A 110,991-nucleotide genomic window follows, 5' to 3' on the forward strand; every position below is an offset into this window, starting at 1 on the left:
GACGGCAACGAGCTGAAGGGGGAACTGGAGGCGCAAGGAAATTAATACCGAGTGCGCTGCTATTTACCAAAAAGAAGATGGACATCGATCATCACAGCATGCAGCTGTTAACCGGGCATGGGAGTGTGGCGGCACTCGACACTAACTAGTGTCGGACGACGGCAGCGACATCTACAGCCCCCAGTGACAATTACAGCGGACCAGGCCCAACTACCACAGCTATCACGCACGTCCAATAAATATATAACGCACACACGGCCACCTCTACAGGAGTTTCGGTGTCTATAGAAAGAGGATTGGCAAGAGCAGCGACAGCAACTGTCTCGACTGTGGAGACCCTAACGACGATGCAGAGCACGCCCTCTTCACGTGCCCGAGGTGAACGGACAGAAGGATTGAGCTGGAGAACGCTCTTGGCGAGAAGATAGACGTGGACAATCTGATCGCCACGGTGACCGCCAAGAACGAGAGCTGGGATAAATTCAGGCAATTTCGCAAGACCGTCATGTCTCACAGGAGGGTGACAGCGAAGGCCTTGAAGGAGGCAAGGAGGAGAACGAGAGCAACAACAACTACGCGGAGCAGTGAAGGCAGAGATACAAGACAACAAAGAACCACAGAAGGAGATCAGCCCAGTATTCTGAACTAGCTGAGAAGATGACGAGAGCAATACTGAATATACAGAATAGCTGCCCGACGAAGAAGATACAACGGGGCATGAAAGGACAACCCTGATGACTGCCGACAGGTTTTACCGGGTTGTCTGTCCTCAAAGCAAAGGAAAAAGGAGGAGGGGTTTTTAGTGGGTATGGCAACAACATCCGCCCGAGTCCCACATAACCCAGTGATGCGGATCACTGGGTATGCGTAACAGCATTTTCCCCTCCTCACGCAAAAAAAAAAAAAAGAAAAAAAAACTATACACTCTATCAATTTTAAGTTGATAATTTCGTTATTATATAATTTTTCTTAGTCTAAACTGAATCCAGGAAGAAGAACTTTCATCCAATTACATACTTCATTAATTCATGAATTGTATTCGTTACCGTACGTACAAAAAGAAAGTTGACTGATATAAAAATTCAAAGGATAGAACTTCTAAGCTCGCGATTGGAAACAGATTCAGTTCAATGGTTTAATTTGCCATTTAATTGAATTCTCTGGCAATTTCAGCGAACTGTGGGCTTTAAAAGTGTCCCGCATTCAAACGCAAGACTTCTCCTCCACCTTTCTCTTTCTTTCAATTCCAACCTCAAGTAATTGACCTATTAATTCGACGATATATTTACATGCTCGCAAGGATTCAAACAACTTCGTTGCGTTAAATTCGCAATTATAACCAACAGGAATGTCTCAATCAATGTGCAGCTCGAAACAAATAATAGATAATTAACTTTTCAATATAACGATTGATATGTTTGATGAAGAAAAATGTATGAATTTTTAAAAACGTCTCCTAGTACATTTAGCATTTTTATAGTAAAAACTTAGAACACACACGCACACATATACTATTCCATGAAATGATTTACACAGCTATGAGTCTAATCCTATCATATTATAAAGGGATGAACGAACTTTTCCTAATAAATATAACTTTATACAAAATCTTGTTTAAAAAAATTAGTTTTTTATTCTCACTAAATTAATTTAATATCAGAATATATAATTTTAGTCGTTATCAAAATTTTATGTCAAATGCGTTCATAGATATATATATAAATAAATGTCTAATCCTATGTATTTATTTCAACTGAAATCTTAACTTAAATATTTATTAACAATATTCTGACGAATATGCAATGAAAGATAAAAACAAGTTTATTTTTCCTATAGAATGTCTCATGCTTCTTACTCATTTTATGTTTCTCGTTGTCAGTGCGTAACTACTTATCAGCCGCATGAATGCTAAGTTTTACTACTGAGAAACGAAGAGACATATAGATGCAAATATACGCTATCTCGCGTGAAAAAACATCAGATACATTAACCAGAAGGAATATCCGATACATATAAATTCATAGCGTAGTTATTTATACATACGGAATATTTCTTTCTGTATGAAATATTCTTTCTTCTGAATTCTTATTATAAATGTATGTCCATTTCCTACCTTAAAATGTCTCTCCTTTGAAAAACTCCATTTAAATATAACGATCAACAAAATATTACCAATAAAAATATTGAAACGAGATGCTGAAAGAACCTTTTAATGAAGTACAAATGATTATTTCAACTTTAATTCTGTTAAATTTGAATTGAATCATTTATAAACCGAACAGGTGTATAAAATTTTATTGCGTAAAAATCGTGAAGCTGAAAATTAGGAACGAATAACGAATGAGTAACCTAGTTTCATTAAAAGGTACGTGTACGCCGATCCGTGTAACAACTTCGACACTCCAATTATTATAAAGCATGTATCCTTCAGAGATTTTTTTGCGCGAACGCAAGATACCTTTTACACGTGCAACTGAATAAGTGGAACGTGATTTTCGATATTTCTTCTTGTAGAACTTGTAACAACGTAACTGTTTCACGAATATTTTCCCTGACACTTTTACAACGATGCGTAGAAATCTCCTTTTATAATTAATAATTTCAGCATTTCTCTGAACAGTTTCGTTGCGATTAAAAAATATACAAAGCTTACGACGTGCTTGTTTAAAAATATTTATATGGAACAAGATTTCGAATTTGTCGCATCAATCGCGATCTCAGCAGGTGTAAATTAATTCGTTCTAATGAACGAATAAATTAAACGACTCGTGACAAAAATTATCCCTGTCCATGTTTGTCTTTCTAAAACTAATTCAAGGCGAGTTAAATGAATCGCTGTGTACCCTATTCGCGCAGCATGTGTTTTAACGACCAGCATGCAAGCGTTAACGGTGTACTTTAGTTTCTCATGGTTGTGTTAAGCTGGTTGCTCTTAGAATGAGCATATACTTACCGCAGGAATTGAACAGCGGAGACGCCCGCAAGATGTTGACTTCGAATTGTAACATATGCAGTGTATGCAAATCCAAGGTCCCGGCACATACATCTGTCCATGTAAGACAGATCGTCCTTCGAAATCAGTACAGTTTCCTCCTAAATGCACTGAAAACGATTACCAGCGTCAATATCTTTGTCACTCGACAATCGTACGCGCAGTTACGCTAACCGTTTAACGCCACGCAGCGTGATCACTCTATTCGCGTACCGTGGTAAATTGTGCCACGATGTATGGTCACGATCATTAATTCGCAACGCGCTCAAGCGTGCTCGTCGCGAGTCATATCAGAGTTTCCTCTCGTAATTACTCGTTTTTCAAATAATCATAAACCAAATAAAAAAAAAAACCAATATAAAAAATTACCTCTTGAATCGGAAAACCAAATCCTGCATTATAGAATGTTATCACACAAACGAAACGCAGAGCATAAATATTTCGCAAACTTTTGAGTGTTTGTTGTAACGCTTCCAGTATAACCGATGAAATGAAGCGCGAGCACGTCGAACGGTATATTTCGATGAAAAAAACAGGATGAAAAAGGGCAGCGCGATCGCGTCGATCGGTACTACTCGCAAATAAATAAACGAAGCGCTATCGCGCTGCACAGCACAAACCGATACGGAGTCTTGAAACATCCGACACTAAAACGTTAATAACATTACGAAAACGACCGTACCAGGAAATTTTTGTTCAACGGATCCGCATTGCGGCTATCACGATGCTCCTTCGTTGCATCGATGCTTCATCGATGAGATTAAAGCACCGTTGAAATAGGTTATTCGATTTCTTACATGGGCAAAAAGTTTTTATATCGTGTTTGCTGTTTTACTTCGCAAGTGTGCTTTACAGTATACGTTAGAACTCCAAGTCGAGCTATCCGAGTTAAAGTCTCTTGAAACTTAAAACGGCACTTAAAGGATATAGGTATAATAGAAGGTTCGTTTAAAATTCAAAAGTGTATATACGTACATATACATTTGAATAAAAATAGCGGATAATCTCAAGTAAAAAAGTAGGTTCGTGTTAGTAAAATGGTTTCAAAATACTTGTCAAAAGTCAAACGACTTGACTAATTAAGAATGGATGTAAGAGATTGAAAGCAAAGGGCATCTAAGAGTATCAATTAAGTAACAAACTCACGGTGACAAAGAGGTTTTCACTCGCTCGAATTCAAATAAATCGGTTAATTTGAGCGAAACTTTAGGTGCACGAGAAGCGACACGCGTCCTCAAGGACTACGAAGGTTCTACTCGAACGAATGAAAACTTTTCTCTGGCCGGTGTGTATACACAAGACGTGCGAATTTAAAGTGCAGATTGTATTAATTGAAATAATTGGTTGGTTTGATCAAATTAATCGTTTTAAGCTGAAATGACGAAGGTCATCCAAGTAATTGATGTCCACTGTAATTATTTGTTAATCGCGCGTGGAATCGGAACGATTCGACCTCGTTCCAACGCGAATCGTTACTAAGGCAGAGACGGCAATTAATAATTGTCGCGTCATTTGTTCGATCGTGTTCACAAATTCAAATACGGCTGAGTGGCGAAAACCATTTATAACACGTCCCGTACCGCGTAGGTCGTATACATATCTCAGGATGAATTTTCGTACTTCGCCGCATATATTCTCCATGTCAGACATACCATAAAATATTTCGTGCAATCGCGTATTCCTGTCTAATGTCAGGAATTCTCTTTCCATAGGTCTGCGTTTTCCATATTATCTATTTTGCTTATCAGTAAACATTCTTACAATTTGTGATTAATACTGTACGTACAAGAACGTTAAGTTTTTGACGTTGTAATATTTCACATGAAATAATAATGGCTGTATATCGACTAACTTATTAATTAATTAAATTCGTGTATATCAAGTTTCCTATCATTTAATACTTTCGTGTAACTACAGAGATTTGATACTATGAAATGAAATATAAAACTTGGTAAAAAAACGCGCTTCGTTAGGAAATGAGGGTAATGATGCAAATATTTTTTGTAGCCATTATATAGAATTTCGATGGTATAATTAATCAGTATCAACTTACCAGCCCCTGACGGGAAGAAAGTGACGAAAATAACCTGCAAGCAGATGAGAATTGCAAGTATTTTCGAGTACAGGTCCTTCATGGTTGTAAAAGATCAGGGGATGTTGTCGCTCTAGAATAGGCGAAAATCAGCTGTTTCAATAACTGCTTTGTGGGCACTGGAGTGCGTAGACCAGAAATATCTGCGACAAAAATCAGAATACATTTGTTTTCACATGATTCGATCAATTTTGTGTAGGACTAAGCTGATTGAACCTAACACGGGATAATTGTCCAACTTACGACCTTAACAAGCCCGCTTGATTCTCTATAAGTGCTTGAAATTGATGCTTGTATTCTTTCCAGATTAACAAGCTTTGCCCCCCCCCCCCAACCCCCTCCCTCTCTATTTCCTTAGATCGAGTTAGACTGCCACAACATATTATCTTTCTTCTTTTCTTTTCTTTTTTTTCGATCTTTTAAAGCCTTAAATCGCTGGTTATTATAGTGTATACATTCAATTACTCTGTAAGTCGTAAGTACATGTTTTACGTTATTTTTTATTTTCCAGCTAAATTCCACAAAAACAAGAAATATACTTCCAACGTGTTTTCACGTGTCTCTAGCAAAGATCTGAAAAACAAGTTGCGGCGCAATTTAAAACGACAAATAGCACCGTGTGTCTCGTTGTGGCAACGCACGCTTCGTCAGCTTTTTAAAAGCGCTCTCTGTCTGCTTTTTTCTCTCTTCACCGCCTATTCGTTTTTTCTTAACGAGTGAAACCGTTTTTACGAGGACGGGAGCACAGAAATGACGTACTGGCAATTCTGTTTCGTGATGACACAAGCAGCCCGGTTTCAGTGAATTAAACCTGGCCCCAAGCTTCCAATTATCTCTCCCTTCCTTTCCTTTATTTTTCCCTTCTATATCGAGTTTCAGGTTTTCTAAATTTCCATTACAATCAACTATGGCTTTTCTCTATTTTATATGTTAGCCGATGATTCATGGCAAAAACGTCGGCTGTAAAAATATTTGGAGTTGCAACAGCAACAAGTGTGTTTTCTCAAAACAGAAAATATTGGAAGCGTACTCGTTGGCAAAACAGTTCACGGATAGTTCGTCCTCTGCTTGTTATTTGTTTCAATACCGTTAGCAAATAAATTCATGAAACATAGTGGTGTCGCATAAATTGAAAATAAAAGCTTGCGTATACTTGGCAGTTGAACTTTGGCTATTATACGTATGTTATATATGTAGTATCGTGGACAAAAGGCCTAAGATATCTGCCGAACCATAAAACAATGCCGCGAGAGCCGCGGCATCGTCGGGTACATCAATGTGTCGTCGGTTCTTTTTAAGTGGATAGTTCGTGGAAAGGGCCTGCGTGACTCTGGCCACGGGCGTTTCGGGACACGTGTCCGATAGGACGGGAAAAGACAAAGAGACGCTAAAGGCAGTGTTAGTTGAGAAGCCGGAGAAGACGGATGCAAAAGGTGTGCAGAGTGTGACTTGAGAAGCGAGAGCGAGCGAGTGTAGAAGCGGAAGAGTGTGAATCGGGAAGTCGGAAGCCGTCTATGAGAATAAGACGTACGACAGCATCGTAATCATTTCGTTGCTTCGAACATTATTTATTAAATCAAAACATCATTACTTGTCCTTTCCTCTAAGACCCATTAAGATACTACATATATATATATATATATATATAGAAGATTGCTTAGAATTTGGAGCTTAATAACATATGTCAAAATCATTGACATTAAAGAAGGTGAACCTTACTTACGAAATTTCCTTCCGTCAAATGATACATAAAAATTGAAAAAAATAATATACATAGTTTTGACTTTCTTCCCGCATTATAATTTGAATCACTCGATTTATTCGACTAAAGATAATCAAGCAATAACCTCACTTTACACGTATTCTCATCACGTGAAATAGATCACATCAGGGATTTTCAAAAGTCGATGGAATATTAATGGCGATTAATTATTTATGGATGTATTCTGCACGGTTAAAGCAATCGCCTAGTGAATTATCGAGTTCCAGGAATATGAGCGGTAAACAGGATTGCAGCTATAAATGACTCTCTAACGTGTATATTAGAGATGAATTTGATCATTTATCCTCATAATATGAAATACGCTTTCAAGTGGAAATCATAATTAACAATTTCTGGCAGCGAAAAGTAAATAAATCGATACGTTTAAATCAATATTAGAATTTCTTAATATTTTTATCAAATATTTTTATCAAATATTTTAACATCGTAGAAGTGTCGTTGGAGAGAAATATTAGGTTGTTCCAAAAGTTTCTTTCGGTTTATAAAGAAATGATAGATGTACGATATTTTTTGCATTATATTATTTTATTCAATATGTGCGATCCACCTTTCTCCAATTTAATATAAAATAACATAAAACAAAAAATGCTGTGTATCTATCATTTCTCTATAAAACGAAAGAAAATTTTGCGAAAATATAATAGAAATTTAGCTTTAACACAATATAAAAATGGATTGTTATGCCCCTAGGAGATAAGAACAATATGATTAATATTAATAATGAATACGTTAACGTAACGAAAAGCAGCTTTTGCAGAAGGCTATAACCTGAAAATGTTTACTAAAGAATGATAACATGAATTTTCTTAAGTACCCCATTTGATACTTAATCTGCTTTGTAAATACTGTACGTCCTAACTTTGAAAGAATGCAATTTTAGCCAGAATGTTTCAAATTACCTAGCCGTATTGTTTCCTTGTAATGTAATTTATATTTACATTATCTCGCGTAATTCTTTCCACTTTATTGACTTCTAAACGTTAATGTAATATAATTTTTATAATATAATTTTAATCGAAGTTATTTAAAATTTGTAGTATCTCATCCCTACTAGAATAATATTAACAAATGTGCAGAGCTCAAGTCGAATAACACCGGCTCAGATAAATGATCATCAAACTTACTTTTGTTATCGTCGATGTCAGTGATTTTGAACCAGCCAACGTCCATGGCAATCAATATTATTTAGCCGGTCTTAACGCAATGTAAAAAGCAAAAAAAAAGAGGAAGGAAGGAACAGGGAAGCAAAGAGATAAAACGAATTTTTCATTTTCTCGAAACTAGATCGAGTTTCAAGCTGCTCGTAAAAGAGTCTGTAGCCAATCCGACTAAATTCGACGAACCGCGCTTGAAAATTCCCAGAGAACTGTGATAACCATCGAAATCTGTACAATTTGTCGATTCATCGCTTGATTAAAAAATGGAACAAAATGAGGCTGATCAGCCGGCCTTTCAACTTCTAATGATCCCTATCGTTTTACCCTAGGTTGAATGCTACGATATAAGCCGAAACAGCTATAAGTAGGGTTCACGTGATTGCCGCCATCTATTATTCACGCGTTACACATTCGCCAGACAGACGCGTCTAACGGTTGACATTGTTTTCTACCCTCAGTTCCAACGCAATTACGTTGCTACGTGCAATCAAGTCTCGAGTGAAGCTAATGATAAGTTGTTGTTCGATCCTACACAATTACTAAAATTATTCAAATTAAACTAATTTAGTCTAAAAAACAAGTAATTTCGTTATATATTTCCTTTCATAATAAGCCATGGTTGGAATATAGTAGCTGACGAAAATATTCGTATATTTGTAGAAACATTTTAGGGCTGTATTATGCATAACGGCACTATAGAATTAATACTGTAACAGAATTCTACTATCATGGTTATGCTGGTAATATTCGAAACAAATCTGAAAATCTATGTAGATGTTGTAAGATATTCAGTACGAGTACTGTGCATTACTGGTATGTACATAATCACGACGAGATAAGGAAGGTACTGTTCTCTATTGCTCATCGCTACCCGTTGCTAGTAGCAACGTACTATGCATATATATCTCGTAAAGATTTTAAATGTAGCCAACGAGACCATTTTTAATATTTGACTATCGTGACCCATTACAGTTTCATCACTTTCGATTAATTGAACACGACCCGCACCTTAAGACTAAAATACACAATATAAGTATGGCACAGAAAATCTTTTAAAATTTACGGACGACTATTTATGGTATTTAAAGGCAGCAAAGATAATAATTAGCTGCGGATTTTCCTCGAATCGTAGCATACAATATGGAATCTGATTATTAAAAATTACAGTGGAAATACAGTGGATTTCCATAAGATATTCGTGCTTGTGGCATTTTGGAAATAAATTCTTAACCCAAATGGACGACCTCGATACTCGAGAAATTTTGTGAAGCTGACGTCAATGGCGATATGTACTGTTGTTGTGCTATCATTTCATAGTAAGCTGTATTGATTGCACTTCTATTCACGGAATTGATTTATTCCACACAAAAGTTGACAACAATAATCGAAAAAAGAAAAATATATTACCGCCTTTCACATCAGCATACACAAGCACATAGGATTTCACACGAATATACACACTTGTAAATTCGACGAAACGATCAAATTTAATTATTTTTCGATTTTTCGGGCATCAAGTACTACATCAAACGTTACACATCAAACGTTAAAATACGGCGAGCATACAAAATGTACAAACCACTCTAAATTAATTAACTTTGAACGTTATTGATTAATTAAAACAAACCACTGTTGCGTTGAGTTTTACATTTTAAAAAGTTGTTATCCGTTTTTGCTTTGTTTAAAACTAAAAACAGGACTACGTTCATTGTAAGTCGTAAATATCCCTTTTATTTATTTAAACAAACAGATATTTAAACAAACAACTTATAAATATATAATTTATTTACGTATATTTGTAATATCTGTTTTATAAATTTGTACAACCATTTATCCATTTATCTATTTTATTTGCATATAATTTTTATAGACTTTTTTTTCTTTTTTCTTATTTTTTTTTTTTTTTTTTATTTAAGAACGAAAAATTGTGATTCTATTTTAAGACATGTCAGACTGAAGCGATACGCGATATATATTTCTATTCGGATTTCACCGTCGTCGTAATCGATGCTATTGGAAACGTTTCACGATAGACGTCTTACAAGCGCTTGCAATGTCCGTCATGTGTAAGGCTCTACCACTGAATCGCGGCTGCCATTTAGTGATTAAGGTCGATCACTTAGAGACGTTAATCCGCCATAATGGTGAGCAATACATCGAAGCCATTATTGAAAGCATAGTTACGCGTTAATTTCATCGATCTTATTCACAAATAGAAGTGTACAAATTATAGGATTTCCAAATATTTAGTTTAGTTAAAAGGAGATATGAAAATGACAGGTATATTCAAAGGATAAAACAGAACCGTACGATTGTAAAGTTTCAAATCATTATAACTATTTAAATTTGAAAAATCTTACTATATTTATACAATATATTTTTATTAAGAATGGAAGAAATTTCGAAAAATCCGCCAACACTTTTTACTATCGTCTTGAAGCACACCATATGTTAAGCTTCTTCGTCGTTACAAATTTTATCGCGGATGTAACGAACGTTTCGAACATGTAGCACGCACGCGTCAACGCCTACATTTGGATTTTAAATATATGTTTTATGCATTAAATGTATTTGTACTTTCTTGCGCAATTTCTTTTAATTTGTTACGATATGGAGGGTTTAATTACGTTTAAGATATCTATCTGAATCCTTTAAATTCAATGTTCTTTAAAACATTACGTTACGTAAAATAATCGTTTTTCCACTTTATTGTATCATAAAATAGTTACTTAAATTCATATTACTTAAAGAATCTTCCTACAGAAAGAATAAAAAAGAATAAAATCCTATATGTTAAATTTTACGTGGTTGATGGAATACATAGCGATGACGAGAACTAACTACAGACAACAAGAAACTATTAGCGAAGGCAACTGGTGACTATGAATGTCGTCTTTATAATATGTGGCGACTAAGGAGAACAACTACCAACTACGGATAACAAGTAACAACCAACTGTCTCGTTTCTAAGGGGCAACTAACTTGCAATTATCCTCCTTTGATGGTTCCTGTAGCGTGATATACGTCTTGAACGTAGTTAAAGAATATGGTCGCTGCTGAATGGCGATTTGACAGCAAGGCGATCCCGCCAGTTCAAAGCTTGACATTGCAAGCTACCGAAGACCATTAATCTTGTTATCGAATATCTAGCTTTCAGAAGAACCCTTGTGATATGATATGACGTCATGACATTTTTATGACGAAGATGAACAAACACCGACCTCTAACGAAACAAATTTTTATTAAGTGCCGTATGTGGGTTGCAGGCCGGCCAACCAAGGAAATTTATCGAATGTATAAAGTAAAATATATACGAATATATTGGATATATCATAAAATGCCCGCGTTATATCGTCTAAAGAAAGCTAAATTTAAGGAATTAAAAAATTGAAATACCAATTATAAGAGAGTTAATTAAATTCAAACCTATCGATGGTCTCATAAAGACCTATATTTCCTGGAAATTGATATCTTTCGAATTCTAAATTCTCCTTAGAAAGTATCATAGAGAAAATATGAAACTTGAAAAGTACATCACGCTGATGCCTCGATAAACCGTCGTGTCGATAAATCCATGTGTCCGAGCGATGAATTTTCCCCAAACAACAAAAAACTGAAGGGAAATCTTCTTTGAAGGACGTGACAAAAGGTAGGGGAAGCGGGAACAATGATCACGCGATAAACTGATGGTGTACGTATAGAACGTGTACGTATAGAACGTTGCGAGAGAATTATCGAGAAACAAAAAAAGAAAAAAATAATCGTTGGCCGGCGCGACTATACGCTGTCGACGGGCAAACAGCGACTGAGACTAACTGAAACGAACTCTGTCGCAGTACGAGCACGGGCTGCGTTCGCGGGTCGATCGAACACGTTCTGCGCCTCTCCTCGGCACCGGCGTCAAAGCCACCCCCGATGGCTGCAACGCACTGGTGCACTTGGTGGTCCTTCCTTTTTCGTGTGATATTATACCAGCATCTGTGATGCCATTTCAAAGACCGCAATCAAAGCATTAAATGCCAGATTAAAGCGACGCGATAATATTACCCCAATATTCGTCCGTAAATGTTACCGTATAGATGTTTAATGCTTTATTATGCTTCGATAAAGCAATAACACAGAAATAATTGCATTATTATGCTTCGAATAATTTACTATCACATGAATCGTTCCACAAGAAAACATATGTTTCACTTTTCCCCGTAGTATGATTGTAATTTATAACAAATATTTATAATTTATAATTTAAAATATTTATAATTCACTGAAAGTATCTTCCTGTCACGATTATAGGCGTAAAATGTCAAATTAAAAGTACCAAATTAAAAACATATGGTATCCCGAAACCAAACGTACGACATGGCGAATCACGATGATACGATAAAAATTGATCTATGTCTTGATTTATTCAAACAGAACGAACTTACTCGAACTTTTCCAGAATAAACGATTTATCCGATAATATCCGTCACTAGCTTCTCTTCCTTCAACGGTAACAACTGACACCGAAAGCTCGAGAGACCCGAACGGTGAGACGTACCCAGAAGCAATGCAGTTACCTGGGCAAAGAGTCCCAAAGACCAAGGACGTAGGAAATTTCGAGAAACGGAAATGGAAACTGGAGTGGCGCGTCAATCAGCACTGACGGAAACTAATAAAAATGGAAAAAACCAAACTAATTCGTTTCACAAATTATTAAAACGATATTATTGAAAATTTCACTCGATTTTCTCACTGCACACGTCAATATTTGTCGAAATATCAATATTAAAAAGTTAATAAAAAAAAATATCCTCTTTCTTCATACCTGTCTTTCTCCCGGGCGGCGAAGGAATACTAGAATGTTCGAGAACAACGGATACTTTTTGATTTTATCTCAATATCAATTTCAATCTTTTTAAACGAAATATAATCTGAACGATGAAACGTTTGATCAAATAATGTTCTTCGTTCGATGCTAAAGGAAATTGAGAAGAAACATCGAAAATTCGTTAATAAAACGAATTTCTTTGTTTCTGTTAGATAATAAACTTGATATACGTATTGGTTTTTAAAATCAATATAGCTAACCAATGGGCACACTTTTAACAAGGGTGATGGAACATACCAAAAATCTTTCAAGATGGTCTTGGCAACGGAAGAGTCGAAAATATGACAATTATGAATGAAAAATTCTAATATTTTACAGCTGGCAACGATAAACAACTCCAGATATTCTCCTAATTAATTTACAACAAATTCGCGTATATGATCGATAGCTGACGTCACTGTGTCCCACAGCCCTTGTAAAACGATAAGAATTTCCTGGGAAACTTGTAGCCACGAAATGAAAAAGATGATAAAACTTCTAACAAGAGTACTGAGACGAGCAACTTTGTACTTACCCCTTCGGAGTAGGGAACGTGATTAAACGTCCGCGAGTTCGAAACTTTTGTAAGTCACTGCACGGCCGCTGCTTATGGTGGAAATGTAATAGATATAAGTACAGAGCGCGTGAGCGAACTAAAAACGCGATATAGGGGTAAAGAGAGAGACCGTTCCGTCCTTCTCTAATGCCCGCGTACTTGTACCGGAAATGTGTAACAACGGTAAACGAGCGCCGTCAGTGTCCACTAGTGTGCATGCCTGATTAAACAAGGACAGAAAATGCTTATATACAGCCTTCTCTTTCTATTTCCATGTCGCATCCATCTTACTATACAGTAGACAGGATTCGACTATTCCATCATTATATTCGCACCCTGCTTACGTGTGAACTAACATTGCCATGACAACAAATCGTTCGTCTCCTGTTTGATGCTCAGTTTTCAACGGAGTTGAAGGGAAACTTTATAAGAGAAAGGAAGTGACGGATTGTCTCAAAGTAATAAACGAAAATTCTCGTAACTATCGAAAAACGATAGTCAATACAAGGATATCATTATCACATTTAAAACTATTACAATGAACGGTGATTTATCGCTGCAAGGTACCACAAATAAGATATCTCATAATTTGCGAAAAGACTTTGGAACTTCCATGACAGTCATGAGTGTGTTTTGTCATTGATTTGCCATATTGCGTTTTTCACAATTGTTGTTCATTTTTTGTGATATTTTACACTCGCACATAGTATCTATGATTTTTTCTTTCGATAATTCTTATAATTATTGTCAATAATTAATTATTTATAACCATTTACGCTGTATTATATATCATTAAGATTTATCTTTGCACGTATCAAGATAGTAGATAACAAAATTATGTTTATATATTTATATTATGTGTATATATTTAGATATCTTCTTAGTTGCAATTTTTTCGAATAATATCGGCGACCAATCGAAATAGAAATTAGTGCGGAAAGAGGGGAAGGAACCAAAATTTGAAAATCGACATCGGTAACTCAGTAGTTATAGAGTAACTCAATCGATAACGTAGATTAACTAGTTATAAATGAAAATATATTTAAATTCAAAAAACTTTAAAAATTAGAAATTAAAAGGCAGAAGGCAAAAAATTATCGCCGAGGATTTATATAATAATAAATAGACAGTACATTCTTTTTGTCTGTCTTACCTAGAAATAAAACAGTTAATTGATGATTATCGTATAGTGTGTACTCATAGCATAAAATTTGTTCAATGAATTAAAAATTATATTTTTTAGATATGTAGACATTAGCGATGTATTAATCCGGGAAGCTCGTCTACCTCGGAAATATCGAGTCTGCGACAACGTCGATTTGGAAATTATTCTTACAGAATATGAAAATTATTACAAGATGAAATTCCAAAAATATCCTATATTGTGCAAGAAAATAACTGAAAAGGAAATAAAGACGAGGGAAATGACAAATGCGAACAAAGTGTAAGAATTTAAATTATTTAACACTATTCAACGTTCTCAACGTATTCAACGTATCGATTACAATATCATTCAATCTTTGAAGAAGTAGTAAAACGTGTCAAATCTGTTAGCAAACAAACGAGAAGTGAGTCTGTATCTGGGTCTGTGAAAGGGAGGAATGCACAACAGAAGATGAGGGGTGATGCTACGGATGATATTAATCTCGCAATGACAGTGACATCAATTTTCGCCAATGAAAGCGATGAATCTTCATCAGAAGAGGAGAGCTATTTAACATCTTAATGGAACAATCCACGCAATCAAAGATATCAAAAATAGGCTCAGAAGCTTTATATAGACAATCTGGAATTATGGAAGATTATTGAAGACATTTCATGCGTAAGTTATTTTCGATTAATATACGTATTGTAAATACTGATTTCAGTAAAGCTTTAAATAACGAATTACATAACACTTACGGAAATTAATACGGAGATTATGCGCCATTTCATCTTTGTATTGTCGTAGGAAATCATACTGACAAAATTAAATGTATATTGGGACAACATCGTAGGCCTAGAGGAATGTAAATCTGCTATTAAGGAGGCCATTGTGTATCTCCTCAAGTACCTTATCTTTTTTAAAGGCCCATTTTCTCCCTGGAATGTCAATGCACCTTTTTTAACATAACGGCCAGCTCATTGGTGAGCAAATGGAGAGGTGATTCCGAGAAGTATATCCGTGTAAGTTGATTTCCTTTGTCTATGAAGAAGAGATTCTGGAATATATCATATATAATAATAATCATATATAAATAGAATAGTTACATTAATACATTTGTTAAACTGAACAGGTTTTATTTGAACTTGCCTATAATTTTCGCCTACAATTATTTTTATCGACGAGATTGACTGGATAGGCACAAATAAAGGAGTAAACTGTACATTGTCTGAACCTGCAAAGAGATTCAGATCAGAACTTCTTTCTAGATTGGATGGATTAGTATCTAACGAAAATTCTAATGTAGTTCTTTTGCTGCAACTAATTGCCCTTGCTATGTATATCACGCTATTTCAATGTTTTCTAAGTAGAAAATATCTTAATATCATAATTATTCATTATCTTAATCTTAATTATTGTGTTGTGCGGAATATTCCTTTGTTATTATTAATATAACAGAACAATAATATTTATTGTAAATATATTATTAGGGACATTGATGCAGCTTTACGCAGATGCCTTGAAAAGAAAATATACGTATCATTACCAAATGAAGTTACTCGACTTGGTATGTTCAAATTATACCTTAGCAACCAGTTATTAGAGAATATGGATATTGTAAACCACATAATAAAATCTACTGAAAAATATTCTTGCGTGGATATAAAATTGCTTTGTAAGCAAGCATGGCTGCTCGAAATAAGTCCAATATGGGAAAAACTTGAAAAAAAAAAAAAAAAAAGAAACATCTGTTACGACTTTGAAATATGAATTAAAGAATTATGAAATAATAGCAAAATTGTTAAAAACAATGTCACCTACAGTTACGGATGTGGATAGATATGAAGCGTGGAATAAATATGTATGCCATAAGAACATATTTTAAAAAATATAAATGCTTATCATATAAAAATATAAAAATATAAAAATATAAAAATATAAAAATATAAATGGTTATAAATTATTAATATAATTATCGTTCGAAAAATTGTTCGTGTGCGTGCATGTATGTGTGCGCACGCGTTATAAACAAGTTTGAAATGTTCGTTCTACATATATGTATACGTGGTATACATCTTCCCTTATAATATATAATATGTGTAATCTGAGTGGTAATATCTCCACGTATTACATATGTGTTAGTGTATTTTATCGATAATCTGTCTTTTATTTCCTCTTATCTTATTAACGCATGTATGGGCGCGTATATGCGCCGGGCGAAAGCTATGGTTATATATGGGATTGTTAACAAATAAAAATTAATCTAGGTGTTATTAAAGAAATTTGTTTCACCTTCTAAACTTTTTGATGATTGGTTTACTTTGAATATTTTGCATATTTTTGCATATCATGAGCATTTTGTACATTTCTATACATTCAAACTTTCTATGAATATAAAATGATCCGCACTACTATCTACTTCATAGTATACTCTATACGTTTAAAATGCTCCATTAGAAGCTTAAATCTATCAAAATACAGCTCCTAGGGAAATGTGAATTTTCACATGAACACATAATATCGATTTTCTCATTGAAACGTATAGGCAGGTATATACTAGCATAAGCCACCTTCGGCATTTGGCCGTATGATGCAGCACTAGCTCTGTAACATAGAAAACCATAGGCGTCAGTTCTTCTTATTTCCTCTTTGATATATGTTTACTTTAATGTCACTTATTCAGACGCTTGATACATTGTCGGAATGAAATTTTAGTAATGTGCAAGTAATTTTGAGTAGATTAATAAAGTATAATAAGATATCAGATTCATGTACGTAGATTCAAGTGACATCAATCTTTATGTCTAGTATATACATGTGTATTGATCTATAAGTCAGTGTTAAAATAACAAATAAATGGCAGAAGAAGGAAAGAAGATTTCCTTCGGTTTTGCGAAATCTATTAAGAAACCTGTGTTAAAAAATGCTATTCCACAAGAAAAAAAGAAAGTTGATTACATTGAATGCCTTGATGAGAAAGGTATTAAAGTAATAGGGTGAGTTCAAAAAGTAAAATTTATAATCAAGAAACATATAACCTCAACCTAACCTATAAAAATCACCAATAGCGGAATATATATATTTGAAAACAATTTTTTTATTTCAATGAGGAAGAAAAAAAAGATGAACCTCTAATTATTCCATTACTAGGTTCAAAAACCTGGCATGATAGAATTCTTAATAAAATAGATGCAGACATTTTCCTTCCGAAGGCAGATAAGGAAAAGGTAGGAGACGCTAGTGTTAACGAGGCAAAATCAAAGCTATCTAATGGAAAAACATCGCCAATAATATCAATAAAGAAAGAGCCAGTTGAAGATAGTGAAAATAAAGTTGTTACTTTAGAAGAGCAAGCGACTAAAGAAATCATTGGGGAACTTAAGTCAAAGAATAAATATGAAACTAAAACAAATGATTTAACTTTACCTTTAGTAGAAGATGAATCATTAAGAGGCAAAGAACAGGTACGTTATCAACATATTGATGTGCAATGCACAGATGTATTACATTTGCATATTATAAATATCGTTTTGTATTTTTCAGTCTACGTTAGAAGATTATGAAAAAATTCCTATTGATGCTTTTGGTGTAGCAATGTTAAGGGGAATGGGATGGCAACCAGGAAAGGGAATTGGTTGAAATGAAAAGTATGAATTTTACTCTGGATTAAATTAATTATATGTATTTAATACATCACTTATTGGAAAGTAAACAGAGAACATCATTTTTTATTTCACAATCGTTTATTCTAACTATTACAGATTAGTAGCAGCTGTCATACCAGAATTACGACCAAAAGGTATGGGTCTTGGAGCAGACAAAGTAGCATTGCAGAAGAAAAATACAGATTTCAAAAAAGAAGAGGAAGAAGTTAAAATCGAGAAAGGAACATTTGTGAAAATTATAGCTGGAGAACAAAGTAATAATTATGGTCAAATAGAAGGATTCGATGATGATGCAGGAAGGCTCATAATAAAACTAGCTCTTGGTGGAAATATAATATCTGTAAATGAATTTATGGTACAGCCAGTGACTAAATCAGAATATTCTAAGAACTCAAAAGTTCAAAGTTAATATGAAGTGTTAGTTTTTCATTAAGGGACATTTAAGAAAATAAATTTGAATTGACATATACATATAAAGACATAATCGGACATGTAGAAAAACTAATTCAAGAGTACCTGTAAGTGTGTTGTTGCATGCAATTTTTTAAAAGTCCCTTCTAATTTTATATAAAATATGATAAATGTAGATCGGTCCGTCGTGTCCAGTAGTTGGGTGACTAGTGGGTTGTGGTGGTTGTTGACTCTTGTGTTATATCTGCTTCTGGACTTGTGTATTTCATCTTTGACTGTAGGTATCTTGATGTCACGGTGGATTGTTTCGTTGGTAACATACCAGGGTGCATTTGATAGGGATCTTAGCGTTTTCGATTGGAAGCGTTGGAGTATTTCAATGTTGGAATTACTTGCTGTTCCCCATAGTTGGATTCCATAGGTCCAGACAGGTTTTATTACGGCCTTGTAGAGGATTATTTTGTTCTGTATGTTTAGTTTGGAGCGTCGGCCCGTGAACCAATAGAATTTTCTTAATTTTTCCTTTAGTTGCTTTGTTTTTTCTGAGATATGTTTTTTCCAAGTTAGCCTCCTGTCCAGGGTCATGCCCATGTATCTTACGGAGTCCTTGCTTGGGATTATTGTGTTGTTAATGGTGACCTGGGGGCAGGTTTGTTTTCGGAGCGTGAAGGTTACATGAGAGGATTTTTTTTCGTTTATTTTGAAACCCCATTTTTGGAACCACTTTTCCATGGTGTCGATACTTCGCTGGAGAGTGGATGAGGCAATTGCCGGGTCTGCGTGGGTAGCTAATAGTGCTATGTCGTCGGCAAATGTTGCTATTGTTACCTCGTTTGCTATAGGTAAGTCGGCAGTGTAGATGGAAAACAGTAGGGGTCCGAGGACACTACCTTGGGGTATGCCGGATTCTATTGGGAATGTTGCGGAAGTGGCGCCTAGACATTTAACTATGAATTGTCTGTTGGTTAGGTAGGATTTTAAGATGGAGTAGTATGGATGAGGTAGGATCTTTTTGAGCTTGTAGAGTAGCCCTTTATGCCATACTTTGTCGAATGCCTGTTGGATGTCTAGGAATACCGCTGAGCAGTATTTTTTCTTTTCAAGGGTTTGGCTGATCATGTGGGTTATGCGGTGGATTTGCTCTACTGTTGAGTGTTGTTTTCGGAAGCCGAATTGGTGGTCTGGGAGTGTTTTCAATTCTTCTAGGAGTGGAAGGAGACGATTCGTGAGCATCCTCTCGAATAGTTTAGACAGGGTAGGTAAAAGACTGATTGGGCGATAGGAGCTGGTTTCATATATTGGTTTACCGGGTTTAGGGATGAGGGTGATCAGTGGGATTTTCCAAGCCTAGGGAAAGTGTTGAAGGCGGAGGATAGCGTTAAAGATTGATGCGATGAGTGCAATCCCTTTTATCGGAAGTTCCTTGATTGCTTTATTTCCTATTAGGTCGTGACCTGCTGCTTTCTTGGGGTTTAGGCGACTGATTGCTTCTATGATCTCTGAAGAAGTGAAGGGTTCAATAGGAGGGGACATTTGGAAGGGAGTGTGCAGATATTCGGTAACGTCCGCTGCAGCTATGGAGGAATGGAGTTGGAATACTTCAGTCAAGTGTTTGGCAAATAGGTTGGCTTTTTCTATAGGGCTACGCGCCCATCCACCCTGCGGACGGCGGATTGGAGGTATTATTTGTGGGAGGCGCGTGAGTTTCCTGGAGGCCTTCCATAGTGAGTAGTTGGAGTCGGCTGTGGGGGACAAGCTGGCGAGATATTTGTGAAAACGGTCATTATTGTAGTTTTTTATAGTTTAGGATAGTTTTCTAGTTGCGTTGTTTAGTTTGCGTTTGTCCTCCGGTGTTCTATGGGTCTGCCATATGCTTCTTAGTCTACGTTTTTCTGCTATTTTTTTTAATATGTACTGGGGGTATTCGTGGTTGCTGATGGGCGTTTTTGCCGGTGTGGAGAAGCGGATAGCGTTTGTTATGCTCGTGTTTAGGTATTCCGTGGCTGCTTCGATTTCTTCATTGGTTTTTAGTGAAGTTGAGGCTGAAGTTGTGTGTGTAAAGACTTCTCTAATGAGCTGCCAGTTGGTGTGTTGGTTATGTATGGAGCCATTACGTGTATTCTCGATGATAGTTGAACTGACTGTTACTATCACGGGGGAATGATCAGAGGAGAGATCAACCGAGGAATTGATTTGGACGTGTCTTGACGAGATATTTTTAGTTATGAGGAAATCAAGGAGATCGGGTATTTTGTTTGTGTCGGTGGGCCAGTTTGTGGGTTCGTATGTGGTAAGGTAGTTGAGCTTGTTGGTTATTATGCTGTTGAGGAGGTTTTTGCCTCTTACTGTAACCAGTCTGCTGCCCCATTGGGTGTGTTTGGCGTTGTAGTCTCCTCCAGCTATGAATCTATTGCCCAGGGTGTCCAGGATGTCGTCAAAGTCTTCTTTGGCGATGGAGTGTCTGGGAGGGCAGTATACAGCTGAAGTGGTGATTGTACCATGACAGTCTTCTATTGCTACGTTTGTTGCTTGGAGGTAGTCTTTCTGGAATGGTGGAAGTTCGTAGTGCTTAATGTTTGATTTGATTATGATTCCGGTGCCGCCGTGGGCCTTTCCGCTGGGGTGTTGGGTATGGTAGAACTTGTATCCGTTTATGTTCAGGTAGTTTTTATCGGTGAAATGGGTTTCGGATATGAGCATCACATCGATTTGCTGTTGTTTTAAGAATAGTTCTAGTTCAAATTTGTACTGAGCTAGACCGTTGGCGTTCCGCAAAGCTATTCGCATTGGTTTTATTTTGCTTCTGTGCGTATGAATTTGTCCATGAAGAGTGTGAGTAGTGACAGCAAGTTGTTAATTTGCTCTGTTTGCTTCTCGATAAGTTTTTCGAGTCTGGTGAAGTTGTCTGTGTTTTGTGGGGTGGGAATTCTATTTTCTGTGTGTACACTGTGGGTTTTCGAGTTGTTTACGTTTCCTTGTGTTGCCTGCGCGTAGGATACTGATGGTGAGGTGAGTTTTTGGGGTCTAGGTTCTTGTATGGTTATGTCCTTGGGTCTCAGTTTTGGATACTTAATATTATGTAGTGTTTTATATGCTGAGCATCCTTTGTAGTTCGCAGGATGCTCTCCTTGACAGTGGATGCACTTAGCGGGGGTTTCGGGGGATTTAGTGTATTGGTTAGTGGGGTGATTACCTGCACATTTTACGCACCGGAAGTTATGGTTGCAGTATTTCTGCGTGTGGTCGTACCTTTGGCACCTTTTACATTGTACTATTTCTTTCTCTACAAGAGGTGGTTCGAACTTAACTATGGAGTTTATCAGCCGGTTGACGTTGTAGATTTCTTTGTTGTTCCCTTTTTGTTTTAAATCTATGAAGAATAGTAATAGTGGGTTTTTTGAGATTCTATGTTTAATGTTGCTTATGTTTGTTACCTCATGGCCAAGATTTTGAAGTTCGTACTTTAGTTCATCTAGGTCGACTGAGTGGTGGATGTTGCGTAGCACCACACGAAAAGGTCTTTCTTGTTTGAGCTGATATGTGTGGAATTTAGCGTTTAACGTTTTTAGCAACTTAGTTAACTTTCTACAGGCGTCTGGGTGGGTCGGCAGAATTTTCACGTGGTTGTTGTTAATTTTTAACTTGTAGTCCTCTTTGCTGATGTCTTTTTCAATGGTCCTTGTCATTGACTGTATGTCGATTACGTCGTCAATGAATATTGGTGGAGGAGGGGGAATTTTTTGAGTATGGAGATTATTTACCTTTTCGGTTGTATTCATGGAGTCTTCCGTAGACTCCAGTATTGAGAATCTATTGAAGGTGGTCACCTGGCTGGCTGGTGGTTTAGTTTGACTCTTATTCACATTTGTCTTGGTTGGTTCCAGCTTGCGTTTTTTCGAGTGATGGTCGTTTACCAGGATAGATGTGTTGCCCCCTTGCCACGGGGGAGGAAAAACGGCGGAGTTATAATTTAGCTCCGGAGAGCCTGTTTGGAATGATAGAGCCATCATCGAGCTAGTTAATTCAGTGTGGAAGAACTAGTCGAGAGGCTGTTAACCCTTAGCTAGGTTTGTTGGATTTGCTTTCGACAGATGGGCGTCACGTGGAGTTTTGTGAACTTCACAGGGCACTGGACACACGTCTCGGTACTCAGCAGCAACTGGATGGTCACGTGCTGTTTTGTGGACTTCGCAGGACACTGGACACACGTTTGCACGCCTCGGCACTCACCAGCAAACTGTTCACGGTAACGCTATCGAGGAAAACTATGATGGGTGTGCCTAAGGGCACGAAATCATCGGATTCGTGGAAAAAAGCCTTCGTTCGGAAAGTGAGGGAAATTGGCGTTACTGTTAATTGGTCAATTTCCATGTTGGTGGTTAGGGAAGGGTGCTAGCCGCCCTTAAGAGAGAGTTCGAGAAGAGGAAGCGTCGTTCGTGAGAAAAATAGATTTCTCCTATTTTCTCGTAGTTGGAACGAGGACTGTTTGTCGGTTTGAAGGACTTTAGTTAAACAAATCTTAAGATTTATAGCGAATTTATATTTATTTATAGATATCCTCGGGCTAGCTGAACATGTACTGTGGAGACGCGTCGACATCTGGTAATCATCTTACTCAAAGAATAGAGTCTGCGTGTGGCGAGGCACGGGACAGAAATCGTTGAAATGCTTACCATCGTGCCCCGTCCCAAGTATTTCTTTTAAGGAGAGCTATAGAGTTACTTCATGCCTTTGTTAGACAAAACGTTCATCCCTTGACCGCGATTACGTTCGGCGACTGGTTGTCGCCTCGAGCCCGAGCTCACTATCATAAATCTCAAATAAGTACAGTCGGATCGAATGACAACAGTTTCTTAATTCGGCTATGGTGAAATCTAAATTACAGTACTGGGGGTATTCCCAAAGTTCCGAAGGGAAGGTTCCGGTGTTCTTTCATCTCCGACATATATATATATATAATTCTATATTATGCCTACTGATTGATATGAATTTCTTTCGGTCTCGAATGCGTTAAAACGGAGCGCAAAGAAGTCGAAATTACTTATTGTAATTGGTAAAACATCGTGAAAGGCAGACAGATACAAGAAAGAAGTTAAACTATAAATTATATTTGCGACATTGTTATGTTTTTGCTTTCTTTAAGCCTTTCATCGAGACAGCCGATCTATAAATATTAATCGACCAATTTCTCTAAGCTTGTAACTTCAAATTAATGTTTATATATATAAAGAGTTACGTATTAATCTATCTAAATATTTAAAAAGATGTTTAATGTTATAAATGATGGATATTAAAGATGTTCAAAAGAATGTAGTCTTCGCGTGTTCTTTATCATATCCCTGATCAAAGACATTCCAATATTATTACAATATCCAATTACATATTGATACACAAGATATACAGATTATTATTTATAACATTTTGGTTTTCTTAATTGAGTTATTCATTTAGTACAAATGATAAGTAATTAGTAATAATTCATAAAAAAACGGTATTGTAGTAGAAATATTATAAGAAAACATATTCTGTTTCAGTGTAGAGTTACTCCTTTTTATAGACAGTGTCGTACAAATCCGTACGTCTTTGAGAAAATGTAAAAACATACGAAGTAATAAGTAATGCTTGCTAATAAATTCAGCAAATACAGAGGGAGCTGGCAAAATCGATGAACCAACGAGACTAAAAGTTAATTACATCATGGATTTCTCGCTTTTAATGTTAAGCTGGAAATTACCGATATCGGTGACCACCATATTTTCCTGAGTTTCCAAATCATAAAGGATTTTCCCCCAGGGATTTGTCAACTGTGTATGTCCCCATGCGACATAACTTGCTGAAGGAACACGAGCCGGTGATATACAGGCGACGTATAATTGATTGTCATTCGCTCTGGAACAGTTCGCTGTTGAGTGTCGAAGCGTGCAGACGTGTCTCTAGTGCCCAGTGAAGTTCGAAAGTAACACGTGTCACCCAACCGTCGAAAGTGAACACAGCGTGCTCTTACCCTCCCAAGTGTTTCCTATCCGCCAGGCAGAAGAAAAGCCTACGCGCCTAACCCCAACCCGAACCTTGCCTCATAGCCTCACGACTAGTTATTCATATTGAAATAGCTAGCTCAATGATGGCCCAGCAAACACGACCAGGCTCGCCTGTGCAAACTCACAACTACCCCGCGCTACTACCCCCCCCCCCGTGGCAGAAGTGCAGCAGATCCCACCGTGCCAACGACGCCAATAAGGCGAAAAAACGCAAAATTGAACCAAACTCGAACGAACAGCCAACAACACAAATTAACACTCATAATAGGTTCGCAATATTGGAATCCTCAAACGACGCCATGGAAATCGCAGGCCCGCCAACAAACCACCACGCACGGAGAAGCCCCCCTCCCCCACCAATATTTGTTAATGATGTCATTGACACCCAGACTATGATCAAGTCCTTAGAGAGAGATATCTCCAAGGAGGACTACAACCTGAAGATAACCAACAATCGAGTCAAAATCCTGCCGACGAACCCAGAAGCCTACAGGAGGCTTACCAAGATACTTAGGGCCCTGAACGCCAATTTCCACACCTATCAACTCAAAGAAGAAAGACCTTTCCGGGTGGTGCTACGAAACATCCACCACTCTGCAGACATCGACGAGCTAAAAATAGAACTATCGAAACTCGGCCACGAAGTCATCAATGTCAGCAACATAAGGCATAAAGTCTCGAAAAACCCGTTATCCCTATTTTTTATCGGTTTAAAACAGAAACCCAACAATAAGGAATCTACAACATCAGTCGCCTAATGAACGCTATAGTAAAATTCGAACCACCGCAAATCAAAAAGGAGATAGTGCAATGCAAAAGGTGCCAAAGATACGGGCACACGCAGAAATACTGCAACCATACCTTCCGTTGCGTCAAATGTGCAGGTACACACCCCACCGACCAGTGCAGTAAATCACCGGAAACCCCAGCGAAGTGCATCCACTGTCAAGGTGACCATCCTGCCAACTACAAAGGCTGCTCAGCCTACAAAACACTGTACTCAAACAAGTACCCCAAACTTAGAACAAAAGAGGTAACCTACCAAACACCCAGCGCACCGAAATTCATCTTTACCCCAATCCCCCCAACCAATCAAACACCCAGCCCTACCAAATTCACCACTCCCTCAACCTCCTATGCCCAAGCGGTACAAGGCACTCAAAATATACCAAATAGCCATAGGGATCCTCCTCAAAATAGTGCCCCCAACTCACCTGATACAGACAACGTCTCTAGGCTTGAAAAGCTAATAGAGAAACAATCAGAGCAAATAAACAATTTGCTATCGCTACTAACACTCATTATGGATAAATTAATACGCCCCGACGCAAAATAAAACCAAGACGCATAGCTCTGTGGAATGCCAACGGTCTAGCGCAACGCAAACTTGAACTAGAACTCTTCCTAAAACACCAGCAAATCGACATAATGCTCATATCTGAAACCCACTTCACCGACAAAAACTACCTGAACATAAACGGATACAAGTTCTACCATACCCAACACACTAGCGGAAAGGCCCACGGCGGCACCGGAATCATAATCAAATCAAACATTAAGCACTACGAACTTCCACCATTCCAGAAAGACTACCTCCAAGCATGGTCTTGAAGACTGTCATGGTACAATCACCACTTCAGCAGTATACTGCCCTCCCAGACACTCCATCGCCAAAGAAGACTTTGACGACATCCTGGACACCCTGGGCAATAGATTCATAGCTGGAGGAGACTACAACGCCAAACACACCCAATGGGGCAGCAGACTGGTTACAGTAAGAGGCAAAAACCTCCTCAACAGCATAATAACCAACAAGCTCAACTACCTTACCACATACGAACCCACAAACTGGCCCACCGACACAAACAAAATACCCGATCTCCTTGATTTCCTCATAACTAAAAATATCTCGTCAAGACACGTCCAAATCAATTCCTCGGTTGATCTCTCCTCTGATCATTCCCCCGTGATAGTAACAGTCAGTTCAACTATCATCGAGAATACACGTAATGGCTCCATACATAACCAACACACCAACTGGCAGCTCTTTAGAGAAGTCTTTACACACACAACTTCAGCCTCAACTTCACTAAAAACCAATGAAGACATCGAAGCAGCCACGGAATACCTAAACACGAGCATAACAAACGCTATCCGCTTCTCCACACCGGCAAAAACGCCCATCAGCAACCACGAATACCCCCAGTACATATTAAAAAAAATAGCAGAAAAACGTAGACTAAGAAGCATATGGCAGACCCATAGAACACCGGAGGACAAACGCAAACTAAACAACGCAACTAGAAAACTATCCAAAACTATAAAAAACTACAATAATGACCGTTTTCACAAATATCTCGTCAGCTTGTCCCCCACAGCCGACTCCAACTACTCACTATGGAAAGCCTCCAGGAAACTCACGCGCCTCCCACAAATAATACCTCCAATCCGCCGTCCGCAGGGTGGATGGGCGCGTAGCCCTATAGAAAAAGCCAACCTATTTGCCAAACACTTGACTGAAGTATTCCAACCCCATTCCTCCATAGCTGCAGCGGACGTTACCGAATATCTGCACACTCCCTTCCAAATGTCCCCTCCTATTGAACCCTTCACTTCTTCAGAGATCATACAAGCAATCAGTCGCCTAAACCCCAAGAAAGCAGCAGGTTACGACCTAATAGGCAATAAAGCAATCAAGGAACTTCCCATAAAAGGGATTGCACTCATCGCATCAATCTTTAACGCTATCCTCCGCCTTCAACACTTTCCTCAGGCGTGGAAAATCTCACTGATCACCCTCATCCCTAAACCCGGTAAACCAATATATGAAACCAGCTCCTATCGCCCAATCAGTCTTTTACCTACCCTGTCTAAATTATTCCAGAGGATGCTCACGAATCGTCTCCTTCCACTCCTAGAAGAATTGAAAACACTCCCAGATCACCAATTCGGCTTCCGAAAACAACACTCAACAGTAGAGCAAATCCAGCGCATAACCCACATGATCAGCCAAATCCTTGAAAAGAAAAAATACTGCTCAGCGGTATTCCTAGACATCCAACAGGCATTCGACAAAGTATGGCATCAAGGGCTACTCTACAAGCTCAAAAAGATCCTACCCCATCCATACTACTCCATCTTAAAATCCTACCTAACCAACAGACAATTCATAGTTAAATGTCTAGGCGCCACTTCCGCAACATTCCCAATAGAATCCGGCATACCCCAAGGTAGTGTCCTCGGACCCCTACTGTTCTCCATCTACACTGCCGACTTACCTATATCAAACGACGTAACAATAGCAACATTTGCCGACGACACAGCACCATTAGCTACCCACGCAGACCCGGCAATTGCCTCATCCACTCTCCAGCGAAGTATCGACACCATGGAAAAGTGGTTCCAAAAATGGGGTTTCAAAATAAACGAAAAAAAATCCTCTCATGTAACCTTCACGCTCCGAAAACAAACCTGCCGCCAGGTCACCATTAACAACACAATAATCCCAAGCAAGGACTCCGTAAGATACCTGGGCATGACCCTGGACAGGAGGCTAACTTGGAAAAAACATATCTCGGAAAAAACAAAGCAACTAAAGGAAAAACTAAGAAAATTCTATTGGCTCACGGGCCGACGCTCCAAACTAAACATACAGAACAAAATAACCCTCTACAAGGCCGTAATAAAACCTGTCTGGACCTACGGAATCCAACTATGGGGAACAGCAAGTAACTCCAACATTGAAATACTCCAACGCTTCCAATCGAAAACGCTAAGATCCCTATCAAATGCACCCTGGTATGTTACCAACGAAACAATCCACCGTGACCTCAAGATACCTACAGTCAAAGATGAAATACACAAGTCCAGAAGCAGATATAACACAAGAGTCAACAACCACCACAACCCACTAGTCACCCAACTACTGGACACGACGGACCAGATCCGCAGACTAAAAAGAAAATACCCTCTAGTTTAAATCCTTAGTTTCTACTAGAACCAACAATATAAAACTATTATGGTCCATGTCATTGTATCACGCCAAATTAAATTAATTACTGAAAATTCTCAACGAGAACTGATTGTAAATATTCTAATAAAAAAAAAATCTCTAAAAAATTCGATGAAAATTCTCATGAAACATCAATTGAAGCAATTAAACGCAACAGAGAATGGGTATAATCATATAATTCCTCCCCATTTCAAAATTCATTCATATACATCGATTTTTGTTTTCATATTTGTTTTATATGTGAAGAATACGTATTTATTGGCATAAAAGTATTTCTGTTTCAATTCCTGATCATTTTAGATCGAAACTTCCAAATATCGTTGATTAAAAATTTTTTAATTTTTAAAATGAAAGGCACTAATTATAGGACAAAAAGTTGTTTCAATTATTTGAACATTCTGCTTCATTCCTACAATAACATATTTTATTTTAAATTAAAACAAGAATCAATACTATTGTGTATAAGTTTAATGGAGTGACACAGGTGATTTGTAACTAACACTGTAGCTAACATAGTTTCTGCAATATACCCTTTAATCGAGTAGAAACAAGGGGATTTTAGAAATTTCTATTAACCGACAGTATTGTCAACAAGTTTTAACAATGACTGAAGGTTGCAAAATTAAATATAAAATGATTTATTAATAGCATATGCAGTGTTAAATTTGTAAATAAGCAGTTTATCTTTTAAGGATAACAAAGACACCAGAAAATAAAGATAATATTCTAATTATATTGTAAACTAACGAATAATGTAAAGAATTTATTTTTGTTATCTATATCACAGATTTTAGGTAAAATATTAATTTACTTATTACTAGGAGATTGAATTTGAAATATAATTATAATTTATAAGGGACACCTTTAAACTAGCAGATATTTGGTAGCAGTTCTCTAGCCTTTGTACAATATAACACAGTTCAGTTTAATTGAGTTTAATACCTTTGACCAGCCAGTTTCCAATTTCATTTATGGCATAATCTCCTGACAATTTCATACCCTTCAAAAGAAACACGATTTTCTATTATTGTTTTACAATCGCGGAATATGATCAGTGTTTCAATTAAGCTCCACTGTTTTAATTTCCCGTCTACGCACGATGTGGGTACACCGTTTTTTTGTTGTTTTTAGATACAAGTGACGAGAAATTATGAAATGATATTTTAAATTTAAACTGATTTCATTCATTGATTTATTGTAGCGACAATGGTAACTTGTTTAAATAAAGATTTTATAAATAAAATATTTAAGGTCTAAAATAATAAATTAACACATGTGAAAACATTAAAGCTGTTACCCTTATTCATGGTCTTGTTGGAACGTGTTTAACGAGCGTAACGTAGGCGTGAAAACGAAAACGTTGAGACTCTTGTGGCGTAAAAAGACTGAATTCCTCATAAAAATACAAGAAACGAATACAAGAAACGTGCACATAGTTTATTCTCGACCTTGGATACATAAAACCAAAAAAAAAAAGAAAAGAAAAAGAAAAAGGAACAAAAATTTTTATTGGTTATTTACCGAAACTCATTGTATCATTTTTATTACTCTATATAAAACGTAGAATCATATACTGACGAATGTTATTTCGAATTTCTAACTTCAGAACGATAATTACATATTTGAAATTACCAATAAGTGGTAGTAGCATTAAAAATATTGAATATTCAACGAGATGAAATATAGGTAAGGTATTTAAAAGAAAAAAGATTGAAACGTTCGATGTAAAACGATGAAATTAAATGATTGGATTTGAAAACTTGATTCGGTTTAATAATTCGATGAAAAAAGTATTCATCCTATGAAAAAAGAATTCATGTTCCTGTCGATATATCAACGACGTGCGCCGTTACTTCCCACTGCTCTGCAATTCAAATGCAATACTCGAATATACATGGCGAAAGAAATGGAAATTGAGCAATTTAAGGGAACGAATTACTCTCGCGTCCACGTAACTTCAAAATGTATCACGTGTCGGTGTTTGCGAAACGAAATTCGTCGTTGTCCAACTAACACGCTTGCAGATGCTACGTTCACTTTGTTGCATATAGGGCTTAAATATATGAACAAATAGAACAGCGCAACTGTCACTAGCGTAATTTTTAAAGTGAATTAATGCATAATCTCGTCATCTACGTTTGACCATGATTATGGCAGTGATCATTGTTATATACGAATCTTCGTGCAATATATGTGAAAATTCGTGGTTGTCCAATTAACACGCTTGCTGATGCTACGTTCACTTTGTTGCATATAGGGCTTAAATATATGAACAAATAGTACTGCGCAAGTGTCACTAGCGTAATCTGAACGTGTTAAAGTGAATCAATACATAACTTCGTCATCTATGTTTGACCATGACTACGGCAGTGGTCATTGATATATGTGAAGCTTCGTGGAGTAGATGTGAAAATTCGTCGTTGTCCAGTTAACACGCTTGCAGATGCTCCGTTCACTTTGTTCCATATAAGGCTCAAATATGTGAACAAATTGAATGGAGCAACTGTCATTAGCGTAATTTTAACGCGTTAAAATAAATTAATGTATAATTTCGTCATTTACGTTTGATCTACGTTTTTTCATCTACGTCATCTACGGCACCTACGCGAATCTTATCGATTACGTCTTTGGCAGTGTTCGTTGCTATAAATGAAACTTAATAGTTGTTGAAACCGCTCGAAAGTCGTGTTCCTAAATCATTCCCTCGTCTCGTATCGTGTTTATCAAATGGAAAAGGAGATTGTGTTTTAATGAAATCGCTTGTTACTATCAATCTTGCTGTGTCACTCGCATAGGAGAAGAAAGTGAGGAAGGAGAAAAAAATTAAGGTAAGGTCATCAATGAGCAAAATGTTTAATGTACATTAAAATTGAGTCCGCTGCAACCCTCGTGACTTTTAAAATTCCATACGTATATTGTTATACGTAACATTGCCATATTAAATATATTCGATCAAATATTCAATCTCGTTCCCTGAAAGCTGTTCCTGGATATCTGGTTGGATACTTTACGCACGGAAATAGAGAGTGTTAACAGTAACAAACCCTCTATGTAGTGTTTTTGCTTTGCTCTTTTGAACAGGTAGATGACATTTTGCTTCGAAAAACGGATATATATACCACGGATATGCACATACAGAGTATGTGTATCGATATACACATTGATATACACCTTTGTACAAAGTGTCAAAAAAGTATTTATCGCGGTATTTTTTTCAAGCCATTCTACACCTTCGATTTGATGAAAATTGGTTAAATAAGTGTAGCGCAAAATTGATCTTGACCACAATTTTCAGTGTCAAATTGTTTTTCTATTGCATCATATAGTGCTCATTAGAAAGGAAAGTTCCGTTGTTTTAGAAAAAATGTTTGAAATTTCATTAATACTTAGACTGATTTTATTCATATTTTAAGGTCAAATATGGAATACAATAACATCAATACTAATATCTACTTTTTTGTGCGAATTACTTTACATTTCAATCTTCCTTGATACGCCGTGACAAGCAAAAGTGTAAACACAGCCCGTTGATTTTATGTAGAAAGCGAATGTCGAAGGTATAATGAGAAAATAGCATTATTTGACCATTCCACAAAATAATTTACCTAAATAGTAGTTAATTCTATTGGATATAATAAACGTGAAGTAGTACTAGTGGACGAAATACCTATGTTGAAACCTTGATTCGACGAGTATAATTAATGTGCAAAACTGTAAACATGGTTTGAGATGTCCATTTTTGTAAAATGTTTTGTACATTATTAATGCTAATGAAAATTAACTATTACATTTCGTTAATAATAACTTGTAGTTACTGTTACCTAATCTTTACCGATCACTTGAAAAATTAGTCTTTTACATTTATGTGTTTACTTTTTTCGCTCGTCGCAGTACATGTTTAAGTCAGATATGAAATATTTGGCGTATTCCAGCGGCTTTGATTAAATCTAAGATGTTGGACCATTGTCAAAATGAAATTACTTAGCATCATATATAGCCTGGCAAGGCTCGAACGTTTTATCTTCCTGTAGATTTTCTTTGCTTTTAGACTTTCCTTCCATTTCTCTGAATTGGTATCTTCTGTACACTATTTATAAAAGAAGAATAAATTACATGTTACATCCAAGTTACCAATCCAAATAATTTTAAGTAAGAAAAGAGATCTAATGCAGCAGTTTCCACTTAAATATAGATCCGACGATTATTTACGAACAAATAGTATAAATCTTTTAGCAATATGAAATTCGCAATATTTATTCAAATATTTATATTTATAGTACGCCATTAGCAAAGAAGACATGTTTGCGTGCGTTATCGATTTTACGCTTTTGCCACGCAAACATGGAAATTGCGATTCGAAATTGAATTTGCACTGGAAACGGTTGACGTTACGACATCAATAACATATTTCAAAAACACTGACGATATCATACGGAATCAGAGAGATTCTATGAGAAGTTAAACGCATAATCATCCTATTGTAAATAATAGGAACAGAAAGTACACAAGGAATAATACAGAATCATCCTATCATCCTATCCTATTATACAGGATTGCTTTGATTCGAGCTCAAACATAGGGAAATCTGAAAGAATTTTTCGCAGAATTTCCTTCCCCTTTGAATTAGCTTTTATACAGAACGACTTTAACCTTTTCAAGGAAATACCTATAGAGTGTGACGATCTATGATTTTAAATAGAGAGGTGTATCTGAAAAGAGGTGGATGTAAAACGTTGCATATAAAACGTAGATCAAATCTTTATTCAAGGTGTGGCGGCACTCGACAAGCCGAAAAATCAGCAGTACCCCGGCAGCGACATCTACAGCCCCCAGTGACAATTACAGCGGAACAGGCCTACTAACTACTACAAGTATAACTCACAACACGGCCACCTCAAACGATTTTTCTCTTCGCAGAGAATCAGGATTTCAAGATCGATCGAATATGTATGCACTTGATTTACACGTGAAGTTGTCATTAAAAATATTGTTGCGTTTAAAAAGATAAATATTCATTTAAATTTAATGAAATTGTTAGTCCAATTGTTTTAAGCTTAAAGATATGTAGGTGTCACATTTATATATTGAAAACCTGGGAGCGGCATTAATTAACAAACCTAGTCACGCGCACACGTACTTTAAAACCATGCTTGAAAATCGATATTCCCTGAAACAATGCATCGTTCTGCGCTTCCAATTTATTTTCGCACGAAGAATCAGTCCATTCATCGTTGCCGTCACCATCGCTACTGTAATCTATATTACTCGAATAAATTCTATATCTTGATTGGAAAATCGCATATTTTAACGAACTTTCTGTGTTTTTTTTTTTTTTCTATGATTTTAATTGGCAATTTCCGAAATTGAACTATAGCTTGAGAATAAACCGATAATATTTGAGGGTATATATACATACATCATGTTTTTGATGGGTTTTGTAGTAAAATAATTGTAGAAAAAGCAAACTTTTTAAGAAAAAATTACCATATTCGAGTAATAAATTATAGAAAATTACCAATGTAATTTAAAACTTCAAAAGAAGAATCTATTACATGTAATAAAGAGAAGGACTTGTTCACGAACGGTAATTCAACAAATACATGCGTTGCAGAAACATAGTTTTGCAAGGGAGAAGAATCTCTCTAGGAACTCGACGATGTCACGTCAAGAGAAAATTCAATAAAGTGATTACTAACCGTATTACCAGCGGCAATTGTGTGTCGGCAATTCGTAAATAAGTTAGTCGTCTATTTGGAGAAACGTCGCTGGCAATATCGTCACATTTTAATTACGTCAGCGCTATCAATTGGTCTTGGAAGAAAATTTACCATTATGTACTTTTGCCCACGGCGTCGTTCCAACAAATGAATCCGAGTTTTGAATCGCTTACTCTTATATCACGAATTTGTAACGGTGTTTCTTCAAACTTTAAACGATTGTAATGAATGCCTTTGCGTACAAAGACTGATACCAGGTTTGACTAGAAGCTTCAGCTAATTAGTGCCCCAGTTAATTTGGATGTTCACTACCACGCCACTTATGAAGTGGCTTCGTGTCCGAGCGGATTTCCTGCACGTAAAAAAAACAAGAAAAAGAAAAAGAAAAAAAAAGAAAAAGAGAAAGGAAAAAAAGAAAAAGAAAAAGAAAAAAAACTGTTAATTTGGATGTCCACTACCACGCCACTTAAGAAGTGGCTTCGTGTCCCAGCGAGTTTTCCCCACGTAAAAAAAAAAAAAAGAAAAAGAAAAAGAGAAAGGGAAAAGAGAAAAAGAAAATGGAAAAAAATAGAAAAAGAGAAAGGAAAAAAAAAGAAAAAGAAAAAAACAGTTAATTTGGATGTTCACTACTACGCCACTTAAGAAGTGGCTTCGTGTCCGAGCGAATTTTCCCCACGTAAAAAAAAAGAAAAAGAAAAAGGAAAAAAAAAGAAAAAGAAAAAGGGAAAAAAAAGAAAAAGAGAAAGCAAAAAAAAGAAAAAGAAAAAGGGAAAAAAAGAAAAAGAAAAAAAAAGTTAATAAATAATAAATACATTTGTTAAACTGAGCAGGTTTTATTTGAACTTGCCTATAATTATTCGCCTACAATTATTTTTATCGACGAGATTGACTGGATAGGCACAAATAAAGGAGTAAACTGTACATTGTCTGAACCTGCAAAGAGATTCAGATCAGAACTTCTTTCTAGATTGGATGGATTAGTATCTAACGAAAATTCTAATGTAGTTCTTTTGGCTGCAACTAATTGCCCTTGCTATGTATATCACGCTATTTCAATGTTTTCTAAGTAGAAAATATCTTAATATCATAATTATTCATTATCTTAATCTTAATTATTGTGTTGTGCGGAATATTCCTTTGTTATTATTAATATAACAGAACAATAATATTTATTGTAAATATATTATTAGGGACATTGATGCAGCTTTACGCAGATGCCTTGAAAAGAAAATATACGTATCATTACCAAATGAAGTTACTCGACTTGGTATGTTCAAATTATACCTTAGCAACCAGTTATTAGAGAATATGGATATTGTAAACCACATAATAAAATCTACTGAAAAATATTCTTGCGTGGATATAAAATTGCTTTGTAAGCAAGCATGGCTGCTCGAAATAAGTCCAATATGGGAAAAACTTGAAAAAAAAAAAAAAAAAAAGAAACATCTGTTACGACTTTGAAATATGAATTAAAGAATTATGAAATAATAGCAAAATTGTTAAAAAACAATGTCACCTACAGTTACGGATGTGGATAGATATGAAGCGTGGAATAAATATGTATGCCATAAGAACATATTTTAAAAAATATAAATGCTTATCATATAAAAATATAAAAATATAAAAATATAAAAATATAAAAATATAAATGGTTATAAATTATTAATATAATTATCGTTCGAAAAATTGTTCGCGTGCGTGCATTTATGTGTGCGCACGGGCTATAAACAAGTTTGAAATGTTCGTTCTACATATATGTATACGTGGTATACATCTTCCCTTATAATATATAATATGTGTAATCTGAGTGGTAATATCTCCACGTATTACATATGTGTTAGTGTATTTTATCGATAATCTGTCTTTTATTTCCTTTTATCTTATTAACGCATGTATGGGCGCGTATATGCGCCGGGCGAAAGCTATGGTTATATATGGGATTGTTAACAAATAAAAATTAATCTAGGTGTTATTAAAGAAATTTGTTTCACCTTCTAAACTTTTTGATGATTGGTTTACTTTGAATATTTTGCATATTTTTGCATATCATGAGCATTTTGTACATTTCTATACATTCAAACTTTCTATGAATATAAAATGATCCGCACTACTATCTACTTCATAGTATACTCTATACGTTTAAAATGCTCCATTAGAAGCTTAAATCTATCAAAATACAGCTCCTAGGGAAATGTGAATTTTCACATGAACACATAATATCGATTTTCTCATTGAAACGTATAGGCAGGTATATACTAGCATAAGCCACCTTCGGCATTTGGCCGTATGATGCAGCACTAGCTCTGTAACATAGAAAACCATAGGCGTCAGTTCTTCTTATTTCCTCTTTGATATATGTTTACTTTAATGTCACTTATTCAGACGCTTGATACATTGTCGGAATGAAATTTTAGTAATGTGCAAGTAATTTTGAGTAGATTAATAAAGTATAATAAGATATTAGATTCATGTACGTAGATTCAAGTGACATCAATCTTTATGTCTAGTATATACATGTGTATTGATCTATAAGTCAGTGTTAAAATAACAAATAAATGGCAGAAGAAGGAAAGAAGATTTCCTTCGGTTTTGCGAAATCTATTAAGAAACCTGTGTTAAAAAATGCTATTCCACAAGAAAAAAAGAAAGTTGATTACATTGAATGCCTTGATGAGAAAGGTATTAAAGTAATAGGGTGAGTTCAAAAAGTAAAATTTATAATCAAGAAACATATAACCTCAACCTAACCTATAAAAATCACCAATAGCGGAATATATATATTTGAAAACAATTTTTTTATTTCAATGAGGAAGAAAAAAAAGATGAACCTCTAATTATTCCATTACTAGGTTCAAAAACCTGGCATGATAGAATTCTTAATAAAATAGATGCAGACATTTTCCTTCCGAAGGCAGATAAGGAAAAGGTAGGAGACGCTAGTGTTAACGAGGCAAAATCAAAGCTATCTAATGGAAAAACATCGCCAATAATATCAATAAAGAAAGAGCCAGTTGAAGATAGTGAAAATAAAGTTGTTACTTTAGAAGAGCAAGCGACTAAAGAAATCATTGGGGAACTTAAGTCAAAGAATAAATATGAAACTAAAACAAATGATTTAACTTTACCTTTAGTAGAAGATGAATCATTAAGAGGCAAAGAACAGGTACGTTATCAACATATTGATGTGCAATGCACAGATGTATTACATTTGCATATTATAAATATCGTTTTGTATTTTTCAGTCTACGTTAGAAGATTATGAAAAAATTCCTATTGATGCTTTTGGTGTAGCAATGTTAAGGGGAATGGGATGGCAACCAGGAAAGGGAATTGGTTGAAATGAAAAGTATGAATTTTACTCTGGATTAAATTAATTATATGTATTTAATACATCACTTATTGGAAAGTAAACAGAGAACATCATTTTTTATTTCACAATCGTTTATTCTAACTATTACAGATTAGTAGCAGCTGTCATACCAGAATTACGACCAAAAGGTATGGGTCTTGGAGCAGACAAAGTAGCATTGCAGAAGAAAAATACAGATTTCAAAAAAGAAGAGGAAGAAGTTAAAATCGAGAAAGGAACATTTGTGAAAATTATAGCTGGAGAACAAAGTAATAATTATGGTCAAATAGAAGGATTCGATGATGATGCAGGAAGGCTCATAATAAAACTAGCTCTTGGTGGAAATATAATATCTGTAAATGAATTTATGGTACAGCCAGTGACTAAATCAGAATATTCTAAGAACTCAAAAGTTCAAAGTTAATATGAAGTGTTAGTTTTTCATTAAGGGACATTTAAGAAAATAAATTTGAATTGACATATACATATAAAGACATAATCGGACATGTAGAAAAACTAATTCAAGAGTATCTGTAAGTGTGTTGTTGCATGCAATTTTTTAAAGGTCCCTTCTATCTTTATATAAAATATGATAAATGTAGAGGTTTTAGATTTCAGTATTTTATGGGGTTAATTTCAGATACAAAAAAGTATGAGGAATATAAGGACAAGGAATCCAAGGGACTCAAGCAAAAGATGGATAGAAAAAGATCAATGTCCCCTGACCCCGAAGACGGTGAAGAACAAAAGTAGTAATAAAAGAAAGAAAATCGGAAGTACGATGCACAATAAGAACAAGTATGATAAAGTGGGGGATAAAAAATCAGAAAGACGAAAAAGGCGCTCCGAATCTAATGATGACAGCGATAGTGATTCTGAAAAGAAGAGACGGAGAGAAAGAAGTAACTCTAATAGTAATGATTCTTATAAATTAAAAAGATTGAAGAAGTCAAAGAAACGTAAGAAGTACGATTGCTCGTCTGAAAGATCAAGTAAAAAACGAGACGACGAGAAAGATCAAGATCTCGATCATTTAGTAGGCAGTAATATTTTCCAGGAACGTATTCGGTCATTTTACTTTCAAGATAAATTGTACAATTTTATTTATACAGATTTTATAATAAAGTGTATTTTTACAAAAGTATATTTCTTTTCTTACCCTTAACTGAAAATTACATTTAATTATAATATGTAATAATGTTTACAATTACATCAAAGTTAATGTCCTAAACTTTATCAATAATTATTAAAAATCCCCGCGTATTGCTTACGTAATGTTGATATCGAGTAATACCATACATAACCTCAAAGAACATTATGATACTTACGAACATCGTTAAACAAGTAGTGCGAACGATGTCGAGTAAGTATTCACTATGTATAAAGTATTTATAAATAAAAAGTATGGGAAATATATAACCGAGTGTATTTAACTTTTCCAACATTTTAGCATTTCGCTTGGCGTTGGTACAACTTCAAGTAAATGAAGTAAAAAGCAAAAATGTAGAGCGGGCAGTTTCCTACATTTCAAGCGCGAAAGAGCATAATGCTGATATTATCGCTCTTCCTGAATGCTTTAATTCACCATATGGAATACGTAATAATTTGTTTCTTTTTCTAATAATTTATTATATGTATAACAACTATATAGAAAAAAGTAAAAGTAGACAAATTACCTTAACGTTCATACTTCCATAAAGATTGTGAATTGACTCGAGAATATAGAATTTCCCCATTTTTATGATTATCGTGATTTTTGTATAAATATATTTTTTAAGATACTAATAATTAGATACTTATAAACTAGTATTATCAATTATTTTGTATTTATAATTCCACCTATAATAGTTAAAAATTAAAGTTAGTTAAAATCTAACTTTATGTTTCAAAAAGTACTAGCAAAGTCGTTAAGTAACAAGTCACTGGTACTGACCCAAATAGCATGATTGTAATTAAACATTTCTAAATATTCATTTTTCATCTTGAACCTGTAGAAACAATTTATTATATGTACTATTATCTAAGTAATTATATATTTAAGTAAATCTAAATATAAAATTTAGTTATTTTAATAATTTAAAAAATAAAAAATTGACAAACATTTCAACCTAATTTATGGTTGGAACAAAGGACAGTTATTTTTCATTAATTGAAATATTGCAATGCAGAATAGTTTCCAAAATACGCCGAGAGTATTCCTGATGAAACGGTGAAACGAGCGTTGCTTTATCGAAGGCAGCTAAGGAAAACAGCATTTATGTAGTTGGTGGTACGATACCTGAAATAGAGGGCGATAAATTGTACAATACCTGTACTATTTGGGGTCCCGATGGAACTTTGATAGCAAAACACCGGAAGGTAAATAATATACCTCCATGTGGCTTTGAAATTGAAAATATTGGGGTGGAGAAAGTGACTCTATCTAGGAATAATTTAGGAATATGCATATGTACATACGTGTACTATAACCAATTCTATAATTTAAAAAATATGTTATAGGTTTATAAAATACGTTTTGATACGAGAAACATACATTTTTGTCGTAATATAATATATAAATTTTTGTACAATATATTTGTTTTGTAATATAAATTTTTCACATAGGAAAAAACTTATTTTTTCTTAAAAAATATTCCTTCTCAAATATTATTAAATGATAAAACTTTTTAATAAAAGAAAGTGATAAAAACGCTGTCAGTTATTAAATAAAAAACAATTAAAGTTTAGAAGTTCGTAACATTGATGTTAAATTACAAAAGTTACAGCAATAGAGTTAGCAACTATATTTTTATGTTATTAGGTACATCTATTCGACATCGACATTCCCAACAAGATTACTTTCCGAGAGAGTGATTCACTCAGTCCTGGTAATTCCCTAACAATGTTTGATGTGAAGGGCTGCAAAATAGGTATTGGCATTTGCTATGATATCAGATTCGAGGAAATGGCACGCATTTATCGGAACAAAGGTACAGTAGCTTAATCGAACAATACTTAACTAGCATGAAAGTAACTATCTTTCTTAAATATATTCTATATAAAATATAATCAATATAATCTGTAACTCTGTATAAAAAGGAGCTTAATTTAAAAAACCAGTATATTCGCTGAAAATGAAATAAATAAAAGAATTAGAAGCACGACAAGAGGACTGTTCTCGCATATTCATAAATTATGGAATATGGACTGTGCAGCTACAAAGTTAACTAAAATTCAGTGGTCTCGTATTTCCCATTTCTCTGTGTTAGGTTGCCAAATGCTGATATATCCGGCGGCATTCAATATGACCACTGGACCACTGCACTGGTCATTACTTCAGCGTTCCAGAGCGAATGACAATCAATTATACGTCGCCTGTATATCACCGGCTCGTGTTCCTTCAGCAAGTTATGTCGCATGGGGACATACACAGTTGACAAATCCCTGGGGGAAAATCCTTTATGATTTGGAAACTCAGGAAAATATGGTGGTCACCGATATCGGTAATTTCCAGCTTAACATTAAAAGCGAGAAATCCATGATGTAATTAACTTTTAGTCTCGTTGGTTCATCGATTTTGCCGGCTCCCTCTGTATTTGTTGAATTTATTAGCAAGCATTACTTATTACTTCGTATGTTTTTCTTTTCTCTCAGATTTGAAAGTTGTTGAGGAAGTAAGGGCTCAGATACCTACATTTTCTCAAAGACGTACGGATTTGTACGACACTGTCTATAAAAAGGAGTAACTCTACACTGAAACAGAAAATGTTTTCTTATAATATTTCTACTACAATACCGTTTTTTTTTTTTTTTTTTTTTATGACTTATTACTAATTACTTATCATTTGTACTAAATGAATAACTCAATTAAGAAAACCAAAATGTTATAAATAATAATCTGTATATCTTGTGTATCAATATGTAATTGGATATTGTAATAATATTGGAATGTCTTTGATCAGGGATATGATAAAGAACACGCGAAGACTACGTTCTTTTGAACATCTTTAATATCCATCATTTATAACATTAAACATCTTTTTAAATATTTAGATAGATTAATACGTAACTCTTTATATATATAAACATTAATTTGAAGTTACAAGCTTAGAGAAATTGGTCGATTAATATTTATAGATCGGCTGTCTTGATGAAAGGCTTAAAGAAAGCAAAAACATAACAATGTCGCAAATATAATTTATAGTTTAACTTCTTTCTTGTATCTGTCTGCCTTTCACGATGTTTTACCAATTACAATAAGTAATTTCGACTTCTTTGCGCTCCGTTTTAACGCATTCGAGACCGAAAGAAATTCATATCAATCAGTAGGCATAATATATATAACTGTACATAATATATTATAGTATAACATAGTATATAATTTTATATTTTAAAAACATGAGGCATAAAATTTAAGATTGTCATCGACTTAAAATTAAAATATGAAAAGAATATTCCAGAGAGAGAAAAGCACAGTATCATTCTAACAAAACATTCAGATCGTACTGACACCCAGGAATCGTATTACAATAAAATCTCGGTCTCGAATGAATTAACACGAACGATTAACATGAAACACACTTGCGGCTTAAACACCTTCGATATCGAGGAAATTCAAACTTTACAAATAAAAGCAGCCTGTTCCTCTTTCCACCACAGACTCTCATACCATATCCGCTCTTATCCAGGCTTTTACTTGAAATCTCTGTCTATTTACAATTTAAATTTACCCGGACCACTCGTTGAGTCGGCAGCCCTTTATAAATATATAATGAACCCAGAACATATACCTGTGCCCCTAGCTGGTATCAGCTCTAGTAACGTTCATACCGGAACTTTCATACGACGCCAATTTGTCACGCGTGAACATCGATTCTTTCAGGGGTCACGGCTTTATGGGATTATATCCTTTAAAGTAATTAAAGTGATACTAATGATACAGAATTTTTTACAAATATTTAATATGTCCATAAAATAGGAAGTTTCGTGCTCTCTTATTTTATATTAATTATAAATTAGTAAGTTTTACATTTGTTATCTATAGATTTAATAAATTATTAAAATTCCATGAAGACATATTCTGGAACACATTAGAAGATTTTGCTGTAATTTACAACGGATGCTCCGAGTACGAACAGGCAGTAAACGAACAAATAGAAATTCAGGCTATTGTGGTAGTATAGCTCACGTGGGATTTTAAGCTCGAATTGGACTTAAACGTTACGATCGTCGTGAATAATTACGATATATACCCTGTACGACGAGCAGAGAATCTTAAATTATTAACGGCAATTCCTTTGTGCAAAGTGCAATTTTATTAACGGCCTGTAACGAATGAACGGCTCGTTTTGAATAAAGTTTACATTTAGAAAGTAAACACAGAAACACATTTTAAGAAACTAAGATATCGAGTTCTACTTGTAAACATCAAGTGCTCTTCGTTTGAGAAGATTACGAGTCTCTTCTTCGATAACGACATTAATTAAGAAGTTTCGATACCGTTTATGACATTAAGATCTCATTAGTAAAGTTATATCATTAAAATCTTACTGTTCCTAGAGAATATAATATAGTTAAAACTTCCAGAGGATCAACAGGTAAAGAAATTGTTGATAAAAGCATTGTTAGTGACAACTGACTGTAATCGATATCTGCTGGGTGAAGTTGTGTGTTCTGAGAATCTGTGTTAATGCAAGGATTCTGTTACAAATCATCAACTAAAGAGCCAGCGGGCACGTCCGACCGATCGATCGATACCACGAACCTCGAATGAATTAACGCTCAAGGTGGAACGGATTTAATAGATCGAGTGTTAGTGTAATTTGACACTTTGTTTACACTTGCTTTATGCAAACAAAGTTTGATGTTCTGAACTCGATGGTTATAAGATCTTATTGAAACTCCAGTATTTCACCCGCACGGTACGACACTTTGTTGATGATTGTCCTTGTATGTTGTTGATACTCCCCATCAGCCGTTAAATTTTGTTCGTCTATCGTACTTTTCTAGCCAGAGGTTTTCCCTGATGTTTTTCCCTACTGTCTAAGTCATCAGGTTTGCAGCTCGGGGAGGACAGATAATTCGGAATTTCCCAAAGGAAGGAGAGGTGCCGTCCGAGCCATAAAGGGACGGTCACTCAAAATGCCGAATAGATTCATTTAAATAATTATGAGAAACAAGTAAGTTTTGTAAGCACAAGTTTTCAAATGTTATAGTTTGAATCTGTTCTTATAATTTTAAAAAGACCTTACAGCCAGGATCTCTAAAAAATTCGATGAAAATTCTCATGAGACATCAATTGAAACAATTAAACGCAACAGAGAATGGGTATAATCATATAATTCCTCCCCATTTCAAAATTCATTCATATACATCGATTTTTGTTTTCATATTTGTTTTATGTGTGAAGAATATGTATTTATTGGCATCAAAATATTTTCTGTTTCAATTCCTGGTCATTTTAGATCGAAACTTCCAAATATCGTTGATTAAAAATTTTTTAATTTTTAAAATGAAAGGCACTAGTTATAGGACAAAAAGTTGTTTCAATTATTTGAACATTCTGCTTCATTCCTACAATAACATATTTTATTTTAAATGAAAACAAGAAACAATACTATTGTGTATAAGTTTAACGGAGTGACACAGGTGATTTGTAGCTAACACTGTAGCTAACATAGTTTCTGCAATATACCCTTTAATCGAATAGAAACAAGGGGATTTTAGAAATTTCTATTAACCGACAGTATTGTCAACAAGTTTTAACAATGACTGAAGGTTGCAAAATTAAATATAAAATGATTTATTAATAGCATATGCAGTGTTAAATTTGTAAATAAGCAGTTTATCTTTTAAGAATAACAAAGACACCAGAAAATAAAAATAAAGAATATTCTAATTATATTGCAAACTAACGAATAATGTAAAGAATTTATTTTTGTTATCTATATCACAGATTTTAGGTAAAATATTAATTTACTTATTATTAGGAGATTGAATTTGAAATATAATTATAATTTATAAGGGACACCTTTAAACTAGCAGATATTTGGTAGCAGTTCTCTAGCCTTTGTACAATATAACACAGTTCAGTTTAATTGAGTTTAATACCTTTGACCAGCCAGTTTCCAATTTCATTTATGGCATAATCTCCTGACAATTTCATACCCTTCGAAAGAAACACGATTTTCTATTATTGTTTTACAATCGCGGAATATGATCAGTGTTTCAATTAAGCTCCACTGTTTTAATTTCCCGTCTACGCACGATGTGGGTACACCGTTTTTTTGTTGTTTTTAGATACAAGTGACGAGAAATTATGAAATGATATTTTAAATTTAAACTGATTTCATTCATTGATTTATTGTAGCGACAATGGTAACTTGTTTAAATAAAGATTTTATAAATAAAATATTTAAGGTCTAAAATAATAAATTAACACATGTGAAAACATTAAAGCTGTTACCCTTATTCATGGTCTTGTTGGAACGTGTTTAACGAGCGTAACGTAGGCGTGAAAACGAAAACGTTGAGACTCTTGTGGCGTAAAAAGACTGAATTCCTCATAAAAATACAAGAAACGAATACAAGAAACGTGCACATAGTTTATTCTCGACCTTGGATACATAGAACCAAAAAAAAAAAAAAGAAAAAAAAAATGGGTTTTCTGAAACTTTCGTTTCTCGTGATGAGTACTTTATGATGCAATAAAAAATTTTGTCTGAAAATTATACTCAAGATCAATTTCATGATCCATTTTCTCTAACAGATCTCCATCTTCCACAGCTATAACAAATAATTTTTTCACACTCTATACATTTAACATCGATTATAATTCTGATAATTGAAACACCGAACATCAATGTGTTTATTCACTACGCTAACACAGATAACAATTAACAACTTTGACAACTTCCTGGACACCCTGGGCAATAGATTCATAGCTGGATTCCTCGGCTGATCTCTCCTCTGATCATTCCCCCGTGATAGTAACATAAATGTCCCCTCCTATTGAACCCTTCACTTGTGCAGAGATCATAGAAGCAATCAGTCGCCTAAACCCCAAGAAAGCAGCAGGTCACCACCTAATAGGAAATAAAGCAATCAAGTAACTTCCGATAAAAGGGATTGCACTGGAAAAAAACAAGAGATTAAGAAAAAATTCTGAAAGAGACACAAATCAGTAGTATTATTTTATATTACGTTGCGAATTACTTTTCAAAGTAATTCGCAAGTAAGTAATTTCAAAGTATTTCAAAATATAGAATAAAAAAAATTAAAATATTACAATTACCATCAATAAGCTCAGCGTCCACATATGACTATGTGACACATAGTGATTGACGCTTCCAGATATGGGACTATGGTTCTGAAGTGAACCATTTCTGGGTGAGTCATCGACGGTAGTGACATTAAATTCGATCGGATCTTCTGTGGGGTTTAGGCATTCGATGTTGCAACATCTGCGTTCATACCGGAACTTCTTGCACTTCTGTAATAAAAAGAAATCGATTAATTGTACGGATCAATCGTCACTAGACTATTTGAAAATTCAGGTTATTCAAAGAATGAAAGAAGAAGGAATTGCTCCAATTCCACCATTGCTTTAGCAAAACTAGTATTTGAGAACCATTAGTCAAATATATTATAACACTAATACTAATACTAACGGTTTCACCGTCGAAAAGTGGATCTTTCTAGCATGTCTACGCAAATGAAGGTTGGAGGGGGGAGGGGGAGGGGGGAACTGTACATGCGCCAAACACCTTTACGTTCGTAATTTTTCACACAAATTTACAACTGTAGGGAAAAAATTATCTCTGATGTTTCAGATGTTAGAAATTGACAATATCGCATAACGGAATGCTGTGTTCTAGATATTCTATTTTTGTTACGAAAGTGGTACAAACGAAGTCCACTTAAGAATAGTACAACAAAATCGGTTGACGTTAGGTTATCATGCAGATATCGCGGCTTTTGCTTTGGAAAGCACGCAACTGCCAGTCTCGTCGTCCCTTGTAAACGAGAGAAAGATATTGTAATTGGTCGGGATTAACATAAAACTCGTCGCATGCGATCAGATGGCCTGAATGTTTAAAAAACGAGAGTAGAGTGCGTGCTACGTGGTTCTAACAGTTTAGGCGGAAACTAATTATTGTAACCGGAGCCGAGATATGTAGCGATATTACTTTCCTCGACAAAGCGTATAAGGTGAGGAAAGAATCGCGATAAGGTAGAACAAGAGACAGGAATTCTTTACGTAAAGCAGATCTGTCAACTAGATAGAGATCCTACAGCTATAACTACAGTGAATCCGTACTCTGGCGAATTGTCGTTTCACAAATAAAGCTTCTGAAAAACGGAATTCATAGAATATAACTGCTGTTGTAAGAATCTATATATCTGATTTTGCTGCCGTATTTGTCAGAACGTTTGTTTATCAAAAAAACGCATCCTCTGTAATCTTCTGTAGTTTAACAAGGCACAGTTAATAAAAGAGATAGAGCGTTAAACGGTGACGATTTAATCACAGTTAAATAGATATTGGTCTCTTTAGTTAAAATGCCCTATGATTTATTTGCATCATTTTTTTTCCATGCAATTTAAAATATTTAAATAAACAATATTTACCAAATATTCAAATATTTAAAGAAACAGTAGTCCATACAATATAATTTTATTTGATGGTTATTTGATATTTAATATTTTGGTTTACATACAAAATTGAAATTATACTTTGCTTGAGGACAAAAATTCTAATTGCATTCCTAACATATACCAATAATTATTGATCGAAATAGAAAGAACTGCAGGACTAGGAAGATTACTTAGCATCTTATATAGCCTGGCAAGGCTCGAACGTTTCATCTTCCTGTAGATTTTCTTTGCTTTTAGACTTTCCTTCCATTTCTCTGAATTGGTATCTTCTGTACACTATTTATAAAAGAAGAATAAATTACATGTTACATCCAAGTTACCAATCCAAATAATTTTAAGTAAGAAAAGAGATCTAATGCAGCAGTTTCCACTTAAATATAGATCCGACGATTATTTACGAACAAATAGTATAAATCTTTTAGCAATATGAAATTCGCAATATTTATTCAAATATTTATATTTATAGTACGCCATTAGCAAAGAAGACATGTTTGCGTGCGTTATCGATTTTACGCTTTTGCCACGCAAACATGGAAATTGCGATTCGAAATTGAATTTGCACTGGAAACGGTTGACGTTACGACATCAATAACATATTTCAAAAACACTGACGATATCATACGGAATCAGAGAGATTCTATGAGAAGTTAAACGCATAATCATCCTATTGTAAATAACAGGAACAGAAAGTACACAAGGAATAATACAGAATCATCCTATCATCCTATCCTATTATACAGGATTGCTTTGATTCGAGCTCAAACATAGGGAAATCTGAAAGAATTTTTCGCAGAATTTCCTTCCCCTTTGAATTAGCTTTTATACAGAACGACTTTAACCTTTTCAAGGAAATACCTATAGAGTGTGACGATCTATGATTTTAAATAGAGAGGTATATCTGAAAAGAGGTGGATGTAAAACGTAGCATATAAAACGTAGATCAAATCTTTATTCAAGGATTTTTTCTCTTCGCAGAGAATCAGGTTTTCAAGAACGATCGAATATGTATGCACTTGATTTACACGTGAAGTTGTCATTAAAAATATTGTTGCGTTTAAAAAGATAAATATTCATTTAAATTTAATGAAATTGTTAGTCCAATTGTTTTAAGCTTAAAGATATGTAGGTGTCACATTTATATATTGAAAACCTGGGAGCGGCATTAATTAACAAACCTAGTCACGCGCACACGTACTTTAAAACCATGCTTGAAAATCGATATTCCCTGAAACAATGCATCGTTCTGCGCTTCCAATTTATTTTCGCACGAAGAATCAGTCCATTCATCGTTGCCGTCACCATCGCTACTGTAATCTATATTACTCGAATAAATTCTATATCTTGATTGGAAAATCGCATATTTTAACGAACTTTCTGTGTTTTTTTTTTTTTTCTATGATTTTAATTGGCAATTTCCGAAATTGAACTATAGCTTGAGAATAAACCGATAATATTTGAGGGTATATATACATACATCATGTTTTTGATGGGTTTTGTAGTAAAATAATTGTAGAAAAAGCAAACTTTTTAAGAAAAAATTACCATATTCGAGTAATAAATTATAGAAAATTACCAATGTAATTCAGCTAATTAGTGCCCCAGTTAATTTCGATGTTCACTACCACGCCACTTAAGAAGTGGTTTCGTGTCCGAGCGGATTTCCCCCACGTAAAGAAAAAAAGAAAAAGAAAAAGGAAAAAAAAAGAAAAAGAGAAAGGAAGAAAAAGAAAAAGAAAAAGGAAAAAAAAAGAAAAAGAGAAAGAAAAAGAAAACGAAAAAGAAAAAAAAAGTTAATTTGGATGTTATAAAATGTTATATAACCAAGAACTTATCTTCTACTTGGTAGTCGCATAAGAGAAGACCGAGCCATTGAATCGCTCAAATAGATTAGCTGATTCGCTTAACGTAATTTTACTTCCGATGACGTAAACAAGAGCAGAAAGTACACAAGTAATAATACAGAAATGTCAAATGTACAGAAGAATAAATTTCGTTAAATCATTAGCACGTAACATTTCCTTATAATTCCATTTGTGTATAGCAAAATAGCTTGTGTGCTTTCATGAATTATAATTGATATTTAGAAGCTTTCATGTAGGTAGATATATAACTCGTGTTAATTAGTAATTTAACAATACATCATGACAACATATCATTTTCGTTTCTTCGTTTATCTCGTTATGCGCGTAAACGAATGTGTAAATAAAGACATATAATCAACGATAACATGTAGTGGCAAACATGATAATTATCGACAAAGGAGAATATTGGTGAAATGATTGTGGGTGATTTCACTCGGTGTATCGGTACATAAACTTTGATAGACATTGCCGGTGGATTCGCTGTCGGTGAAATCGTGTCGATGAAATAATTGTCAGTGATTTAAAGATAACCCAATTTATTGATCTCCCCTTCATAGAGTTGTACGTCTCTCTATAAAACATATTCTACCTGGAAGGGCTGAAACATTTAGCTTAGTCACACTAAACTGGACTGGACTGCAAGTAAGAAGATTGAAATGCAAAATTCACGTGTGAGCGCAACGATTTAGATGGAAAGTTCGATAAGGCGATTATGTATATTAACCCGAAAGAAAGCTCATGGCTTTGCAACGCGTTACACGCAACACGGAATTTCCCTCGCTGAAATAATCCTATTACAACGATACGATTTTCCTTAACAGATCTCGCAATGTAATTCTCCCTCTACAACTTTTTATTAGGTTTGAAACACGAGAGTTTCGAAGCTCTGCAAAGTCTCGCGAATCTAGAAGTCGAGTTTCAACGTATTTTCGCTTCTTATTTTATAGCTGTTAATAGTTATTATCTCACTCTGCACGTACATCAAACGAGTACTTATGTAAATCCAAAGGAAACGGAAACAACCGAGAATAATTGAGGATAATTCGAATACGTACCGATTAGTAAAGTGTTTGGCAAAGAAAAAAAAAGGAAAATTGTATCGGAGAAATAGGGGAAAAACGGTGGCGTACATCAAGCAATCTTTATGGCTGTAATACATTTATTATTCATTTATGTTCATTTTCTATCGCGTAACAGACGTTGAAATAACGAGCATATAAATCTTGTATCGCTCGACCTGACTTTTCCCGATGGAAAAATATTCACCAGCCTGGGATCGTGCATCGCTAATTACTCCGTTCTACTTTTCGAACGCGTTTCCATCCATACAGGAAAGCAAGAAGGCAAACCCTATCGCACAGTCATGAAGAGATGCAAAAGCAAGAAACCAACCAACGACATGCCGATCGACATGGTGGAAGCAGTCCTACAGAGGCTATTCACCATGGGACACGGACCCTCCCATTACGAGGGCCGCGAAGAGGCAGAGACCGAAGAAGAAGGAGACATCAGCTTCAGCGTCGTCATCGGCGAAGGCGATGTCGTCGATGCCGCCGGAAGAATGAACACCAAGAAGGCTGCAGGAGTCGATGGAAGACTCCTGGACTGCTGGAAGCAGGAGCTGGAAGCAAGCTGGAACCAGACTGCTGGAAGACGGCCAGAGTAATACTGCTAAGGAAGCCGGGAAAGGATCCCAGTCTCCCTAACGCGTACCGGCCGATAAGCATACTCCCAGCCATGAGCAAGATCTGGGAAAAATGCTTTAAGAAGATCATCGAGAGATGCATCGGAACGGACCCGTTCCATCGGAGGCAGTATGGGTTCAGAAAGAAGAATTAGCTTAGCGAATACCGATAAGAACAGGAAGAAGCTGAAACGGGCACAACGAACGGCCCTGTGCATAACAACGACGGCATATCGTACCGTCTCCCACGCGGCACTTTGCGTGTTGACCGGAAATCTCCCGATCTACATAAAGATAAAGATGCTCGGAGAGACTTACGAGTGGAACAAGATCCATAAGACCAAGATCGGCGCGGATGACGGCAACGAGCTGAAGGGGGAACTGGAGGCGCAAGGAAATTAATACCGAGTGCGCTGCTATTTACCAAAAAGAAGATGGACATCGATCATCACAGCATGCAGCTGTTAACCGGGCATGGGAGTGTGGCGGCACTCGACACTAACTAGTGTCGGACGACGGCAGCGACATCTACAGCCCCCAGTGACAATTACAGCGGACCAGGCCCAACTACCACAGCTATCACGCACGTCCAATAAATATATAACGCACACACGGCCACCTCTACAGGAGTTTCGGTGTCTATAGAAAGAGGATTGGCAAGAGCAGCGACAGCAACTGTCTCGACTGTGGAGACCCTAACGACGATGCAGAGCACGCCCTCTTCACGTGCCCGAGGTGAACGGACAGAAGGATTGAGCTGGAGAACGCTCTTGGCGAGAAGATAGACGTGGACAATCTGATCGCCACGGTGACCGCCAAGAACGAGAGCTGGGATAAATTCAGGCAATTTCGCAAGACCGTCATGTCTCACAGGAGGGTGACAGCGAAGGCCTTGAAGGAGGCAAGGAGGAGAACGAGAGCAACAACAACTACGCGGAGCAGTGAAGGCAGAGATACAAGACAACAAAGAACCACAGAAGGAGATCAGCCCAGTATTCTGAACTAGCTGAGAAGATGACGAGAGCAATACTGAATATACATGTCGGGTTGGCGTTACGATTAGAGTTAGGGTTAAGGGCGTAAACGAATCCCTATTGACACTAGACGTGATCACTATGCAATAGAGGAGATATTTACTAGTGCAAACATGACCATGTTGGAATTGGACAAGTAATCGCGATAATTTGATACTCGAGAAACTAATGACAATGATCTTAGGCTCAATAACGAATCCACGGTCAACGGGATGACGAACTCTACTCTTCTTTAGCGTCTAAGTTGTACTCAATGTTAATGCATGGGGCAATCACTACGTATCCGAGAGTTACTTGAATCGTCGTCGAGATCGTACCGGAGAGTAACTCTCCGTCTCGACGATGCCGTCGAGGAAAACTATAATGGGTGGGTCTAAGGACATGAGATCCTCGGATTCGTCAAAGAAAGCTTTCGTTCCAAAGGTGAGGGAAATTAGCGCTGTTGCTAATTGGTCGATCTCCATATCGGCGTTTTGAAAGAGATGCTGGCCGCCCTTGAGGGGAGGTTGTTGACGGGGGCATCGTTCGTGGAAGATAGGCTTCTCCTATCGTCCCGTAGTTGCAACAAGGACTGTTTGTCTAAATGGAGAACTTTGCTTGACTAAATCTTAAGATTTATTGCGGGTCCTCAAGTTAGCTAAACATACTGCGGAGGTATATTGACATCTGGAGATCATCTTACCCGAAGGATAGGATCTGCGTGTGGCGAGCCACGGAACAGAAACCTTTGAAATATTTACTGCCACGTGTCGCTACGGCTATTTCTTTAAAGGAGAGGTATAGAGTTACTCTGTGCCTTTGTTAGATAAAACGTTCATCCCTTGACCGCGGCTACGTTCGGCGACTGGTTGTCGCCTCGAGCCCAAGCTCACTATCATAAACCTCGAACAATCGGAGCGACATTTGTTTAATCTAAATTACGACATTACGGTATTCCCGAGAATCCAAGGAGAGGTTCCGGTGTTTTTCCATCTCCGACATACAGAATAGCTGCCCGACGAAGAAGATACAACGGGGCATGAAAGGACAACCCTGATGACTGCCGACAGGTTTTACCGGGGTTGTCTGTCCTCAAAGCAAAGGAAAAAGGAGGAGGGGTTTTTAGTGGGTATGGCAACAACATCCGCCCGAGTCCCACATAACCCAGTGATGCGGATCACTGGGTATGCGTAACAGCATTTTCCCCTCCTCACGCAAAAAAAAAAAAAAAGAAAAAAAACTATACACTCTATCAATTTTAAGTTGATAATTTCGTTATTATATAATTTTTCTTAGTCTAAACTGAATCCAGGAAGAAGAACTTTCATCCAATTACATACTTCATTAATTCATGAATTGTATTCGTTACCGTACGTACAAAAAGAAAGTTGACTGATATAAAAATTCAAAGGATAGAACTTCTAAGCTCGCGATTGGAAACAGATTCAGTTCAATGGTTTAATTTGCCATTTAATTGAATTCTCTGGCAATTTCAGCGAACTGTGGGCTTTAAAAGTGTCCCGCATTCAAACGCAAGACTTCTCCTCCACCTTTCTCTTTCTTTCAATTCCAACCTCAAGTAATTGACCTATTAATTCGACGATATATTTACATGCTCGCAAGGGATTCAAACAACTTCGTTGCGTTAAATTCGCAATTATAACCAACAGGAATGTCTCAATCAATGTGCAGCTCGAAACAAATAATAGATAATTAACTTTTCAATATAACGATTGATATGTTTGATGAAGAAAAATGTATGAATTTTTAAAAACGTCTCCTAGTACATTTAGCATTTTTATAGTAAAAACTTAGAACACACACGCACACATATACTATTCCATGAAATGATTTACACAGCTATGAGTCTAATCCTATCATATTATAAAGGGATGAACGAACTTTTCCTAATAAATATAACTTTATACAAAATCTTGTTTAAAAAAATTAGTTTTTTATTCTCACTAAATTAATTTAATATCAGAATATATAATTTTAGTCGTTATCAAAATTTTATGTCAAATGCGTTCATAGATATATATATAAATAAATGTCTAATCCTATGTATTTATTTCAACTGAAATCTTAACTTAAATATTTATTAACAATATTCTGACGAATATGCAATGAAAGATAAAAACAAGTTTATTTTTCCTATAGAATGTCTCATGCTTCTTACTCATTTTATGTTTCTCGTTGTCAGTGCGTAACTACTTATCAGCCGCATGAATGCTAAGTTTTACTACTGAGAAACGAAGAGACATATAGATGCAAATATACGCTATCTCGCGTGAAAAAACATCAGATACATTAACCAGAAGGAATATCCGATACATATAAAATTCATAGCGTAGTTATTTATACATACGGAATATTTCTTTCTGTATGAAATATTCTTTCTTCTGAATTCTTATTATAAATGTATGTCCATTTCCTACCTTAAAATGTCTCTCCTTTGAAAAACTCCATTTAAATATAACGATCAACAAAATATTACCAATAAAAATATTGAAACGAGATGCTGAAAGAACCTTTTAATGAAGTACAAATGATTATTTCAACTTTAATTCTGTTAAATTTGAATTGAATCATTTATAAACCGAACAGGTGTATAAAATTTTATTGCGTAAAAATCGTGAAGCTGAAAATTAGGAACGAATAACGAATGAGTAACCTAGTTTCATTAAAAGGTACGTGTACGCCGATCCGTGTAACAACTTCGACACTCCAATTATTATAAAGCATGTATCCTTCAGAGATTTTTTGCGCGAACGCAAGATACCTTTTACACGTGCAACTGAATAAGTGGAACGTGATTTTCGATATTTCTTCTTGTAGAACTTGTAACAACGTAACTGTTTCACGAATATTTTCCCTGACACTTTTACAACGATGCGTAGAAATCTCCTTTTATAATTAATAATTTCAGCATTTCTCTGAACAGTTTCGTTGCGATTAAAAAATATACAAAGCTTACGATGTGCTTGTTTAAAAATATTTATATGGAACAAGATTTCGAATTTGTCGCATCAATCGCGATCTCAGCAGGTGTAAATTAATTCGTTCTAATGAACGAATAAATTAAACGACTCGTGACAAAAATTATCCCTGTCCATGTTTGTCTTTCTAAAACTAATTCAAGGCGAGTTAAATGAATCGCTGTGTACCCTATTCGCGCAGCATGTGTTTTAACGACCAGCATGCAAGCGTTAACGGTGTACTTTAGTTTCTCATGGTTGTGTTAAGCTGGTTGCTCTTAGAATGAGCATATACTTACCGCAGGAATTGAACAGCGGAGACGCCCGCAAGATGTTGACTTCGAATTGTAACATATGCAGTGTATGCAAATCCAAGGTCCCGGCACATACATCTGTCCATGTAAGACAGATCGTCCTTCGAAATCAGTACAGTTTCCTCCTAAATGCACTGAAAACGATTACCAGCGTCAATATCTTTGTCACTCGACAATCGTACGCGCAGTTACGCTAACCGTTTTAACGCCACGCAGCGTGATCACTCTATTCGCGTACCGTGGTAAATTGTGCCACGATGTATGGTCACGATCATTAATTCGCAACGCGCTCAAGCGTGCTCGTCGCGAGTCATATCAGAGTTTCCTCTCGTAATTACTCGTTTTTCAAATAATCATAAACCAAATAAAAAAAAAAACCAATATAAAAAATTACCTCTTGAATCGGAAAACCAAATCCTGCATTATAGAATGTTATCACACAAACGAAACGCAGAGCATAAATATTTCGCAAACTTTTGAGTGTTTGTTGTAACGCTTCCAGTATAACCGATGAAATGAAGCGCGAGCACGTCGAACGGTATATTTCGATGAAAAAAACAGGATGAAAAAGGGCAGCGCGATCGCGTCGATCGGTACTACTCGCAAATAAATAAACGAAGCGCTATCGCGCTGCACAGCACAAACCGATACGGAGTCTTGAAACATCCGACACTAAAACGGTTAATAACATTACGAAAACGACCGTACCAGGAAATTTTTGTTCAACGGATCCGCATTGCGGCTATCACGATGCTCCTTCGTTGCATCGATGCTTCATCGATGAGATTAAAGCACCGTTGAAATAGGTTATTCGATTTCTTACATGGGCAAAAAGTTTTTATATCGTGTTTGCTGTTTTACTTCGCAAGTGTGCTTTACAGTATACGTTAGAACTCCAAGTCGAGCTATCCGAGTTAAAGTCTCTTGAAACTTAAAACGGCACTTAAAGGATATAGGTATAATAGAAGGTTCGTTTAAAATTCAAAAGTGTATATACGTACATATACATTTGAATAAAAATAGCGGATAATCTCAAGTAAAAAAGTAGGTTCGTGTTAGTAAAATGGTTTCAAAATACTTGTCAAAAGTCAAACGACTTGACTAATTAAGAATGGATGTAAGAGATTGAAAGCAAAGGGCATCTAAGAGTATCAATTAAGTAACAAACTCACGGTGACAAAGAGGTTTTCACTCGCTCGAATTCAAATAAATCGGTTAATTTGAGCGAAACTTTAGGTGCACGAGAAGCGACACGCGTCCTCAAGGACTACGAAGGTTCTACTCGAACGAATGAAAACTTTTCTCTGGCCCGGTGTGTATACACAAGACGTGCGAATTTAAAGTGCAGATTGTATTAATTGAAATAATTGGTTGGTTTGATCAAATTAATCGTTTTAAGCTGAAATGACGAAGGTCATCCAAGTAATTGATGTCCACTGTAATTATTTGTTAATCGCGCGTGGAATCGGAACGATTCGACCTCGTTCCAACGCGAATCGTTACTAAGGCAGAGACGGCAATTAATAATTGTCGCGTCATTTGTTCGATCGTGTTCACAAATTCAAATACGGCTGAGTGGCGAAAACCATTTATAACACGTCCCGTACCGCGTAGGTCGTATACATATCTCAGGATGAATTTTTCGTACTTCGCCGCATATATTCTCCATGTCAGACATACCATAAAATATTTCGTGCAATCGCGTATTCCTGTCTAATGTCAGGAATTCTCTTTCCATAGGTCTGCGTTTTCCATATTATCTATTTTGCTTATCAGTAAACATTCTTACAATTTGTGATTAATACTGTACGTACAAGAACGTTAAGTTTTTGACGTTGTAATATTTCACATGAAATAATAATGGCTGTATATCGACTAACTTATTAATTAATTAAATTCGTGTATATCAAGTTTCCTATCATTTAATACTTTCGTGTAACTACAGAGATTTGATACTATGAAATGAAATATAAAACTTGGTAAAAAAACGCGCTTCGTTAGGAAATGAGGGTAATGATGCAAATATTTTTTGTAGCCATTATATAGAATTTCGATGGTATAATTAATCAGTATCAACTTACCAGCCCCTGACGGGAAGAAAGTGACGAAAATAACCTGCAAGCAGATGAGAATTGCAAGTATTTTCGAGTACAGGTCCTTCATGGTTGTAAAAGATCAGGGGATGTTGTCGCTCTAGAATAGGCGAAAATCAGCTGTTTCAATAACTGCTTTGTGGGCACTGGAGTGCGTAGACCAGAAATATCTGCGACAAAAATCAGAATACATTTGTTTTCACATGATTCGATCAATTTTGTGTAGGACTAAGCTGATTGAACCTAACACGGGATAATTGTCCAACTTACGACCTTAACAAGCCCGCTTGATTCTCTATAAGTGCTTGAAATTGATGCTTGTATTCTTTCCAGATTAACAAGCTTTGCCCCCCCCCCCCAACCCCCTCCCTCTCTATTTCCTTAGATCGAGTTAGACTGCCACAACATATTATCTTTCTTCTTTTCTTTTCTTTTTTTTCGATCTTTTAAAGCCTTAAATCGCTGGTTATTATAGTGTATACATTCAATTACTCTGTAAGTCGTAAGTACATGTTTTACGTTATTTTTTATTTTCCAGCTAAATTCCACAAAAACAAGAAATATACTTCCAACGTGTTTTCACGTGTCTCTAGCAAAGATCTGAAAAACAAGTTGCGGCGCAATTTAAAACGACAAATAGCACCGTGTGTCTCGTTGTGGCAACGCACGCTTCGTCAGCTTTTTAAAAGCGCTCTCTGTCTGCTTTTTTCTCTCTTCACCGCCTATTCGTTTTTTCTTAACGAGTGAAACCGTTTTTACGAGGACGGGAGCACAGAAATGACGTACTGGCAATTCTGTTTCGTGATGACACAAGCAGCCCGGTTTCAGTGAATTAAACCTGGCCCCAAGCTTCCAATTATCTCTCCCTTCCTTTCCTTTATTTTTCCCTTCTATATCGAGTTTCAGGTTTTCTAAATTTCCATTACAATCAACTATGGCTTTTCTCTATTTTATATGTTAGCCGATGATTCATGGCAAAAACGTCGGCTGTAAAAATATTTGGAGTTGCAACAGCAACAAGTGTGTTTTCTCAAACAGAAAATATTGGAAGCGTACTCGTTGGCAAAACAGTTCACGGATAGTTCGTCCTCTGCTTGTTATTTGTTTCAATACCGTTAGCAAATAAATTCATGAAACATAGTGGTGTCGCATAAATTGAAAATAAAAGCTTTGCGTATACTTGGCAGTTGAACTTTGGCTATTATACGTATGTTATATATGTAGTATCGTGGACAAAAGGCCTAAGATATCTGCCGAACCATAAACAATGCCGCGAGAGCCGCGGCATCGTCGGGTACATCAATGTGTCGTCGGTTCTTTTTAAGTGGATAGTTTCGTGGAAAGGGCCTGCGTGACTCTGGCCACGGGCGTTTCGGGACACGTGTCCGATAGGACGGGAAAAGACAAAGAGACGCTAAAGGCAGTGTTAGTTGAGAAGCCGGAGAAGACGGATGCAAAAGGTGTGCAGAGTGTGACTTGAGAAGCGAGAGCGAGCGAGTGTAGAAGCGGAAGAGTGTGAATCGGGAAGTCGGAAGCCGTCTATGAGAATAAGACGTACGACAGCATCGTAATCATTTCGTTGCTTCGAACATTATTTATTAAATCAAAACATCATTACTTGTCCTTTCCTCTAAGACCCATTAAGATACTACATATATATATATATATATATAGAAGATTGCTTAGAATTTGGAGCTTAATAACATATGTCAAAATCATTGACATTAAAGAAGGTGAACCTTACTTACGAAATTTCCTTCCGTCAAATGATACATAAAAATTGAAAAAAATAATATACATAGTTTTGACTTTCTTCCGCATTATAATTTGAATCACTCGATTTATTCGACTAAAGATAATCAAGCAATAACCTCACTTTACACGTATTCTCATCACGTGAAATAGATCACATCAGGGATTTTCAAAAGTCGATGGAATATTAATGGCGATTAATTATTTATGGATGTATTCTGCACGGTTAAAGCAATCGCCTAGTGAATTATCGAGTTCCAGGAATATGAGCGGTAAACAGGATTGCAGCTATAAATGACTCTCTAACGTGTATATTAGAGATGAATTTGATCATTTATCCTCATAATATGAAATACGCTTTCAAGTGGAAATCATAATTAACAATTTCTGGCAGCGAAAAGTAAATAAATCGATACGTTTAAATCAATATTAGAATTTCTTAATATTTTTATCAAATATTTTTATCAAATATTTTAACATCGTAGAAGTGTCGTTGGAGAGAAATATTAGGTTGTTCCAAAAGTTTCTTTCGGTTTATAAAGAAATGATAGATGTACGATATTTTTTGCATTATATTATTTTATTCAATTATGTGCGATCCACCTTTCTCCAATTTAATATAAAATAACATAAAACAAAAAATGCTGTGTATCTATCATTTCTCTATAAAACGAAAGAAAATTTTGCGAAAATATAATAGAAATTTAGCTTTAACACAATATAAAAATGGATTGTTATGCCCCTAGGAGATAAGAACAATATGATTAATATTAATAATGAATACGTTAACGTAACGAAAAGCAGCTTTTGCAGAAGGCTATAACCTGAAAATGTTTACTAAAGAATGATAACATGAATTTTCTTAAGTACCCCATTTGATACTTAATCTGCTTTGTAAATACTGTACGTCCTAACTTTGAAAGAATGCAATTTTAGCCAGAATGTTTCAAATTACCTAGCCGTATTGTTTCCTTGTAATGTAATTTATATTTACATTATCTCGCGTAATTCTTTCCACTTTATTGACTTCTAAACGTTAATGTAATATAATTTTTATAATATAATTTTAATCGAAGTTATTTAAAATTTGTAGTATCTCATCCCTACTAGAATAATATTAACAAATGTGCAGAGCTCAAGTCGAATAACACCGGCTCAGATAAATGATCATCAAACTTACTTTTGTTATCGTCGATGTCAGTGATTTTGAACCAGCCAACGTCCATGGCAATCAATATTATTTAGCCGGTCTTAACGCAATGTAAAAAGCAAAAAAAAGAGGAAGGAAGGAACAGGGAAGCAAAGAGATAAAACGAATTTTTCATTTTCTCGAAACTAGATCGAGTTTCAAGCTGCTCGTAAAAGAGTCTGTAGCCAATCCGACTAAATTCGACGAACCGCGCTTGAAAATTCCCAGAGAACTGTGATAACCATCGAAATCTGTACAATTTGTCGATTCATCGCTTGATTAAAAAATGGAACAAAATGAGGCTGATCAGCCGGCCTTTCAACTTCTAATGATCCCTATCGTTTTACCCTAGGTTGAATGCTACGATATAAGCCGAAACAGCTATAAGTAGGGTTCACGTGATTGCCGCCATCTATTATTCACGCGTTACACATTCGCCAGACAGACGCGTCTAACGGTTGACATTGTTTTCTACCCTCAGTTCCAACGCAATTACGTTGCTACGTGCAATCAAGTCTCGAGTGAAGCTAATGATAAGTTGTTGTTCGATCCTACACAATTACTAAAATTATTCAAATTAAACTAATTTAGTCTAAAAAAACAAGTAATTTCGTTATATATTTCCTTTCATAATAAGCCATGGTTGGAATATAGTAGCTGACGAAAATATTCGTATATTTGTAGAAACATTTTAGGGCTGTATTATGCATAACGGCACTATAGAATTAATACTGTAACAGAATTCTACTATCATGGTTATGCTGGTAATATTCGAAACAAATCTGAAAATCTATGTAGATGTTGTAAGATATTCAGTACGAGTACTGTGCATTACTGGTATGTACATAATCACGACGAGATAAGGAAGGTACTGTTCTCTATTGCTCATCGCTACCCGTTGCTAGTAGCAACGTACTATGCATATATATCTCGTAAAGATTTTAAATGTAGCCAACGAGACCATTTTTAATATTTGACTATCGTGACCCATTACAGTTTCATCACTTTCGATTAATTGAACACGACCCGCACCTTAAGACTAAAATACACAATATAAGTATGGCACAGAAAATCTTTTAAAATTTACGGACGACTATTTATGGTATTTAAAGGCAGCAAAGATAATAATTAGCTGCGGATTTTCCTCGAATCGTAGCATACAATATGGAATCTGATTATTAAAAATTACAGTGGAAATACAGTGGATTTCCATAAGATATTCGTGCTTGTGGCATTTTGGAAATAAATTCTTAACCCAAATGGACGACCTCGATACTCGAGAAATTTTGTGAAGCTGACGTCAATGGCGATATGTACTGTTGTTGTGCTATCATTTCATAGTAAGCTGTATTGATTGCACTTCTATTCACGGAATTGATTTATTCCACACAAAAGTTGACAACAATAATCGAAAAAAGAAAAATATATTACCGCCTTTCACATCAGCATACACAAGCACATAGGATTTCACACGAATATACACACTTGTAAATTCGACGAAACGATCAAATTTAATTATTTTTCGATTTTTCGGGCATCAAGTACTACATCAAACGTTACACATCAAACGTTAAAATACGGCGAGCATACAAAATGTACAAACCACTCTAAATTAATTAACTTTGAACGTTATTGATTAATTAAAACAAACCACTGTTGCGTTGAGTTTTACATTTTAAAAAGTTGTTATCCGTTTTTGCTTTGTTTAAAACTAAAAACAGGACTACGTTCATTGTAAGTCGTAAATATCCCTTTTATTTATTTAAACAAACAGATATTTAAACAAACAACTTATAAATATATAATTTATTTACGTATATTTGTAATATCTGTTTTATAAATTTGTACAACCATTTATCCATTTATCTATTTTATTTGCATATAATTTTTATAGACTTTTTTTTCTTTTTTCTTATTTTTTTTTTTTTTTTTTATTTAAGAACGAAAAATTGTGATTCTATTTTAAGACATGTCAGACTGAAGCGATACGCGATATATATTTCTATTCGGATTTCACCGTCGTCGTAATCGATGCTATTGGAAACGTTTCACGATAGACGTCTTACAAGCGCTTGCAATGTCCGTCATGTGTAAGGCTCTACCACTGAATCGCGGCTGCCATTTAGTGATTAAGGTCGATCACTTAGAGACGTTAATCCGCCATAATGGTGAGCAATACATCGAAGCCATTATTGAAAGCATAGTTACGCGTTAATTTCATCGATCTTATTCACAAATAGAAGTGTACAAATTATAGGATTTCCAAATATTTAGTTTAGTTAAAAGGAGATATGAAAATGACAGGTATATTCAAAGGATAAAACAGAACCGTACGATTGTAAAGTTTCAAATCATTATAACTATTTAAATTTGAAAAATCTTACTATATTTATACAATATATTTTTATTAAGAATGGAAGAAATTTCGAAAAATCCGCCAACACTTTTTACTATCGTCTTGAAGCACACCATATGTTAAGCTTCTTCGTCGTTACAAATTTTATCGCGGATGTAACGAACGTTTCGAACATGTAGCACGCACGCGTCAACGCCTACATTTGGATTTTAAATATATGTTTTATGCATTAAATGTATTTGTACTTTCTTGCGCAATTTCTTTTAATTTGTTACGATATGGAGGGTTTAATTACGTTTAAGATATCTATCTGAATCCTTTAAATTCAATGTTCTTTAAAACATTACGTTACGTAAAATAATCGTTTTTCCACTTTATTGTATCATAAAATAGTTACTTAAATTCATATTACTTAAAGAATCTTCCTACAGAAAGAATAAAAAAGAATAAAATCCTATATGTTAAATTTTACGTGGTTGATGGAATACATAGCGATGACGAGAACTAACTACAGACAACAAGAAACTATTAGCGAAGGCAACTGGTGACTATGAATGTCGTCTTTATAATATGTGGCGACTAAGGAGAACAACTACCAACTACGGATAACAAGTAACAACCAACTGTCTCGTTTCTAAGGGGCAACTAACTTGCAATTATCCTCCTTTGATGGTTCCTGTAGCGTGATATACGTCTTGAACGTAGTTAAAGAATATGGTCGCTGCTGAATGGCGATTTGACAGCAAGGCGATCCCGCCAGTTCAAAGCTTGACATTGCAAGCTACCGAAGACCATTAATCTTGTTATCGAATATCTAGCTTTCAGAAGAACCCTTGTGATATGATATGACGTCATGACATTTTTATGACGAAGATGAACAAACACCGACCTCTAACGAAACAAATTTTTATTAAGTGCCGTATGTGGGTTGCAGGCCGGCCAACCAAGGAAATTTATCGAATGTATAAAGTAAAATATATACGAATATATTGGATATATCATAAAATGCCCGCGTTATATCGTCTAAAGAAAGCTAAATTTAAGGAATTAAAAAATTGAAATACCAATTATAAGAGAGTTAATTAAATTCAAACCTATCGATGGTCTCATAAAGACCTATATTTCCTGGAAATTGATATCTTTCGAATTCTAAATTCTCCTTAGAAAGTATCATAGAGAAAATATGAAACTTGAAAAGTACATCACGCTGATGCCTCGATAAACCGTCGTGTCGATAAATCCATGTGTCCGAGCGATGAATTTTCCCCAAACAACAAAAAACTGAAGGGAAATCTTCTTTGAAGGACGTGACAAAAGGTAGGGGAAGCGGGAACAATGATCACGCGATAAACTGATGGTGTACGTATAGAACGTGTACGTATAGAACGTTGCGAGAGAATTATCGAGAAACAAAAAAAGAAAAAAATAATCGTTGGCCGGCGCGACTATACGCTGTCGACGGGCAAACAGCGACTGAGACTAACTGAAACGAACTCTGTCGCAGTACGAGCACGGGCTGCGTTCGCGGGTCGATCGAACACGTTCTGCGCCTCTCCTCGGCACCGGCGTCAAAGCCACCCCCGATGGCTGCAACGCACTGGTGCACTTGGTGGTCCTTCCTTTTTCGTGTGATATTATACCAGCATCTGTGATGCCATTTCAAAGACCGCAATCAAAGCATTAAATGCCAGATTAAAGCGACGCGATAATATTACCCCAATATTCGTCCGTAAATGTTACCGTATAGATGTTTAATGCTTTATTATGCTTCGATAAAGCAATAACACAGAAATAATTGCATTATTATGCTTCGAATAATTTACTATCACATGAATCGTTCCACAAGAAAACATATGTTTCACTTTTCCCCGTAGTATGATTGTAATTTATAACAAATATTTATAATTTATAATTTAAAATATTTATAATTCACTGAAAGTATCTTCCTGTCACGATTATAGGCGTAAAATGTCAAATTAAAAGTACCAAATTAAAAACATATGGTATCCCGAAACCAAACGTACGACATGGCGAATCACGATGATACGATAAAAATTGATCTATGTCTTGATTTATTCAAACAGAACGAACTTACTCGAACTTTTCCAGAATAAACGATTTATCCGATAATATCCGTCACTAGCTTCTCTTCCTTCAACGGTAACAACTGACACCGAAAGCTCGAGAGACCCGAACGGTGAGACGTACCCAGAAGCAATGCAGTTACCTGGGCAAAGAGTCCCAAAGACCAAGGACGTAGGAAATTTCGAGAAACGGAAATGGAAACTGGAGTGGCGCGTCAATCAGCACTGACGGAAACTAATAAAAATGGAAAAAACCAAACTAATTCGTTTCACAAATTATTAAAACGATATTATTGAAAATTTCACTCGATTTTCTCACTGCACACGTCAATATTTGTCGAAATATCAATATTAAAAAGTTAATAAAAAAAAATATCCTCTTTCTTCATACCTGTCTTTCTCCCGGGCGGCGAAGGAATACTAGAATGTTCGAGAACAACGGATACTTTTTGATTTTATCTCAATATCAATTTCAATCTTTTTAAACGAAATATAATCTGAACGATGAAACGTTTGATCAAATAATGTTCTTCGTTCGATGCTAAAGGAAATTGAGAAGAAACATCGAAAATTCGTTAATAAAACGAATTTCTTTGTTTCTGTTAAATAATAAACTTGATATACGTATTGGTTTTTAAAATCAATATAGCTAACCAATGGGCACACTTTTAACAAGGGTGATGGAACATACCAAAAATCTTTCAAGATGGTCTTGGCAACGGAAGAGTCGAAAATATGACAATTATGAATGAAAAATTCTAATATTTTACAGCTGGCAACGATAAACAACTCCAGATATTCTCCTAATTAATTTACAACAAATTCGCGTATATGATCGATAGCTGACGTCACTGTGTCCCACAGCCCTTGTAAAACGATAAGAATTTCCTGGGAAACTTGTAGCCACGAAATGAAAAAGATGATAAAACTTCTAACAAGAGTACTGAGACGAGCAACTTTGTACTTACCCCTTCGGAGTAGGGAACGTGATTAAACGTCCGCGAGTTCGAAACTTTTGTAAGTCACTGCACGGCCGCTGCTTATGGTGGAAATGTAATAGATATAAGTACAGAGCGCGTGAGCGAACTAAAAACGCGATATAGGGGTAAAGAGAGAGACCGTTCCGTCCTTCTCTAATGCCCGCGTACTTGTACCGGAAATGTGTAACAACGGTAAACGAGCGCCGTCAGTGTCCACTAGTGTGCATGCCTGATTAAACAAGGACAGAAAATGCTTATATACAGCCTTCTCTTTCTATTTCCATGTCGCATCCATCTTACTATACAGTAGACAGGATTCGACTATTCCATCATTATATTCGCACCCTGCTTACGTGTGAACTAACATTGCCATGACAACAAATCGTTCGTCTCCTGTTTGATGCTCAGTTTTCAACGGAGTTGAAGGGAAACTTTATAAGAGAAAGGAAGTGACGGATTGTCTCAAAGTAATAAACGAAAATTCTCGTAACTATCGAAAAACGATAGTCAATACAAGGATATCATTATCACATTTAAAACTATTACAATGAACGGTGATTTATCGCTGCAAGGTACCACAAATAAGATATCTCATAATTTGCGAAAAGACTTTGGAACTTCCATGACAGTCATGAGTGTGTTTTGTCATTGATTTGCCATATTGCGTTTTTCACAATTGTTGTTCATTTTTTGTGATATTTTACACTCGCACATAGTATCTATGATTTTTTCTTTCGATAATTCTTATAATTATTGTCAATAATTAATTATTTATAACCATTTACGCTGTATTATATATCATTAAGATTTATCTTTGCACGTATCAAGATAGTAGATAACAAAATTATGTTTATATATTTATATTATGTGTATATATTTAGATATCTTCTTAGTTGCAATTTTTTCGAATAATATCGGCGACCAATCGAAATAGAAATTAGTGCGGAAAGAGGGGAAGGAACCAAAATTTGAAAATCGACATCGGTAACTCAGTAGTTATAGAGTAACTCAATCGATAACGTAGATTAACTAGTTATAAATGAAAATATATTTAAATTCAAACTTTAAAAATTAGAAATTAAAAGGCAGAAGGCAAAAAATTATCGCCGAGGATTTATATAATAATAAATAGACAGTACATTCTTTTTGTCTGTCTTACCTAGAAATAAAACAGTTAATTGATGATTATCGTATAGTGTGTACTCATAGCATAAAATTTGTTCAATGAATTAAAAATTATATTTTTTAGATATGTAGACATTAGCGATGTATTAATCCGGGAAGCTCGTCTACCTCGGAAATATCGAGTCTGCGACAACGTCGATTTGGAAATTATTCTTACAGAATATGAAAATTATTACAAGATGAAATTCCAAAAATATCCTATATTGTGCAAGAAAATAACTGAAAAGGAAATAAAGACGAGGGAAATGACAAATGCGAACAAAGTGTAAGAATTTAAATTATTTAACACTATTCAACGTTCTCAACGTATTCAACGTATCGATTACAATATCATTCAATCTTTGAAGAAGTAGTAAAACGTGTCAAATCTGTTAGCAAACAAACGAGAAGTGAGTCTGTATCTGGGTCTGTGAAAGGGAGGAATGCACAACAGAAGATGAGGGGTGATGCTACGGATGATATTAATCTCGCAATGACAGTGACATCAATTTTCGCCAATGAAAGCGATGAATCTTCATCAGAAGAGGAGAGCTATTTAACATCTTAATGGAACAATCCACGCAATCAAAGATATCAAAATAGGCTCAGAAGCTTTATATAGACAATCTGGAATTATGGAAGATTATTGAAGACATTTCATGCGTAAGTTATTTTCGATTAATATACGTATTGTAAATACTGATTTCAGTAAAGCTTTAAATAACGAATTACATAACACTTACGGAAATTAATACGGAGATTATGCGCCATTTCATCTTTGTATTGTCGTAGGAAATCATACTGACAAAATTAAATGTATATTGGGACAACATCGTAGGCCTAGAGGAATGTAAATCTGCTATTAAGGAGGCCATTGTGTATCTCCTCAAGTACCTTATCTTTTTTAAAGGCCCATTTTCTCCCTGGAATGTCAATGCACCTTTTTTAACATAACGGCCAGCTCATTGGTGAGCAAATGGAGAGGTGATTCCGAGAAGTATATCCGTGTAAGTTGATTTCCTTTGTCTATGAAGAAGAGATTCTGGAATATATCATATATAATAATAATCATATATAAATAGAATAGTTACATTAATACATTTGTTAAACTGAACAGGTTTTATTTGAACTTGCCTATAATTTTTCGCCTACAATTATTTTTATCGACGAGATTGACTGGATAGGCACAAATAAAGGAGTAAACTGTACATTGTCTGAACCTGCAAAGAGATTCAGATCAGAACTTCTTTCTAGATTGGATGGATTAGTATCTAACGAAAATTCTAATGTAGTTCTTTTGGCTGCAACTAATTGCCCTTGCTATGTATATCACGCTATTTCAATGTTTTCTAAGTAGAAAATATCTTAATATCATAATTATTCATTATCTTAATCTTAATTATTGTGTTGTGCGGAATATTCCTTTGTTATTATTAATATAACAGAACAATAATATTTATTGTAAATATATTATTAGGGACATTGATGCAGCTTTACGCAGATGCCTTGAAAAGAAAATATACGTATCATTACCAAATGAAGTTACTCGACTTGGTATGTTCAAATTATACCTTAGCAACCAGTTATTAGAGAATATGGATATTGTAAACCACATAATAAAATCTACTGAAAAATATTCTTGCGTGGATATAAAATTGCTTTGTAAGCAAGCATGGCTGCTCGAAATAAGTCCAATATGGGAAAAACTTGAAAAAAAAAAAAAAAAAAAAAGAAACATCTGTTACGACTTTGAAATATGAATTAAAGAATTATGAAATAATAGCAAAATTGTTAAAAAACAATGTCACCTACAGTTACGGATGTGGATAGATATGAAGCGTGGAATAAATATGTATGCCATAAGAACATATTTTAAAAAATATAAATGCTTATCATATAAAAATATAAAAATATAAAAATATAAAAATATAAAAATATAAATGGTTATAAATTATTAATATAATTATCGTTCGAAAAATTGTTCGTGTGCGTGCATGTATGTGTGCGCACGCGTTATAAACAAGTTTGAAATGTTCGTTCTACATATATGTATACGTGGTATACATCTTCCCTTATAATATATAATATGTGTAATCTGAGTGGTAATATCTCCACGTATTACATATGTGTTAGTGTATTTTATCGATAATCTGTCTTTTATTTCCTTTTATCTTATTAACGCATGTATGGGCGCGTATATGCGCCGGGCGAAAGCTATGGTTATATATGGGATTGTTAACAAATAAAAATTAATCTAGGTGTTATTAAAGAAATTTGTTTCACCTTCTAAACTTTTTGATGATTGGTTTACTTTGAATATTTTGCATATTTTTGCATATCATGAGCATTTTGTACATTTCTATACATTCAAACTTTCTATGAATATAAAATGATCCGCACTACTATCTACTTCATAGTATACTCTATACGTTTAAAATGCTCCATTAGAAGCTTAAATCTATCAAAATACAGCTCCTAGGGAAATGTGAATTTTCACATGAACACATAATATCGATTTTCTCATTGAAACGTATAGGCAGGTATATACTAGCATAAGCCACCTTCGGCATTTGGCCGTATGATGCAGCACTAGCTCTGTAACATAGAAAACCATAGGCGTCAGTTCTTCTTATTTCCTCTTTGATATATGTTTACTTTAATGTCACTTATTCAGACGCTTGATACATTGTCGGAATGAAATTTTAGTAATGTGCAAGTAATTTTGAGTAGATTAATAAAGTATAATAAGATATCAGATTCATGTACGTAGATTCAAGTGACATCAATCTTTATGTCTAGTATATACATGTGTATTGATCTATAAGTCAGTGTTAAAATAACAAATAAATGGCAGAAGAAGGAAAGAAGATTTCCTTCGGTTTTGCGAAATCTATTAAGAAACCTGTGTTAAAAAATGCTATTCCACAAGAAAAAAAGAAAGTTGATTACATTGAATGCCTTGATGAGAAAGGTATTAAAGTAATAGGGTGAGTTCAAAAAGTAAAATTTATAATCAAGAAACATATAACCTCAACCTAACCTATAAAAATCACCAATAGCGGAATATATATATTTGAAAACAATTTTTTTATTTCAATGAGGAGGAAAAAAAAGATGAACCTCTAATTATTCCATTACTAGGTTCAAAAACCTGGCATGATAGAATTCTTAATAAAATAGATGCAGACATTTTCCTTCCGAAGGCAGATAAGGAAAAGGTAGGAGACGCTAGTGTTAACGAGGCAAAATCAAAGCTATCTAATGGAAAAACATCGCCAATAATATCAATAAAGAAAGAGCCAGTTGAAGATAGTGAAAATAAAGTTGTTACTTTAGAAGAGCAAGCGACTAAAGAAATCATTGGGGAACTTAAGTCAAAGAATAAATATGAAACTAAAACAAATGATTTAACTTTACCTTTAGTAGAAGATGAATCATTAAGAGGCAAAGAACAGGTACGTTATCAACATATTGATGTGCAATGCACAGATGTATTACATTTGCATATTATAAATATCGTTTTGTATTTTTCAGTCTACGTTAGAAGATTATGAAAAAATTCCTATTGATGCTTTTGGTGTAGCAATGTTAAGGGGAATGGGATGGCAACCAGGAAAGGGAATTGGTTGAAATGAAAAGTATGAATTTTACTCTGGATTAAATTAATTATATGTATTTAATACATCACTTATTGGAAAGTAAACAGAGAACATCATTTTTTATTTCACAATCGTTTATTCTAACTATTACAGATTAGTAGCAGCTGTCATACCAGAATTACGACCAAAAGGTATGGGTCTTGGAGCAGACAAAGTAGCATTGCAGAAGAAAAATACAGATTTCAAAAAAGAAGAGGAAGAAGTTAAAATCGAGAAAGGAACATTTGTGAAAATTATAGCTGGAGAACAAAGTAATAATTATGGTCAAATAGAAGGATTCGATGATGATGCAGGAAGGCTCATAATAAAACTAGCTCTTGGTGGAAATATAATATCTGTAAATGAATTTATGGTACAGCCAGTGACTAAATCAGAATATTCTAAGAACTCAAAAGTTCAAAGTTAATATGAAGTGTTAGTTTTTCATTAAGGGACATTTAAGAAAATAAATTTGAATTGACATATACATATAAAGACATAATCGGACATGTAGAAAAACTAATTCAAGAGTACCTGTAAGTGTGTTGTTGCATGCAATTTTTTAAAGGTCCCTTCTATCTTTATATAAAATATGATAAATGTAGAGGTTTTAGATTTCAGTATTTTATGGGGTTAATTTCAGATACAAAAAAGTATGAGGAATATAAGGACAAGGAATCCAAGGGACTCAAGCAAAAGATGGATAGAAAAAGATCAATGTCCCCTGACCCCGAAGACGGTGAAGAACAAAAGTAGTAATAAAAGAAAGAAAATCGGAAGTACGATGCACAATAAGAACAAGTATGATAAAGTGGGGGATAAAAAATCAGAAAGACGAAAAAGGCGCTCCGAATCTAATGATGACAGCGATAGTGATTCTGAAAAGAAGAGACGGAGAGAAAGAAGTAACTCTAATAGTAATGATTCTTATAAATTAAAAAGATTGAAGAAGTCAAAGAAACGTAAGAAGTACGATTGCTCGTCTGAAAGATCAAGTAAAAAACGAGACGACGAGAAAGATCAAGATCTCGATCATTTAGTAGGCAGTAATATTTTCCAGGAACGTATTCGGTCATTTTACTTTCAAGATAAATTGTACAATTTTATTTATACAGATTTTATAATAAAGTGTATTTTTACAAAAGTATATTTCTTTTCTTACCCTTAACTGAAAATTACATTTAATTATAATATGTAATAATGTTTACAATTACATCAAAGTTAATGTCCTAAACTTTATCAATAATTATTAAAAATCCCCGCGTATTGCTTACGTAATGTTGATATCGAGTAATACCATACATAACCTCAAAGAACATTATGATACTTACGAACATCGTTAAACAAGTAGTGCGAACGATGTCGAGTAAGTATTCACTATGTATAAAGTATTTATAAATAAAAAGTATGGGAAATATATAACCGAGTGTATTTAACTTTTCCAACATTTTAGCATTTCGCTTGGCGTTGGTACAACTTCAAGTAAATGAAGTAAAAAGCAAAAATGTAGAGCGGGCAGTTTCCTACATTTCAAGCGCGAAAGAGCATAATGCTGATATTATCGCTCTTCCTGAATGCTTTAATTCACCATATGGAATACGTAATAATTTGTTTCTTTTTCTAATAATTTATTATATGTATAACAACTATATAGAAAAAAGTAAAAGTAGACAAATTACCTTAACGTTCATACTTCCATAAAGATTGTGAATTGACTCGAGAATATAGAATTTCCCCATTTTTATGATTATCGTGATTTTTGTATAAATATATTTTTTAAGATACTAATAATTAGATACTTATAAACTAGTATTATCAATTATTTTGTATTTATAATTCCACCTATAATAGTTAAAAATTAAAGTTAGTTAAAATCTAACTTTATGTTTCAAAAAGTACTAGCAAAGTCGTTAAGTAACAAGTCACTGGTACTGACCCAAATAGCATGATTGTAATTAAACATTTCTAAATATTCATTTTTCATCTTGAACCTGTAGAAACAATTTATTATATGTACTATTATCTAAGTAATTATATATTTAAGTAAATCTAAATATAAAATTTAGTTATTTTAATAATTTAAAAAATAAAAAATTGACAAACATTTCAACCTAATTTATGGTTGGAACAAAGGACAGTTATTTTTCATTAATTGAAATATTGCAATGCAGAATAGTTTCCAAAATACGCCGAGAGTATTCCTGATGAAACGGTGAAACGAGCGTTGCTTTATCGAAGGCAGCTAAGGAAAACAGCATTTATGTAGTTGGTGGTACGATACCTGAAATAGAGGGCGATAAATTGTACAATACCTGTACTATTTGGGGTCCCGATGGAACTTTGATAGCAAAACACCGGAAGGTAAATAATATACCTCCATGTGGCTTTGAAATTGAAAATATTGGGGTGGAGAAAGTGACTCTATCTAGGAATAATTTAGGAATATGCATATGTACATACGTGTACTATAACCAATTCTATAATTTAAAAAATATGTTATAGGTTTATAAAATACGTTTTGATACGAGAAACATACATTTTTGTCGTAATATAATATATAAATTTTTGTACAATATATTTGTTTTGTAATATAAATTTTTCACATAGGAAAAAACTTATTTTTTCTTAAAAAATATTCCTTCTCAAATATTATTAAATGATAAAACTTTTTAATAAAAGAAAGTGATAAAAACGCTGTCAGTTATTAAATAAAAAACAATTAAAGTTTAGAAGTTCGTAACATTGATGTTAAATTACAAAAGTTACAGCAATAGAGTTAGCAACTATATTTTTATGTTATTAGGTACATCTATTCGACATCGACATTCCCAACAAGATTACTTTCCGAGAGAGTGATTCACTCAGTCCTGGTAATTCCCTAACAATGTTTGATGTGAAGGGCTGCAAAATAGGTATTGGCATTTGCTATGATATCAGATTCGAGGAAATGGCACGCATTTATCGGAACAAAGGTACAGTAGCTTAATCGAACAATACTTAACTAGCATGAAAGTAACTATCTTTCTTAAATATATTCTATATAAAATATAATCAATATAATCTGTAACTCTGTATAAAAAGGAGCTTAATTTAAAAAACCAGTATATTCGCTGAAAATGAAATAAATAAAAGAATTAGAAGCACGACAAGAGGACTGTTCTCGCATATTCATAAATTATGGAATATGGACTGTGCAGCTACAAAGTTAACTAAAATTCAGTGGTCTCGTATTTCCCATTTCTCTGTGTTAGGTTGCCAAATGCTGATATATCCGGCGGCATTCAATATGACCACTGGACCACTGCACTGGTCATTACTTCAGCGTTCCAGAGCGAATGACAATCAATTATACGTCGCCTGTATATCACCGGCTCGTGTTCCTTCAGCAAGTTATGTCGCATGGGGACATACACAGTTGACAAATCCCTGGGGGAAAATCCTTTATGATTTGGAAACTCAGGAAAATATGGTGGTCACCGATATCGGTAATTTCCAGCTTAACATTAAAAGCGAGAAATCCATGATGTAATTAACTTTTAGTCTCGTTGGTTCATCGATTTTGCCGGCTCCCTCTGTATTTGTTGAATTTATTAGCAAGCATTACTTATTACTTCGTATGTTTTTCTTTTCTCTCAGATTTGAAAGTTGTTGAGGAAGTAAGGGCTCAGATACCTACATTTTCTCAAAGACGTACGGATTTGTACGACACTGTCTATAAAAAGGAGTAACTCTACACTGAAACAGAAAATGTTTTCTTATAATATTTCTACTACAATACCGTTTTTTTTTTTTTTTTTTTTTTTTATGACTTATTACTAATTACTTATCATTTGTACTAAATGAATAACTCAATTAAGAAAACCAAAATGTTATAAATAATAATCTGTATATCTTGTGTATCAATATGTAATTGGATATTGTAATAATATTGGAATGTCTTTGATCAGGGATATGATAAAGAACACGCGAAGACTACGTTCTTTTGAACATCTTTAATATCCATCATTTATAACATTAAACATCTTTTTAAATATTTAGATAGATTAATATGTAACTCTTTATATATATAAACATTAATTTGAAGTTACAAGCTTAGAGAAATTGGTCGATTAATATTTATAGATCGGCTGTCTTGATGAAAGGCTTAAAGAAAGCAAAAACATAACAATGTCGCAAATATAATTTATAGTTTAACTTCTTTCTTGTATCTGTCTGCCTTTCACGATGTTTTACCAATTACAATAAGTAATTTCGACTTCTTTGCGCTCCGTTTTAACGCATTCGAGACCGAAAGAAATTCATATCAATCAGTAGGCATAATATATATGTCGGGTTGGCGTTACGATTAGAGTTAGGGTTAAGGGCGTAAACGAATCCCTATTGACACTAGACGTGATCACTATGCAATAGAGGAGATATTTACTAGTGCAAACATGACCATGTTGGAATTGGACAAGTAATCGCGATAATTTGATACTCGAGAAGCTAATGACAATGATCTTAGGCTCAATAACGAATCCACGGTCAACGGGATGACGAACTCTACTCTTCTTTAGCGTCTAAGTTGTACTCAATGTTAATGCATGGGGCCATCACTACGTATCCGAGAGTTACTTGAATCGTCGTCGAGATCGTACCGGATAGTCACTCTCCGTCTCGACGATGCCGTCGAGGAAAACTATAATGGGTGGGTCTAAGGACATGAGATCCTCGGATTCGTCAAAGAAAGCTTTCGTTCCAAAGGTGAGGGAAATTAGCGCTGTTGCTAATTGGTCGATCTCCATATCGGCGTTTTGAAAGAGATGCTGGCCGCCCTTGAGGGGAGGTTGTTGACGGGGGCATCGTTCGTGGAAGATAGGCTTCTCCTATCGTCCCGTAGTTGCAACAAGGACTGTTTGTCTAAATGAAGAACTTTGCTTGACTAAATCTTAAGATTTATTGCGGGTCCTCAAGTTAGCTAAACATACTGCGGAGGTATATTGACATCTGGAGATCATCTTACCCGAAGGATAGGATCTGCGTGTGGCGAGCCACGGAACAGAAACCTTTGAAATATTTACTGCCACGTGTCGCTACGGCTATTTCTTTAAAGGAGAGGTATAGAGTTACTCTGTGCCTTTGTTAGATAAAACGTTCATCCCTTGACCGCGGCTACGTTCGGCGACTGGTTGTCGCCTCGAGCCCAAGCTCACTATCATAAACCTCGAACAATCGGAGCGACATTTGTTTAATCTAAATTACGACATTACGGTATTCCCGAGAATCCAAGGAGAGGTTCCGGTGTTTTTCCATCTCCGACACGGCCATTCTGACTATCACACGTCCTCGGGTGCAGCTACAAGATTGAGTCTTTCTAACATTAGGTTCGGTACAATTAGCATGTCTACAATTTAACTTAATGTCTAAATAAGCTGAGGGTCCGGTGTAACAACAAAATTTTGTTCGGAGGTTTGACAACAAAAGGAATAGAAGAGCACATGAATTAGTAACGTTGTAATTAGTATTGGAAGTGCTAGTTGCATCCTGTGGGTTATCAGTCGGGTCATAACGGCGAAATGGACCAGTCTCGATTTCGCACCCCAATGGATCTCGTTTTTCTAGATCGCACGACCGCACCAAACTTCGTAACACTATAGCTCATGGTGCGCGTGAACACATCACTTGCCCCTTAGTCGAGCTTCATAACACTATAGCTCATGGTGCGCGTGAACACATCACTTGCCCATTTACCAAACTTCATAACTCTATAGCTCATGGTGCGCGTGAACACATCACTTGCCCATTTACCAAGCTTCATAACGTACTCCGTAAGGTGCTACGGTCTTTGTGCTAAGGATCTTCCGAGATCGAGGTGCTCATGTCGTCGTGGTCACTGTTATTGCCGTCACTACCGACGTCCAACTCAGCGGGAACGCGACTGTCCGGCATTTTTCTTAATCTGTCGTGACTGTTTTTATACGATCGTTTGCCGTCTAGCGTTTTTAAAATATATCTATCTCGTTCCAAAATCTCGGTTATTACGAATGGACCCTTGAATTTTGGCTCTAGCTTGGTTTGGTTTCTTTTCTCATTTTTTGCGTAGTACGAAATCGCCGAGGTTAAACCTAACCACTTTAGCTTTGTTTCTATCAAAACTTTCTTTGTTGTACTGGGCTTTACTCTCTATGTTCTATACAGCCTGCTGTCTTACATCAGGGATATCGACTTCCTTTTCTTCGATATTGTCAGGTAGTAATAGGTCGTACGGTCTCGCTGTTCTACCGATTAGTAGTTGTAAAGGGCTCGAATTAGTCACGCGGTTGGTGGTGCAGTTCAACGCTAGCTGTATTTCCCCAATCGCGTCTTGCCACGGCCGCCCGGTCGTTTCTACTGTCGTGAACGTATTTTCAATGTACGCATAACACGCTCTACCTGTCTATTGGCTCTATCATCGGTCGCTGTCGGGTGAACTTTAATTCGTTTGCTTTCGCAGAATTCTCGAAATTCATTACCTTTAGAACATCTTTCCTGATCTGCTATTATCCGGCAGGGACTTCCGAATAAAATATAGCGGGTTTAAGCGCTTTAATGGTGTTACGGAAATCTATCTTACGAGTACGATGCAGGTACACGAATTTAGTGAACACATCGATCAAAACAATGACGTACTCCTTTGAATCGCTTTTACCACTCAACTTGCCTGTTATGTCCATGTGGACCGTATGCCAGGGTATGCTGGTCTTAGGTATAGGATGTAGTTCGGCTTGTATCTTACCTGAACTAGCTTTCGAAACTTGACAAGCATGACAGTTCTCAATGAATCGGCGAACGTACTTCGCCATCCCTTCGAACCAGTAATACTCGTACAGTCTCTCGAGCGTTTTCTCCCAACCTAAGTGCATAATTGACTGGTGCACATAGTTAATAACAGACTATCTAAAACCTCTTAGGACTATAGGTAAACAGAGAGTCCTGCCTTTTCTTTGTATCCTACGGTAAAGAGTACCGGACCGTAATTCGTATGTATTCGCGATGTCTTCCGCGAGCTCATCGTTTTGCAATTTCTTGACGATTCCCAAGGTTTGAGAATCACGACGTTGTTCGGCTAATCGCCAGTATTCCGATATTTCGGCCAGATTGATTTCTTTCTCCGCAATTTTATCAATTTTACGGTGGTCTAAATCTACGGGGTTTCGCGAGAAGAAATCTACGTGGGCTGTCCGTTTACTTTCCAGATACATAATGTCAAAAAAACAAAAGTCTGCAAGTAGGCCCATCACCGATGGTCCCTGTCATTTAAATGTACTTTGTTACTCGACGCTTTCGACGAGTCGCAATCCGTGACGACAAGAAATTCCCGCCCATGTAGATAGTGACGGAAACGCTCGACTGCGTTTACGACTGCTAACGTCTCTAGTTCGTAGGAATTATACCTAGATTCTGCGAGGGTAGTTCTTTTACTGTAATACTCTATTACTTTGCCTTTACCTTCGACTTGATGCGTCAAAATCGCCCCGTAACTCTCTCCGAGCTAGCGTCAGTATGTAGTTCTATCGGGTAATTGGGATCGAATATCATTAACACCGGCGCGTCGGTCAGGGCGGAAACTGCCTGTTGTCTTATTTTCTCGTGCCTATCTGTCCAAGTTATATTTCTGTTATTCGAGATGAGCGCATACAGGGGTTTCATTACCTGTGAGAATTTAGGGATGAACTTTCGGAAGTACGAAGCTAACCCTATGAACTGCCTGAACTGTGTGACGGCTGTTGGCACAGGAAAAAGCTTAAGGTGTGTATTTTACCCGGGTTCGGACGAACTTCTTCGTTATGAATTACATATCTCAAACAGAGCACCGATGTCTTTAGAAAAGAACAGTTCGCAATGTTAACAGAGAATCCTGCTTTTACGAGGGTATCTAATACGGTGTTCAATCTTCCTAAAGCTTGATCTATCGAGTCGGCAATAATTAGAACGTTATCGAAATAAATAACAACGTACGAATGAGCGAGGTCGCCTAGGGCCTTGCGAATGGCCCTCCGAAAGACGGACGGCGCAATTTTTCAGTTCAAACGGCATCGTTATCTACTCATATTGTCTGTCGGGAGTAACGAACGCTGTATACTCCGCTGAATTAGGATAAGTAGGAATTTGGTGAAACCCGCTGGCCATATCCAGGCTAATAAAATATCTCGCCTCTTGCAATCTCGCGACTTGATCCGCAATAAGGAGTAAAGGGTACCGATCCGCGACGGTACTTTGATTTAGTTCTCGGGGATCCACTCATAATCTATCTGAGCCGTGTTCTTCTTCACGAGTTACGTAGGGCTCGCGAATGGCGAATTACTAGGCCTTATGATCTTTGCTTTAATTAAAACGCTTATTTTCTCACGTACCGCTCTTCGGTCCTCCTCGCTAAATCTATAAGGACTTCCTCGTACGGTGATGTTAGGATCAATTAATCGTATTTCTAACCGGCCTGTATTTACGCGAATACGTAGGGAATCCGTAACGAATGAATCTTTGAATTTGTCGAGAAGAGAAATTGATCGACTTTTATTATTACCATGTACATCAATGTCAGCTTCATTAACGACGATCTCGTTTGCAGTGGTTTCCTTACAGACATTAATTATTTTTGTTTTACACATAGCGAGGCTATTTTGTGTAATGTTACGTCAAAACCCAGACTTAGAGTTCCACAACTAATCGCGATATCATATTTTAGATAACTATCAGCAAGGACATGAGAAATTATCTTCGATGTAAAAATCATTAATACACACGATGAACAAATGGGAGGCGTATGTTTAATACAAGTATTTCCTGCTCCTCGCATTACTAATATGTCAGTCATTCTTTTGCCAGAAATCTCGAGGTCACGGACTCTTTAATTAGTGAACGCTCGGCTCCCGAATCGGAGTAAAAATGGAAACGACTCACCCAGATGACTTGATCTACCCGATGATGCTTCCAGTACGTAGAAGTCGACTCGCCACTCGTTATTGAAATTATGGTTTTCTTTCATAATCAGGTTAACAGTTACGCCCCGTGCAGCGGGGTCGGAACGTGCGATTTTAAGGGTTAAAACGTGGTAGCGAAAACTTGTTAGGTTTCACACTCGATTTTGCACTAGCGACTGGGTTACTCGCGCACGATGGTCGTAAGTTCTAGCACTGTTATAATCGGCACTGATCCCACTTCTGATGTCGGGTTGGCGTTACGATTAGAGTTAGGGTTAAGGGCGTAAACGAATCCCTATTGACACTAGACGTGATCACTATGCAATAGAGGAGATATTTACTAGTGCAAACATGACCATGTTGGAATTGGACAAGTAATCGCGATAATTTGATACTCGAGAAGCTAATGACAATGATCTTAGGCTCAATAACGAATCCACGGTCAACGGGATGACGAACTCTACTCTTCTTTAGCGTCTAAGTTGTACTCAATGTTAATGCATGGGGCCATCACTACGTATCCGAGAGTTACTTGAATCGTCGTCGAGATCGTACCGGATAGTCACTCTCCGTCTCGACGATGCCGTCGAGGAAAACTATAATGGGTGGGTCTAAGGACATGAGATCCTCGGATTCGTCAAAGAAAGCTTTCGTTCCAAAGGTGAGGGAAATTAGCGCTGTTGCTAATTGGTCGATCTCCATATCGGCGTTTTGAAAGAGATGCTGGCCGCCCTTGAGGGGAGGTTGTTGACGGGGGCATCGTTCGTGGAAGATAGGCTTCTCCTATCGTCCCGTAGTTGCAACAAGGACTGTTTGTCTAAATGAAGAACTTTGCTTGACTAAATCTTAAGATTTATTGCGGGTCCTCAAGTTAGCTAAACATACTGCGGAGGTATATTGACATCTGGAGATCATCTTACCCGAAGGATAGGATCTGCGTGTGGCGAGCCACGGAACAGAAACCTTTGAAATATTTACTGCCACGTGTCGCTACGGCTATTTCTTTAAAGGAGAGGTATAGAGTTACTCTGTGCCTTTGTTAGATAAAACGTTCATCCCTTGACCGCGGCTACGTTCGGCGACTGGTTGTCGCCTCGAGCCCAAGCTCACTATCATAAACCTCGAACAATCGGAGCGACATTTGTTTAATCTAAATTACGACATTACGGTATTCCCGAGAATCCAAGGAGAGGTTCCGGTGTTTTTCCATCTCCGACATATATAACTGTACATAATATATTATAGTATAACATAGTATATAATTTTATATTTTAAAAACATGAGGCATAAAATTTAAGATTGTCATCGACTTAAAATTAAAATATGAAAAGAATATTCCAGAGAGAGAAAAGCACAGTATCATTCTAACAAAACATTCAGATCGTACTGACACCCAGGAATCGTATTACAATAAAATCTCGGTCTCGAATGAATTAACACGAACGATTAACATGAAACACACTTGCGGCTTAAACACCTTCGATATCGAGGAAATTCAAACTTTACAAATAAAAGCAGCCTGTTCCTCTTTCCACCACAGACTCTCATACCATATCCGCTCTTATCCAGGCTTTTACTTGAAATCTCTGTCTATTTACAATTTAAATTTACCCGGACCACTCGTTGAGTCGGCAGCCCTTTATAAATATATAATGAACCCAGAACATATACCTGTGCCCCTAGCTGGTATCAGCTCTAGTAACGTTCATACCGGAACTTTCATACGACGCCAATTTGTCACGCGTGAACATCGATTCTTTCAGGGGTCACGGCTTTATGGGATTATATCCTTTAAAGTAATTAAAGTGATACTAATGATACAGAATTTTTTACAAATATTTAATATGTCCATAAAATAGGAAGTTTCGTGCTCTCTTATTTTATATTAATTATAAATTAGTAAGTTTTACATTTGTTATCTATAGATTTAATAAATTATTAAAATTCCATGAAGACATATTCTGGAACACATTAGAAGATTTTGCTGTAATTTACAACGGATGCTCCGAGTACGAACAGGCAGTAAACGAACAAATAGAAATTCAGGCTATTGTGGTAGTATAGCTCACGTGGGATTTTAAGCTCGAATTGGACTTAAACGTTACGATCGTCGTGAATAATTACGATATATACCCTGTACGACGAGCAGAGAATCTTAAATTATTAACGGCAATTCCTTTGTGCAAAGTGCAATTTTATTAACGGCCTGTAACGAATGAACGGCTCGTTTTGAATAAAGTTTACATTTAGAAAGTAAACACAGAAACACATTTTAAGAAACTAAGATATCGAGTTCTACTTGTAAACATCAAGTGCTCTTCGTTTGAGAAGATTACGAGTCTCTTCTTCGATAACGACATTAATTAAGAAGTTTCGATACCGTTTATGACATTAAGATCTCATTAGTAAAGTTATATCATTAAAATCTTACTGTTCCTAGAGAATATAATATAGTTAAAACTTCCAGAGGATCAACAGGTAAAGAAATTGTTGATAAAAGCATTGTTAGTGACAACTGACTGTAATCGATATCTGCTGGGTGAAGTTGTGTGTTCTGAGAATCTGTGTTAATGCAAGGATTCTGTTACAAATCATCAACTAAAGAGCCAGCGGGCACGTCCGACCGATCGATCGATACCACGAACCTCGAATGAATTAACGCTCAAGGTGGAACGGATTTAATAGATCGAGTGTTAGTGTAATTTGACACTTTGTTTACACTTGCTTTATGCAAACAAAGTTTGATGTTCTGAACTCGATGGTTATAAGATCTTATTGAAACTCCAGTATTTCACCCGCACGGTACGACACTTTGTTGATGATTGTCCTTGTATGTTGTTGATACTCCCCATCAGCCGTTAAATTTTGTTCGTCTATCGTACTTTTCTAGCCAGAGGTTTTCCCTGATGTTTTTCCCTACTGTCTAAGTCATCAGGTTTGCAGCTCGGGGAGGACAGATAATTCGGAATTTCCCAAAGGAAGGAGAGGTGCCGTCCGAGCCATAAAGGGACGGTCACTCAAAATGCCGAATAGATTCATTTAAATAATTATGAGAAACAAGTAAGTTTTGTAAGCACAAGTTTTCAAATGTTATAGTTTGAATCTGTTCTTATAATTTTAAAAAGACCTTACAGCCAGGATCTCTAAAAAATTCGATGAAAATTCTCATGAGACATCAATTGAAACAATTAAACGCAACAGAGAATGGGTATAATCATATAATTCCTCCCCATTTCAAAATTCATTCATATACATCGATTTTTGTTTTCATATTTGTTTTATGTGTGAAGAATATGTATTTATTGGCATCAAAATATTTTCTGTTTCAATTCCTGGTCATTTTAGATCGAAACTTCCAAATATCGTTGATTAAAAATTTTTTAATTTTTAAAATGAAAGGCACTAGTTATAGGACAAAAAGTTGTTTCAATTATTTGAACATTCTGCTTCATTCCTACAATAACATATTTTATTTTAAATGAAAACAAGAAACAATACTATTGTGTATAAGTTTAACGGAGTGACACAGGTGATTTGTAGCTAACACTGTAGCTAACATAGTTTCTGCAATATACCCTTTAATCGAATAGAAACAAGGGGATTTTAGAAATTTCTATTAACCGACAGTATTGTCAACAAGTTTTAACAATGACTGAAGGTTGCAAAATTAAATATAAAATGATTTATTAATAGCATATGCAGTGTTAAATTTGTAAATAAGCAGTTTATCTTTTAAGAATAACAAAGACACCAGAAAATAAAAATAAAGAATATTCTAATTATATTGCAAACTAACGAATAATGTAAAGAATTTATTTTTGTTATCTATATCACAGATTTTAGGTAAAATATTAATTTACTTATTATTAGGAGATTGAATTTGAAATATAATTATAATTTATAAGGGACACCTTTAAACTAGCAGATATTTGGTAGCAGTTCTCTAGCCTTTGTACAATATAACACAGTTCAGTTTAATTGAGTTTAATACCTTTGACCAGCCAGTTTCCAATTTCATTTATGGCATAATCTCCTGACAATTTCATACCCTTCGAAAGAAACACGATTTTCTATTATTGTTTTACAATCGCGGAATATGATCAGTGTTTCAATTAAGCTCCACTGTTTTAATTTCCCGTCTACGCACGATGTGGGTACACCGTTTTTTTGTTGTTTTTAGATACAAGTGACGAGAAATTATGAAATGATATTTTAAATTTAAACTGATTTCATTCATTGATTTATTGTAGCGACAATGGTAACTTGTTTAAATAAAGATTTTATAAATAAAATATTTAAGGTCTAAAATAATAAATTAACACATGTGAAAACATTAAAGCTGTTACCCTTATTCATGGTCTTGTTGGAACGTGTTTAACGAGCGTAACGTAGGCGTGAAAACGAAAACGTTGAGACTCTTGTGGCGTAAAAAGACTGAATTCCTCATAAAAATACAAGAAACGAATACAAGAAACGTGCACATAGTTTATTCTCGACCTTGGATACATAGAACCAAAAAAAAAAAAAAGAAAAAAAAAAATGGGTTTTCTGAAACTTTCGTTTCTCGTGATGAGTACTTTATGATGCAATAAAAAATTTTGTCTGAAAATTATACTCAAGATCAATTTCATGATCCATTTTCTCTAACAGATCTCCATCTTCCACAGCTATAACAAATAATTTTTTCACACTCTATACATTTAACATCGATTATAATTCTGATAATTGAAACACCGAACATCAATGTGTTTATTCACTACGCTAACACAGATAACAATTAACAACTTTGACAACTTCCTGGACACCCTGGGCAATAGATTCATAGCTGGATTCCTCGGCTGATCTCTCCTCTGATCATTCCCCCGTGATAGTAACATAAATGTCCCCTCCTATTGAACCCTTCACTTGTGTAGAGATCATAGAAGCAATCAGTCGCCTAAACCCCAAGAAAGCAGCAGGTCACCACCTAATAGGAAATAAAGCAATCAAGTAACTTCCGATAAAAGGGATTGCACTGGAAAAAAACAAGAGATTAAGAAAAAATTCTGAAAGAGACACAAATCAGTAGTATTATTTTATATTACGTTGCGAATTACTTTTCAAAGTAATTCGCAAGTAAGTAATTTCAAAGTATTTCAAAATATAGAATAAAAAAAATTAAAATATTACAATTACCATCAATAAGCTCAGCGTCCACATATGACTATGTGACACATAGTGATTGACGCTTCCAGATATGGGACTATGGTTCTGAAGTGAACCATTTCTGGGTGAGTCATCGACGGTAGTGACATTAAATTCGATCGGATCTTCTGTGGGGTTTAGGCATTCGATGTTGCAACATCTGCGTTCATACCGGAACTTCTTGCACTTCTGTAATAAAAAGAAATCGATTAATTGTACGGATCAATCGTCACTAGACTATTTGAAAATTCAGGTTATTCAAAGAATGAAAGAAGAAGGAATTGCTCCAATTCCACCATTGCTTTAGCAAAACTAGTATTTGAGAACCATTAGTCAAATATATTATAACACTAATACTAATACTAACGGTTTCACCGTCGAAAAGTGGATCTTTCTAGCATGTCTACGCAAATGAAGGTTGGAGGGGGGAGGGGGAGGGGGGAACTGTACATGCGCCAAACACCTTTACGTTCGTAATTTTTCACACAAATTTACAACTGTAGGGAAAAAATTATCTCTGATGTTTCAGATGTTAGAAATTGACAATATCGCATAACGGAATGCTGTGTTCTAGATATTCTATTTTTGTTACGAAAGTGGTACAAACGAAGTCCACTTAAGAATAGTACAACAAAATCGGTTGACGTTAGGTTATCATGCAGATATCGCGGCTTTTGCTTTGGAAAGCACGCAACTGCCAGTCTCGTCGTCCCTTGTAAACGAGAGAAAGATATTGTAATTGGTCGGGATTAACATAAAACTCGTCGCATGCGATCAGATGGCCTGAATGTTTAAAAAACGAGAGTAGAGTGCGTGCTACGTGGTTCTAACAGTTTAGGCGGAAACTAATTATTGTAACCGGAGCCGAGATATGTAGCGATATTACTTTCCTCGACAAAGCGTATAAGGTGAGGAAAGAATCGCGATAAGGTAGAACAAGAGACAGGAATTCTTTACGTAAAGCAGATCTGTCAACTAGATAGAGATCCTACAGCTATAACTACAGTGAATCCGTACTCTGGCGAATTGTCGTTTCACAAATAAAGCTTCTGAAAAACGGAATTCATAGAATATAACTGCTGTTGTAAGAATCTATATATCTGATTTTGCTGCCGTATTTGTCAGAACGTTTGTTTATCAAAAAAACGCATCCTCTGTAATCTTCTGTAGTTTAACAAGGCACAGTTAATAAAAGAGATAGAGCGTTAAACGGTGACGATTTAATCACAGTTAAATAGATATTGGTCTCTTTAGTTAAAATGCCCTATGATTTATTTGCATCATTTTTTTTCCATGCAATTTAAAATATTTAAATAAACAATATTTACCAAATATTCAAATATTTAAAGAAACAGTAGTCCATACAATATAATTTTATTTGATGGTTATTTGATATTTAATATTTTGGTTTACATACAAAATTGAAATTATACTTTGCTTGAGGACAAAAATTCTAATTGCATTCCTAACATATACCAATAATTATTGATCGAAATAGAAAGAACTGCAGGACTAGGAAGATTACTTAGCATCTTATATAGCCTGGCAAGGCTCGAACGTTTTATCTTCCTGTAGATTTTCTTTGCTTTTAGACTTTCCTTCCATTTCTCTGAATTGGTATCTTCTGTACACTATTTATAAAAGAAGAATAAATTACATGTTACATCCAAGTTACCAATCCAAATAATTTTAAGTAAGAAAAGAGATCTAATGCAGCAGTTTCCACTTAAATATAGATCCGACGATTATTTACGAACAAATAGTATAAATCTTTTAGCAATATGAAATTCGCAATATTTATTCAAATATTTATATTTATAGTACGCCATTAGCAAAGAAGACATGTTTGCGTGCGTTATCGATTTTACGCTTTTGCCACGCAAACATGGAAATTGCGATTCGAAATTGAATTTGCACTGGAAACGGTTGACGTTACGACATCAATAACATATTTCAAAAACACTGACGATATCATACGGAATCAGAGAGATTCTATGAGAAGTTAAACGCATAATCATCCTATTGTAAATAACAGGAACAGAAAGTACACAAGGAATAATACAGAATCATCCTATCATCCTATCCTATTATACAGGATTGCTTTGATTCGAGCTCAAACATAGGGAAATCTGAAAGAATTTTTCGCAGAATTTCCTTCCCCTTTGAATTAGCTTTTATACAGAACGACTTTAACCTTTTCAAGGAAATACCTATAGAGTGTGACGATCTATGATTTTAAATAGAGAGGTATATCTGAAAAGAGGTGGATGTAAAACGTAGCATATAAAACGTAGATCAAATCTTTATTCAAGGATTTTTTCTCTTCGCAGAGAATCAGGTTTTCAAGAACGATCGAATATGTATGCACTTGATTTACACGTGAAGTTGTCATTAAAAATATTGTTGCGTTTAAAAAGATAAATATTCATTTAAATTTAATGAAATTGTTAGTCCAATTGTTTTAAGCTTAAAGATATGTAGGTGTCACATTTATATATTGAAAACCTGGGAGCGGCATTAATTAACAAACCTAGTCACGCGCACACGTACTTTAAAACCATGCTTGAAAATCGATATTCCCTGAAACAATGCATCGTTCTGCGCTTCCAATTTATTTTCGCACGAAGAATCAGTCCATTCATCGTTGCCGTCACCATCGCTACTGTAATCTATATTACTCGAATAAATTCTATATCTTGATTGGAAAATCGCATATTTTAACGAACTTTCTGTGTTTTTTTTTTTTTTTTTTCTATGATTTTAATTGGCAATTTCCGAAATTGAACTATAGCTTGAGAATAAACCGATAATATTTGAGGGTATATATACATACATCATGTTTTTGATGGGTTTTGTAGTAAAATAATTGTAGAAAAAGCAAACTTTTTAAGAAAAAATTACCATATTCGAGTAATAAATTATAGAAAATTACCAATGTAATTCAGCTAATTAGTGCCCCAGTTAATTTCGATGTTCACTACCACGCCACTTAAGAAGTGGTTTCGTGTCCGAGCGGATTTCCCCCACGTAAAGAAAAAAAGAAAAAGAAAAAGGAAAAAAAAAGAAAAAGAGAAAGGAAGAAAAAGAAAAAGAAAAAGGAAAAAAAAGAAAAAGAGAAAGAAAAAGAAAACGAAAAAGAAAAAAAAAGTTAATTTGGATGTTATAAAATGTTATATAACCAAGAACTTATCTTCTACTTGGTAGTCGCATAAGAGAAGACCGAGCCATTGAATCGCTCAAATAGATTAGCTGATTCGCTTAACGTAATTTTACTTCCGATGACGTAAACAAGAGCAGAAAGTACACAAGTAATAATACAGAAATGTCAAATGTACAGAAGAATAAATTTCGTTAAATCATTAGCACGTAACATTTCCTTATAATTCCATTTGTGTATAGCAAAATAGCTTGTGTGCTTTCATGAATTATAATTGATATTTAGAAGCTTTCATGTAGGTAGATATATAACTCGTGTTAATTAGTAATTTAACAATACATCATGACAACATATCATTTTCGTTTCTTCGTTTATCTCGTTATGCGCGTAAACGAATGTGTAAATAAAGACATATAATCAACGATAACATGTAGTGGCAAACATGATAATTATCGACAAAGGAGAATATTGGTGAAATGATTGTGGGTGATTTCACTCGGTGTATCGGTACATAAACTTTGATAGACATTGCCGGTGGATTCGCTGTCGGTGAAATCGTGTCGATGAAATAATTGTCAGTGATTTAAAGATAACCCAATTTATTGATCTCCCCTTCATAGAGTTGTACGTCTCTCTATAAAACATATTCTACCTGGAAGGGCTGAAACATTTAGCTTAGTCACACTAAACTGGACTGGACTGCAAGTAAGAAGATTGAAATGCAAAATTCACGTGTGAGCGCAACGATTTAGATGGAAAGTTCGATAAGGCGATTATGTATATTAACCCGAAAGAAAGCTCATGGCTTTGCAACGCGTTACACGCAACACGGAATTTCCCTCGCTGAAATAATCCTATTACAACGATACGATTTTCCTTAACAGATCTCGCAATGTAATTCTCCCTCTACAACTTTTTATTAGGTTTGAAACACGAGAGTTTCGAAGCTCTGCAAAGTCTCGCGAATCTAGAAGTCGAGTTTCAACGTATTTTCGCTTCTTATTTTATAGCTGTTAATAGTTATTATCTCACTCTGCACGTACATCAAACGAGTACTTATGTAAATCCAAAGGAAACGGAAACAACCGAGAATAATTGAGGATAATTCGAATACGTACCGATTAGTAAAGTGTTTGGCAAAGAAAAAAAAAGGAAAATTGTATCGGAGAAATAGGGGAAAAACGGTGGCGTACATCAAGCAATCTTTATGGCTGTAATACATTTATTATTCATTTATGTTCATTTTCTATCGCGTAACAGACGTTGAAATAACGAGCATATAAATCTTGTATCGCTCGACCTGACTTTTCCCGATGGAAAAATATTCACCAGCCTGGGATCGTGCATCGCTAATTACTCCGTTCTACTTTTCGAACGCGTTTCCATCCATACAGGAAAGCAAGAAGGCAAACCCTATCGCACAGTCATGAAGAGATGCAAAAGCAAGAAACCAACCAACGACATGCCGATCGACATGGTGGAAGCAGTCCTACAGAGGCTATTCACCATGGGACACGGACCCTCCCATTACGAGGGCCGCGAAGAGGCAGAGACCGAAGAAGAAGGAGACATCAGCTTCAGCGTCGTCATCGGCGAAGGCGATGTCGTCGATGCCGCCGGAAGAATGAACACCAAGAAGGCTGCAGGAGTCGATGGAAGACTCCTGGACTGCTGGAAGCAGGAGCTGGAAGCAAGCTGGAACCAGACTGCTGGAAGACGGCCAGAGTAATACTGCTAAGGAAGCCGGGAAAGGATCCCAGTCTCCCTAACGCGTACCGGCCGATAAGCATACTCCCAGCCATGAGCAAGATCTGGGAAAAATGCTTTAAGAAGATCATCGAGAGATGCATCGGAACGGACCCGTTCCATCGGAGGCAGTATGGGTTCAGAAAGAAGAATTAGCTTAGCGAATACCGATAAGAACAGGAAGAAGCTGAAACGGGCACAACGAACGGCCCTGTGCATAACAACGACGGCATATCGTACCGTCTCCCACGCGGCACTTTGCGTGTTGACCGGAAATCTCCCGATCTACATAAAGATAAAGATGCTCGGAGAGACTTACGAGTGGAACAAGATCCATAAGACCAAGATCGGCGCGGATGACGGCAACGAGCTGAAGGGGGAACTGGAGGCGCAAGGAAATTAATACCGAGTGCGCTGCTATTTACCAAAAAGAAGATGGACATCGATCATCACAGCATGCAGCTGTTAACCGGGCATGGGAGTGTGGCGGCACTCGACACTAACTAGTGTCGGACGACGGCAGCGACATCTACAGCCCCCAGTGACAATTACAGCGGACCAGGCCCAACTACCACAGCTATCACGCACGTCCAATAAATATATAACGCACACACGGCCACCTCTACAGGAGTTTCGGTGTCTATAGAAAGAGGATTGGCAAGAGCAGCGACAGCAACTGTCTCGACTGTGGAGACCCTAACGACGATGCAGAGCACGCCCTCTTCACGTGCCCGAGGTGAACGGACAGAAGGATTGAGCTGGAGAACGCTCTTGGCGAGAAGATAGACGTGGACAATCTGATCGCCACGGTGACCGCCAAGAACGAGAGCTGGGATAAATTCAGGCAATTTCGCAAGACCGTCATGTCTCACAGGAGGGTGACAGCGAAGGCCTTGAAGGAGGCAAGGAGGAGAACGAGAGCAACAACAACTACGCGGAGCAGTGAAGGCAGAGATACAAGACAACAAAGAACCACAGAAGGAGATCAGCCCAGTATTCTGAACTAGCTGAGAAGATGACGAGAGCAATACTGAATATACAGAATAGCTGCCCGACGAAGAAGATACAACGGGGCATGAAAGGACAACCCTGATGACTGCCGACAGGTTTTACCGGGGTTGTCTGTCCTCAAAGCAAAGGAAAAAGGAGGAGGGGTTTTTAGTGGGTATGGCAACAACATCCGCCCGAGTCCCACATAACCCAGTGATGCGGATCACTGGGTATGCGTAACAGCATTTTCCCCTCCTCACGCAAAAAAAAAAAAAAAGAAAAAAAACTATACACTCTATCAATTTTAAGTTGATAATTTCGTTATTATATAATTTTTCTTAGTCTAAACTGAATCCAGGAAGAAGAACTTTCATCCAATTACATACTTCATTAATTCATGAATTGTATTCGTTACCGTACGTACAAAAAGAAAGTTGACTGATATAAAAATTCAAAGGATAGAACTTCTAAGCTCGCGATTGGAAACAGATTCAGTTCAATGGTTTAATTTGCCATTTAATTGAATTCTCTGGCAATTTCAGCGAACTGTGGGCTTTAAAAGTGTCCCGCATTCAAACGCAAGACTTCTCCTCCACCTTTCTCTTTCTTTCAATTCCAACCTCAAGTAATTGACCTATTAATTCGACGATATATTTACATGCTCGCAAGGGATTCAAACAACTTCGTTGCGTTAAATTCGCAATTATAACCAACAGGAATGTCTCAATCAATGTGCAGCTCGAAACAAATAATAGATAATTAACTTTTCAATATAACGATTGATATGTTTGATGAAGAAAAATGTATGAATTTTTAAAAACGTCTCCTAGTACATTTAGCATTTTTATAGTAAAAACTTAGAACACACACGCACACATATACTATTCCATGAAATGATTTACACAGCTATGAGTCTAATCCTATCATATTATAAAGGGATGAACGAACTTTTCCTAATAAATATAACTTTATACAAAATCTTGTTTAAAAAAATTAGTTTTTTATTCTCACTAAATTAATTTAATATCATAATATATAATTTTAGTCGTTATCAAAATTTTATGTCAAATGCGTTCATAGATATATATATAAATAAATGTCTAATCCTATGTATTTATTTCAACTGAAATCTTAACTTAAATATTTATTAACAATATTCTGACGAATATGCAATGAAAGATAAAAACAAGTTTATTTTTCCTATAGAATGTCTCATGCTTCTTACTCATTTTATGTTTCTCGTTGTCAGTGCGTAACTACTTATCAGCCGCATGAATGCTAAGTTTTACTACTGAGAAACGAAGAGACATATAGATGCAAATATACGCTATCTCGCGTGAAAAAACATCAGATACATTAACCAGAAGGAATATCCGATACATATAAAATTCATAGCGTAGTTATTTATACATACGGAATATTTCTTTCTGTATGAAATATTTTTTCTTCTGAATTCTTATTATAAATGTATGTCCATTTCCTACCTTAAAATGTCTCTCCTTTGAAAAACTCCATTTAAATATAACGATCAACAAAATATTACCAATAAAAATATTGAAACGAGATGCTGAAAGAACCTTTTAATGAAGTACAAATGATTATTTCAACTTTAATTCTGTTAAATTTGAATTGAATCATTTATAAACCGAACAGGTGTATAAAATTTTATTGCGTAAAAATCGTGAAGCTGAAAATTAGGAACGAATAACGAATGAGTAACCTAGTTTCATTAAAAGGTACGTGTACGCCGATCCGTGTAACAACTTCGACACTCCAATTATTATAAAGCATGTATCCTTCAGAGATTTTTTGCGCGAACGCAAGATACCTTTTACACGTGCAACTGAATAAGTGGAACGTGATTTTCGATATTTCTTCTTGTAGAACTTGTAACAACGTAACTGTTTCACGAATATTTTCCCTGACACTTTTACAACGATGCGTAGAAATCTCCTTTTATAATTAATAATTTCAGCATTTCTCTGAACAGTTTCGTTGCGATTAAAAAATATACAAAGCTTACGACGTGCTTGTTTAAAAATATTTATATGGAACAAGATTTCGAATTTGTCGCATCAATCGCGATCTCAGCAGGTGTAAATTAATTCGTTCTAATGAACGAATAAATTAAACGACTCGTGACAAAAATTATCCCTGTCCATGTTTGTCTTTCTAAAACTAATTCAAGGCGAGTTAAATGAATCGCTGTGTACCCTATTCGCGCAGCATGTGTTTTAACGACCAGCATGCAAGCGTTAACGGTGTACTTTAGTTTCTCATGGTTGTGTTAAGCTGGTTGCTCTTAGAATGAGCATATACTTACCGCAGGAATTGAACAGCGGAGACGCCCGCAAGATGTTGACTTCGAATTGTAACATATGCAGTGTATGCAAATCCAAGGTCCCGGCACATACATCTGTCCATGTAAGACAGATCGTCCTTCGAAATCAGTACAGTTTCCTCCTAAATGCACTGAAAACGATTACCAGCGTCAATATCTTTGTCACTCGACAATCGTACGCGCAGTTACGCTAACCGTTTTAACGCCACGCAGCGTGATCACTCTATTCGCGTACCGTGGTAAATTGTGCCACGATGTATGGTCACGATCATTAATTCGCAACGCGCTCAAGCGTGCTCGTCGCGAGTCATATCAGAGTTTCCTCTCGTAATTACTCGTTTTTCAAATAATCATAAACCAAATAAAAAAAAAAACCAATATAAAAAATTACCTCTTGAATCGGAAAACCAAATCCTGCATTATAGAATGTTATCACACAAACGAAACGCAGAGCATAAATATTTCGCAAACTTTTGAGTGTTTGTTGTAACGCTTCCAGTATAACCGATGAAATGAAGCGCGAGCACGTCGAACGGTATATTTCGATGAAAAAAACAGGATGAAAAAGGGCAGCGCGATCGCGTCGATCGGTACTACTCGCAAATAAATAAACGAAGCGCTATCGCGCTGCACAGCACAAACCGATACGGAGTCTTGAAACATCCGACACTAAAACGGTTAATAACATTACGAAAACGACCGTACCAGGAAATTTTTGTTCAACGGATCCGCATTGCGGCTATCACGATGCTCCTTCGTTGCATCGATGCTTCATCGATGAGATTAAAGCACCGTTGAAATAGGTTATTCGATTTCTTACATGGGCAAAAAGTTTTTATATCGTGTTTGCTGTTTTACTTCGCAAGTGTGCTTTACAGTATACGTTAGAACTCCAAGTCGAGCTATCCGAGTTAAAGTCTCTTGAAACTTAAAACGGCACTTAAAGGATATAGGTATAATAGAAGGTTCGTTTAAAATTCAAAAGTGTATATACGTACATATACATTTGAATAAAAATAGCGGATAATCTCAAGTAAAAAAGTAGGTTCGTGTTAGTAAAATGGTTTCAAAATACTTGTCAAAAGTCAAACGACTTGACTAATTAAGAATGGATGTAAGAGATTGAAAGCAAAGGGCATCTAAGAGTATCAATTAAGTAACAAACTCACGGTGACAAAGAGGTTTTCACTCGCTCGAATTCAAATAAATCGGTTAATTTGAGCGAAACTTTAGGTGCACGAGAAGCGACACGCGTCCTCAAGGACTACGAAGGTTCTACTCGAACGAATGAAAACTTTTCTCTGGCCCGGTGTGTATACACAAGACGTGCGAATTTAAAGTGCAGATTGTATTAATTGAAATAATTGGTTGGTTTGATCAAATTAATCGTTTTAAGCTGAAATGACGAAGGTCATCCAAGTAATTGATGTCCACTGTAATTATTTGTTAATCGCGCGTGGAATCGGAACGATTCGACCTCGTTCCAACGCGAATCGTTACTAAGGCAGAGACGGCAATTAATAATTGTCGCGTCATTTGTTCGATCGTGTTCACAAATTCAAATACGGCTGAGTGGCGAAAACCATTTATAACACGTCCCGTACCGCGTAGGTCGTATACATATCTCAGGATGAATTTTTCGTACTTCGCCGCATATATTCTCCATGTCAGACATACCATAAAATATTTCGTGCAATCGCGTATTCCTGTCTAATGTCAGGAATTCTCTTTCCATAGGTCTGCGTTTTCCATATTATCTATTTTGCTTATCAGTAAACATTCTTACAATTTGTGATTAATACTGTACGTACAAGAACGTTAAGTTTTTGACGTTGTAATATTTCACATGAAATAATAATGGCTGTATATCGACTAACTTATTAATTAATTAAATTCGTGTATATCAAGTTTCCTATCATTTAATACTTTCGTGTAACTACAGAGATTTGATACTATGAAATGAAATATAAAACTTGGTAAAAAAACGCGCTTCGTTAGGAAATGAGGGTAATGATGCAAATATTTTTTGTAGCCATTATATAGAATTTCGATGGTATAATTAATCAGTATCAACTTACCAGCCCCTGACGGGAAGAAAGTGACGAAAATAACCTGCAAGCAGATGAGAATTGCAAGTATTTTCGAGTACAGGTCCTTCATGGTTGTAAAAGATCAGGGGATGTTGTCGCTCTAGAATAGGCGAAAATCAGCTGTTTCAATAACTGCTTTGTGGGCACTGGAGTGCGTAGACCAGAAATATCTGCGACAAAAATCAGAATACATTTGTTTTCACATGATTCGATCAATTTTGTGTAGGACTAAGCTGATTGAACCTAACACGGGATAATTGTCCAACTTACGACCTTAACAAGCCCGCTTGATTCTCTATAAGTGCTTGAAATTGATGCTTGTATTCTTTCCAGATTAACAAGCTTTGCCCCCCCCCCAACCCCCTCCCTCTCTATTTCCTTAGATCGAGTTAGACTGCCACAACATATTATCTTTCTTCTTTTCTTTTCTTTTTTTTCGATCTTTTAAAGCCTTAAATCGCTGGTTATTATAGTGTATACATTCAATTACTCTGTAAGTCGTAAGTACATGTTTTACGTTATTTTTTATTTTCCAGCTAAATTCCACAAAAACAAGAAATATACTTCCAACGTGTTTTCACGTGTCTCTAGCAAAGATCTGAAAAACAAGTTGCGGCGCAATTTAAAACGACAAATAGCACCGTGTGTCTCGTTGTGGCAACGCACGCTTCGTCAGCTTTTTAAAAGCGCTCTCTGTCTGCTTTTTTCTCTCTTCACCGCCTATTCGTTTTTTCTTAACGAGTGAAACCGTTTTTACGAGGACGGGAGCACAGAAATGACGTACTGGCAATTCTGTTTCGTGATGACACAAGCAGCCCGGTTTCAGTGAATTAAACCTGGCCCCAAGCTTCCAATTATCTCTCCCTTCCTTTCCTTTATTTTTCCCTTCTATATCGAGTTTCAGGTTTTCTAAATTTCCATTACAATCAACTATGGCTTTTCTCTATTTTATATGTTAGCCGATGATTCATGGCAAAAACGTCGGCTGTAAAAATATTTGGAGTTGCAACAGCAACAAGTGTGTTTTCTCAAACAGAAAATATTGGAAGCGTACTCGTTGGCAAAACAGTTCACGGATAGTTCGTCCTCTGCTTGTTATTTGTTTCAATACCGTTAGCAAATAAATTCATGAAACATAGTGGTGTCGCATAAATTGAAAATAAAAGCTTTGCGTATACTTGGCAGTTGAACTTTGGCTATTATACGTATGTTATATATGTAGTATCGTGGACAAAAGGCCTAAGATATCTGCCGAACCATAAACAATGCCGCGAGAGCCGCGGCATCGTCGGGTACATCAATGTGTCGTCGGTTCTTTTTAAGTGGATAGTTTCGTGGAAAGGGCCTGCGTGACTCTGGCCACGGGCGTTTCGGGACACGTGTCCGATAGGACGGGAAAAGACAAAGAGACGCTAAAGGCAGTGTTAGTTGAGAAGCCGGAGAAGACGGATGCAAAAGGTGTGCAGAGTGTGACTTGAGAAGCGAGAGCGAGCGAGTGTAGAAGCGGAAGAGTGTGAATCGGGAAGTCGGAAGCCGTCTATGAGAATAAGACGTACGACAGCATCGTAATCATTTCGTTGCTTCGAACATTATTTATTAAATCAAAACATCATTACTTGTCCTTTCCTCTAAGACCCATTAAGATACTACATATATATATATATATATATATAGAAGATTGCTTAGAATTTGGAGCTTAATAACATATGTCAAAATCATTGACATTAAAGAAGGTGAACCTTACTTACGAAATTTCCTTCCGTCAAATGATACATAAAAATTGAAAAAAATAATATACATAGTTTTGACTTTCTTCCGCATTATAATTTGAATCACTCGATTTATTCGACTAAAGATAATCAAGCAATAACCTCACTTTACACGTATTCTCATCACGTGAAATAGATCACATCAGGGATTTTCAAAAGTCGATGGAATATTAATGGCGATTAATTATTTATGGATGTATTCTGCACGGTTAAAGCAATCGCCTAGTGAATTATCGAGTTCCAGGAATATGAGCGGTAAACAGGATTGCAGCTATAAATGACTCTCTAACGTGTATATTAGAGATGAATTTGATCATTTATCCTCATAATATGAAATACGCTTTCAAGTGGAAATCATAATTAACAATTTCTGGCAGCGAAAAGTAAATAAATCGATACGTTTAAATCAATATTAGAATTTCTTAATATTTTTATCAAATATTTTTATCAAATATTTTAACATCGTAGAAGTGTCGTTGGAGAGAAATATTAGGTTGTTCCAAAAGTTTCTTTCGGTTTATAAAGAAATGATAGATGTACGATATTTTTTGCATTATATTATTTTATTCAATTATGTGCGATCCACCTTTCTCCAATTTAATATAAAATAACATAAAACAAAAAATGCTGTGTATCTATCATTTCTCTATAAAACGAAAGAAAATTTTGCGAAAATATAATAGAAATTTAGCTTTAACACAATATAAAAATGGATTGTTATGCCCCTAGGAGATAAGAACAATATGATTAATATTAATAATGAATACGTTAACGTAACGAAAAGCAGCTTTTGCAGAAGGCTATAACCTGAAAATGTTTACTAAAGAATGATAACATGAATTTTCTTAAGTACCCCATTTGATACTTAATCTGCTTTGTAAATACTGTACGTCCTAACTTTGAAAGAATGCAATTTTAGCCAGAATGTTTCAAATTACCTAGCCGTATTGTTTCCTTGTAATGTAATTTATATTTACATTATCTCGCGTAATTCTTTCCACTTTATTGACTTCTAAACGTTAATGTAATATAATTTTTATAATATAATTTTAATCGAAGTTATTTAAAATTTGTAGTATCTCATCCCTACTAGAATAATATTAACAAATGTGCAGAGCTCAAGTCGAATAACACCGGCTCAGATAAATGATCATCAAACTTACTTTTGTTATCGTCGATGTCAGTGATTTTGAACCAGCCAACGTCCATGGCAATCAATATTATTTAGCCGGTCTTAACGCAATGTAAAAAGCAAAAAAAAAGAGGAAGGAAGGAACAGGGAAGCAAAGAGATAAAACGAATTTTTCATTTTCTCGAAACTAGATCGAGTTTCAAGCTGCTCGTAAAAGAGTCTGTAGCCAATCCGACTAAATTCGACGAACCGCGCTTGAAAATTCCCAGAGAACTGTGATAACCATCGAAATCTGTACAATTTGTCGATTCATCGCTTGATTAAAAAATGGAACAAAATGAGGCTGATCAGCCGGCCTTTCAACTTCTAATGATCCCTATCGTTTTACCCTAGGTTGAATGCTACGATATAAGCCGAAACAGCTATAAGTAGGGTTCACGTGATTGCCGCCATCTATTATTCACGCGTTACACATTCGCCAGACAGACGCGTCTAACGGTTGACATTGTTTTCTACCCTCAGTTCCAACGCAATTACGTTGCTACGTGCAATCAAGTCTCGAGTGAAGCTAATGATAAGTTGTTGTTCGATCCTACACAATTACTAAAATTATTCAAATTAAACTAATTTAGTCTAAAAAAACAAGTAATTTCGTTATATATTTCCTTTCATAATAAGCCATGGTTGGAATATAGTAGCTGACGAAAATATTCGTATATTTGTAGAAACATTTTAGGGCTGTATTATGCATAACGGCACTATAGAATTAATACTGTAACAGAATTCTACTATCATGGTTATGCTGGTAATATTCGAAACAAATCTGAAAATCTATGTAGATGTTGTAAGATATTCAGTACGAGTACTGTGCATTACTGGTATGTACATAATCACGACGAGATAAGGAAGGTACTGTTCTCTATTGCTCATCGCTACCCGTTGCTAGTAGCAACGTACTATGCATATATATCTCGTAAAGATTTTAAATGTAGCCAACGAGACCATTTTTAATATTTGACTATCGTGACCCATTACAGTTTCATCACTTTCGATTAATTGAACACGACCCGCACCTTAAGACTAAAATACACAATATAAGTATGGCACAGAAAATCTTTTAAAATTTACGGACGACTATTTATGGTATTTAAAGGCAGCAAAGATAATAATTAGCTGCGGATTTTCCTCGAATCGTAGCATACAATATGGAATCTGATTATTAAAAATTACAGTGGAAATACAGTGGATTTCCATAAGATATTCGTGCTTGTGGCATTTTGGAAATAAATTCTTAACCCAAATGGACGACCTCGATACTCGAGAAATTTTGTGAAGCTGACGTCAATGGCGATATGTACTGTTGTTGTGCTATCATTTCATAGTAAGCTGTATTGATTGCACTTCTATTCACGGAATTGATTTATTCCACACAAAAGTTGACAACAATAATCGAAAAAAGAAAAATATATTACCGCCTTTCACATCAGCATACACAAGCACATAGGATTTCACACGAATATACACACTTGTAAATTCGACGAAACGATCAAATTTAATTATTTTTCGATTTTTCGGGCATCAAGTACTACATCAAACGTTACACATCAAACGTTAAAATACGGCGAGCATACAAAATGTACAAACCACTCTAAATTAATTAACTTTGAACGTTATTGATTAATTAAAACAAACCACTGTTGCGTTGAGTTTTACATTTTAAAAAGTTGTTATCCGTTTTTGCTTTGTTTAAAACTAAAAACAGGACTACGTTCATTGTAAGTCGTAAATATCCCTTTTATTTATTTAAACAAACAGATATTTAAACAAACAACTTATAAATATATAATTTATTTACGTATATTTGTAATATCTGTTTTATAAATTTGTACAACCATTTATCCATTTATCTATTTTATTTGCATATAATTTTTATAGACTTTTTTTTCTTTTTTCTTATTTTTTTTTTTTTTTTTTATTTAAGAACGAAAAATTGTGATTCTATTTTAAGACATGTCAGACTGAAGCGATACGCGATATATATTTCTATTCGGATTTCACCGTCGTCGTAATCGATGCTATTGGAAACGTTTCACGATAGACGTCTTACAAGCGCTTGCAATGTCCGTCATGTGTAAGGCTCTACCACTGAATCGCGGCTGCCATTTAGTGATTAAGGTCGATCACTTAGAGACGTTAATCCGCCATAATGGTGAGCAATACATCGAAGCCATTATTGAAAGCATAGTTACGCGTTAATTTCATCGATCTTATTCACAAATAGAAGTGTACAAATTATAGGATTTCCAAATATTTAGTTTAGTTAAAAGGAGATATGAAAATGACAGGTATATTCAAAGGATAAAACAGAACCGTACGATTGTAAAGTTTCAAATCATTATAACTATTTAAATTTGAAAAATCTTACTATATTTATACAATATATTTTTATTAAGAATGGAAGAAATTTCGAAAAATCCGCCAACACTTTTTACTATCGTCTTGAAGCACACCATATGTTAAGCTTCTTCGTCGTTACAAATTTTATCGCGGATGTAACGAACGTTTCGAACATGTAGCACGCACGCGTCAACGCCTACATTTGGATTTTAAATATATGTTTTATGCATTAAATGTATTTGTACTTTCTTGCGCAATTTCTTTTAATTTGTTACGATATGGAGGGTTTAATTACGTTTAAGATATCTATCTGAATCCTTTAAATTCAATGTTCTTTAAAACATTACGTTACGTAAAATAATCGTTTTTCCACTTTATTGTATCATAAAATAGTTACTTAAATTCATATTACTTAAAGAATCTTCCTACAGAAAGAATAAAAAAGAATAAAATCCTATATGTTAAATTTTACGTGGTTGATGGAATACATAGCGATGACGAGAACTAACTACAGACAACAAGAAACTATTAGCGAAGGCAACTGGTGACTATGAATGTCGTCTTTATAATATGTGGCGACTAAGGAGAACAACTACCAACTACGGATAACAAGTAACAACCAACTGTCTCGTTTCTAAGGGGCAACTAACTTGCAATTATCCTCCTTTGATGGTTCCTGTAGCGTGATATACGTCTTGAACGTAGTTAAAGAATATGGTCGCTGCTGAATGGCGATTTGACAGCAAGGCGATCCCGCCAGTTCAAAGCTTGACATTGCAAGCTACCGAAGACCATTAATCTTGTTATCGAATATCTAGCTTTCAGAAGAACCCTTGTGATATGATATGACGTCATGACATTTTTATGACGAAGATGAACAAACACCGACCTCTAACGAAACAAATTTTTATTAAGTGCCGTATGTGGGTTGCAGGCCGGCCAACCAAGGAAATTTATCGAATGTATAAAGTAAAATATATACGAATATATTGGATATATCATAAAATGCCCGCGTTATATCGTCTAAAGAAAGCTAAATTTAAGGAATTAAAAAATTGAAATACCAATTATAAGAGAGTTAATTAAATTCAAACCTATCGATGGTCTCATAAAGACCTATATTTCCTGGAAATTGATATCTTTCGAATTCTAAATTCTCCTTAGAAAGTATCATAGAGAAAATATGAAACTTGAAAAGTACATCACGCTGATGCCTCGATAAACCGTCGTGTCGATAAATCCATGTGTCCGAGCGATGAATTTTCCCCAAACAACAAAAAACTGAAGGGAAATCTTCTTTGAAGGACGTGACAAAAGGTAGGGGAAGCGGGAACAATGATCACGCGATAAACTGATGGTGTACGTATAGAACGTGTACGTATAGAACGTTGCGAGAGAATTATCGAGAAACAAAAAAAGAAAAAAATAATCGTTGGCCGGCGCGACTATACGCTGTCGACGGGCAAACAGCGACTGAGACTAACTGAAACGAACTCTGTCGCAGTACGAGCACGGGCTGCGTTCGCGGGTCGATCGAACACGTTCTGCGCCTCTCCTCGGCACCGGCGTCAAAGCCACCCCCGATGGCTGCAACGCACTGGTGCACTTGGTGGTCCTTCCTTTTTCGTGTGATATTATACCAGCATCTGTGATGCCATTTCAAAGACCGCAATCAAAGCATTAAATGCCAGATTAAAGCGACGCGATAATATTACCCCAATATTCGTCCGTAAATGTTACCGTATAGATGTTTAATGCTTTATTATGCTTCGATAAAGCAATAACACAGAAATAATTGCATTATTATGCTTCGAATAATTTACTATCACATGAATCGTTCCACAAGAAAACATATGTTTCACTTTTCCCCGTAGTATGATTGTAATTTATAACAAATATTTATAATTTATAATTTAAAATATTTATAATTCACTGAAAGTATCTTCCTGTCACGATTATAGGCGTAAAATGTCAAATTAAAAGTACCAAATTAAAAACATATGGTATCCCGAAACCAAACGTACGACATGGCGAATCACGATGATACGATAAAAATTGATCTATGTCTTGATTTATTCAAACAGAACGAACTTACTCGAACTTTTCCAGAATAAACGATTTATCCGATAATATCCGTCACTAGCTTCTCTTCCTTCAACGGTAACAACTGACACCGAAAGCTCGAGAGACCCGAACGGTGAGACGTACCCAGAAGCAATGCAGTTACCTGGGCAAAGAGTCCCAAAGACCAAGGACGTAGGAAATTTCGAGAAACGGAAATGGAAACTGGAGTGGCGCGTCAATCAGCACTGACGGAAACTAATAAAAATGGAAAAAACCAAACTAATTCGTTTCACAAATTATTAAAACGATATTATTGAAAATTTCACTCGATTTTCTCACTGCACACGTCAATATTTGTCGAAATATCAATATTAAAAAGTTAATAAAAAAAAATATCCTCTTTCTTCATACCTGTCTTTCTCCCGGGCGGCGAAGGAATACTAGAATGTTCGAGAACAACGGATACTTTTTGATTTTATCTCAATATCAATTTCAATCTTTTTAAACGAAATATAATCTGAACGATGAAACGTTTGATCAAATAATGTTCTTCGTTCGATGCTAAAGGAAATTGAGAAGAAACATCGAAAATTCGTTAATAAAACGAATTTCTTTGTTTCTGTTAAATAATAAACTTGATATACGTATTGGTTTTTAAAATCAATATAGCTAACCAATGGGCACACTTTTAACAAGGGTGATGGAACATACCAAAAATCTTTCAAGATGGTCTTGGCAACGGAAGAGTCGAAAATATGACAATTATGAATGAAAAATTCTAATATTTTACAGCTGGCAACGATAAACAACTCCAGATATTCTCCTAATTAATTTACAACAAATTCGCGTATATGATCGATAGCTGACGTCACTGTGTCCCACAGCCCTTGTAAAACGATAAGAATTTCCTGGGAAACTTGTAGCCACGAAATGAAAAAGATGATAAAACTTCTAACAAGAGTACTGAGACGAGCAACTTTGTACTTACCCCTTCGGAGTAGGGAACGTGATTAAACGTCCGCGAGTTCGAAACTTTTGTAAGTCACTGCACGGCCGCTGCTTATGGTGGAAATGTAATAGATATAAGTACAGAGCGCGTGAGCGAACTAAAAACGCGATATAGGGGTAAAGAGAGAGACCGTTCCGTCCTTCTCTAATGCCCGCGTACTTGTACCGGAAATGTGTAACAACGGTAAACGAGCGCCGTCAGTGTCCACTAGTGTGCATGCCTGATTAAACAAGGACAGAAAATGCTTATATACAGCCTTCTCTTTCTATTTCCATGTCGCATCCATCTTACTATACAGTAGACAGGATTCGACTATTCCATCATTATATTCGCACCCTGCTTACGTGTGAACTAACATTGCCATGACAACAAATCGTTCGTCTCCTGTTTGATGCTCAGTTTTCAACGGAGTTGAAGGGAAACTTTATAAGAGAAAGGAAGTGACGGATTGTCTCAAAGTAATAAACGAAAATTCTCGTAACTATCGAAAAACGATAGTCAATACAAGGATATCATTATCACATTTAAAACTATTACAATGAACGGTGATTTATCGCTGCAAGGTACCACAAATAAGATATCTCATAATTTGCGAAAAGACTTTGGAACTTCCATGACAGTCATGAGTGTGTTTTGTCATTGATTTGCCATATTGCGTTTTTCACAATTGTTGTTCATTTTTTGTGATATTTTACACTCGCACATAGTATCTATGATTTTTTCTTTCGATAATTCTTATAATTATTGTCAATAATTAATTATTTATAACCATTTACGCTGTATTATATATCATTAAGATTTATCTTTGCACGTATCAAGATAGTAGATAACAAAATTATGTTTATATATTTATATTATGTGTATATATTTAGATATCTTCTTAGTTGCAATTTTTTCGAATAATATCGGCGACCAATCGAAATAGAAATTAGTGCGGAAAGAGGGGAAGGAACCAAAATTTGAAAATCGACATCGGTAACTCAGTAGTTATAGAGTAACTCAATCGATAACGTAGATTAACTAGTTATAAATGAAAATATATTTAAATTCAAACTTTAAAAATTAGAAATTAAAAGGCAGAAGGCAAAAAATTATCGCCGAGGATTTATATAATAATAAATAGACAGTACATTCTTTTTGTCTGTCTTACCTAGAAATAAAACAGTTAATTGATGATTATCGTATAGTGTGTACTCATAGCATAAAATTTGTTCAATGAATTAAAAATTATATTTTTTAGATATGTAGACATTAGCGATGTATTAATCCGGGAAGCTCGTCTACCTCGGAAATATCGAGTCTGCGACAACGTCGATTTGGAAATTATTCTTACAGAATATGAAAATTATTACAAGATGAAATTCCAAAAATATCCTATATTGTGCAAGAAAATAACTGAAAAGGAAATAAAGACGAGGGAAATGACAAATGCGAACAAAGTGTAAGAATTTAAATTATTTAACACTATTCAACGTTCTCAACGTATTCAACGTATCGATTACAATATCATTCAATCTTTGAAGAAGTAGTAAAACGTGTCAAATCTGTTAGCAAACAAACGAGAAGTGAGTCTGTATCTGGGTCTGTGAAAGGGAGGAATGCACAACAGAAGATGAGGGGTGATGCTACGGATGATATTAATCTCGCAATGACAGTGACATCAATTTTCGCCAATGAAAGCGATGAATCTTCATCAGAAGAGGAGAGCTATTTAACATCTTAATGGAACAATCCACGCAATCAAAGATATCAAAATAGGCTCAGAAGCTTTATATAGACAATCTGGAATTATGGAAGATTATTGAAGACATTTCATGCGTAAGTTATTTTCGATTAATATACGTATTGTAAATACTGATTTCAGTAAAGCTTTAAATAACGAATTACATAACACTTACGGAAATTAATACGGAGATTATGCGCCATTTCATCTTTGTATTGTCGTAGGAAATCATACTGACAAAATTAAATGTATATTGGGACAACATCGTAGGCCTAGAGGAATGTAAATCTGCTATTAAGGAGGCCATTGTGTATCTCCTCAAGTACCTTATCTTTTTTAAAGGCCCATTTTCTCCCTGGAATGTCAATGCACCTTTTTTAACATAACGGCCAGCTCATTGGTGAGCAAATGGAGAGGTGATTCCGAGAAGTATATCCGTGTAAGTTGATTTCCTTTGTCTATGAAGAAGAGATTCTGGAATATATCATATATAATAATAATCATATATAAATAGAATAGTTACATTAATACATTTGTTAAACTGAACAGGTTTTATTTGAACTTGCCTATAATTTTTCGCCTACAATTATTTTTATCGACGAGATTGACTGGATAGGCACAAATAAAGGAGTAAACTGTACATTGTCTGAACCTGCAAAGAGATTCAGATCAGAACTTCTTTCTAGATTGGATGGATTAGTATCTAACGAAAATTCTAATGTAGTTCTTTTGGCTGCAACTAATTGCCCTTGCTATGTATATCACGCTATTTCAATGTTTTCTAAGTAGAAAATATCTTAATATCATAATTATTCATTATCTTAATCTTAATTATTGTGTTGTGCGGAATATTCCTTTGTTATTATTAATATAACAGAACAATAATATTTATTGTAAATATATTATTAGGGACATTGATGCAGCTTTACGCAGATGCCTTGAAAAGAAAATATACGTATCATTACCAAATGAAGTTACTCGACTTGGTATGTTCAAATTATACCTTAGCAACCAGTTATTAGAGAATATGGATATTGTAAACCACATAATAAAATCTACTGAAAAATATTCTTGCGTGGATATAAAATTGCTTTGTAAGCAAGCATGGCTGCTCGAAATAAGTCCAATATGGGAAAAACTTGAAAAAAAAAAAAAAAAAAAAGAAACATCTGTTACGACTTTGAAATATGAATTAAAGAATTATGAAATAATAGCAAAATTGTTAAAAAACAATGTCACCTACAGTTACGGATGTGGATAGATATGAAGCGTGGAATAAATATGTATGCCATAAGAACATATTTTAAAAAATATAAATGCTTATCATATAAAAATATAAAAATATAAAAATATAAAAATATAAAAATATAAATGGTTATAAATTATTAATATAATTATCGTTCGAAAAATTGTTCGTGTGCGTGCATGTATGTGTGCGCACGCGTTATAAACAAGTTTGAAATGTTCGTTCTACATATATGTATACGTGGTATACATCTTCCCTTATAATATATAATATGTGTAATCTGAGTGGTAATATCTCCACGTATTACATATGTGTTAGTGTATTTTATCGATAATCTGTCTTTTATTTCCTTTTATCTTATTAACGCATGTATGGGCGCGTATATGCGCCGGGCGAAAGCTATGGTTATATATGGGATTGTTAACAAATAAAAATTAATCTAGGTGTTATTAAAGAAATTTGTTTCACCTTCTAAACTTTTTGATGATTGGTTTACTTTGAATATTTTGCATATTTTTGCATATCATGAGCATTTTGTACATTTCTATACATTCAAACTTTCTATGAATATAAAATGATCCGCACTACTATCTACTTCATAGTATACTCTATACGTTTAAAATGCTCCATTAGAAGCTTAAATCTATCAAAATACAGCTCCTAGGGAAATGTGAATTTTCACATGAACACATAATATCGATTTTCTCATTGAAACGTATAGGCAGGTATATACTAGCATAAGCCACCTTCGGCATTTGGCCGTATGATGCAGCACTAGCTCTGTAACATAGAAAACCATAGGCGTCAGTTCTTCTTATTTCCTCTTTGATATATGTTTACTTTAATGTCACTTATTCAGACGCTTGATACATTGTCGGAATGAAATTTTAGTAATGTGCAAGTAATTTTGAGTAGATTAATAAAGTATAATAAGATATCAGATTCATGTACGTAGATTCAAGTGACATCAATCTTTATGTCTAGTATATACATGTGTATTGATCTATAAGTCAGTGTTAAAATAACAAATAAATGGCAGAAGAAGGAAAGAAGATTTCCTTCGGTTTTGCGAAATCTATTAAGAAACCTGTGTTAAAAAATGCTATTCCACAAGAAAAAAAGAAAGTTGATTACATTGAATGCCTTGATGAGAAAGGTATTAAAGTAATAGGGTGAGTTCAAAAAGTAAAATTTATAATCAAGAAACATATAACCTCAACCTAACCTATAAAAATCACCAATAGCGGAATATATATATTTGAAAACAATTTTTTTATTTCAATGAGGAAGAAAAAAAAGATGAACCTCTAATTATTCCATTACTAGGTTCAAAAACCTGGCATGATAGAATTCTTAATAAAATAGATGCAGACATTTTCCTTCCGAAGGCAGATAAGGAAAAGGTAGGAGACGCTAGTGTTAACGAGGCAAAATCAAAGCTATCTAATGGAAAAACATCGCCAATAATATCAATAAAGAAAGAGCCAGTTGAAGATAGTGAAAATAAAGTTGTTACTTTAGAAGAGCAAGCGACTAAAGAAATCATTGGGGAACTTAAGTCAAAGAATAAATATGAAACTAAAACAAATGATTTAACTTTACCTTTAGTAGAAGATGAATCATTAAGAGGCAAAGAACAGGTACGTTATCAACATATTGATGTGCAATGCACAGATGTATTACATTTGCATATTATAAATATCGTTTTGTATTTTTCAGTCTACGTTAGAAGATTATGAAAAAATTCCTATTGATGCTTTTGGTGTAGCAATGTTAAGGGGAATGGGATGGCAACCAGGAAAGGGAATTGGTTGAAATGAAAAGTATGAATTTTACTCTGGATTAAATTAATTATATGTATTTAATACATCACTTATTGGAAAGTAAACAGAGAACATCATTTTTTATTTCACAATCGTTTATTCTAACTATTACAGATTAGTAGCAGCTGTCATACCAGAATTACGACCAAAAGGTATGGGTCTTGGAGCAGACAAAGTAGCATTGCAGAAGAAAAATACAGATTTCAAAAAAGAAGAGGAAGAAGTTAAAATCGAGAAAGGAACATTTGTGAAAATTATAGCTGGAGAACAAAGTAATAATTATGGTCAAATAGAAGGATTCGATGATGATGCAGGAAGGCTCATAATAAAACTAGCTCTTGGTGGAAATATAATATCTGTAAATGAATTTATGGTACAGCCAGTGACTAAATCAGAATATTCTAAGAACTCAAAAGTTCAAAGTTAATATGAAGTGTTAGTTTTTCATTAAGGGACATTTAAGAAAATAAATTTGAATTGACATATACATATAAAGACATAATCGGACATGTAGAAAAACTAATTCAAGAGTATCTGTAAGTGTGTTGTTGCATGCAATTTTTTAAAGGTCCCTTCTATCTTTATATAAAATATGATAAATGTAGAGGTTTTAGATTTCAGTATTTTATGGGGTTAATTTCAGATACAAAAAAGTATGAGGAATATAAGGACAAGGAATCCAAGGGACTCAAGCAAAAGATGGATAGAAAAAGATCAATGTCCCCTGACCCCGAAGACGGTGAAGAACAAAAGTAGTAATAAAAGAAAGAAAATCGAAGTACGATGCACAATAAGAACAAGTATGATAAAGTGGGGGATAAAAAATCAGAAAGACGAAAAAGGCGCTCCGAATCTAATGATGACAGCGATAGTGATTCTGAAAAGAAGAGACGGAGAGAAAGAAGTAACTCTAATAGTAATGATTCTTATAAATTAAAAAGATTGAAGAAGTCAAAGAAACGTAAGAAGTACGATTGCTCGTCTGAAAGATCAAGTAAAAAACGAGACGACGAGAAAGATCAAGATCTCGATCATTTAGTAGGCAGTAATATTTTCCAGGAACGTATTCGGTCATTTTACTTTCAAGATAAATTGTACAATTTTATTTATACAGATTTTATAATAAAGTGTATTTTTACAAAAGTATATTTCTTTTCTTACCCTTAACTGAAAATTACATTTAATTATAATATGTAATAATGTTTACAATTACATCAAAGTTAATGTCCTAAACTTTATCAATAATTATTAAAAATCCCCGCGTATTGCTTACGTAATGTTGATATCGAGTAATACCATACATAACCTCAAAGAACATTATGATACTTACGAACATCGTTAAACAAGTAGTGCGAACGATGTCGAGTAAGTATTCACTATGTATAAAGTATTTATAAATAAAAAGTATGGGAAATATATAACCGAGTGTATTTAACTTTTCCAACATTTTAGCATTTCGCTTGGCGTTGGTACAACTTCAAGTAAATGAAGTAAAAAGCAAAAATGTAGAGCGGGCAGTTTCCTACATTTCAAGCGCGAAAGAGCATAATGCTGATATTATCGCTCTTCCTGAATGCTTTAATTCACCATATGGAATACGTAATAATTTGTTTCTTTTTCTAATAATTTATTATATGTATAACAACTATATAGAAAAAAGTAAAAGTAGACAAATTACCTTAACGTTCATACTTCCATAAAGATTGTGAATTGACTCGAGAATATAGAATTTCCCCATTTTTATGATTATCGTGATTTTTGTATAAATATATTTTTTAAGATACTAATAATTAGATACTTATAAACTAGTATTATCAATTATTTTGTATTTATAATTCCACCTATAATAGTTAAAAATTAAAGTTAGTTAAAATCTAACTTTATGTTTCAAAAAGTACTAGCAAAGTCGTTAAGTAACAAGTCACTGGTACTGACCCAAATAGCATGATTGTAATTAAACATTTCTAAATATTCATTTTTCATCTTGAACCTGTAGAAACAATTTATTATATGTACTATTATCTAAGTAATTATATATTTAAGTAAATCTAAATATAAAATTTAGTTATTTTAATAATTTAAAAAATAAAAAATTGACAAACATTTCAACCTAATTTATGGTTGGAACAAAGGACAGTTATTTTTCATTAATTGAAATATTGCAATGCAGAATAGTTTCCAAAATACGCCGAGAGTATTCCTGATGAAACGGTGAAACGAGCGTTGCTTTATCGAAGGCAGCTAAGGAAAACAGCATTTATGTAGTTGGTGGTACGATACCTGAAATAGAGGGCGATAAATTGTACAATACCTGTACTATTTGGGGTCCCGATGGAACTTTGATAGCAAAACACCGGAAGGTAAATAATATACCTCCATGTGGCTTTGAAATTGAAAATATTGGGGTGGAGAAAGTGACTCTATCTAGGAATAATTTAGGAATATGCATATGTACATACGTGTACTATAACCAATTCTATAATTTAAAAAATATGTTATAGGTTTATAAAATACGTTTTGATACGAGAAACATACATTTTTGTCGTAATATAATATATAAATTTTTGTACAATATATTTGTTTTGTAATATAAATTTTTCACATAGGAAAAAACTTATTTTTTCTTAAAAAATATTCCTTCTCAAATATTATTAAATGATAAAACTTTTTAATAAAAGAAAGTGATAAAAACGCTGTCAGTTATTAAATAAAAAACAATTAAAGTTTAGAAGTTCGTAACATTGATGTTAAATTACAAAAGTTACAGCAATAGAGTTAGCAACTATATTTTTATGTTATTAGGTACATCTATTCGACATCGACATTCCCAACAAGATTACTTTCCGAGAGAGTGATTCACTCAGTCCTGG

The 110,991-nt window shown here is 35.3% G+C and overlaps 3 protein-coding genes, 9 long non-coding RNA genes and 2 pseudogenes across 20 annotated transcripts; 8 read left to right on the forward strand and 6 right to left on the reverse strand.

Annotated features, from left to right (window-relative positions):
• Positions 1-2,447: 2,447 nt before the first annotated feature.
• On the reverse strand, positions 2,448-3,632 carry LOC126927959 (uncharacterized). The gene is made up of 2 exons (XR_007716097.1): positions 2,954-3,632; positions 2,448-2,844 (listed from the first exon to the last, which is right to left on the reverse strand). It is a non-coding gene; the product is annotated as an uncharacterized LOC126927959 (long non-coding RNA).
• An 11,242-nt stretch (positions 3,633-14,874) lies between these two features.
• Positions 14,875-15,480, reverse strand: LOC126927968 (uncharacterized). Its single transcript, XR_007716104.1, has 2 exons — positions 15,332-15,480; positions 14,875-15,215 (listed from the first exon to the last, which is right to left on the reverse strand). It is a non-coding gene; the product is annotated as an uncharacterized LOC126927968 (long non-coding RNA).
• Positions 15,481-15,514: 34 nt separating this feature from the next.
• On the forward strand, positions 15,515-16,855 carry LOC126927973 (uncharacterized). The gene is made up of 2 exons (XR_007716108.1): positions 15,515-15,595; positions 15,706-16,855. It is a non-coding gene; the product is annotated as an uncharacterized LOC126927973 (long non-coding RNA).
• Positions 16,856-34,228: 17,373 nt separating this feature from the next.
• On the forward strand, positions 34,229-88,114 carry LOC126927966 (uncharacterized). Of its 5 annotated transcripts, none has more exons than XR_007716099.1 (3): positions 34,229-34,920; positions 34,952-35,209; positions 49,138-49,260. It is a non-coding gene; the product is annotated as an uncharacterized LOC126927966 (long non-coding RNA). The 5 variants fall into 5 exon arrangements; XR_007716102.1 differs by adding an exon at positions 87,773-88,114 and having other exon boundaries at positions 34,882-35,209; positions 49,138-49,193; XR_007716098.1 differs by having other exon boundaries at positions 34,860-35,209.
• LOC126927963 (G-patch domain and KOW motifs-containing protein-like) lies at positions 37,900-39,512 on the forward strand. The gene is made up of 2 exons (XM_050743928.1): positions 37,900-38,138; positions 38,409-39,512. Exons 1-2 carry the CDS (start codon positions 37,920-37,922, stop codon positions 38,931-38,933), a joined length of 744 nt encoding a protein of 247 aa, XP_050599885.1. The 5' UTR covers positions 37,900-37,919; the 3' UTR covers positions 38,934-39,512.
• Positions 39,022-42,400, forward strand: LOC126927962 (omega-amidase NIT2-like; annotated as a pseudogene).
• LOC126927970 (uncharacterized) lies at positions 54,735-56,186 on the reverse strand. Its single transcript, XR_007716106.1, has 2 exons — positions 55,241-56,186; positions 54,735-55,131 (listed from the first exon to the last, which is right to left on the reverse strand). It is a non-coding gene; the product is annotated as an uncharacterized LOC126927970 (long non-coding RNA).
• Positions 67,158-67,765, reverse strand: LOC126927967 (uncharacterized). Its single transcript, XR_007716103.1, has 2 exons — positions 67,617-67,765; positions 67,158-67,500 (listed from the first exon to the last, which is right to left on the reverse strand). It is a non-coding gene; the product is annotated as an uncharacterized LOC126927967 (long non-coding RNA).
• LOC126927971 (uncharacterized) lies at positions 67,800-68,608 on the forward strand. Its single transcript, XR_007716107.1, has 2 exons — positions 67,800-67,880; positions 67,991-68,608. It is a non-coding gene; the product is annotated as an uncharacterized LOC126927971 (long non-coding RNA).
• On the forward strand, positions 70,635-72,258 carry LOC126927964 (G-patch domain and KOW motifs-containing protein-like). The gene is made up of 2 exons (XM_050743929.1): positions 70,635-70,884; positions 71,155-72,258. Exons 1-2 carry the CDS (start codon positions 70,666-70,668, stop codon positions 71,677-71,679), a joined length of 744 nt encoding a protein of 247 aa, XP_050599886.1. The 5' UTR covers positions 70,635-70,665; the 3' UTR covers positions 71,680-72,258.
• LOC126927960 (omega-amidase NIT2-like) lies at positions 71,768-74,709 on the forward strand (annotated as a pseudogene).
• Positions 88,115-92,344: 4,230 nt separating the features above from the next.
• LOC126927969 (uncharacterized) lies at positions 92,345-93,796 on the reverse strand. Its single transcript, XR_007716105.1, has 2 exons — positions 92,851-93,796; positions 92,345-92,741 (listed from the first exon to the last, which is right to left on the reverse strand). It is a non-coding gene; the product is annotated as an uncharacterized LOC126927969 (long non-coding RNA).
• A 10,972-nt stretch (positions 93,797-104,768) lies between these two features.
• On the reverse strand, positions 104,769-105,376 carry LOC126927958 (uncharacterized). The gene is made up of 2 exons (XR_007716096.1): positions 105,228-105,376; positions 104,769-105,111 (listed from the first exon to the last, which is right to left on the reverse strand). It is a non-coding gene; the product is annotated as an uncharacterized LOC126927958 (long non-coding RNA).
• Positions 105,377-107,859: 2,483 nt separating this feature from the next.
• Positions 107,860-110,991, forward strand: LOC126927974 (G-patch domain and KOW motifs-containing protein-like). 5 transcript variants are annotated; one of them, XR_007716110.1, is made up of 6 exons: positions 107,924-107,938; positions 108,018-108,121; positions 108,236-108,543; positions 108,743-109,720; positions 110,292-110,481; positions 110,924-110,991. XR_007716110.1 is itself a non-coding variant. In XM_050743933.1 (4 exons), exons 3-4 carry the CDS (start codon positions 108,276-108,278, stop codon positions 108,875-108,877), a joined length of 381 nt encoding a protein of 126 aa, XP_050599890.1. In that variant the 5' UTR covers positions 107,860-107,938; positions 108,018-108,121; positions 108,236-108,275; the 3' UTR covers positions 108,878-109,264. The 5 variants fall into 5 exon arrangements, 3 of the variants coding, with proteins under 3 accessions (XP_050599890.1, XP_050599888.1, XP_050599889.1); XR_007716109.1 differs by having other exon boundaries at positions 108,236-109,720; XM_050743933.1 differs by lacking the exons at positions 110,292-110,481; positions 110,924-110,991 and having other exon boundaries at positions 107,860-107,938; positions 108,765-109,264.

This window comes from Bombus affinis, unplaced genomic scaffold (assembly GCF_024516045.1).
Source record: "Bombus affinis isolate iyBomAffi1 unplaced genomic scaffold, iyBomAffi1.2 ctg00000380.1, whole genome shotgun sequence".
Taxonomy (NCBI): domain Eukaryota; kingdom Metazoa; phylum Arthropoda; class Insecta; order Hymenoptera; family Apidae; genus Bombus; species Bombus affinis.

What these genes read in the sequence shown, in the direction of transcription:
- LOC126927963 (XM_050743928.1), top strand. Translation starts at nt 37,920, where the DNA reads ATGGGTCTTGGAGCAGACAAAGTAGCATTGCAGAAGAAAAATACAGAT. An exon ending in TATCTGTAAATGAATTTATG is followed by an intron (nt 38,139 to 38,408) that starts GTACAGCCAGTG and finishes GGTTAATTTCAG; the next exon opens with ATACAAAAAAGTATGAGGAA.
- LOC126927964 (XM_050743929.1), top strand. Translation starts at nt 70,666, where the DNA reads ATGGGTCTTGGAGCAGACAAAGTAGCATTGCAGAAGAAAAATACAGAT. An exon ending in TATCTGTAAATGAATTTATG is followed by an intron (nt 70,885 to 71,154) that starts GTACAGCCAGTG and finishes GGTTAATTTCAG; the next exon opens with ATACAAAAAAGTATGAGGAA.
- LOC126927974 (XM_050743931.1), top strand. Translation starts at nt 108,276, where the DNA reads ATGGGTCTTGGAGCAGACAAAGTAGCATTGCAGAAGAAAAATACAGAT. An exon ending in TATCTGTAAATGAATTTATG is followed by an intron (nt 108,495 to 108,764) that starts GTACAGCCAGTG and finishes GGTTAATTTCAG; the next exon opens with ATACAAAAAAGTATGAGGAA.